We start from the raw sequence: 144,179 nt of genomic DNA on the forward strand, positions 1-144,179 counted from the left end.
TTCCAGAATGTAAGGAAGGGAAAGACATCTCCTGCGTAGAATAGCTTCCTGCTTCCCTCTCCCTCAGGCTGCAAATTCCTGGGCTGTGTTTTACTGAGAGACCTTTAACCAGAGGATTCTTTGGTGTGGCCTGACATATCTATCAGTTTTCTCCAGAAGGGTACATCCAGGCTGTTAGGATGTGAGAGGAAAGACAGTGATATTTTTTTCCCAGAAGTTGCTGGCAAAGGGGATATGGTTAGCAGCTATCAGGCTCTTGAAATATGAGAATCAATTAAATTCAATTTGGTGAATGAGAATCATCACTTCCAATAAGGATAATGTGATAAATAATCCCTTAAGAAAAACAATATTGGCCATGCCTCCGGGGCCTCATTTTGAGGATCACTGAAATTCAAACAAACAAACGAACTGAGTTTATGAAACAAACAGTGCTAATGACAACAACAAACCCGTCTCTGACTCCAAAACAATCCAAGCAAGGGCTGGAGGCTAAGATCTGTGACGTTTGTTTCAGGAGCCTCTGCCCAAAGACATGGGGTTGGAAAATGGAAGAGCGGCCCGCGAATGCCCCACAGCTCCCCCTAGTGCTGACGTCTGGTATACCACCTGAGCCCAGCCTTCGTTTTAATTAGTAAACGGATTCCCTTTCAGCACCACTCCTTAACAGTAACCAAACACTACATCAGCCACCCACGACATCCTCCCACTCCTCTCCGCTGAGAGTCTTTTTATTCCTTGACAGTTGCCTTAAAACAAATGAGGAGGAGGAGACGATGAACAGATGGACCTGCCCAAGATGAGGGGAAGGGAATGTGATAGATAATCCCTTGTTTAAGGAAAACAGTTCTCTGCGTGTCTCAGGTGCCTCGTTTTGAGGAATGCTGAAATGCAATCAACAACAGCAAAAAAGTTGTTGGTGGGGCACTGTCTGACGTGGCACTGAGTAAATCGGATGTGGTGGCAAGTGCCTAAAGCAGTCTCCTGAGAGGCTGTGCCAGAGACATACAAATACAGAGGTAATACTCACAGCCAACCTTCAGACCGAGCATGGAGTCCCCAATGGAGCAATTAGAGAAAGGAATGAAGGAGCTGAAGAGGGTTGCAACACCATAGGAAGAACAACAATATCAATCAACAAGACCCCCCAAAACTCCCAGGGACTAAACCACCAACCAAAGAGTACACATGGAGCGACCCATGACTCCAGCTGGGTATGTAGCAAAGGATGGCCTTATTGGGCATCAATGGGAAGTGAAGCCCTTGGTCCTGTGAAGGCTCATTTCCCCAGTGTAGGGGAATGCCAGGGTGGTGAGGTGGGAATGGGTTTGTGGGAGGGAGAGCATCCTCATAGAAGCAGGGGGAGGAGAATGGGATAGGAGTCTTCCAGAGGAGAAACCAGGAAAGGGGATAACATTTGAAATGTAAATACATAAAATATCCAATAAAAACAAAAATCCCACAACCCTGGGTGGTAAAAGCAGAGGGATCAGGAGTTGGAAGTCATCCTCAGACACATACTGAATTTGAGGCCAGCCTAAGATATACAAGACTCTGTCATAGACAAAGGAATGGATGAATTTGATATTTTCTTTGCTAGTTTTTGTGAATGGGGACAAATTAAGCTTTGGAAACTTCAGTATCTGTTTCTTCTCCAATAAAGCTGGAATAAGGTATATGTCTGCCTCTTAGAGCTACACAGATTTACTAGGATCAGCCAGGTGCTGGCCACCACAGCTCCCAGTATGCAGCACATGCTGGGTAACGTTGACCACTGCTTCTGCCTCCTTCAAAGCCTGTGATAATAGCCAATGAGACCCACTCTCCCCCTGAGAGCACCCCTGACAATCTCCATCCCTCCCTGAGGACTCCAGAGCACTTCAATTCCTATACCCTATCCCACTATTGCTCAGCTGAAAGTCTTTACCTGACCTGAGGTTGCTGGAGTTATGTTTCCTCCTGTGTAAATATAGTGATGAGGCCTTCCATAGTCCTGGCCCAGTGTAGCTTCCCAAGAAGGTGTGCCAGGGGGGTTCCTGCTTCTCAACCCCTACTCAAGTTCTATTCTCTTCAGAGCTGGTCCTTCTACCTTGGGGTCCCTGGGATGAGGCTGAATGATCCCACCAAGCTGAAAAGAGTATGTGACCTCTCCTCCAACTCTGGGCAGTATCTGTGCCAACTCAGTGTCCTCCAAGGACACAAATCCAGTTTAGCATTTCCAAAAATCTTTCCATGAGTCAGGTATGGTGATAAACTTGGATAGCAGGCAGGAAAATCACAAGTTCAGGTCCAGTCTGAGCTGTAGCATAAGATCCAGCCCCAAAGAGTGGCAGGAAATAAATCCATTGGCACAGTACTTGCTTCATTTGGTAACCTGAGCTTGACACCCAGAACTCACATACAGAGCCAAGTGTGGGGGTTTCCACTTAAAGTTGTAGTATTGAGAGGTGGAGACAGAAGATCTCTGTGGCTCACCAGTCAGCCAATCCATATGAGTTCCTGGTCAACCAGACATCCCATCTCAGAGGAGGTGGGTGACACCTGACAATGACACTTGACAGGACCATGTGCACACACGGAATGAACAAGTAAATAAATTGAAAAGCCCTAATTAGTGTTAACTCTGGGTGATGATCTGGGTGAGGGTTTGAATATGCTTGGCCCAGGGAGTGGCACTATTAGGAGGTGTGGCCTTGTTGGAGTAGGTGTGATCTTATTGGAGAAACTGTGTCTCTGTTGGGGTGGGCTTTAAGACCCTCCTCCTAGTTGCCTGGAAGCCAGTCTTTCTTCTGTTTGCCTTTAGAACAAGATGTAGAACTTCTCTGGCACTATGTCTCCTGAATGCTGCCATTCTTCCTACCATGATGATAATGCACTGAATCTCTGAACCTATAAGCCAGCATCAGTTGAATGTTATTCTTTATAAGAGTTGTCATTAGATGCTGAGAAAGCATTTGACAAAATTCAACACCCCTTCATGATAAAAGTCCTGGAAAGAATAGGAATTCAAGGCCCATACCTAAACATAGTAAAAGCCATATACAGCAAACCAGTTGCTAACATTAAACTAAATGGAGAGAAACTTGAAGCAATCCCACTAAAATCAGAGACTAGACAAGGCTGCCCACTCTCTCCCTACTTATTCAATATAGTTCTTGAAGTTCTAGCCAGAGCAATCAGACAGCAAAAGGAGGTCAAGGGGATACAGATCGGAAAAGAAGAAGTCAAAATATCACTATTTGCAGATGATATTATGATAGTATATTTAAGTGATCCCAAAAGTTCCACCAGAGAACTACTAAAGCTGATAAACAACTTCAGCAATGTGGCTGGGTATAAAATTAACTCAAATAAATCAGTTACCTTCCTCTACACAAAAGAGAAACAAGCCGAGAAAGAAATTAGGGGAACGACACCCTTCATAATAGACCCAAATAATATAAAGTACCTCGGTGTGACTTTAACCAAGCAAGTAAAAGATTTGTACAATAAGAACTTCAAGACACTGAAGAAAGAAATTGAAGAAGACCTCAGAAGATGGAAAGATCTCCCATGCTCATGGATTGGCAGGATTAATATAGTAAAAAATGGCCATTTTACCAAAAGCGATCTACAGATTCAATGCAATCCCCATCAAAATACCAATCCAATTCTTCAAAGAGTTAGACAGAACAATTTGCAAATTCATCTGGAATAACAAAAAACCCAGGATAGCTAAAACTATCCTCAACAATAAAAGGACTTCAGGGGGAAATCACTGTCCCTGAACTCAAGCAGTATTACAGAGCAATAGTGATAAAAACTGCATGGTATTGGTACAGAGACAGACAGATAGACCAATGGAATAGAACTGAAGACCCAAAAATGAACCCACACACCTATGGGCACTTGATTTTTGACAAAGGAGCCAAAACCATCCAATGGAAAAAAGATAGCATTTTCAGCAAATGGTGCTGGTTCAACTGGAGGTCAACATGTAGAAGAATGCAGATTGATCCATGCTTATCACCCTGTACAAAGCTTAAGTCCAAGTGGATCAAGGACCTCCACATCAAACCAGATACACTCAAACTAATAGAAGAAAAACTAGGGAAGCATCTGGAACACATGGGCACTGGAAAAAAATTCCTGAACAAAACACCAATGGCTTATGCTCTAAGATCAAGAATCGACAAATGGGATCTCATAAAACTGCAAAGCTTCTGTAAGGCAAAGGACACTGTGGTTAGGACAAAACGGCAACCAACAGATTGGGAAAAGATCTTTACCAATCCTACAACAGATAGAGGCCTTATATCCAAAATATACAAAGAACTCAAGAAGTTAGACCGCAGGGAGACAAATAACCCTATTAAAAAGTGGGGTTCAGAGCTAAAGAAAGAATTCACAGCTGAGGAATGCCGAATGGCTGAGAAACACCTAAAGAAATGTTCACCATCTTTAGTCATAAGGGAAATGCAAATCAAAACAACCCTGAGATTTCACCTCACACCAGTGAGAATGGCTAAGATCAAAAACTCAGGTGACAGCAAATGCTGGCGAAAATGTGGAGAAAGAGGAACACTCCTCCACTGTTGGTGGGATTGCAGACTGGTACAACCATTCTGGAAATCAGTCTGGAGGTTCCTCAGAAAATTGGACATTGAACTACCTGAGGATCCAGCTATACCTCTCTTGGGTATATACCCAAAAGATGCCCCAACATATAAAAAAGACACGTGCTCCACTATGTTCATCACAGCCTTATTTATAATAGCCAGAAGCTGGAAAGAACCCAGATGCCCTTCAACAGAGGAATGGATACAGAAAATGTGGTACATCTACACAATGGAATATTACTCAACTATCAAAAACAATGACTTTATGAAATTCGTGGGCAAATGTTGGAACTGGAAAATATCATCCTGAGTGAGGTAACCCAATCACAGAAAAACACACATGGTATGCACTCATTGATAAGTGGCTATTAGCCCAAATGCTTGAATTACCCTAGATGCCTAGAACAAATGAAACTCAAGACGGATGATCAAAATGTGAATGCTTCACTCCTTCTTTAAAAGGGGAACAAGAATACCCTTGGCAGGGAAGAGAGAGGCAAAGATTAAAACAGAGACTGAAGGAACACCCATTCAGAGCCTGCCCCACATGTGGCCCATGCATATACAGTCATCCAATTAGACAAGATGGATGAAGCAAAGAAGTGCAGACCGACAGGAGCCGGATGTAGATCGCTCCTGAGAGACACAGCCAGAATACAGCAAACACAGAGGCATATGCCAGCAGCAAACCACTGAATTGAGAATAGGACCCTCGTTGAAGGAATCAGAGAAAGAACTGGAAGAGCTTGAAGGGGCTTGAGACCCCATAGGTACAACAATGCCAAGCAACCAGAGCTTCCAGGGACTAAGCCACTACCTAAAGACTAAACATGGACTGACCCTGGACTCTGACCTCATAGGTAGCAATAAATATCCTAGTAAGATCACCAGTGGAAGGGGAAGCCCTGGGTCCTGCTAAGACTGAACCCCCAGTGAACTAGATTGTTGGGGGGAGGGCAGCAAGGGGGGAGGGTGGGGAGGGGGGCGCCCATGAAGAAGGGGAGGGGGGAGGGGGATGTTTGCCGGGAAACACTCGAAATGTATATAAGAAATACTAAAGTTAATAAAAAAAAATGAGAAAAGAGAAACAAAAAAAAAGTTGTCTTGGACATAGTTTATCCCTTTGGCAAACATTTGGATCAGTAAGAGATGGCTCTGCAGGTAAAGGCATCTGCCTCCGAGTTTGATGACCTGAATCCAATTCCCACTACCGACATGGTGGCAGGACACCACTCCCACAAGGTGTCCTTTGTCACCTGCACACACCTGCACACCATGGCACATGCTAGCACATGCACAAACACACATTACTTAGTTTCTGGCTACGTGGAGGACATCAGGATTGGTGCACGTGTTTTGGCTCTCAGCCTGTGACGGTACCACACGACACATAGTCCCTGGAAAACTCTAGCATGCACTCAGGAAGGAACGGGAGTAAAAGATTTAAATAGCATTTTACTACATTATGAAAATAGTTCTGACCCAGATATGCAGTGAGCAGCAGTGATTACACAGCTTCCTGTGAACTTATAAAGAGATGCTGGGGTCAGGAGGTAGCCTTGTCTCATTCTGATTTTTGAGGCAGCAATTTGAGAATCTGACACAGGAGAATAAGCGACTGAGGAGGCAGCTTCATGCTCACAGAAAGCGTCTGCTGTGTGTGTATGAAAGATTCTGCTTGGTATTCAAGTCATCAACAAGTCAGACAGTGCACAGTGGGGTGAGGCTGATATAATGCCCTTGTCCAAGGTGGCACCAATCCCCAACATCCAGAGTCAGCTTGGAGAACAGTTGTTTAAGCAAACACTTTATTTGGAATTAACATAAAATCTGCCTTTTAGTGGCTTTCTGACTGCTTTCATTTCTTTCCTGCTTCAGATAACAGGAAGTGTTTGCTCCACTTCTATCTCCTACCCAGCAGGTATCCCATCCAAGCCCGCTGAGCCCTATGTTGACAAACTGTTACAAACTTGCTGGGACCTGAACATCTTCCAGGATGGGCTATCCTCAGCCCGCCCAGAACAGCTGTGGATATCAGGAAGCGTAAGATCATCCTAGGCCTCCTTCTGTTGAGATATCAGTCCTCCCACAGAGCCAGCCCTTCAGCCACAGTGCCTGGGCCTTTGTTGAGCTCTACCAGGCCTCCATTCAGTGAGTTATCAGAGTCCTCCTCCTCTAGTGTTCATGCCCTGCTCTATGGCTTCCTGTTACAAAGCCTCTAAGATTTTTAACCCTCACTTCTCCTCTGGTTTCTTTCCGTACACCAACTTCAATTAGGAAGTAGAGAGAAAGGAATGGTCATCCCACCTCAATTCTAAGATGGGACATCCCACCTCAATTCTGGGATCCCTCACAGGGATCCCTAGAGCTTTAATTCATGGTGGCCCTAAGTCCCATCATGTAAACCATCAAGATTAACTAAATTCTCCTCTCTTCCCTGTCCTTACTCTCTCCTCTGCACAGTATGTCCTATCCCAAAGCAATGCTGAGCTGGCTTGCATATTACTGAAATTAAATGAAAAAGTCAGTAACATTGTATGCCCTCTTCTCAGATGGCACAGAGGAAGGCACACACACCCTGGGACCCCCTAGCAAGTTCATGGAACCAAGATATGACCTCACAGCTGTCTAACCTCCCGCTCCATTGACAACATCTCTTTTCCATAGATTCTTCACTTGACACTGTGATGTCTGTCCATATTCACCTGAGAAGACTGCCCAGACATGGGTTTAAGGCACTAGAAAGTTTTTACTAGCTAGCCAGAGACTACACTGGATGTTCAGGATCCTAGTGTGGCACTGAACCTTTCTCAAGGTGATCTTGGATTGACATACTTCAGTTAATAAGAGCAGTTAGCCAGAAGCAGAGCCACAGAAGCCAGAAAGCAAGGTTAGTGCATGTAGAGACTGTCCCGGAACTGTGGCCTTATGGGTTAGGTCTTTGGTTCATTTTGGCAGGTTGTGCTATCTGCATGCTGAGTTTTATGACCTGAATGGTACGTCCATCATGGAGGCAGTTGTGTTAAGGTCTCGGGGCCTATGAAGTCTGGGGCCTTGTTAAAGGTTTCACTTCACCCGTCAGTGTTTGCTTTCCAGCTTCCTGGGTACCTGTAATTTACCGGTAGCTACCATGGCACTAGGGAGAGATCAGAAAGCCAGCCTTATCTCAAACAGTTCTCAATCCCTTCCTGTCTACTCTGACAATGGCCTTGTTCAGTTCCTTTGCTTCATTTTCTGTCTTTACCCCAGAAACACTTTTATCTTGAGCAGATACAGGCTAGACAAAATTTCCTTTGTGTGTTGTCTTGTAACTCCCCCACCCCCACCCCAACCTCTCCTCCTGCAAGGTCACATCCTTGCTTTTCTTTATTGTGTTGAGCCATTGAAATGTTAGTGGACCGTGAGCCACTCCATTCCTGTATCCTTGCCCACACCTGCTAAAGCCATTCAATGAGGAAGTGTCTGACATCTCATACGTGGCAGTCCTCTCCGCCATTGTCTACAAAAGGCTAAGAACGCAGGAGAGAGCAGCCAACTACATGCCTGGCTAAGCCTCTGCAGAAGTTAACCCTGACCATGCATTGATCTTAGATTTCTAGCCATGAAAATTAGAAAAAATAACCACCTAAATAAATTCTGCAGTCCTTGGTGGTGGTGATGGCTGGTGTCAGGGTGCCAATCCAAGAAGACTAATCCATACTTCAGTGAGGGCCTTCTGTGTCCTGTCTCCTACTGCATCACTGGGCCTCTAGCAAACTTGACCATGGCCTGTGTCCCCACTAGACTGGAAGATTAGACTAACTTCCAGAGTGGTCATTTTTATTTGCAGAAGAGTTGAGAGTCCAAGAATCCAAGAAGACTTAAATGGAGTCCCTTGGTTCTTTTGTACTAACATGATACCAGTTTTTGGGCTAAAGTTCTAAATAAAATATCCAACTCAGTAAATAATTGCTCACATCATATACATATGATATGGGGGGGGGTACCGAAAAATAGATGTGTACATACCCCTTATGGGAAGGAAATAGTTTCATAATATTGACAATTGTGTTGCCTGATGGGCGAACATGTACTAATTGTTATGATTGTTAGAATATTCTTTGTGTTTTCTATTTAGTGTTTTGCAGTAGTGGTGGTTGTAATGGGGGGGGTGTTGTTTTGGTTTTGGTTTGGGTTTGGGTTTTGTTTTTTCTGTCTCCCAAGTGCTGGGATTAGAGGAGTGTACCACCACCATCTAGCAAGGAAGTTTTATTTTTGAGTGGGGATGGTTATCCTACATAGCTGAGGATAACCTTGAACTTTTGACAATCCTGAATCTGCCTCCAAAGTGTTGGATCACCAGCATGCCCTATTACACCCAGTTACATACAGTACTCGTGACCTACCCAGGGGCTTCCTGAATGTTGGGCAAGCAGTCTGCCAGCTAAAGTATGTCTCGTACTCATTCATAACTTCTCCTACAACAGAAAACTATAATAATACAATAACACATTTGTGAATGAGGTGGGACATTTAGAAATGGTGGGTTAAGATAAGAATATTCAATGCCGAAGCATTGTCTTTAGAGATTTATTATATGTGGTCGTTTGATTAAGAATGGACCCCATGTTCCCAGAGACTGAACCACCAACAGACAGCAAGCATGAATTGGACCTACCCCCACTCTGGCCCCACATAAATGTGCCAGATGTGCAGCTTGGTCTCCATGTGTGTCCACAACAACTGGAGTAGGGGGTGTCCCTGATTCTGTTCCCTGCCTGTGGATCCTGTTCCCCTAACTAGGCTGCCTTGTCTGGCCTCAGTGGGAGAGGATGCGCCTAGTCCTGCAGTGACCAATGTGCCAGTGTGTGTTTGGGGGGGGGGGTACCTGCAGAAGCTCCCCCTTTTCATAAGAGAACGGGAGGGGAGAATGAAGGAGGAGCTGAGAGGAAAGGGGTCCTGATACTGGAATGTAAAGTGTATAAATAAACCAATTAATTAAAAGAAGAATGGCCCCCATAGGCCCTTCATATATTTGAATGCTTGTTACTCAGTTGGTGAACTGTTCTGAAGGATTGGGATTGTTGCAGGTGTATCACTGGGGTGGGCTCTCACTCTGCCTGCATCTTTCAGATTCGATGTGAGCTCTCAGCTACTGCTCCAGAGCCAAGCCTGCCTGACTGCTACCACACAACCCACCATGATGACCATGGACTTACCTCTGGAACTGTAAGTGAGCACCCACTTAACTGTTTCCTATTATAAATTGCCTTGGTCATGGTTCCTCTCCACAGTAATAAAACAGTAGCTAAGACACTGTGTACATAGTTTGAGACTATTGAGGACGACTTCAGGGGGAAAAAAGGTAATCATTTAATAAGAGCATAAGACTCCACCAACCAAGTGGCCAAATGTGGAGCAGAGGTCAGGATTGAGAGCACAAACCAGGGAGATATAGAGGCCCTAGGTCAATTACCAGGTATGTCAGAAATAACAACAAAGAGAATGGGGCAAATTCTTTTCTTGCCATGTTTAAGAGAATTATTCTCTTGGGTCCTTTATGTGAAAGGATGTAATAAGGTATTCTAATTGCTAGTAATCACTCTTTGGCTCCTGAGCTATGTTTCTTTTAATGAGATGCCATATTATGACTCAACCACAAAACTGCCTGTCTTTATAGAAATAAATGTGCAAGGAAATCCATGAAATTATTAAAATGAATAATTTATCTTATATCATCCCAATAGACCCAAAGACTTCCCTTCTAAAATTTTCTTTTTATCTTTTTTTCTTTTCTTTTCCCCCTCCTTTTATTGAAATAGATCCTTTTCTCATACAGTAGGCTTCTTAGCTCCAATTGCTTGGAGTATCTTTTTCCAAATGTTTATCCTGAGGTAATGTCTATCCTTGATGTTAAGGTGTGTTTCTTAGATGCAGCAAAAGAATGAATGCTGTTTTCACATCCATCCTACTAGGCTTATCTTCTTATTGGGGAATTGAAATCATTGATATTGTGAGAGATCAATAACCAGTAACCAATGGTCCTATTATTTTGTTGTTGGTAGTGGTGGTTGGTAATGGTGTGTGTGTGTGTGTGTGTGTGTGTGTGTGTGTGTGTGTGTGTGTGTGTGTGTTTCCCTTCTTTCAATTTTGCTAGTTTGAGATTATTTATTCTCTGTGTTTTCATGGGTGTAGTTAACCCCCTTTCATTGAAGTTTTCCTTCTAGCATCTTTTGGAGGGCTGGATTTATAGACACATATTGTTTAAATTTGGTTTTATCATGAAATGTCTTATTTTCTCTGTCTATGGTGATTGTAAGTTTTACTGGTATAGTAGTCTGGACTAGAATCTGTTGTCTCTTAGAGTCTGAAGCACATCTGTCTAGGCCCTTCTGGCTTTTGGAGTCTCCATTGAGAATTCAAGTGTAATTTTTATAGGTCATCCCTTATATGTTACTTGGTTTTTTTCCTTTGCAGCCTTAAATATTCTTTCTATGTTTAGTGTTTTGATGATTATGTGACAAAGGGACTTTGTTTTCTGGTCCAATCTATTTGGTGTTCTGTATGCTTCTCATACCTTTTCAGGCATCTCTTTCTTTAGATCAGGAAAGTTTTCTTCTATGAGATTGTTGAAAATACTTTCTGGGCTTTTGAACTGGGATTCTTCTCCTTCCTCTTCTTTTCCTATTATTCTTAGTTTTGGTCTTTTCACCTTGTCCTGGATTTCCTGGATATTTTGTGTCAGGAATCTTTTAGATTTAATATTTTCTTTGATGAACATATCCATTTCATATCTTCAAAGCCTGAGATCTCTCTTTTGTCTCTTGTATTCTGTTGGTGAAGCTTGCTTCTGTATTTTGTTGGTGAAGCTTACCTCTATAGTTCCTGGATGAATTCTTAATTTTTCATTTCCAGAATTCTCTTAGTTTATATTTTCTTTATTGATTCTGTTTCCATTTTCAGGTCTTAAACAGTTTAATTTGTTTCCTAAGACTGTTTTTTCTTGGATTTCTTTAAGGGTTTTATTAATTTCCTCTTTAATGACATCTATCATCTGCATACAGTTGGCACATTAGTCAACTATATGTATATTGGAATTTATTGGAATGATTTACAGGCTGCAGTCCAACTAATTCAACAATGGTTATCTGTGATATAAATGGGAAGTCCAAGAGTCTAGTAGTTTCTCGGTCCCACAGGCTGGTATCTCAGCTAGTCTTCTGTGTAAGCTGGAGAGTCCTGAGGAAGTAAACTCCAATGCCAGTAGAGGATGTGCTATTGAGGCCAGGGCAAGCAGGCAAAAAGAAAAAACCCTTCCTTCTTCTATTGTTCTTATAAAGGTTTCCATATTAAAGGTGTGCCTTCCTGCCCTAAGCCCCAGATCAAAAGCATGTGCTATCCAGCCTCCAGATCAGGAGTGTTCTCCATTTCTGGATTGTAGCTCATTCCAGACATAGTCAAGCTGACCACCAAGAACAGTCATCACCGTTGGTTTTAAGGTCTGTTTCTTGTACTTCAGCCTTGTTGGAATATTTAGGGCCTGCTGTGATAGGATTGCTGGGCTGGATTGTTCTGGCTGTTATTGTGTTTTTATGCTGGCATCTGGGCATCTGGATTTGGGATGATTATATGTCCAGATGCTGATTTCAAGATTTGTCTTGGTTCAGTGGGGTTTTTTTCTGTTCCCTGATTTCAGTTTTCTCTCTGGATTTTCACAGAGTGCAATGGTTGTGTGTGTTGGCTGTTGTCCCAGCCTTCTCAGCTGGTGAATTCACAGGGTGAGGGTGTCGGAGGCTAGGATACTGAGATAAGTTGGGGGAATGAAGGTTGAAGAAGAAAGTTTTTGTGGTACTTTGGAAATGGAGTCAGAAAGGAAAAGAATACTACTCCAGGTTTCCTGCTACAGAGCTGGGGATAAGACTGGAGCAGGGACTGGAACTCAAGAGCAATAGAAAAGGTGTAGGCTTACCTTCAGCCTACATGTTTCCCTGAGAGGAACAACTCTTGGGTTAGAAGGGAGTCCCTGATGGGGTAGGGGGAGTGGGGAAGGGAGATTAGAAAGGCAGATCCGTAGGCAATGGGAACAGAGGCACAAGGAAAGCTAGTGATTCTGCTGCAGAGTTAAGAATGAGCCTGGGGGACTAGATCTGAAGGAACAGAGGCCCTCTGAGAATTTTCATTGTAACTTTATAAATATTTCCTTTTGACCTACAACTGACCCCATAGACATACAGACATAAACACAAAAATACACATAGAGAAACAGATGGGCTGTTCATGGGCTTACATGCATGCGCACGCGCGCGCACACACACACACACACACACACACACACACACACTGAATAGAGCTGAGACCATTTTTTATTTTCATTTTGTCCTATTCAGTTGCCATGTTTCATTCTTCATCTTAGTTAAGTTTTTTTACTGCTGTGAACAGACACCATAACCAAGGCAACTCTTATAAGGACAACATTTAATTGGGGCTGACTTACAGGGTCAGAGGTTCAGTCCTGAGCATGGCAACATTCAAGCAGGCATGGTGCAGGCTGAGCTGAGAGTTCTACATCTTCATCTGAAGACTGCTAGAAGAATACAGGCTTCCAGGCAGCTATGACTAGGGTCTTAAAGCCCACACCCACAGTGACACACTTCCTCCAACAAGGCCACACCTCCAAATAGTGCCCCTCCCCAGGCCAAGCACATACAAACCATCACATTCTTGTAACATTTTTTGTTCTGACTGTTTTCTCCTACTAAAGTAAGCAAGATTTGGAGGGTCCACTGTGGACCCAGGGTTGTGCTTGTTGCTCTTATATATACTGCCACTAGTGCCAATCTCTGTGACCCTGTGAGTCTCTCCACAGAGGCCAGACAGACTGCTTATCTTCCCTGAGCTCTCCAGATCTGAAGTCAGAGGATGGGCTACTGGTCTCCTGCCATCCAGTTGCTTCCTGGAAATCTTTACCTGGTCTCTCTCTCTCTCTCTCTCTCTCTCTCTCTCTCTCTCTCTCTCTCTCTCTCTCTCTGCTGTGTGGGGAAAATGAGAACAAACCAATAGTACAAATCATAGCTAGAGATCTTTATCTTAAGGTGACAGGTCCCCAAATCCTAAGATGACGAAGGTTGGAAATGAGCTCCGCCAAGCTTCCTGCAGGCTTTAACACACAGCTTTGGATCTAACCTTTCTTTCCTGAGATTATGTAACTAATGTACCACAGAAGACTCTACAGAGAGACACATCAACGGACCCCAAGGACTTGGGAATTCCCCCAGAGTCTCATACCAGGAAAGAAAAGACTGGAGTTCTGGTCACAGCGAGAGGGGGAGTTTGTCACTTAAGAGAGAGATTTTGTAGAGAACAGACCTAGAGCCAGAAGCTAAGGCAATGATGTATCTGCACTAAGTAGGACCACTGACCAGATCTGCTTAGTCCTGCACACCCTTGCCCTTTGTTAGAATCTCAAGTTAGAACCCCAAGGATAGGCTGGGAATAGGTCAGTAAACCTCCTGTTTTGTCCCTCTTCCCAGGGTGGGCAGATGGAATTAATTTGTCCTCTACTTTTCACTATTGCATGTGTCATTAACTGGATGAGGGAGACCAGGTGGCAACCCCTGGCCTGCTGGGCTGCCAGAGCTCAAAACTGCAACAATTATGGCTTTCCTCTCATATTTCTGGAAGGTACGTAAATGCATTGAGGTAAGAAGCTGTTTATAGCCTTCTGCATTTAAGAACAAGTTAAGAAAACCCAGAGAGCTTTGAGTCATCGAGACCTTGACTTCCCTGACGTCACTCCTTTACACAAAAGATGGTTGAAGTCACTTGTTCCGGGAGCCCCAAGGGTCACCTGCAGCTGTTCCAGCAAGACAGCTTCTCTCTCATCCTGGGTGAACACAGATCTCTGAGCTCCCTTCTAACCAGGACTGCATTATGGTCAGCGTGATCACTGTGGCTTCATAAGCCAGAATGCCAGCGTGAGCTATTTTTGGCACCCTAGAAACAGCAAAATTCAAAGAACAAGCAAATAAGGGTGGAATTCTAAACACAAAATGACTGTTTGCTTTAGGTCAAATTTCTCTAATGATTTCATCTGTGTGGCAAGGTCCCCAAAGCTATTTAAAATGTAATGTGAATAAGAAAATTCCTGTTGTTTCCTTTTTACAAATTGTCAAGTAGTATGTACTAGTCTGTGCCCTTTAGAATTTTACCAATATATGCCAATATATGTTCTGTCTACATAACAACTCTTTGGGGTGGGGTGGGGGGTTGTGAATCATTATTCCCTGTTAGAAATTAAAACCATTGGTTTGGGAAAGGACCAGACAGGGACTTACTCTCCAGAAGTGGTCTTTTATAGGAAAGATAGTCCCTGCAACAACAGGATTCATGACTGGGCCTTTAAGTGAGAGAACACGAGAAGACACAATATACAAGAGATGGCATTCTGAGCCATGAGCTAAACACACGGAAAGGACATCTTGAGAACATTAGGAGAGACAGCTTGAGGCAAAAGAAGAGGAGAGATTGCCATCAAGTAGGGGGAGCCAGGGTATCAGAAGAATCTCTGAAAACAGCATTCTGACACTTATATCTGGAAGGGGCTGGGTTCTGTGTGGTAACAGTGGGGATTGCCAGTTCTTTACTTCAAGTAACAAACTGTGGGAGGCTGTGCCCTGATTTTTCCAGGCTACCGATCTGGTCTCTAAGAGTGACTAGTATCTATCTTCAGGTTGCAGGCCCATGACCTAACATCCTTCTGTGACAGAAAACTAGGGCAAAGGGGGAAATAGTCATCTATGAGGTCACATAGCTGCAAAGTGACTGAGGGCTGAGTCAGGCTGTCAACTCATTTGACTTCTCTTCAAAGGGCACTTTTCTTATAAGAACATAGCTTGTTCAGATTTATACTCTGTGTGTGTGTGTGTGTGTGTGTGTGTGTGTGTGTGTGTGTGTGTGTGTGTGTGTGTGTGTTTTGTTTGTTTGTTTGTCTCAGACAGACTTGCGATCTGCAGCCTAGCCTGGCCTAGAACTTTGAATGTTCCTGTGTCAGACTCCTGAGTGCTGGCCTTCATACCATGTTTAGCTCCTGGGACTCAGATACTTGAAACCATTGCAAAATATATTGAAATCTGAAATATATAACTGTGTAGAAAGCAATTTGACTCCTAAGCTTGTAACTGAAGATCTATATTCTTTACATTTATTTTTAAAAGTATGTATATATGGAGCAGGTAAGTGTACATGAGTGAGATACTCTCTGAGATCCCCCTGAAGCTGGAGAAATAGGCAGTTGTGAGCTGACTGACATGAGTATTGGGAACCTACCTTAGGTCCTTTACAAGGAGAGTCTGTGCTCTTAACCACTTCGCCATGTCTATAACCCCAAGATCTGCACTTTTCCATCCAAGTCACCAGGACTCCCCGAGGAACACAATCAACCAGACAAAACTATAGCCATGTCTGTGTCTACGTCTACATCCATATATACAAAGAAAAGTACAATAAGAAATTGGGTTGTGTGATTATGGAAGCCAAGAAGTCTTGTGATGTCTGTCTGCAAAGAGAAGACCCTGGGAAGACTGGGAACCACTCCCCATCAGGGTCACTTGAAACAAAACAGCATGTTCAAAAACAAAAACAAAAAAACCTTAATGATCTCCAAATTAGGGAAAGGTAGATGCTGTATAAAGGGCTGTGAGCTTTGAGGCCTGTTCTAGCTCTCTAGCCCACTTGCATTCTCCATAGGGTCACTCTATTTCTTTCTTTCCTTCTTAAGACTGGTTGATTGATTGATTTGTTTGTTTATTTATGTATGTGAGTATACTATACACTGTTACTGTCCTCAGACACACCAGAAGAGGACATCAGATGGTGTGAGCCCCTAGGTGGTTACTGGGAATTGAACTCAGGACCTCTGCAAGAGCAGTCAGTGCTCTTAACCACAGAGCCATCTCTCAAGCTCGCACCATTCTGTTTCTCAATAGTCTCTCCATTTCTATTATTACCCATGCATCACTGGTCCAATTCTTTGTTCCAGGTTGCAAGACCCTGGAAATCTCAGTGGGTGATCTCTGGAGTTTGATCCATGGTTATAACTGTACAGTTTTAATGCAGGTCTGAAGGCCTAAGAGCAAGGGTCCTTAAAGGTGAGTCCCCAGCTAGGGACAGAAGGTCAATATCTCAGCACAAGGAATTCTCCCTTCTTCTGTCTTCAGGTTCTCTTCAGGCCTGAAGAGAATTGCATGCTGCCTGTCCTCTTTAAAGAGAGCCATGTACCTGACTAAGAGCCATGTTGCTAATGTTCATCTCTTACAGAAATACCCTCACAGGTCCACTCAGAAATAATGTTTAACCAGATAAAATTGGTTATCACATTCTAAAAAAATATCTGATGAGGAGGCCAATTATGCTCAACAAGAAATTCCAGGTGCAGGTTTAATTGTTCTCAGTTCAAACCAGAAAGCACAAAGGAGACCAAGACGACCTGACATGCTCTGAGAACCGGCGAGTCATAGCTTGTGAAACTCAACAGTCCCGTGGTTTTGAGCCAATTCCTCATAGGCAAATATAGTATAATTAACCTGTTTCTTCACTCTAGCAGAGAAAAGACAAAGATAGAAGATAATCAAGAATAAATTCTGAAGGCTGGAGAGATGACGCAGCAGTTGAGAACTCTGGCTGCTCTTCCAGAACATCCTTGTTCAGTCTCCAATACCCAACGCAGCTCACACCATCTGCAACTCCAGTTCCAGAGGGTCGGACACTCTCTGCTGGAATCTGAGGGCCCTAGGCACAGGACATGCAGACAAAGCACGCAAACACATAAAGTTAAAAAAATAATTTTTAAAAAAGAGTGAATTTGTTTCACTTTAGGATTTTATCCTAAAATAATATTAAATATTCAGGCTGTATGTTCACTGCAGGGTAATATTCTTCAAACAGACCTCTAGCCCTTAGATTGTCCCCCTCAGTCTTCCACCCTGGTCCTCTGCAAAAGCAGCAAGTGCTCTTAACCACTGGGCCATCTTCCTGACCCCTTTAATTGTTCACTTTAATTAGCAGCTAAATTTTTAAAATAAATATTCAACAGGAAAAAAATACGTGCATTTCAACACAATGAAGTCTGAAGAGACTAACGATAGCAAAATAATGCAAGCTGTTTCCATGCCCCTTTGAGACATGAACTTCCAAGAGGGGGAAAGAAACGTAAAATGCAATCACCCCTCTACAGTTTTGTGTAATTAGCTCCGGGACTCCACCAATACTCAAACCTGAAGGTTACTATACCCCTCATATAAAGCAGGTTCATATTAGTTGATAGAATGTACATTGAATTAAGGGAGAGGAGAGAATAAAATATGGGGAAAAGAAAGTAAAGATTCGTACAGCAAGTGCCGGGGGTGTGGTGGGATGAGGGCGCAGAGGAGAGCTTAGCAAAAATGAAAGGTGACTGAAAAAGACACATGGAAACCTATGATCTCGAGACCCAAGTGAGATAATAGAGGGAGCAGCAGAGCACAGGTGGCATGAAAGAACAGCTGGAGGAGGTGGGGGGACTGTGGGTTAAAAGTTAAATAAGGGTGGGAGCGGGGAGATAGGAGAGAGCAAAGGATTGAGCATGGATTCATCTGAAATAAGAAGCTTTATGGAAATCCATTGTTTGTAAGATAGTTAGGAAACTTAATACAAAGCAAGGAAGTTCGTTCGTTCGTACATGCATGGTGAATAATATTGCTTGCAGAAGACAGGGGCTATTTAATGAGATTTCAGTTTGGGAAGCAACATCCCTGCTCCAAGTTCTTGGTCAGGTAGGCCTCAGAAGCACTCATAACAATATAGGATATCGTCATGCTCTTGGTTGTTCAGCTAATGGAGAGACCCCCACTGGCGAAGACACCACCATTTTAATTGTAGGACATTGAGAAATCAATCTCAAACTGACCAGGAAACTCTCTTCCTGTTGATTAGCTTTCATAGAGCTAGAAGGTGCTGGATAACTTGCTAGGGAAGGAAAGACTTCTACAGTTTGTCATCAGAACTGGGTTCTACAAACTGCGATGCTGACCTGCCAGGCATGTTGTACCCACTTGGGATACTTATGGCATAGAAGTTAGAGGGGCAACTATGGTGGTTTGAATATGTTTGGCTTCGGGAGCGGCACTATTTGGAGGTGTAGCCCTGGAGTAGGTGTGTTACTGTGGGTGTGGGCTTTAAGACCCTCCCTCTTCTCAGTTACCTGGAAGTTAGTCTTTTCCTGTTTGTCTTTGGATGGAGATGTAGAACTCTCAGCTCCTGCTGCACCTTGCCTGCCTGGACACCACCATGTGCCAGCCTTGATGATAACAGACTGAACCTCTGAACCTTTAAGCCAGCCCCAATTAAACATTGTTTTTTTATAAAAGTTGCCCTGGTCATGGTGTCTGCTCACAACAGTAACAACCAAACTAAGACAGTAACCACTTTCTAGTTGAAATCAAGGCCTGCTTGATACAACAATACAGAATGTAATGCATATACAGTACATTAAACCTGTTAGAATACAATAACATAGAGACGATAGGCTAGAAGAGAAATCTACTGGTGGTGTTTTGCAACATAGTCATGTTAGTACATTACATTTTTGCATTTCTATTGTATTTTTAATCTACATTTCAAATATTATCCTCCTTTCCGATTTCCCCTCCAGAAACCCCCTCTCCCATCTCTCCAGCCCCTGCCTCCATGAGGGTGCTCCCCCACACCCATTCACCCACACCCTCCCACCTTGAGGATCAGGCATTCCTGTACACTGGGACATTGAGCCTTCAAAGGACCAAGGGCCTGACCTCCCATTGATGCTCAAGAAGGCCATCCTCTGCTACATATGTGACTGGAGCCATGGATGGCTTTCATGTGTACTCTTTGGTTGGTGATTTAGCTCCCTGGGAGCTCTGGGGTGTATGGTTGATTGATATTGTTGTTCTTCCTATGGTGTTGAAACCTTCCCAGCTACCTTAGTCCTTTCTCTAATACCTCCACTGGGAACACCATTCTCAGTTCAATGGTGGGCTGTGAGCATCTGCCTCTACATTTGCAAGGCTCTGGCAAATCCTCTCAGGAAATAACTATATCAGGCTTCCTGTCTGCACACACCTGTTGGCATCTCCAATAGTGACTGGGTTTGATGACTGCATGTGGGATGGATCCCCATGTGTGGCAGTCTCTGGATGGCCTTTCCTTCAGTCTCTGCTCCACATATTGTCTCCATATTTCTTCCTGTGAGTATTTTGTTCCCCCCTTCTAAGAAGTACTAAAGCATCCACACTTTTGTCTTCCTTCTTCTGGAGCTTTGTGTGGTCTGTAAATTGTATCTTGGGAATTCCAAGCTATTGGGCTAATTATGCACTCATCAGTGAGTGCATACCATGTGTGTTCTTTTGTGATTGGGTTACCTCACTCAGGATGATATTTTCTAGTTCCATCCATTTGCTTAAAAATTTCATGAAGTCATTGTTTTTATTAGCTGAATAGTATTCCATTGTGTAAATGCACCACATTTTCAATATCCATTCCTCTGTTGAAGGGCATTTGGGTTCTTTCCAGCTTCTAGCTATTATAAATAAGGCTGCTATGAACATAGTGGAGCTTGTGTCCTTGTTATATGTTGGAGCATCTTTTGGGTATATGCCAAGGAGTGGTATAGTTCTGTCCTGGGGTAGTACAGTGTCCAATTTTCTGAGGAACCTCCAGACTGATTTCCAGAGTGGTTGCACCAGCTTGCAATCCCAACAACAATGGAGGAGTATTCCTCTTTCTCCACATCCTTGCCAGCATCTGCTGTCACCTGAGTTGTTGCTCTTAGCCATTCTGACTGGTGTGAGGTGGAATCTCAGGGTTGTTTTGATTTGCATTTCCCTGATGACTAAGGATGTTGAACATTTCTTTAGGTGCTTCTCCGTCATTCAGTATTCCTCAGTTAAGAATTCTTTGTTTAGCTCTGTACTCTATTTTTTTAATAGGGTTATTTGACTCTTTGGAGTCTAACTTCTTGAATTCTTAGTATATATTGGATATTAGCCCTCTATCTGTTGTAGGATTGGTAAATACCTTTGTTTTGTCCTAACAACAGTGTCCTTCGTCTTACAGAAGCTTTGCGATTTTATGAGGTCCCAATTGTCTATTGTTGATCTTAGAGCATAAGCCATTAGTGTTCTGTTCAGGAAATTTTCCCCTGTGCCCATGTGTTAGAAGCCCTTCCCCAGTTGTTCTATTAGTTTCAGTGTATCTGATTCTATGATACACTTGGACTTGAGCTTTGTACAGGGCACTAAGAATGGGTCGATTTGCATCTTTCTACATGCTGACCACCAGTTGAAACAGCATCATTTGTTGAAAATGCTGTCTTTTTCCACTGGATGGTTTTAGCTCCTTTTTCAAAGATCAAGTGATCATAGGTGTGTGGATTCATTTCTGGGTCTTCAATTCTATTCCATTGATCTATGTGCCTGTCTCTGTATCAATACCATGCACTTTTAATCACTATTGCTCTGTAGTACAGCTGGAGGTTAGGGATGGTGATTCCCCTAGTTCTTTTATTGTTGAAAATAGTTTTTGATATCCTGAGTCTTTTGTTATTCCAATGAATTTGCAAATTGCTCTTTCTAACTTTTTGAAGAATTGAGCTGGAATTTTGACGGGGATTACATTGCATTTGTAGATTGCTTTTGGCAAGATGACCACTTTTACTATATTAATCCTGTCAATCCATGAGCATGGGAGGTCTTTTCGTCTTCTGAGATCTTCTTTGATGTCTTTTTTCAGACACTAGAAGTTCTTGTCATAAGATCTTACTCTTGCTTTGTTAGAGTCACATCAAGGAATTTTATCTTATTTGTGACTATTCTGAGGGGTGTCATTTCCCTAGTTTCTTTCTCAACCTGTTTATCCTTTGAGTAAAGGAAGGATACTGATTTGTTTGAGTTAGTTTTATATCCAGCCACTTTGCTGAAGTTGTTTATCAACTGTAGGAGTTCTCTGGTGGAATTTTTGGGGTCACTTAAGTATACTCTCATATCATCTGCAAATAGTGATATTTTGACTTCTTCCTGTCCAATTTGTATCCCTTTGACCTCCTTTTGTTTTCTAATTGTTCTGCCTAGGACTTTGAGTACGATATTGAATAAGTAAGGATAGAGTGGGCAGCCTTGTCTAGTCCCTGATTTAGTGGGATTGCTTCAAGTTTCTTTCCATTTAGTTTGATGTTGGCTATGGTACTATGTTTAGGTATGAGCCTTGAATTCTTGATCTTTCCAAGCCTTTTATCATGAAGTTGAATTTTGTCAAATGCTTTCTCAGTATCTAATGAGATGATCATGTGGTTTTTTTTTTCTTTGAGTTTGTTTATGTAGTGGATTACATTGATGGATTTCCATATATTGAACCATCCCTGCATCCCTGGGATGAAGCATACTTGATAATGATGGATGATCATTTTGAGGTGTTCTTAGATTCGGTTTAAAAGAATTTTATTTAGTATTTTTGCATATTCATAAGAGAAGTTGGTCTGAAGCTCTTTCTTTGTTGGGTCTGTGTGGTTTAGGTATAAGCGTAATTGTGACTTCATAGACTAAATTAGATAGTGTTCCCTCTGTTTCTGTTTTGTGGAATAGTTTGAGGAGTATTGGTATTAGGTCTTCTTTGAAGGTCTGATACAATTCTGCACTAAATCTATCTGGTCCTTGGCTTTTGTTGGTTGGGAGACTTTTAATAAGTGCTTCTATTTCTTGAGGGGTTATGGTACTGTTTAGATGGTTAATTTGATCTTGATTTAACTTTGGTACCTGGTATTTGTCTAGAAAATTGTCCATTTCATCCAGATTTTCCAGTTTTGTTGAGTATAGGCTTTTGTAGTAGGATCTGATAATTTTAAAATTTTTCTGTTTCTATTATGTCTCCCTTTTCATTTCTGATTTTTTTTAATTTGGATACTGCCTCTGTGCCCTCTGGTTAGTCTGGCTAAGGGTTCGTCTATCTTGTTGATTTTCTCAAAGAACCAGCTCCTGACATGTATTTGTTTCTTTTTGTTCTAGAGCTTTCAGGTGTGCTGTCAAGCTGTTAGTGTATGCTCTCTCTTGTTTCTTTTTGGAGGCACTAAGAGCTATGAGTTTTCTGCTTAGCACTGCTTTCACTGTATCATAACATAAGTATCATAACATAAGTATCATAACATGTATCATAACATAAGTTTGAGCATGTTGTGCCTTTTTCATTTTTATTAAATTCTAAAAAGTCTTTAATTTCTTTCTTTATTTCTTCCTCTAGGTGTTGTGGGACTGGGTGTGGAGTCAGCAGCCAGGGTCTACTCAGGACTCTGGTTCAGACCAGAAGGATCCCATGACACTGGCAGGGAGGGAGTTTCTTCGTCCTTGGATCCCTGGGGAACCCAATTACTCTGAGTGTTAGGGCGGGTGATAGGGCAGACCCCTCCCGTGATCCTGGGTGCCCCAGAGCACCTGAGAATAGGGCTCCCTCTGGGTGTTATAGGAGTGGGTACACAGCCAGAGCCCAATGTCTGCTCGGGGCACTGGCCCAGACCGGAAGGAACTCATGCCACTGGCTGGGCAGGGGTTCCTGCATCCCTTGATCCCCGGGGTCCCAGTTACTCTGGGTGTTGGGGCAGCTGTTGTGGCCTCTTCACCTCTGATCCTGGGAGTGTTAGAGTACCTGGGAATCGGACTTTCTCTGGGTGTTGTATGAGAGGGTGCAGGTTACATTATCTTATTAAAATTTGGGTTTATCCCTATAGATTTGTGCTGTTCCTAGCCTTGGTCATAGAAACTACCTTTTGCAGTGGGTAGTAGTTAATGTGGAGACTTCTAACTAATCAAAGTTCTAAGAGTTAGTAACCACGATACAATTCATCTGTAGAAAGAACATCTATACCAACTTTTTTTTCATCTTTATTAACGTCAGTATTTCTTATTTACATTTTGATAGTTATTCCCCATTCTGGTTTCCCGGCCAACATCCCCCTAGCCCCTCCCTCTCCCCTTCTCCATGGGTGTTCCCCTCCCCATCCTCCCCCCATTACCACCCTCCCCCCAACAATCACATTCACTGGGGGTTCAGTCTTGGCAGGACCAAGGGCTTCCCCTTCCACTGGTGCTCTTACTAGGCTATTCATTGCTACCTATGCAGTTGGAGTCCAGGGTCAGCCCATGTATAGTCTTTGGGTAGTGGCTTAGTCCTGGAAGCTCTGGTTGGTTGGCATTGTTGTTCATATGGGATCTCAAACCCCTTCAAGCTCTTTCAGACCTTTCTAAGATTCCTTCAACGGGGGTCCCGTTCTCAGTTCAGTGGTTTGCTGCTGGTATTCGCTTATGTATTTGCTGTATTCTGGCTGTGTCTCTCAGGAGAGATCTACATCTGGTTCCTGTCGGCCTGCACTTCTTTGCTTCATCCATCTTGTCTAATTGGGTGGCTGTATATGTATGGACCACATGTGGGGCAGGCTCTGAATGGGTGTTCCTTCTGCCTCTGTTCTAAACTTTGCCTCCCTATTCCCTCCCAAGGCTATTCTTGTTCCCCTTTTAAAGAAGGAGTGAAGCATTCGCATTTTGGTCATCCTTCTTGAGTTTCATGCGTTCTGTGTATCTAGGTTAATTCGAGCATTTGCGCTAATATCCATTTATCAAACAGAGCATACCATTTTTTCTGTGTTTTTCTGTGATTGGGTTACCTCACTCAGGATGATATTTTCCAGTTCCATCCATTTGCCTATGAATTTCATAAAGTCATTGCTTTTGATAGCTGAGTAATATTCCATTGTGTAGATGTACCACATTTTCTGTATCCATTCCTCTTGTTGAAGGGCATCTGGGTTCTTTCCAGCTCTGCCTATTATAATTAAGGCTGCTATGAACATAGTGAAGCATGTGTCTTTGTTATATGTTGGGGCATCTTTTGGGTATATGCCCAAGAGAGGTATAGCTGGGTCCTCCGATAGTTCAATGTCCAATTTTTTGAGGTTCAATGTCTAAACTCCAGACTGACTTCCAGAATGGTTGTACCAGTCTGCAATCCCACCAACAATGGAGGAGTGTTCCTCTTTCTCCACATCCTCGCCAGCATTTGCTGTCACCTGAGTTTTTGATCTTAGCCATTCTCATTGGTGTGAGGTGAAATCTCAGGGTTGTTTTGATTTGCATTTCCCTTATGACTAAAGATGGTGAACATTTCTTTAGGTGTTTCTCAGCCATTCGGCATTCCTCAGCTGTGAATTCTTTGTTTAGCTCTGAACCCCATTTTTTAATAGGGTTATTTGTCTCCCTGTAGTCTAACTTCTTGAGTTCTTTATATATTTAGGAAGTAAGCCCTCTATCTGTTGTAGGATTGGTAAAGATCTTTTCCCAATCTGTTGGTTGTCATTTTGTTCTAACAACAGTGTCCTTTGCCTTACAGAAGCTTTGCAGTTTTATGAGATCCCATTTGTCGATTCTTGATCTTAGAGCATAAGCCATTGGTATTTTGTTCAGGAAATTGTCTCCAGTGCCCATGTGTTCCAGATGCTTCCCCACTTTTTCTTCTATTAGTTTGAGTGTATCTGGTTTGATGTGGAGGTCCTTGATCCACTTGGACTTAAGCTTTGTACAGGGTGATAAGCATTCTTCTACATGTTGACTTCCAGTTGAACCAGCACCATTTGCTGAAAATGCTATCTTTTTTCCATCGGATGGTTTTGGCTCCTTTGTTAAAAATCAAGTGACCCTAGGTGTGTGGGTTCATTTCTGGGTCTTCAATTCTATTCCACTGGTCTATCTGTCTGTCTCTGTACCAATACCATGCAGTTTTTATCACTATTGCTCTGTAATACTGCTTGAATTCAGGGATAGTGATTCCCCCAGAAGTCCTTTTATTGTTGAGGATAGTTTTAGCTATCCTGGCTTTTCTGTTACTCCAGATGAATTTGCAAATCGTTCTGTCTAACTCTCTGAAGAATTGGATTGGTATTTTGATGGGGATTGCATTGAATCTGTAGATCGCTTTTGGTAAAATAGCCATATTTACTATATTAATCCTGCCAATCCATGAGCATGGGAGATCTTTCCATCTTCTGAGGTCTTCTTCAATTTCTTTCTTCAGAGGCTTGAAGGTTTTTTGGGTTTTTTTTGGTTTTTGTTTTTTTTTTTTTTTTTTTTGGTTCTTTTTTTCGGAGCTGGGGACTGAACCCAGGGCAAGCGCTCTACCACTGAGCTAAATCCCCAACCCCGAGGCTTGAAGTTTTTATCGTACAGATCTTTTACTTGCTTGGTTAAAGTCACACTGAGGTATTTAATATTATTTGGGACTATTATAAAGGGTGTCGTTTCCCTAAATTCTTTCTCGGCTTGTTTCTCTTTTGTGTAGAGGAAGCCTACTGATTTATTTGAGTTAATTTTATACCCAGCCACTTTGCTGAAGTTGTTTATCAGCTTTAGTAGTTCTCTGGTGGAACTTTTGGGATCACTTAAATATACTATCATATCATCTGCAAATAGTGATATTTTGACTTCTTCTTTTCCAATCTGTATCCCTTTGATCTCCTTTTGTTGTCTGATTGCTCTGGCTAGAACTTCAAAAACTATATTGAATAAGTAGGGAGAGAGTGGGCAGCCTTGTCTAGTCCCTGATTTTAGTGGGATTGCTTCAAGTTTCTCTCCATTTAGTTTAATGTTAGCTACTGATTTGCTGTATATGGCTTTTACTATGTTCAGGTATGGGTCTTGAATTCCTATTCTTTCCAGGACTTTTATCATGAAGGGGTGTTGAATTTTGTCAAATGCTTTCTCAGCATCTAATGAAATGATCATGTGGTTTTGTTCTTTCAGATTGTTTATATAATGGATTACGTTGATGGTTTTCCGTATATTAAACCATCCCTGCATGCCTGGGATGAAGCCTACTTGATCATGGTGGATGATTGTTTTGATGTGCTCTTGGATTCGGTTTGCCAGAATTTTGTTGAGTATTTTTGCATCGATATTCATAAGGGAAATTGGTCTGAAGTTCTCTTTCTTTGTTGGGTCTTTGTGTGGTTTAGGTATAAGAGTAATTGTGGCTTCGTAGAAGGAATTCGGTAGTGCTCCATCTGTTTCAATTTTGTGGAATAGTTTGGATAATATTGGTATGAGGTCTTCTATGAAGGTATGATAGAATTCTGCACTGAACCTGTCTGGACCTGGACTCTTTTTGGTTTTGAGACCTTTAATGACTGCTTCTAATTCTTTAGGAGTCATGGGGTTATTTAAATGGTTTATCTGTTCCTGATTTAACTTCGGTACCTGGTATCTGTCTAGGAAATTGTCTATTTCCTGCAGATTTTCAAGTTTGGTTGAATATAAGCTTTTGTAGTAGGATCTGATGATTTTTTGAACTTCCTCTGATTCTGTAGTTATGGCTTCCTTTTTATTTCTGATTTTGTTAATTTGGGCACACTCTCTGTGTCCTCTTGTTAGTCTAGATAAGGGTTTATCTATCTTGTTAATTTTCTCAAAGAACCAACTTTTGGTTCTGTTGATTCTTTCTATGGTCCTTTTTGTTTCTCCTTGGTTGATTTCTTCTCTGAGTTTGATTATTTCCTGACTTCTCCTCCTGGGTATATTTGCTTCTTTTTGTTCTAGAGTTTTTAGGTGTGCTGTCAAGCTGCTGATATATGCTCTCTCCTGTTTCTTTCTGCAGGCACTCAGAGCTATGAGTTTTCCTCTTAGCACAGCTTTCATTGTGTCCCATAAGTTTGGGTATGTTGTACCTTCATTTTCATTAAATTCTAAGAAGTCTTTAATTTCTTTCTTTATTTCTTCCTTGACCAGGTTATCATTGAGTAGAGCATTGTTTAACTTCCACGTACATGTGGGCATTCTTCCCTTATTGTTGTTAAAGACCAGCTTTACCCTGTGGTGGTCTGATAGGACACATGGGACTATTTCTAACTTTCTGTATCTATTGAGGCCTGTTTTATGACCAATTATATGGTCAATTTTGGAAAGAGTACCATGAGGTGGTGAGAAGAAGGTATATCCTTTTGTTTTAGGAAAGAATGTTCTATAAATATCTGTTAAGTCCATTTGGTTCATGACTTCTCTTAGTCTGTCTATGTCTCTGTTTAATTTCTGTTTCCATGATCTGTCCACTGATGAGAGTGGGGTATTGAAATCTCCTACTATTATTGTGTGAGGTGCAATGTGTGCTTTGAGCTTTGGTAAGGTTTCTTTTACGTATGTAGGTGCCCTTGTATTTGGAGCATAGATATTTAGGATTGAGAGTTCATCTTGGTGGATTTTTCCTTTGATGAATATGAAGTGTCCTTCCTTATCTTTTTGATGACTTTTAGTTGAAAATAGATTTTATTTGATATTAGAATGGCTACTCTAGCTTGCTTCCTCAAACCATTTGCTTGGAAAGTTGTTTTCCAGGCTTTCACTCTGAGGTAGTATCTGTCTTTGTCTCTGAGGTGTGTTTCCTGTAGGCAGCAGAATGAAGGTCCTCATTGCGTATCCAGTTTGTTAATCTAAGTCTTTTTATTGGAGAGTTGAGTCCTTTGATGTTGAGAGATATTAAGGAATAGTGATTGTTGCTTCCTGTTATATTCGTATTTGGATGTGAGATTATGTTTGTGTGCTTTTCTTCTCTTTGTTTTGTTGCCAAGACAATTAGTTTCTTGCTTTTTCTAGGGTGTAGCTTGCCTCCTTATGTTGAGCTTTGCCATTTATTATCCTTTGTAGTGCTGGATTTGTAGAAAGATATTGTGTAAATTTGGTTTTGTCATGAAATATCTTGTTTTCTCCATCTATGTTAATTGAGAGTTTTGCTGGATACAGTAACCTGGGCTGGCATTGTGTTCTCTTAGGGTCTGTATGACATCTGTCCAGGATCTTCTGGCTTTCATAGTCTCTGGCGAGAAGTCTGGTGTGATTCTGATAGGTCTGCCTTTATATGTTACTTGACATTTTTCCCTTACTGCTTTTAATATTCTTTCTTATTTTGTGCATTTGGTGTTTTGACTATTATGTGACAGGAGGAGTTTCTTTTCTGGTCCAATCTATTTGGAGTTCTGTAGGCTTCTTGTATGTTTATGGGCATCTCTTTCTTTAGGTTAGGGAAGTTTTCTTCTATGATTTTTTTGAAGATATTTACTGGTCCTTGCCTCTCGCCATCAGGTTGTCTATGGTGTTACCTTGTTCTGCTATTTCTGACAGTGACTAGACCATCCTATTGGCCTGTGTGTCAGGAGTGCTGTAGACCTGTTTTCCTGTTTTCTTTCAGCCAGTTATGGGAACAGAGTGTTCTGCTTTCGGGCATGTAGTCTTTCCTGTCTACTGGTCTTCAGCTGTTCCTGTGGGCCTATGTCCTGAGTCCATCAGGCAGGTTACTTGGAGCAGAAAAGTTGGTCTTACCTGTGGTTCCAAGGCTGAAGTGGCTCCTGGGGGGCTGCTTTTGAGTTCTCCATGAGGGTGGCAACCAGGAGGGCCTGCCCCACCTTTTCCCGGAGCCCCTGTGTACCGGGGTCCCAGATGGCATTAGGTGTTTTCCTCTGGAGTCAGAAATGTGGGCAGAGTGTAGTCTTTTCTGGCCTCCCAGGCATGTCTGCCCCTCTGAAGGTTTAGCTCTTCCTCTCACGGGATTTGGGTGCGGGGAGCTTTTGATTGGATCCCTTCAGATTCAGGTGGTGTCTGGACTACAGGGGACCTGCCGCTTAAGTGCCCCTATCTTCTGGTTCCCAGAGGCCCTATATAGTATACTCTTGAGCCAGGGATGTGGGCAGGGTTGGGCAGTATTGGTGGTCTCTCCTGCTCTGCAGTCTCAGGAGTGCCCACCTGTCCAGGTGGTGAGCTCTCCTATACCAACTTTTGAAGTGGTAATTTCTAGTTTCTTTAGAAAGTCAGTTATGTCAAATGTTGTTTTGCTGGGATATGCAAGTAAAAGAATGTCTTGCTAAAGCAAACACATGAAAGACTGTTTTCCTGAGGAAGACACAGGAGAAGGCATGTTTGGATATCATAAACATGTGAAAGTGTGCTTGATGAAGGATTATAAATATGACCCCACAGACTGTGGGAGACAGCACTGAGCATTGGTTTGGTTTGTCCTACCTCACTAAAGGGGTGAATGTATTGGTTCGCCTTACATAGCGTTGCTGTGTTCACCTTGTGGTAACACTGCCATTGAGAGAAACCTGCCCAAGAACTGTTCATGAGTTTCCTGAGGCAGCTTGCCAATTCCATGGGCTCACCTCAAGCCAGTTGGTAAGCACGGTGGTTTTTTTGTTTTTTGGGGGTTTTGTTTGTTTGTTCTTTTGTTTTTGTTTTTGTTTTGTTTTGTTTTCTGGATTGAACTACAGCTGCCTGGTATCTGCTTGCTGAAAGGACTGGACTGTAGCTGCTGGTTCGTGCCTGGTGTCTGCCTGCCTAGAAGACTTGTCTGCAGCTGCTGAATCGTACTTCATATTTGCTACAGGACTGAAATGCTGCCAAAGAAAATTGAGCTTTCCCCTAAAGAATTATTGCTAAACGGGTCCGTATCCCCCGTATGCTAATAACTTTTCTCCTCCACTACCTCTACTGGGTGGTGGATTAGAGGAGAGACTGAACCCTTATTAAAAGTAGGTTGCAAAAATTTTTGCCTACAAACTTTCCTCATTTAATAGTCAGAAAACATTACAGAATATCCAGTGGAAAGAATGTAAGAGGGGCTGGGGATTTAGCTCAGTGGTAGAGCACTTACCTAGGAAGCACAAGGCCCTGGGTACAGTCCCCAGCTCCGAAAAAAAGAACCAAAAAAAAAAAAAAGAATGTAAGAGCCAAGAAATGGAGGTGCTATGAAATGCCTTCTGGAAATGACACAGCTGACGTTTATATCAGCTCTTAGCAGCTATGGCTGACTGCCTACACATACCTGCAAGAGACCAAGCCAGTCAAAACTGCCAGATGGATAGAGGAGGTACTCCAAGACCCTACTACTTGAGAAGCTATTAACCCTTGTTGTCTTCTGAGGAAGAAAGAGTAAGTTTTCTTATGAGATGTGGCTATTTGTAGATTTTCCCATGCCTCACCCCAAATGGGTGCCCCCTCCCATCTATATGTACATGGGCAACACTAATTCCAGTCAGGCTCATGTCATGAGAGGCAGCCTCAAGTTGGATCAGTCATGGATTGTCCACTCTCACAAGTTTTGTGCCACCATTGTCTTGGCATGTCTTATAGGCACATAAATTTTATGATGTCATTGTTTTTAACAACTGAGTAATACTCCATTGTGTAAATGTACCACATTTCCTTTATCCTTTCTTCAGTTGAGGAACATATAGGTTGTTTTCAGTTTCTGCCTGTTGCAAATAAAGCTGATATGAACATGGTTGAGCAAGTGCCCTTATGGTAGGTTGGGGAGAATGGGTATAACAAGTATCCTTTGGGTATATGCCCAAGAGTGGTATAGCTGAGTCTTGAGATAAATTGATTGCCAATTTTCTGAGGAACCTCCATATTGATTTCCATAGTGGCTATACTAGTTTGCACTCCAACCAGCAATAAAGAAGCGTTCCCTTTGCTCCACATCCTTGCCAGCATGAGTTGTCACTTATGTTTTTGATCTTAGCCATTCTGACAGGTGTAAGATTGAATTTCACTGTAGCTTTGATCTGCATTTCCCTAATGACTAAGGATGCTGAACAGTTCTTTAAGTGCTTCTAGGTCATTAGAGATTCTTCTTTTGAGAATTCTGTTTAGCTCTGTACCCCATATTTTAATTGGGGTTATTTAGTTTATTGGTGCCTAGTTTCTTGAGTTCTTTATATATTTTGGATATTTTCAAGTTCTTGTAGTGCATGAAATGCACACATATGTTTTAGAAAAGAGTATAACATTAATAAATGCTAGTTGGTGATATCAACAGAATGCCAGTTGGATGACGACAGTTAGGCAGTGACAAATAGCAGCAGACATTAACCCAGCTGGCCATCTGCAGTTCTAGACTTGCACACTGTAGTGCCCATATCTTTGTGCACTCGTCCATCTTACAATTCAGACTGTCCATCTCATCCCACTGTCAAAAGCATAATACCTGTATATAATAATTACAATTCTCTTGGTGACCCTTCATCCCTTCCCAAAGATGTTACCTTCCACGAACTGTGTCTTAGTTAGGGTTTCTATTGCAGTAAAGAGACACCATAACCATAGAAACTCTTACAATGGAAAACATTTCACTGGGGCTGGATGCAATTTCAGAAGTTTAGTTCATTATCATCATGGCAGTATACAGGCAGACATGGTGCAGGAGAAGAAGCTGAGAATTCTATATCTTGATCTGCAGGCAGCAGAAGGAGACTGCATGCCACATGGTGTAGCTTGAGTATATGAGACCTCAAAGCCTGCCTCTGCAGTGACTAATTTCCTCCAACAAAGCAATACCTCCTAATAGTGCCACTCCCTATAAGCTGAGCATTCAAACACATGAGTCTATGGGGGCCATTCTTATTTAAACCACCACAGGTGACCCATGAGAGTTCACGTATACTGCTAGAATGTGTTTGAGTTGGTAAAACCAGTTTGGAAAATAGTTGAGTAGTATTCAAAAATGTGCTATCATGAGCACATTCCTAAATTTAGGATCTGGAGAATATTTTTCATTAAGTGTGTGCACTCAGACACATATGAGAATGTGTTCCTTAATACTGACAGAGACCTAAGACACAGAGCTGCGGATGTAGCTCAGTTAGTAGAGTGCTAAGTCAGCAGGCATAAAATCAGGCACGGTGGTGCATGCCTGTAACCCAGCACTTGGGAAGCAAAAGCTTAAGGATTAGGAGTTTAAAGTTATCCTTGGCTACATCGTGAATTCAAGGCCACCCCAGTCTGAACGGGACCTTGCCAAAAAAAAAAAAGAAAAACAAAAACCTTAAGTCTTATTAACAAGAGCATGAATAGTTCGATTGTATTAGTCATCCAAGAGGCAACATCCTGATTGACTTTCAAATAAATAAATAACTAAATCTGGAAAGGAAAAAAGAGTGCCTGTATTATTCTATTTTTCCAAAACAAAGTACACAAACATCCAAACAAAACAGTATTGTATGTGGGTACGTTTATGTGGTAAAACTATAAATAAAACTAATAATATGAAATTGAGATTGACGATCTCTATGGTCATAGATCTGTGAATGACCATGCAGCACTAATAAAAGCTCAGCCCTCGTACTAAAGAGTAGAAACAGAGGCCACTATTTGGTTCTTCTTTAGCTTATATCTTTATTTGTGTGAAATATGCTGTTAATAAAGAATGGATGGAGGCTTCCAGCTAAAATGTTATTGTATCGTATCAGTTGATTTGAAGAACATTAATTTACTGAGATTCAAGCCCTCATTGTACCAGCTGATGGGAAATTCAACCTTGTCTTTGGTGCCCCAGTGTGTAAGTTACACAACTGTGATGGTTTGTACATGCTTGACCCAGGGAGTGGTACGGTTGGGAGGTGTGGCCTTGTGGGTGTGGGTTTTAATACCCTTCCTTGTCCTAGCTGCCTGGGAGCCAGTCTTTCACTTCCAGCAGCTTTTAGATGAAGATGTAGAACTCTCAGCTCCTCCTGCATCATGCTTGCCTGGATGCTACCATGTTCCCGCCTTGATGATAATGGACTGAACCTCTGTACCTGTAAGACAGCTCCAATTAAATGTTGTCCTTTGAAAGACTTGCCTTGGTCATGGTGTCTGTTCACTCCAGTAAAACCCTAAGGCAACAACAGTCTGCTGTTTCCTGTCTGTTACGCAAAGGACTGAGGTATTCTGAGATCGTCTCTGGTCGTCAGACACCAGCTCACCAAAGCACTGACCCATGTTTCAGGCTGTCTTTCTGGCCAGTACATTGTGCTCTGTCTACCCATACTTGGAATGCAAAGGCACAGGGCATTAGAGTTGGCAGTCCATAGGCTGAGCTTTTAGCACCCTGCAGACATCACACAGCTAACCCACCAGACTTCTTCCAACTCTCCGTGGCAAGTAGCTTGTGTCCAAACTGTTTCTTTTCAGGTGTCTGTAGATGTTTATGCTAGTGCTACTATACCAGAATGTTAATCTGTATTTGCATCTGCATCAGAACAAGTTCTTTCTCAATGTCTTTTCCTTTATGACTTTTACTAGCCTCTCTCTCTCTCTCTAGGCTGGATGTTAAAAGTGATGATCTCTCATTCCCATATTCCTCGGGCTCCCATTCTCCTCTGGTGGACATCTACCTTCTAAATATTTGTCTAGGTAGAAAGCAAATTCTGGATAGAAAGCTATCATGTCTGCCGGTCTCCTCTCCTTACCTTTTTTTTTTTTCTAGTTTGAGATCATCTCTGCTTGAGAATAAACCATGATAAAATCTAATAGGTTTCCATTACTCAGCACGGTTCTAAACCACAATGTAATCCAGTCCTGGACCCTACTGAAAAAAGCTTCCATACAAAAAATCCTTTCTCCTGCTTGAAGAGTTTACATATTTCTTGGAAGAGTTGCCTCATCTCTCAACCAACAAGAGCTGTATCTAAAAACCTCAGGGCATTCCTGGCCTGCACTTGGGCAAACACACTTCTACTTTGTCTCTTGCCTCAGAGACATTCCACCGTAAGAGGCTTTTTCCCCCCTGATACCATTTCTGTTATTCATATTCTTACTTCTTTAGAAACACCAAGTTGATTTAAAGGTTTCTATTTAATTTTATTTTATTTCAGCAGTGCACATTCACAAATCACTCAGTTTGACAATTCACAGTAACAAATATCCCACCCTCAGCTCCCTGTACAGAAGCAATCTCCTCCAGGTCTTTTTGCACACCCAACCCCACCCTCTTCCATTCACTCCCTCTCACTAAACAACATGCTGGGTAGCTGTTTATTGCTCCCCAACTTTGGTTAACATGAACTTTTCTCTGGTGGAGAATGTACACCCAAGCTTCTTGTGCCTCTCCTCCTACCCCACATCTATCCTCCTCACTCATTTCCTGAGAATTCATCATAGTGTTCCTATGTGTCATGCTCTGTGAAAATACTCAACTATGCAGTGGACTCCAGTTATTACTCACGCTCTTAGCTAACACTTTTCTTCTCTAACATACTAATGACTGTGTTGTGCTATCATTGTCTTGGTTGTCTGTCTCCTCATGTTTGTTTGCTTGCTTGTTTGTTTTGAGCAGTATCCCAGTGCTTTCTGATATAAGAAAATGTTGAAACCTTTTCTATCAAAATGTCACACTCTGTGCTCTTAATTGTTGGTTCCTTGAACCCACACAATATTGCTAATACCAAGAAGTGCATCCTGGCAGGAGCCTGATATAGCTGTCTCCTAAGAGGCTCTGCCAGAGCATGACAAATACAGAGGCAGATGGCTTGCAGCCAACCATTGAGCTGAGAACAGGGTCCCTGTTGGAGGAGTTAGAGAAAGAATTGAAGGAGCTAAAGGGATTTGCAACCCCATAAGAACAACAATACCAACCAACTAGAGCTCCCAGGGACTAAACCACCATCCAAAGAGTACACATGGACAGACCCGTATCTCCAAGTGCATACGTAGCAGAGGATGGCCTTGTTGGGAACCAATGGGAAGAGAAGCCCTTGGTCCTGCCAAGGCTGGATCCCCCAGTATAGAGGAATACCAAGGTGGGGAGGTGGGAAGGGGTAAGTGGGTGGGTGGGGGAACACCCTCATACAAGAAGGGGGAGAGGGTATGGGATAGGGGGCTTATGGAAGGGAAACTGGGAAAGGGGATAACATTTGAAATGTAAATTAAAAAATAACCAATAAAAAATGAAAAAATGTTGGTGCCTTAAATGTTAAGGGGTTTTCCACTAAAAATTGTGTGGTCATTAACTTGTTTATAATCAAGTGTGGAACTAGACCAAGTTGGCTATTGTAGATTTTAGGCTTTGCTGTTAGGTAAATGAGAGAGTAGACATTCAGATTTGGAATTGGAGGATTCCCAAGTGTCTGTCAGCCTCGTCTCTAGGATAGAGGAGTTGCCCTGTAGGCAGATGTTCTAGGTCTTCCCTGGTATCTCTCTATCATTCTGGTAGCTAAATAAAGGAAGGTTACAGAATTGTAGTTTCATATTAACACTACTGTAGTACTCTCCAACTTGAGAACACAATCTCCCTTCCACCCCAAGCTGTGCCAGGAGCCAAAAATTGCTTTGTTTTATGACTATTGTCATTATTATTTTTGTGGTTGTTAAGGATTTTTACATGTATGAATGTTTTGTCTGTACGTATGTCTCCACACTGTGTGCATGCCCACAGAGCCACAAGAGAGCATCAAATCCTGTGGAGTTAAAGATGGCTGTGAGCCTCCATGTCAGTGCTTGACTCCTTTATAAAAGCAACAAGTGCTATTAACCCCAAAAGCATCTCTCCAGCCCCCAGACCTTGCTTTCCTTGTAAGGATGAGAAAGGCATATGTGTCTGACAAGAGAGAAAGTCTCCATGCAGACTTTTGACCATGGGTTTCCATGCAGTCTTTGACCATGGGTTTCCATGCAGTCTTTGACCATGGGTTTCCATGCAGACTTTGACCATGGGTTTCCGTGCAGACTTTTTGGAGGTTCACAGGGGTTAGGGGGAGAGCACCAAGTTAACATTTCCTCAGGGCTTTTAAAGTGCTCACCAGCTGTGTAGACTTGGACACACTTCTTAAGTTCTCCACCCATGGAATCTCTGTGCTTTCTTCAGCATTTCTGAAGGATGCAGCACTTGACTGTTGGAGTCAACACAAAGGTCATGTGAATAATTGGTAGTATCTGTAGCCAGTTTCTGTGGATAGAAAGGGTCTCTTTCTATTATCAAGGACTTTTTTCTACATCACTTCTCACGTTCTGCCCACCCCTTTCCCGATGGTCCACCTCCTTCAATTGTCATCTCCATGGGTTAATAGGAGGGGCCAATGACTACAATGACATCAGTTCAGTCCCGAGTCTCATGAGATGCATGTCCATGGCTATTCCTCATTCCTATTCCACACATGATTCTTGTATCCCCTAGGGATGTGATCCCAACACAGCCCCACTCCTCAGTCTGCCTACCTCCTGGTAAGACACAAAAGGTACATTCTTCCATTTGGCTGCTGGAACCTATCTCTTGGAGGCAAAGATGAAATTACTCTTTACTTCTACTCATCATTCACTCTCTGGCCTTAATCCTTCTCCTCCTTTTTCTCTTGCCAATCTTGTCTGGACCTTGACTTGCATTAGAAGATAGTTTTCCTCTTCAAAGTAAAGCCTGTCCCAGAGGCCTTGGGATGCTCTTCTAGCTGCACTCAGGCCTCCAGGCGATTTGACTGTGTCTTAAAAGCTTTAAGAGAGAAAGGATTTGGAGAAGCTAGGGTGCTTAAGAATGTCTTCAAGTTAGGAATTTAGAATGTCTGGGCCAAAGAGCTAGCATAATATCTGATGCAAAACATGGCCTACTGTGTGTAACATGTTTTACTAATGTCACATTTTAGCATGCAAGATTCCAGTAGAAATATTTTTCCTAATTTCTCATTTAGTCCCAACCACTAAAAATACATCTAATAAAATTTCTGAAATAGGCTTTATTAGCAAATGTTGTGGTCATTTAAATGTCAGGAACCAAGACTTGTCGGTTATGACACAGATATGAAGTAATTTGGAGACCCTGAGTGAGTGAAGGTGGACACCAGTGTTCATGAGCGTACCTCCAGAACAGCCCCTTATGCTCTTAACTCTGGTCTTCAGTAATACACAAATAGGAAGGCTGCACTTTGACTTTGCTTTCTATAGATGATCTTTGCTGAATATAGCCCTTAATCGTGCTTTGAAATTCTCTCCAGCAAAATAATAGAGAAAGGGATTGAAGCAGCTGTTGGCTGCAGCCAAGGTCAGAGTGATGACCGTGGCCTTATGTAATTCATCCATACATGAATCTGCATCCCATGTGACCAAGTGGATGGTCCGAAGTGCATGGTATGGCAGAAAACAGAGGAGGAAGATGATCATGGCAATGACGATAGTGGTCAGTGCCTTCCTCTGAGCATCCCGTGGACCTGATTCTGGAATCTCCACCTTTAACAAGACCCGGATGATCAACAGGTAGCAGATGGTGAGTATGAAAAATGGAAGCAAGAAGCCCACCCCTAATGCAATGTAGTTCAAGATGACGAGATTTTTAAACTTTTGGAGATTCAGCTCAAAGCACAATGTAGTGTTATTTTTCTTCTCTTGGCCATGCTTCAGAAGCAGTCCTGAGGAAGCCATGATGAAGACCCATATAATCCCACAGAGGATCCAGGCACTCCTAACGCTGGTGATATGGAGCATCTGGAAGGGGTGGGCAGTGGCCAGGAAGCGCACAATACTCAGCACAGTTAGGAAATAAATGCTAGTATACATGTTGACATATAAAGAATAAGACATAATTCTGCAGGCCCAGTCCCCAAATATCCAATCAGAACCTCTGAAATTATAGTCAGCCCTGAAGGGCAGGGTGCTTATGAATAGGAAATCTGAAATGGCCAGGTTGAGCATGAAAACATTCACAGATGTGGACTTCTTGTAAGTCTGTAGGAAGACATATATGGAAAAGCCATTTCCCAAGGCTCCCCAGACAAATATTATCAGGTAGATGATAGGGTAAAAGTCCCTCTTGAAGTTTTCTATTGTACAGTTCTTGTCACTATAATAGCTGGGGGTCCCAGTTACTCCCATTTCTAATATGGAGTTGGACAGAGGCAAGGACTAATATAAAGTTTTCTCTTTATATTAGTTTAAAAAGAAATAAACCCAAAAAGTTACTTCATACAATTCCACTTTTCTTCCTGATTAGTGATCAAACATTTGCCGTACTCCATCTCACATGGCGAGAAGCAAGTTTCTCCGACACCCTCTTCTGACCTTGGCAGGCATCAGACATATGCACGGTGGACCTACAGGATGCAAGCGAAACATCCACACAATAAAAGAAAAATACATAAGCATTTTTTAAAGAATGACTAAATAAAGTTCCCGAAAAAGGAAATGATAAATAGAAGAATTAACTTTAGAATATCGGGGGGGCGGGAAAGAGAGAAAAAAAAACAAAGGAATACAAGGACACCAGCTTCCTGTTTCCTTTTCAAGTCTAAGTTATACTTGATGCTTGAAACAAAAACTATAGCACTGTCTGATATGGCATTAAATGGATATAGAGAAGTTGTAGATTAGAATATTATACATGAAGAAAAATAAAGATATATAAAGGGATTCTATACCACATTTGAACTGACAAAATTATGAAAGCATAAACTAAAAAAAATCTTTACAAAAGTATGTACTAAAAACTAAAGATAAATTAACATGAAATTTTCAAGAGTTTGTGTAACCAATATGAAGGCAGGGAAAAGGAAACAAGTAGTATAAAAAAGGATTTATACCCTCAATATATTCATAAGTACACTACATATCAATGGTCTAAATATACAGATGAAAAGGGGGGTTAGAAGCTTGAAATGTGCAAACTAAAGACCTCTTTATGTACTGTGCATATTCTCTACCGATAAAACAACTTACAAGTTCTGAGTGGGATGCACCAAGCAATAGAGCTATGAATGTGTGAGGCAAAACTGACAGAAACAGGGAGACAAACCTAGTTACGTTAATGATCTCGAGAGCCCCTTCCAAGCACTGATAGAGCAAGTAGACAAACACTTCAAAAAGTCAGCAAGAAACCGAGAACATCGAGACCCACAGACAGCATTGGCATCTACGAAACAGTTCACTGAGCAAGCAGAATAGACACCCTTCTCAAGCACTCACAGAGCATGCACATCGCCCCCACAACTGCCCGTCCACATTCACACATTGTCTTTTGTTTTGTGACCCACTGATTTAACCAGGATGTTGTGTGACTGCTGGATTGAAATGATCCGTTGAAATTTGCTGGGTAAACAACTGGAGACAACAGCTACCTCACCTCTAAAATCCATCAGTAGCCAATGGTTCAGCAGAGAGGGATAGGGCCATGAGCCCCTGTTGGATCTCTGACTGGACATGGACAAACTCAGTTTCTGTAAGCCCTGTACACCCAATCACAGCGACCATGAGTTGGTGTTTCCAGTGGCTTTGCTATGCTCAGAGATGGTGATTTGTAGCCCTCCTCCCTTTCTTCCTACTCTCCCATGCCCCCACCATAGCTCCCTCCTCTTCTTAATCCTGCCCCCTGAGCTTCAGGTAGGATGCTCTGCTATCCTATGTGGGGCTGAGCACTCAGCTGTCACTTAATCCCAGCACCTTCAACAACCATGGATCTCTGTTTTCAGAGAGAAGCTCCGCTCAAGTCAGGATGAGATTAGCATCTCTGTCCAGCTCAGGTGTCTGACAGTACAAGTGTCTGAAAGTATGTCAAACAGTTTTTAAAAAATCAATAATTTGGATATATGTATACATCTAGATATATAATCACATAGGCATATTAATAAAAGATCTGTTATAGTTTGTTGTACAAATAATATACAAAACAAGCAAAATTGGAATTTGGGTTTTTATATAAAATAATTCTTATTTTATGCCACAAATAATTTTGTCAATAAAATAGTGTTAATTTTGTCCATTTAAATATCCTTTCAGGTTGCTTTCAGAAAGATACAATGCTTTCCCAAAAGTCAAAGTTAAGCTCCTAGTAATATTATTAATTGTGATTTTTGCAATGTTGTCAATAATTATTTCTTGACTCTAGGTAGGTGGAACTTACATCTTGTCTCTTGGACAACTATTGTTGATTCTTCCTTTCCCAAATTCAGGCTCCAAATCAGAATTGAAATGCCTTTGGAGCTCAAACTATTGGTACAAGTAGCCTCTAAAAGATCATCTTCTTCATCCTATGACAAGAAAGATAACATGGATAATCAGATTTTTAAATATCCTTTAAATTTTAATTAATTTAAAAGTAATATGAGCATTCTTTTGTCTATTTAGTCATAAAAAGCTAATAAATAAAAATGAAAGTTGACTTTTTTCACAGTTAACTATATTTAAGTAAAATATGCTAATAAAAATATATTCCAAGGGTTACACTTGTGGTTTTTGTTTTCAAAAGCATGCTTATTGGATGGAGAAAGGGTTCACAAGGCCCTGCCACAAGCTAAAAGTTATTGGCAGTTGATGGACTGAAGAAGGGGCTCACTCAGTTTTCTTCCTAGGTTCCGCCTAAGTCGCCCAGTCTCTAGTGGGTGGCCTTTACATGCATGTGCATGCAGACAGAAGTAATAGGACTGGGCTCTAAAGAAGGAAAGGATATGAAGTTGGGAGGGAGAGGAAGGGCTTCTGGAAAGAGCTCTGGAGGAATGTGGGGTATGATGAAAATACATTCTATATGTCCATAAAATCCTCAAAGTATTTAAAAATTAAATACTAAAAAATTAATAGAAGCATGTGTGTGCTTAAATGCCAAACCTATTAGAACAGCTATGTACCAAAATATTTTTTCTTGTAAGACTCTAGGCTCACAACATCCCTTTCTCTTCAGCCATGCAAAGTCTTAACAAACTTGCAAGGATGTCAACTAAACTATAGATGAAATGTCAGAGACCCATTGTGTACTTTGGTCTTTCCTTAGGTCTAGTGGCCCCTGTGTGCCTGTTTTGGCTAGATGTCATATACTCTGTAACATGACTTTTAGAAGTCTTAAGCCAACTTAACTGGGTTAGCTCTAGGACCCTACCTAAGCCTAGCAGTTTTCCTGCTGATTTTATTGATGGGTGAGGGGACATCCAGTCACCCCTCCTATGCAGCTTTTTTGACTGATTTTCCTCTAGGCATTGCTATGACACGCTAAACTCTGTGATCATGTCCCCTTGTACTTAGAAAAAGATGTCCATGATCTGACACTTCAACTAGGAAATTGCCACATTCTCTGAAGACCTAGTATGTCTTCTGACTTTCCTGACTTAATTTTGTTTGTTACTGGTTCATATCTTAAAACAAACAACTAGAAATTGATAAGACTATATAGTTACTGACTTAAACTTGTTCCTAAAATATAAATTTCTTCTAGAAATAAAATGTTTGGATAGCTGAATAAATTGTTCCCAGTTAGACCTGTCAGATGAGAAAAGATAAAAGATATTTATGCTGATATAAGGTGCATGAATTTGGATGAGCCCAGGAATTCAAACTGATTATAAAAAAAGGATCTTTTAAGTTAAAATTGACTAGACATATAATTCCAGACTTGGAAGACTGAAGTGGGATAATTTCAAGTTTGAAGCCATCCAGGGCTACATAGTAAATACAAAAAGAGTGGGGAGAGGGGAGGGGAGGAGAGGAAAGGGACTCTTCAGGTACTCTAAGAACCACTATTAAACAGTAAATGAATTAAAGAATCATGGGGTAATTTACTATTACAGAAGGAGCTATAATAAAATTTACATTTGGCAAAACTGATTCTTGATATTCCCTCAACAGTAGTAGTAAATTAGCAGTGATATTAAGCTGGGATCGGTGGGGTAATTTAAAGGATTGCATGGGCCAGTAATGCCCGATGCACACCTTGCCTACAGCAACACCTCCCTCACACATCTGTAAGAGCAGACCATGGACAATGAAAGCCTTGAGATCTTTTGACCATCTATCTCTGAAGAAAGGTCTATGACGTTACTCTGGTCCTTGGTTCTATCCAAATTTCAGTGATTCTTGTCATTGCTGGAGAGGTCTGTGTGTAACAGTAGGGGAAAGTAGCTTACTTTTATCTTCCCAATTCAAGAAGTTCCAAGACTTCTCCTTAGCCAAAGAGGCACATCCTTCCCCAGAACAACTGTAAAAGAACAAAACAGTTCAGTCTGTTACACAGAAACTTCTTTTTAATCATCGTCCACAATCTTCAAAGGTTAGGAGAAGCAAGGGGGTTACAAAATCCTCAACCTGCCACTGTCCTCTGCAGTGTGGTTGGAATTAACATGCCCTGTGTAGGCTCACAGGGAGTAGTACTATTAGGACGTGTGGCTCGTTGGAGGTGTTCAAGGTTTCAAAAGCTTAAGCCAGGTTCAGTGGTTTATTCTTACTTCTTTCTGCCTGGTGATCCAGTAGAACTCTCAGTTCCTTCTCCAGCACCGTGCCTGCCTGCAGACTGCCATGTTCCCTGCCATGATGTCAATGGACTAAACCTGTTATCCACTCCCACTTAAATGTTTTCCTTTATAAGAATTGCCACGGTCATGGTGTCTCTTCACAGCAATAAAACACTAAGACACCTTTCCTGTCACTGGCCTTCTCCTGGAGAAGTCACCAATTACCTCCCTATAAGTTCTTAAGATGGGACTTACTTCAGGCTCACTTTTAATTCTGGATTCTATTCTTTGATGCCCCAATGGGAGGAATACAGGAACCTGGCATCTTCAAAAGTCTCCCCAGGGAAGCCTCTGTGATTTAAATATTATAGCTGGATATTTGGTCTTTTGGAAATGACATCAGAGAAAAATATGTGAACCTCTATGGAAAAGACCTCAGCAGAACTGTGAGAAACAAACGCAGCGAAAAGTCTTCAATATTTTAACTTTGCCTCTTGTTAACCAACTAAAATGGAACTTGTGGCCAAATTCTACAAGTGCATGCCTTGAAGACTCCTTACCCTGAATGTTTTGTGAAAATTCCCCAGTTGCTGAGTGTAGAAGTGGGCAGCCCCTGCTATAATCTGTGGGCCAGGCCACTGACTATAGAAACAGACAACTTCAAAAAGGACAGACACATGTTCTGAGCTTCTCAGTCCCTCTGCAACCAGACTTGTCCACAAATGCACTGTGGCCACCTCTAACATCTAATACAAAATCTCTTCTCTCCCTCTGTCATTTTGAACCAATCATGGTCTTTTGCTGCTCGAGGGGAAAAGGAAATTTCTTTATAATTTTTTTACATAGTTTATAGACACTCTTCTTAATTCAAATGATTGCTCACAAGGTTTAATAACTTTCAGGGGAAAAAGCATGCCAAAAATAAACTTTCTTCCCATAGCCCACTGATGCTTAAGTTTATGTTGCATAATAAATTACAGACATTAGTTTTTAATTTTTTATTACATTTATTTATTTATGTGCATGTAAGTGTGCAGTCACGAATGAGGACATGAGCAAGTGTCTACACACACACACACACACACACACACACACACACACACACGAATGTTATACTGTGTGTGTGAATCAAAGGACATCCTGACAGAGTTTGCTCTGTCCTTCCATGTAGATTGCAGGAATCAGATTCAGTTCCTTGAACTTGGCTGGAAGTGTCTTTATCTACTGAACCATATTACCACAGATATCATCTTTTTAAAATTAATTAATTTATTCGTTCTGTCATATATTACATCCTGACTTCAGTTTCCCCTCCCTATACTCCTCCCAGTATTTCTCCCCCCATCTCCTCTTTCCTCTAAATCGACTCCTCATTTCCCTTCAGAAAACAGCAAACCTCTCAGGATGATCAACCAAACATGGCATAACAAGAAATAATGTCTAGGCACATATCTCATATCAAGGCTGGGTGAGACAATCCAGTAGGATGAAAAGGGTCCCAAAAGCAGGAAAAAGAGCAGAGATAGCCACTGCCGCCACTGAGGAGTCCTACAAGAACACCAAGAACACCAAGCTACACAACCATAGCACATACCTAGGTTCCCTGTTGTCATATGTGCTAGGAGCAATAGTTAGCATAGCTGGAATGATAGAATTAGGGATGATCATCCAAAATTTGTGACTAAATCCAGAAAGTTATATTGCTTTTGTTCTGCTTTTAAATTTGAATTCATTAAGCAGAGCTGTCAGGAGTAATCAGCATTGTCCTTAGTTTTTTTTTAGCTAGAGTAAAAACACTTATATAAATACCACAGAACTGCCCCTGAGTGTGGAAAGAACCTGTGAATGACGAGGAAGAACATACACACAATACATACATACATACATACAGACAGATACACATACACACACACACACACACACACACACACACACAGATTTTAGTAATGTATACTCATTGCCTGGGTATTCGTTTCTCTGTTTCCAGAATCTATTACAGAACTAATGACCACATTTATTTCTGCAAACTCTATCTTCTTTTTTTTTTTTTTTTATTAACTTGAGTATTTCTTATATACATTTCGAGTGTTATTCCCTTTCCCGGTTTCCGGGCAAACATCCCCCTCCCCCCTCCCCTTCCTTATGGGTGTTCCCCTCCCAACCCTCCCCCCATTGCCGCCCTCCCCCCATAGACTAGTTCACTGTGGGTTCAGTCTTAGCAGGACCCAGGGCTTCCCCTTCCACTGGTGCTCTTACTAGGATATTCATTGCTACCTATGGGGTCAGAGTCCAGGGTCAGTCCATGTATAGTCTTTAGGTAGTGGCTTAGTCCCTGGAAGCTCTGGTTGCTTGGCATTGTTGTACTTTTGGGGTCTCGAGCCCCTTCAAGCTCTTCCAGTTCTTTCTCTGATTCCTTCAATAGGGGACCTATTCTCAGTTCAGTGGTTTGCTGCTGGCATTCGCCTCTATATTTGCTGTATTCTGGCTGTGTCTCTCAGGAGCGATCTACATCCGGCTCCTGTCGGTCTGCACTTCTTTGCTTCATCCATCTTGTCTAATTGGGTGGCTGTATATGTATGGGCCACATGTGGGGCAGGCTCTGAATGGGTGTTCCTTCAGTCTCTGTTTTAATCTTTGCCTCTCCCTTCCCTGCCAAGGGTATTCTTGTTCCCCTTTTAGAGAAGGAGTGAAGCATTCACATTTTGATCATCCGTCTTGAGTTTCGTTTGTTCTAGGGATCTAGGGTAATTCAAGCATTTGGGCTAATAGCCACTTATCAATGAGTGCATACCATGTATGTCTTTCTGTGATTGGGTTAGCTCACTCAGGATGATATTTTCCAGTTCCAACCATTTGCCTACGAATTTCATAAACTCGTTGTTTTTGATAGCTGAGTAATATTCCATTGTGTAGATGTACCACATTTTCTGTATCCATTCCTCTGTTGAAGGGCATCTGGGTTCTTTCCAGCTTCTGGCTATTATAAATAAGGCTGCGATGAACATAGTGGAGCACGTGTCTCTTTTATATGTTGAGGCATCTTTTGGGTATATGCCCAAGAGAGGTATAGCTGGATCCTCAGGCAGTTCAATGTCCAATTTTCTGAGGAACCTCCAGACTGATTTCCAGAATGGTTTTACCAGTCTGCAATCCCACCAACAATGGAGGAGTGTTCCTCTTTCTCCACATCCTCGCCAGCATCTGCTGTCACCTGAAACTCTATCTTCTTTACCTATATTCCCAAGTGACCTCACAGCAGTGAGAAGCCTGTAATAATTCCTTTCTAACACTTTCTTCTTGGAACACTCATTTCCAAACCTTTAACATGGGACGGAAGTACCTCTTCAACAATTAGGAGAGACACAAAATAAAAATAAAACGATTTGCTTACTTACAGGTCCTGGCAGGTACAGAGCTTGCCTGGAAGCTCTCCCAAGTCAAAAGGTACAGGTAGGGAGAGAGGGGACCTCATGGGAGAATTTTATTGGTCCAGAGTTTTACATAGTAGAGCTAAGTAAAGCAGAAGATCCAAAAATACCACTGTGTGTCTTCACAGTGCATGTGGGGTACAGTGTCCAGCAAAGACAGTCAAGTAGGGGATATTCTCTACCTTTCAGAAAGCTATCAATGGGAGGTGAGAGGGTACAGCACCCATCTGGACTGCAGCCACAGATGGTAGAAACACTAACTTTCAAGGCTGACTGAGCCCTGATTCTGATAGGAAAAAATAAGTGTGTGTGTGTGTGTGTGTGTGTGTGTGTGTGTGTGTGTGTGTACACATATAGTTTAATTATGTATTGGAGCTGTTGGTATATGCACATGAGTGCACAAAGAAGCCACTGGGATTAGATCACCTGAAGCTAGAGTTACTAGCAATTGTAAGCTGCCCAACATGGGCCTAACTCTGATCCTCTACAAAACAGTACATACTTTAACCCACTGGGTCATCGCTGTAGTCCTTAAAAATGAATTTAAAATAGATGCTTAGACAACATAAAATTCTAAGAACTCACCACACCAATAATGGGCACTTTCACTTAATACAAATCCACTCACCCAACTTTATTCAATTATAGGCATTTTCATAATGACTTTTGACTAGATGGCATTGCCTCTAAGAGTCCACATAATAATACAAAGAATAAGAAACATAATAAGAAAGCACTAATTTAAGCTACTCAGAGATATAGAAACTAATTTCAGATGCAGCAGCAATGTTTCCCAACTTTCCTTCAGACATGCATGTAAAAAAGTGACTCACAAAAATAATTGCTTTATTACTTTTAAAGGCATACGGTATACTGGAAATAAATTATCTTTGTGTAACTCATCACTATTTGCAATGAATAAGCACCAATACAAAATTTTAAGTCTGAAGAAAACTATCTGGTATAAATATAGTGTAAAAAATAGTTTTGTTTGTATGATTGTTTAATTCTGCACTTTCCAAAGTACTTTTGACAGAACATGAGTCCCATGAGATGCCTTGTCAAACGAAAGGCTCCCATGGTCAAATCAGCCTGAGGAATACAGCCATCTCAAATTACCCTCCCTTTTGGGAATTCACAATGCTCCCAGGGCTCAAGTCTCAAAACACCGAAATTTTCTTCTTATTCTCTTATAGTCTTGGAGGCTACATGCTCATGTCATCCGGGCTATGCTTTCTTTGAACACTGGAATGAGGGATTCTTTTTGTGTCTAGCCTCTGGTACATATCAGCAATCTCTGGCAGTTCTTGGTTCATGGATATTTCTTTCCAATCTGTGCAATCCAACTGAGGGTGTTGATTGCTGTAGTTTTTCTATGTCTTCATATCATCTTTCTATATGTGTCTGTGCCTCTAGTTCTCTTCTTTGAGAAACTTTGGTCATATTGAGCTCGGGACTCACTTTACCTAGTATGACTTTGTCCTAACTTACATTGCTAATGGTGCTATCCCCAAATAAGGTTGCATTTATAGATAAATAAGGTTACATATTTGTGAGTGGTATTTTTGCAAGGCACCATTCATCCCACAACAGAGGTCTACACAATCTATCTCATGAGGTGACTGCAAGGAATATGCAAGAGACAGGAAGAGTGCTCTGCACATGGCTCTTAGCCCTGAGTTAAGCATTTTCTGACTGAGTTATTACATAAATTAATGTAGAAATGAGCTAACTTCAATCTCTGTCATCTTGCTGGTTACATGGATGAATTGCTCTACTCCCACATTGGCCTGAGGTTTTGAGATTCTCCTTGGTGCTTGTTAGAACATAAATATCACAAGAATATTGATTATTCCCAACAAATTTACAGGGAAAATTTCTCAAAAGTAATCCCTCTCTTTATTCTGAGTCTATTCCTTCTAACCCTTGGCTATTGACTGATGTTGGCATCAGGATTCTGTTATAATCAACTGAAAAGATAATACCTGAGAGACCAGAGGAAGGTCTAAGTAGGCAAAAACAGATTTACATGCAATCCAGTCCTTAAACACCTTTACAATGAAGACCTCATTCCATCTAATGCACAATAGGGCTAGTGAGAATGGCAGAGACTCCCTGGGAAGTTTAGGCCATAGCCCCACCTCCTTCCTCAGAGAAGCCTGGCTGAATTTCAAGGACACTCTCAATTACAATCACCTCAGGGAGGTACTTACCACAGGCCTGGCATGGGAGCCAGCAAATGTGACCACAGGCAAGAGATTACCAGAGAGAGAGAGAGAGAGAGAGAGAGAGAGAGAGAGAGAGAGAGAGAAAGAGAGAGAGAGATGGATCCACCAAGGAACAGAGAGGAGCATATAGATCTACCATGACACTAGCCACAGGGATTTCTTGAACACTCAGGGAAAAATATGAAGCCCACTGGAGAGGTTAGTCTGCAGAGAAAACCTAGCCAGGAAAAGGTCTGATCAAGTCTGGCGGGCCATGACTGCTGAAGAGTAAGACGAGGCCTTTGACTCAGAGACTCTGGCCTGTGGTAGATGAGAGGGACCATATCCACTGAGGAATTGGGGAGCAAATTTCAAGAAGGACAAAGAGGATAGAGGACTGTAAAGGACACAGGTCTTTGTGCTAACACATAGATAATGGGGGAAAGGAATATTAAAAACATAGGGTTGTCTCTTCAGAGGGGATGTATACCTGATTTCCACCCAGAAGGTTGGAGGTGGATATACTTTATATAGCCCAGTGGTCTATGCTCTCTGTAGAGCCTGGCCACACCTGAGTCACCCAGACTATTACGGTTATCCCAGACTCTTCTTCACTAGGCCTTTATCTCGAGCATTGGTTCTCAGTCAATAGAACCCATTCTTGGGGGAGAAGTCACATATACCTTATAACCTGGTGATCTCCATGCTATCTGTATGACTGAGGCCACATCAGATCCTCCTCTAGAACCTTGACCCTTCTTGAAAATAGAGGTCACATGTAGTCTGCAAAAGAGTTTTAATGAAGTCACACCTTAAGCTCTACTGTGCCCATGGGACTGAGATCATTGTTACCACGAAACCTTTTTCCAAAATCATACTGTACTGTACTGCTCACTAAAAAGTAACCTGTTCACTGCCAGACTTTAGAAGTTTGAACCAGCACCAGCTACTACATCATATTGAAGCAGATTCCTTCTTGCCTCATGCAGATTATTACTCTGTCAGCCATGGTGTTTGCAGAAACCTCCACATAGAACCAGGACACAAGATCAAATCAATACCCAGAGTACCACTGAGTACCACAGCCACTTTGATTCGCCTGTTAGAATTGGCGTGGTGTTTAGAGTACCACATTGGTACACCTTTTCACCAAACTCTTAATAAAAATAAAGAAGAGAAAAATGGGCTTGAGGGGACCAGTGTGAGTGGATGATGATGACAATGACGATGACGATGACGATGATGCGACGATGACGATGACAATGATCAGCCATTCCAACAAAGTGACAGGAAGCGAGAAATAGAGGAACAGGAAGAGGTAAATAGAAAAAATTTGGGAAATAGTTTAACAACAGACTCACCTGAGATAGAAGAGGGAGAACAGGTCCTACTTCTGAGAAATTTTATTTTTATGCATTGTGACTGGTATACGGAAAAGGTTGGAACTTTAGCTTAGGAAAGCCACTGAGTAGCAGAAGTAGAACTTAATGGGCCATTCAGACGGGAGCTTAGAAGATGGCATTTGGTGACATATAGACAGGAGAAACCTAGGTTGTGAGGTTTCAGAAGGGAACAAGGACTCTATCAGGACATGGGCCAAGGGTCACATGATATTTCGGCTAAGAAGTGTTGAGTTAAAGGTGATGGGCCGACTTACTTATTTTGCAGGAAAATATCAAGATAGCAGAGCATTCCAGCTGGTGCTAAAGAAGCAGCGATAACTGACAGAGAAATCAACATGAGAAGAAGCCTCCGCATTGCACCGAGGCAACAAAAGAGTATTTCCTCAGGGTCAGAGTGTGTGTGTGTGTGTGTGTGTGTGTGTGTGTGTGTGTGTGTGTGTGTCTGTCTGTCTGTCTGTCTGTCTGTCTGTCTGTCTGTATCTGTGTCTGTGTGCATTCATGCACTTGAATATACACATCTATATAATACAAACATTTTTAGGATAATTTTTTGGCTGATTACAAATTCTTGAAAAAAGTCAAGGCCTTTTCTTGGACAATATCAAATAAGACATAACTCTAAAACTTATTTCCTCTAAGGAGGAAAACGGTTTTTTGTTTTGTAATTTTTCATAATTTTATTTAGTCTTTCTTCTTTTACACTTCAGATTTTATCCCCATCCCAGTTAGCCCTCTGACTGTTCCACATCCCATACATCCTCCCCCGGCCCCATCTCCACGAGAACGTCCCCAGCCCCCTACTCCCTACTCCACCAGACCTCCCACTCCCTGGGGCCTCCAGTCTCTTGAGGGTTAGGTGCATCTTCTCTGACCGAACCCAGACCCGGCAGTCCTCTGCTGTACATGTGTTGGAGGCCTCATATCAGCAAGTGTATGCTGCCTGGTTGGTGGCTCAGTGTCTGAGAGATCTTGGGGATCCAGGTTATTTGAAACTGCTGGTCCTCCTACAGGGTTGCCCTTCTCCTCAGCTTCCTCCAGCTTTTCCCTAATTCAACAGAGGGGTCAGCAGCTTCTGTCCATTGGTTAGATGTAAATATCTGCATCTGACTCTTTCAGCTGCTTGAAACCTGTTATTTTTAAACCTCCTTAGTCTTAAAGGCTTACAAAACAACTTTAAGCTTACAGATAATTCCAATAAACATTAGATAGTTTCTCTTTTACAATGTTTTTGAGATAATAATTTATCTCTGCACCTTCAGCCTTAAAGAAGAATAAAATAATTTTGGAAAGTATTCATTAAATGATCTTCACAGTTACTACTAAAGCAAACAGGTTGCTCAAAAGTAAAAGAAAACTTTTTAAAGGGAGAGAGAGAAATATCTGGTTTCATTCTGCTTTTAGTTCCCTTATGCATTAAATATTTTAAGGTCCTATTTCAGAAAATCAATTTCTGGGTGTCTCTTATAATATTCACCTTTTTAACACGTGCTTAAATTTGTTAGAAGGACACGTAAGTGTCACCACGTTGTGACTATATTTATAACTATATAATATTAAAGATGTAATGTGGTTTTCAGTCTCCTGAGTTTTCATTTGGAGTATGGTTATCTTGTCAGATGCTCTGATTACAATGAAAGAGGATTCCCCCAAATAATATTTTCATTAATTATTTGGGAATGCCATACAAGTCACCCCAGTCACCCCAACCACACTCACTTCCCATTCCTCCCAGGTCTGTCCTCCCGCCGTTGACCCACTCCCCAAAACAAACGAGTCCAATTCCTGTTGCCCATGTACTCACTGCAGCATGGTCAACCCCAGTGGCCAGCCCCTTAGAGAAATCTGAGTCCATCACCACAACCACCACCATCACCACCACCACCATCACCACCACCATCACCACCACCATCACCACCACCACCATCACCATCACCACCACCATCACCACCGCCATCACCACCACCATCACCACCACCATCACCACCAACAACAACAACACCCCTGGCCGGAGTCATCAACTGTGAACGGCTCACTTCAACATCTCTATCACACTTTGTAGATGTTTGTTGTTGCTGTTGTTGTTGTTGTTGTTGGGGGTTTTATGGTTATTGTTACTTTGTCTTGTTTTACTTTGCTCTGTTTTGAGACAGGGTTTCTCTGTGTAACCCAGGCTGGCCCCTCACACTCACTGAGATCCACCTGCCTCTGCCTCTGTTGTAATTGCTGTTGTTTGGTTTGGTTTGATTTGGTGAGGGGGATGATGTCTCAGAAGCCTTCAATGTCTCTCATTTTGTTATCAGTCTGTAATCATTCATACCAATGCAAAAGAAGCTTCCTTGCCCATAGCAGTCGGGGGCACAGGGATCATGAGCTTAATCATGGTTTGGCAGCTTCTGGTGGCATCGCAGATCACGGACATCAACCTGGTCCCCACCCTATGGCATCATGGATCACAGACCTCTGCCTGGCCTCCAGTGGCAGCACAAACCACCAATATCAACACAGCCTGCAGCAGCAGCATAAAATCCCAGACATCAGCATGGGCGGCAGGGACAATAGAAGTCTTTAAAGGAGACTTAACTCAGAAAATGAACTATTCTTCGTCTCAGATACTCGTTGCTCAGAGGCACCATACCTGGGGGCAGGACCTACAAGACCTTCAGGCTGATGTACACAACCCTACTGTGGTCTCTGGCTGCCCTGCCAGCACCCTGTGTATAACCATTGTGCTTACAGGTCCTTGGACAGCACTGTGCCTGGTGCCCTCATCCCCACAGAAAGTGAGCACTGTGAGCAGCAGCAGCCACAGCCCTAGCCTGGTGGATGGTGACAGCACAAGGTCGGTCTAGCAGGAGTTTAGCCTGGTGATGGCCTGTGCCCCACCCCTGCACCCCAAGGACTGGCCCTACGTGTCAACAACATACTCCTTTCAGAACGTCTTCTTAACTATTGGATTTTCTTTTAATAATACTTATAGGAAAAACTAGCTCAGAAAATAAGGGTTTTGTTTTCTCTTTTTTACCCAATGAGCAATTAAAACCTGATGATGAGATTGGGTTAAAAGCCACATGTGTATGGGTTTTGCTTCACTTACTAGATAGCCTGTACATGTAGTGAGGAAATTCTATTAAAAGAATTGCATTATTGTTAAGTTAAATAATTATTATAAACATAATTTAGTGCAGAAAGTACCATCTATTTGTAAAATATTCTATTGTAGAAACTGTCCTATGTCCCAAGGCCATTGGTTCTGTGTGTTGGTGGTCAATCAAATAAATGACACTAACTGTCAATGACTGAAGCTTAGGCTTGAGATACTTCCTTCAAAATCTCTGTCTCGCTCCTTTCGGGAAGCATCGATTATCTCCTCATAAAATAAATGTGGGCTGTCCTATTAAGATGGACAGAGTGGGCTGGAGGGATGGCTCGGCAGTTAAGAGCACGTGCTGCTCTTGCAGAGGACACCTACATGGTAGTAAATAATTAGTAATTATTTAATAGTTATTTAACCCAACCATCTCTAACTCCAGTCCCAGGGGATGCAATGTCCTCTTCCGGACACACACATGGTGTGTGGACATACAAACATGTAGGCAAAGCACTCATATACATAGAATCTCTGGCCCCCTCCCAATACATAGACGAAGGACTTTATAAGCCATTTCTGCTGAAGAGTGACATTATATATAGTCATAAGGGACTTTTAAACATGATGTTTACAAATTCAGCTTTGGTTAGACCCGTCACAGAGTCTTCCCGTGGTGAGCCCCCAGGGGATGAGAAGAATGACAACTAAAGACAGATGATTGCACTTACTAGAAACTTCAGCTTGGAAGGAAAGGACTCTAGGACGTGCTTCTAACCACTCCCTGCCTTACAGAACTGCAGCAGACAAACTCGTGGATTGACATTCCTCAGTCTCGGGCTTAGTAACTTCTAAGAACACAGCACACAGACCCCAGGGAAACTGGGCGATATTCATCTCAGCCACAGCAAATGTGGAACACCCCACGTAACAGAACGTAACACTCCCCTGCACATGGCCACGAGCTCTCACTTTGTATATGATTCGAATCCTTTTATATTTAGATATTTTTTTAAATCATTTACGATATCTGAAACTTGCTTTGGGACCTTCTTAAGTGATAGAAATCCTGCTAGTCTTGGGCTTAATGAAGTTATAAATAGAGACGACAGTAGATACTCTCGTTGATCACATTTTTGCTGTGACTAATTGCTTACCCAGACCACCTGCTCTATTTCAGTCCTGATGTTTTAAAAGATTTAAGTATTTTCACTGTGCTTGGTAAAGAAGTCTCTCATTAGTCAGTATAATTTGAATTGTTAAAAGAGTAATTTCTCAATTGACAATGACTTGCTTTAAATCTTCCAAAAGAAACAGTTTTGAGGGCATTTTTATTTTGAGCCCAAAACAAATAAAATGTTCCTACTAAGGAAGAGAGGAATATTAGTTGAGCTAAACAAATAATATTATTACGTTTCTTCCTTCTTCTCCTCCTCCTCCGTTTTAGTAGGGTCCTGAATACTGGGGCTTATGTCCTACTAATGAGCTACTGCCCAGCTCAATTACTATTCTCTTCTTTATATTTAAAATGCTAATACAAAACAAATTAAAGGCTCAGATGAGCCCTGTTGCATACTCAGATATCTAGCTACCTTAAAATAACTTTAACTGAGCCTAGTGTCATGGTACACGCCTTTAATCCCAGCAAAGCAGGTGAGTTTGGGGCCAGCATGGTCTACATAGTGAGCTCAAGGACAGTCAGGACTACACAGAGAGACCCTGTCTCAAATAGTAATAGCTTTAATTCTGTTCCTCCTTATTAGAAATACCCAAAAATTCGATTCAACTTTTCTTATCCAAATTGTACAGAAAATTAATCTCCAATAATGATAATATTCATAATGTTTTACACATTAAGAGCCTGTGTTTCTAAAGTATCTAAAGTACTCTAGTGTATAATTGGCTGGGATTTTTAATTAAGTAACAGTCATATTTTGTCAATAAAAAGTAAGTGGACAATATTACAAAGTGACCCCATAGGAATCCCTTTTCTCTTTCTTATTGTAAAATAAGAAGTAAGATCTCATTGCACCTACAAAACCTATGATTGCTGATTTCTGACTGGTCTGAGCATTGTTTTCTAGTGTCCTTCCTAGTGATATTTGATGCATGAAAAGATAATTTTAATGAAAGGAAACTTAAAATAATACTATACCATTATCTAGTGCCTTCTATAACATTACTTTACATTTACTCCCCAATAATATCTCATACCAAAACTACCTATCATTTTGAAATTATTGCCTTTAAGAGAGCACATGCATTTAATCCCAGTACTCAGCAGAGAGAGCTAGGAAGATCTATGTAATCTCAAAGCCAGGCTAATCTACATGGTGAGTTCTAGGACTGTACAGAGACATCCTGCTCCAAAAACATCATTATCCACAATTATATTATATTATATAGTAATAGTTATTATATATTATATAGTTATTATAGTATGTATTATAAAGTTATTATATTATATAATTATAATATATTAGTGACAAGTGTTTCCTAGATTAGAACTAAATACTTTTCTATAAGATTATAACTATAAAAATCAAACTATGCCAAAACTACTAAAAATAAAAGATAGTAATCTCGGTGGGCAGCACCCCTCGAGCAAACTTGAGCCTCGGGACCACAGGTAAGACCAACTTGGCTGTTGCAGGAAGGCTGCCTGGTGTAATCGGGACACACAGAGGCAGAATTCCTCTAGGACCGGGCACGTCCTGTGTTTACCGGAAGTCCCACACTCGCGGATCCCGGCCCGCAGCAGCTCTCTGCTCCCAGACCCCGTGGGAAAGAGATCTCTCCGCCTGGTCAGGTGGGCACTCCTGAGGCTGCATAAGCTCCAGGAAGGGGCGGCACAGGTCTTCCTGGTTGCTGCCGCCGCAAAGAGCCCGTGGGCAGCACCCCGCGAGCGAACTTTGAGCCTCGGGACCACAGGTAAGACCAACTTTTCTGCCTGGTGAACTCAAGACACAGGCCCACAGGAACAGCTGAAGACCTGTAGAGAGGAAAAACTACACGCCCGAAAGCAGAACACTCTGTCCCCATAACTGACTGAAAGAGAGGAAAACAGGTCTACAGCACTCCTGACACACAGGCTTATAGGACAGTCTAGCCACTGTCAGAAATAGCAGAACAAAGTAACACTAAAGATAATCTGATGGCGAGAGGCAAGCGCAGGAACCCAAGCAACAGAAACCAAGACTACATGCCATCATCGGAGCCCAATTCTCCCACCAAAACAAACATGGAATATCCAAACACACCAGAAAAGCAAGATCTAGTTTCAAAATCATATTTGATCATGATGCTGGAGGACTTCAAGACAGACGTGAAGAACTCCCTTAGGGAAACACAGGAAAACATTAATAAACAAGTAGAAGCCTACAGAGAGGAATCGAAAAAATCCCTGAAAGAATCGCAAAAATCCCTGAAAGAATTCCAGGAAAACACAATCAAACAGTTGAAGGAATTAAAAATGGAAATAGAGGGGCTGGGGATTTAGCTCAGTGGTAGAGCACTTACCTAGGAAGCGCAAGGCCCTGGCTTCGGTCCCCAGCTCCGAAAAAAAGAACCAAAAAAAAAAAAAAATGGAAATAGAAGAAATCAAGAAAGAACACATGGAAACAACCCTGGATATAGAAAACCAAAAGAAGAGACAAGGAGCTGTAGATACAAGCTTCACCAACAGAATACAAGAGATGGAAGAGAGAATCTCAGGGGCAGAAGATTCCATAGAAATCATTGACTCAACTGTCAAAGATAATGTAAAGCGGAAAAAGCTACTGGTCCAAAACATACAGGAAATCCAGGACTCAATGAGAAGATCAAACCTAAGGATAATAGGTATAGAAGAGAGTGAAGACTCCCAGCTCAAAGGACCAGTAAATATCTTCAACAAAATCATAGAAGAAAACTTCCCTAACCTAAAAAAAGAGATACCCATAGACATACAAGAAGCCTACAGAACTCCAAATAGATTGGACCAGAAAAAAAACACCTCCCATCACATAATTGTCAAAACACCAAACGCACAAAAAAAAGAAAGAATATTAAAAGCAGTAAGGGAAAAAGGTCAAGGAACATATAAAGGCAGACCTATCAGAATCACACCAGACTTCTCGCCAGAAACTATGAAGGCCAGAAGATCCTGGACTGATGTCATACAGACCCTAAGAGAACACAAATGCCAGCCCAGGTTACTGTATCCTGCAAAACTCTCAATTAACATAGATGAAGAAACCAAGATATTCCATGACAAAACCAAATTTACACAATATCTTTCTACAAATCCAGCACTACAAAGGATAATAAATGGTAAAGCCCAACATAAGGAGGCAAGCTATACCCTAGAAGAAGCAAGAAACTAATCGTCTTGGAAACAAAACAAAGAGAGTGAAAGCACACAAACATAACCTCACATCCAAATATGAATATAACGGGAAGCAATAATCACTATTCCTTAATATCTCTCAACATCAATGGCCTCAACTCCCCAATAAAAAGAAATAGATTAACAAACTGGATACGCAACGAGGACCCTGCATTCTGCTGCCTACAGGAAACACACCTCAGAGACAAAGACAGACACTACCTCAGAGTGAAAGGCTGGAAAACAACTTTCCAAGCAAAGGGTCAGAAGAAGCAAGCTGGAGTAGCCATTCTAATATCAAATAAAATCAATTTTCAACTAAAAGTCATCAAAAAAGATAAGGAAGGACACTTCATATTCATCAAAGGAAAAATCCACCAAGATGAACTCTCAATCCTAAATATCTATGCCCCAAATACAAGGGCACCTACATACGTAAAAGAAACCTTACTAAAGCTCAAAACACACATTGCACCTCACACAATAATAGTGGGAGATTTCAACACCCCAATCTCATCAATGGACAGATCATGGAAACAGAAATTAAACAGTGATGTCCACAGACTAAGAGAGGTCATGAGCCAAATGGACTTAACGGATATTTATAGAACATTCTATCCTAAAGCAAAGATATACATTCTTCTCAGCTCCTCATGGTACTTTCTCCAAAATTGACCATATAATTGGTCAAAAAACGGGCCTCAACAGGTACAGAAAGATAGAAATAATCCCATGCGTGCTATCGGACCACCACGGCCTAAAACTGGTCTTCAATAACAATAAGGGAAGAATGCCCACATATACGTGGAAATTGAACAATGCTCTACTCAATGATAACCTGGTCAAGGAAGAAATAAAGAAAGAAATTAAAAACTTTTTAGAATTTAATGAAAATGAAGGTACAACACACCCAAACTTATGGGACACAATGAAAGCTGTGCTAAGAGGAAAACTCATAGCGCTGAGTGCCTGCAGAAAGAAACAGGAAAGAGCATATGTCAGCAGCTTGACAGCACACCTAAAAGCTCTAGAACAAAAAGAAGCAAATACACCCAGGAGGAGTAGAAGGCAGGAAATAATCAAACTCAGAGCTGAAATCAACCAAGTAGAAACAAAAAGGACCATAGAAAGAATCAACAGAACCAAAAGTTGGTTCTTTGAGAAAATCAACAAGATAGATAAACCCTTAGCCAGACTAACGAGAGGACACAGAGAGTGCATCCAAATTAACAAAATCAGAAATGAAAAGGGAGACATAACTACAGATTCAGAGGAAATTCAAAAAATCATCAGATCTTACTATAAAAACCTATATTCAACAAAACTTGAAAATCTTCAGGAAATGGACAATTTCCTAGACAGATACCAGGTATCGAAGTTAAATCAGGAACAGATAAACCAGTTAAACAACCCCATAACTCCTAAGGAAATAGAAGCAGTCATTAAAGGTCTCCCAACCAAAAAGAGCCCAGGTCCAGACGGGTTTAGTGCAGAATTCTATCAAACCTTCATAGAAGACCTCATACCAATATTATCCAAACTATTCCACAAAATTGAAACAGATGGATCACTACCGAATACCTTCTACGAAGCCACAATTACTCTTATACCTAAACCACACAAAGACACAACAAAGAAAGAGAACTTCAGACCAATTTCCCTTATGAATATCGATGCAAAAATACTCAACAAAATTCTGGCAAACCGAATTCAAGAGCACATCAAAACAATCATCCACCATGATCAAGTAGGCTTCATCCCAGGCATGCAGGGATGGTTTAATATACAGAAAACCATCAACGTGATCCATTATATAAACAAACTGAAAGAACAGAACCACATGATCATTTCATTAGATGCTGAGAAAGCATTTGACAAAATTCAACACCCCTTCATGATAAAAGTCCTGGAAAGAATAGGAATTCAAGGCCCATACCTAAACATAGTAAAAGCCATATACAGCAAACCAGTTGCTAACATTAAACTAAATGGAGAGAAACTTGAAGCAATCCCACTAAAATCAGGGACTAGACAAGGCTGCCCACTCTCTCCCTACTTATTCAATATAGTTCTTGAAGTTCTAGCCAGAGCAATCAGACAACAAAAGGAGATCAAAGGGATACAGATCGGAAAAGAAGAGGTCAAAATATCACTATTTGCAGATGATATGATAGTATATTTAAGTGATCCCAAAAGTTCCACCAGAGAACTACTAAAGCTGATAAACAACTTCAGCAAAGTGGCTGGGTATAAAATTAACGCAAATAAATCAGTTGCCTTCCTCTATACAAAAGAGAAACAAGCCGAGAAAGAAAGTAGGGAAACGACACCCTCATAATAGACCCAAATAATATAAAGTACCTCAGTGTGACTTTAACCAAGCAAGTAAAAGATCTGTACAATAAGAACTTCAAGACACTGAGGAAAGAAATTGAAGAAGACCTCAGAAGATGGAAAGATCTCCCATGCTCATGGATTGGCAGGATTAATATAGTAAAAATGGCCATTTTACCAAAAGCAATCTACAGATTCAATGCAATCCCCATCAAAATACCAATCCAATTCTTCAAAGAGTTAGACAGAACAATTTGCAGATTCATCTGGAATAACAAAAAACCCAAGATAGCTAAAGCTATCCTCAACAATAAAAGGACTTCAGGGGGAATCACTATCCCTGAACTCAAGCAGTATTACAGAGCAATAGTGATAAAAACTGCATGGTATTGGTACAGAGACAGACAGATAGACCAATGGAATAGAACTGAAGACCCAGAAATGAACCCACACACCTATGGTCACTTGATTTTTGACAAAGGAGCCAAAACCATCCAATGGAAAAAAGATAGCATTTTCAGCAAATGGTGCTGCTTCAACTGGAGGTCAACATGTAGAAGAATGCAGATCGATCCATGCTTATCACCCTGTACAAAGCTTAAGTCCAAGTGGATCAAGGACCTCCACATCAAAACAGACACACTCAAACTAATAGAAGAAAAACTAGGGAAGCATCTTGAACACATGGGCACTGGAAAAAATTTCCTGAACAAAACACCAATGGCTTATGCTCTAAGATCAAGAATCGACAAATGGGATCTCATAAAACTGCAAAGCTTTTGTAAGGCAAAGGACACTGTGGTTAGGACAAAATGGCAACCAACAGATTGGGAAAAGATCTTTACCAATCCTACAACAGATAGAGGCCTTATATCCAAAATATACAAAGAACTCAAGAAGTTAGACCACGGGAGACAAATAACCCTATTTAAAAATGGGGTTCAGAGCTAAACAAAGAATTCACAGCTGAGGAATGCCGAATGGCTGAGAAACACCTAAAGAAATGTTCAACATCTTTAGTCATAAGGGAAATGCAAATCAAAACAACCCTGAGATTTCACCTCACACCAGTGAGAATGGCTACGATCAAAAACTCAGGTGACAGCAGATGCTGGCGAGGATGTGGAGAAAGAAGAACACTCCTCCATTGTTGGTGGGATTGCAGACTGGTAAAACCATTCTGGAAATCAGTCTGGAGGTTCCTCAGAAAATTGGACATTGAACTGCCTGAGGATCCAGCTATACCTCTCTTGGGCATATACCCAAAAGATGCCTCAACATATAAAAGAGACACGTGCTCCACTATGTTCATCGCAGCCTTATTTATAATAGCCAGAAAATGGAAAGAACCCAGATGCCCTTCAACAGAGGGATGGATACAGAAAATGTGGTACATCTACACAATGGAATATTACTCAGCTATCAAAAACAACGAGTTTATGAAATTTGTAGGCAAATGGTTGGAACTGGAAAATATCATCCTGAGTGAGCTAACCCAATCACAGAAAGACATGCACTGTATGCACTCATTGATAAGTGGCTATTAGCCCAAATGCTTGAATTACCCTAGATCCCTAGAACAAACGAAACTCAAGACGGATGATCAAAATGTGAATGCTTCACTCCTTCTTTAAATGAGGAAAAAGAATACCCTTGGCAGGGAAGGGAGAGGCAAAGATTAAAACAGAGACTGAAGGAACACCCATTCAGAGCCTGCCCCACATGTGGCCCATACATATACAGCCACCCAATTAGACAAGATGGATGAAGCAAAGAAGTGCAGACTGACAGGAGCCAGATGTAGATCGCTCCTGAGAGACACAGCCAGAATACAGCAAATACAGAGGCGAATGCCAGCAGCAAACCACTGAACTGAGAATAGGTCCCCCGTTGAAGGAATCAGAGAAAGAACTGGAAGAGCTTGAAGGGACTCGAGACCTCATATGTACAACAATGTCAAGCAACCAGAGCTTCCAAGGACTAAGCCACTACCTAAAGACTATACATGGACTGACCCTGGACTCTGACCTCATAGGTAGCAATGAATATCCTAGTAAGAGCACCAGTGGAAGGGGAAGCCCTGGGTCCTGCTAAGACTGAACCCCCAGTGAACTAGACTGTTGGGGGGAGGGCGGCAATGGGGGGAGGGTTGGGAGGGGAACACCCATAAGGAAGGGGAGGGGGGAGGGGGATGTTTGCCCGGAAACCAGGAAAGGGAATAACACTCGAAATGTATATAAGAAATACTCAAGTTAATAAAAAAAAAAAGAAAGAAAAAAAAAGATAGTAATCTCAAACACTCCAAGCATCAATAAAGTCCTTTATAGAACGTAACTGTAGACACAGAGCAAGCCTGTAGTCAATCTCATTAAAAATTGTGATTTGGGTTGATTTAAACGCCTGTTTCCTTACCTACTTCTTTAGACAATACTGTATTCTTGTTTATTTAAACTTTAGTTGTAATACTCCTATTGTATTTATATGCCACACTTAAACGTTATGTCAGATACGAAGGGCAAGAAAAAAATCAAACCCAGATCACAGTGGCTGGTAAGTTTTCGGTGATTCAGGAATTTTATTCCTTATTGGTCTTGCCAATTATTTTTCTTTCCAAAAGACTGATTTCTTATCCACTTGGCATGAGACCATCTTTACCAGATTCCAAAAAGTACCAAGGGGCATAAAGCAATACTTGGCCTCAACAGGCACATGATGTGATATTTGGTCAACAGGAGAAGCTGGGAACTGAAATCTTCACCTCCTGCCTTGGTTTCTTTCCCTGTTTGTATGACAGACACCCAAGCAAGAACAGTTATGGAGTGAAAGGTCTTAATTTGGCTAATAATTCAAGGACACATCCTGGTGACAGGAGCTTGAAGCAGCCATAGTCAGAAAGCAGAATGCTGAGCACTGCCTTCTTCTGTATTCAGTCAAGGATCCAGCCTGTGAAATGGTGCTGCCCATATTTAGGGTGAGTCTTTCTACCTCAGTTACACTGATCAAGAAAATCCGTCACAGACATCCCTAGAAAGTAACCTCATCTACGTAAGTCCTCATGGACAGGCATAGAGGTTCCTTTCCTGGTTGATTCTAGGACCTGGCAAATTGAAAATAAATACATATTCCCAAACTCTATGAGGCTAATTAACTGTATGTAATCCAACCTGATGTTTCCACAAATATATTCTAAGTGCTTTGATTTATACCTGTTTTGTTCTCTTACTACAAAAACACATTGGAATATGTTACTTGGCAGTAACCTGAATCTACATTTCCCAGGCTATGGTCAACCCTCACATTTGGCTCCAGAATGAACTGTCTCATATTCCCTTTGAAATGAGAGCCATGATTCTGAGTTAACACCAGGAAAAGTCGTGCATTAAAGGATCTTGACACTCCGATGTGTCATTCTTATTGCTTCTCACTTGCAACCAAGCAGGCTTCTCTGTCCAAGAGCTCTGGCAAATTGCATTTCCTCAACAAGTCATTTCTAGTGCCAACTCAGAGACTCATTATTAAACTGATAAGAACAGATACTACACTTGATCTTAGCCAAAAGGCCGAGAAGCGATCAGAGACTCATTATATAACAGGGAGTGGTGGGCTACCATGCTCAGCACATATCAGGACCTCTGTCAAACTTTGTCAAGCTCCAGGCGAGTATGAAATCAATCCCTAGTAACCACTTCTTTAATAGCAATTCTCGATGCTCTGGTTTGCTCATTTTATAGATAAGGTCAAAATCCAGAGACAGAATAGCCAAAAGGCTCAAATTCACTCTCCAGGTTAGTAATGGGGTGAGGCTTTCACCTCTCAACCACAGCCTCATGTTCAATCTGAACTTCATATCCTACACACTCATACAGTGCTTAAAGAAAACACCTTCTGGAACCAATAGTCACCTCTGAAGTGGACAATGAGTCAGACATATTAACCAACAGAGCTGTGAAGTGACAAAATCCAGAAGGAAATATGAAGTGCCTGATTTTGTGTCAAGAGGAGAGGCAACCAGTGAGGGGTGGGGTGGGCGATGATAACGGAGTGTCTCCCTGATATCCCAACACATTGGCTAAGAAGAGAAGGTCAAGGATTCCTGATAGATGAACAAAGTTCCAAAAGTCTAAAACACAAGGTAAGTGTGGAGAAATGTAATTCATATACTACCACCTAGGAGAGGCATACACAGATAAGACAGTGCAAGAGGGGTCTGTGTCCATAAAAGGGAATTGGGTTTTATCCTCTGGGCAACAAGAGCCCTCCAATAGCTGGGATCTTATGTCTATTTTTAGAGAGGTGCTCTGGCAGTGGATGGAGGAGAACATAGGGAGGGCTGGAAGGCTGAGTCAAGAAGCCGATAAAGGAGCAGCTGTTGAAAATGTGACTACAGTAAGCAAAGCAGACCATCCTTACTTACGCAAGTGCTGTGAAGGATTTTCTACTGAGATAGGCTATGTCATGGAGGGCAGACTGTACTCTCTTTCTGAAGACACCTCAACTGCTAATCTCATGGCACTAAGTGACGAACAGGAAGGTAGCTTCTAGAACAACTTCTTCCTCAACAGCAGGAAGAGTCAAATGAGTTATCATCATCTTGCTCAAAACATATTAGCATTTAAAACATGGGAATAATTTCTGAAATTTTCCATTTCGAGTGTTTTGAGCCACACTTGACCACAAATATAAACTATGGATAAGAAAAGACTCCAACTCGTTTTCCCTGAAATTCAGCAGGACTAATTTGACTCCTGTCCCCTCTACATTCTATCTATCTACATTCACCCTCTGAGTTTGAGTTTCTATTTTTAAAATGAAGCTAATAAGGTCAGTCCCTTAGGACTATTTTGGAATTAAAGTGAAATGATGTGTTAATTCTATGTTGAGGGGAGCAAATCCAATCTTTTTTACCAGTTTACACATACACACACACACACACACACACACACACACACACACACACACACACACACACCTGAAGCTCTAAGAAGAAACCGCCCCATACAGACTGCATACTCAATTCTGCCAGGGCTCTGTTTGAGAGATCTTGTTTAACTCTATCATTAGTCAATGGATGTTCCTTTACCCCATCCTTAAAGCATGTGTGATTTGATGGTCCAGGAGAATCTGTAGCCCCTGTTAGGTCTCTCCTCCTTTCTCCTCCCTTGCATCTAATTAGCTGTGTGTCTGTTCCTCTGCAGTAAGAGGCTTTTGTTTGGATAACACCCTTCAGTTCATAACTTTCCTCACAATTTTGTTTTTCATTTTAGCCCTAAACTTTAGAACATAGTTGGCTCTTACCTCCCATAGCTACACTTACTTTTCTCCTTGCCATGACCAAATGTCTGACAGAAAGCAACTTAAGGATAGAAGTGTTTATTTGGGACCACAATTTAAATATATTTATTTATTTATATCATCCTCATCATCATCATCATAGCACAGAAGGCACCTGAGCACAAGGTTGGATGATCACATTCAATCCAGTCAGCTAGCAGAGAGCAGACAAGAAGTGAAGCCCAGAGAAAACCTCAAGCTCTGCCTCCTCTGACCCAATTCCTCCCCCAAAACTCCAGCTATGAAAGCCTCCAAAGCAACGCAGCTACCAGAAGCCAAGTGCAAATGCATGAACCCAGGAAGGACATTTTATATGGCACCTACAACAAAAGAGAAGAGCTTTGAAGGTAACAGAGCTAAGGCTGGATCTGACTAGCTGAGACGCATTGAACACGTGTCTTTACTCCTCTGGGACTTGGATTGGGAATCTGCAAATGCCATAATGGATGTCACAGCTAGCAGGAGGGTGAGGATGCAATGGCATTCAGTACTACCATTCAATTTCAAATGCATGACTTGGAAGGTACCCAGTAACCTCTAAGTAAACAGACCTGAACCAAAGAGGGCCGAGAGCAAGGCAAGGACACACCCCGTCACCCCTGGGGCTCAAGGGATCCTGACTACCATCAAATTGTATGGCCTCATACTAACCAAGCCCCAAGCCTCTACCCAGAGGAAAGGTGACCACTGTCACATAGCCTGTCAATGTATGCTCCATTCCCACAGCTATTAGGGTAACATTAACTAAGCCTGTTTCCTCAAAATACAAAACCCTCTCTTTCCTCTGAAATCTCTAAGAGCAGACACCATGTTTTGTCTGACAGGACTGAAACTATAGATGTCAGACTCTCACCATACCTCTTACTTTACTAAATTTCTTGCCTGGAGGATAATTCAACTCAGTCTATCTAGCAAGCTGGCTAGAGTCCAGCATAACTGGCCAGTTCAAAATTCCCCGGGTCTAATATTAAGGAGGCAAAAGTTTCTCATGCATTGGTACAAATACAAAAACAAAGGCAGACAAATGATTGGTTTAGACTGGAATCCATTCTATTCTGCAGCAAGAGAAACACAGAGGAATGCACAAACTCAGAGTTGAATTCTGTCCTTTCATTTACTAGTTCTATGACCTGAGACAGGTAGTTTTATTTCCTGCCTCAGTTTCTTATCAATGAAATAGGAGTGGCGATAATAAGCTCTACTTCGTGGAATTGCTGGGAGGATGTATATGGATGACACTTAGGCCAGAGCCTGGACCATAGACACCACCAGAGAAAGGGTTCACTGTGCCTGCTAGAATCCTTGCATAGCTCAAAAGTGGTTCCCTGTTACGCAGAGAGAATGTGTAGGATGATGTCATTATGCAGCAAGGCCAGCCCACAACATGAATGTGGTCCTCCTCCAAAGTATAAAAGTCCACAGACAAATTTGTCTCTCCAAACTCCAGACCACAGAGTACAGAACTGATATGTCCTTCAAAGCTGGGAAGTAGCATTAGGACTCTTCCTGAAGTCTAAGGTGCGAAAATGGAGCTGAACTTCAGAAGACACCAAAGTCATCTTGGAAATAAAGGCAAAGTTTCAAAGGCCCTTCAGATTTTCGTTTTCAAAGGATTGATGTAAACCAAGCTGCTGGAGACAAACAGACAAAAAAGATTAAAAATAGCTGTGATTGTCACAGCTTTTAAATGAGGAGCTCAGCTGGTGTCAGGACTTCCGGGAAGCACTGAACACCCTGCGCTCCATTCCCACAGACTCACACCCTAGAGGATTTTGATTCCTGATTCTTCCATCTATCACTCCCAGAGTGCCTCGAAGATTCCCAGAGTAGGAGCCACTTCATGGGACACCAGATTAAAGACTCTTGGCTCGCCAGAGTCCCATTTATGTGCCGTCAACACCTGAGCCCATTGGGAAGAGGTTTGCTGGTCCCATTGGAAGCTGGAACTCATTCCTTAAGCATGCATGACCCAGAAAGTCCTGAGGGGAGGCAGTTCTCTGTGTCACTTTCTCTGCTTTGGAGACTGTCAACAGCTGTGGAGAGCCTTCTCAGGCTACGCCCAGGTCCCTCACGTCAGCACCTCAGGGAAACTGGAGTTCCCTCTCAGTGGCCTGTGCACAGTTTGTTTCTCACTGTTGTTTTGTCTTCTTTTGCAGCCCACCATCAGTTCTGATCTAGTATTTAGAAGTCTCAGGATCATATCCTTCTTCTTGGATGCCAACCCAGGGTATGGGGACTCATCCCGATGTTCTGCATGAAGACATGCGCTACTCATGAGATGTTTTGGGTTCCTAGCAGCGTCCCATTCTGTGTCCATCAGGGAATTCCCTGGGGGAATAGAGAATCCTCGAGAGGCAGGTGGCAGAGTGGCTTTAATATGTAATAGTTCCAACAGCCCAAATACCCTATGGGACTCCAAACGCATTAAGAAATTTCTTTCTTATAGTTGCCTCACCTAATTGGTTGCTCTGTAAATAAAATTTCCACCTACTTTTCTCAAGAAAGGATCCCTCAGGAATCCACCCAGGTTGGTGGGGAGATGTTCTGAAGACTGAGGGAGATGTTGGGTCCTCTGACCTTCCTTCTGATCAAATTCCAGAATGATAATGGCCTAAGAAAACTCAGAAATCCCCAAAAATAATGTCTGAATTTCACTATCTTGGTTTCATCTCATAGTTCTAATGAACAGGAACATCGAATTATATGACATTAAGTTTCTTACTTCCAACAGTTTGTAAATGTTATGGTGGTTGGGTGGTAAATGTTAGTGATCTCTTACCTACATTTACTCTTCAGCTTCTGTCTGCCTCTCTCTGCCTTTCTCTAACCCAGGAAAGCGTATCGATGCTACGAGACCCTTCTTGGAAATACACACATAGCATTGTGTCTGTCTTCCACTATAAGGAGAACTTAGTCACAAAATACGTACATGAGACCCTCTGCACATCTTATGCCGATAGAGAAAGAGGTACTCCAAGGAGATGCACACACCAGAGCACCTTTGGGGCAGAGATCCATGAATAGTGCCGTAGAGATGCTCAGCAGGTAAAGGCACTTAACGCCTGGCCTAAGGATTTCAGTTGGACCCCTAAGATGCTCATTATGGAAGAAGAGAACCAACTATAGTCCTCTAACTTCCACATACATGCTGTAGCATATACACCCACACACAGACACATGCATGAAATAAGTGTAACAAAATTTTAAACTTAAAAAAATCAGAATGAGTAGGAAAACACACTTAGAATTACATATGCCCAAAATATGAGATCTTATAATTATCCATCTTGTATTGGTACTTTAACAATAGCTGTTCTTACAGAAAAGGAATGGATCCGGATGGGAGTGGAGGTGGGAAGGAACTGGGAGGGGTAGAAAGAAATAAAACTATAATCAGGATATATTGTGTGAGAAAAGGATCCATTTTTAGTAAAAAGGAAAAAAAACAATAGCCTTTTATTTCTTTTGCAGAACGCGTGCACACGTACACACACACACACACACACACAAACACACACATGCACATGTGCAAACACACCCTGTTTGGGCAGATGTGCAAACACACCCTGTTTGGGCAGTTCGTACATTCTAAGTGATTCCTTGAGGCTCTCTCTACCCCCAGGGGTACCTATCAATTGTGAACACATTCTCTGTAAAAGTCTCCCTTAAAACTAGAGTTTTTTCATAATTTCACTCATTTGTGTACTATTGTCAAGAAAGGGTGCTCCCAAATTATTAGTGATCCCCGGGGATATAGCAGGTGTTAAAGCCTTGCAGGTAACTGACCTCAATAAACAAGAGTGACCCCCCTGACTCCAAGAGCAATAAATAGCATTATCTCCTTCATCCCAACTCTCTCTTTGCCAAATCCCATTTTTTTCCTTTCTCTACTACTTACAAAGCTAACTTTTCTTCCATGCTCATCCTAACTACCAACGTTCAAGCACCACAGTAAAAGAACCCAGCAGTACACAGAGAACATGTGTTAACAGCTCTGCCCTCCTTGAAATATGATTTCTTTGTAAAGTATTATTTTTGGCTAAGTGTGTGCTTCTCTATGATTCTCATAGCTTTCATTAAATCTTGGTTAATATTATATGAGTCCATGATACTTATTAAATTCACAGATTTAATTATATTTGCTGTGCAATTCTGATAGCTAAGTTTGATCCTAAGAACTCATGCAAACTCAAAAAGAGAGAATAGACCCCACAAAGTTGTCTTCTGGCCTCCACACATGAACCATGGCATATGCATATTCCACCCTGAAGACACATATCACATGCATGGATGCATGTGCACGCATGCACACACACACACACACACACACACACACACACACACACACACACACAGAGTACATTTTTGAACCCTTACCTTTCTTGTTGTTTTCTAATCCACCTCATCAGTGCATTATGGGAAACTAGAGGTGGCCATTATTATCCAGCATCTTAGTAAGGCTGCTGAATTAGTCTACACTGAGTCTCACTTCCTGAATGCTCGGACTCCCGCCAAGGTGAAAGGCAGAGGATTAGTAACTACTATCTGAGATAATGCTATGATATATGAATTAGTTAGTGCTTAACTGGAATGGGAAGGGGACCAATGAAGATGAGGAGGAAGAGCAGGGAAAGAGGGGGACGGAAATGGAAGGAAACAGAAGGCAAGAGGAGGGGAGAGGAGAGGAGGAAAGGAGGGGAAATTCTCTCTTGTGAATGTGTACTTTGAGTTCCAACTCACAGCCTAATTATCATTTATCCAATCTCAAATTCCTATCTAAATATAATTTCTTCCACACAGCAGAGACAGACAGACAGACAGACACTGGAGTGTTCTCTGAACCTCCAAGTCTTCGCGACCTGTACTTCAGTTATTGCTGTGTCCAATCACCAGAGTGCCTGTTGTTGTTCCTCTGTAGGCTTAGCACAACACGTGACACACAAATGTGATGATACTTTCTTATTTTATGTCTCCAATAAATATTTGTGGAGAGTGGGAGATTCCAAGTTTCTCCTTACAATGAAATGCTGTCAGTGTGTTTTTCCTTATAAATTTTTTTTCCTCCAAAATCCAGGTCAAAGATCTGTGAATTCTTAAGAATGCCAAGTCAGGAAGGCTGGAATCTAGCTCAGAGGTGACACTAACCTAGCAAGTATGGGGTCATGAGTTCAATCCCTCACACTATCGAAGGGGAGGCAAGACTCTAGGGTCAAGGACACTGGGGTAGGACCCAGTGCAAAGGTTCTTATCTCAGTATTGTAGAAAATGATGCCGTTGCACCTAAGCTTGCAAATTATCTCTCTCATTCAGACAGAGATCTGTGTCTGTTCAAATTAACAAAGTGAGCCATTTCCAAATCTTAGAATCTGCCAGGTAGAAGAGTTTCTGTCAAGGCAGGAAGTGATCTAGGGTGAAGAGACTGTTCTCTGTGACAGGGTGCAGAAGAGGTGGTCTCTAACAAGCTCATTGGAGAAGACTTATGTAGTAAAGTCTTTTTTTTCTTTCAAGAAAAAAATCATAATTTAATAATAATACAAAAATAATTCTTGATTAAATTCTTAAATTTTCTCAGTTTAATTAATATTGAAGTTTCCAAAATAGACAGCCTCTGCTTCTCTCTCCCTCTTTTCTCTCCTCCCTTCTAGTTCTTCCTCTGGTGAGCTCCCAAACTGTTTATTTATCTCTCTATTTTGAGATAGTGTTTCAAGTTACCCAGGCCAAAGATAACCTAGAGCTCCTGATCCTCTTCCTGCTTCCTCCTCTTCTTGAATGTGGGATGATGGGCATGCACCCCCATAACTCAGTTTATGCAGCACTGAGGATCGAACTCCTCCAGGCTTCCTGCATCCTAATCAAGCATGCTACCAATCAAGTCATGCCCCCACCCCACCATACTGACTTTAATCTCTTTCAAGGACCTTAGTTAGACTTCATAACAAAGATACAAAAGCTTCTGCTGACTGGACTGTATCTTCCTATGGACCTTCAAGTTTGGGGTTTAGCTCACACACAATGCTCCTCATGGACTCCTCAGGCCAAGGAAAACAGCCTATACTATCACCCAGCCATCAATCCAATGGGCATTTCCCTTTAGATGTTGTACAATATCACTTTTTCCCTGCTGGTCAATGAATAGAAGTTAATAAGCAAAGGTCAACAGCTGTGACTAATTCACATCTATGAGTTAACTTTGTTTATTCCTTCCCAGTCTTCTCAATGGGCTCCCACATCCTGGGTATAATGCCAAGACCATCTTCGGGTTCTTCCTGCAGTACAATGGACGCGAACACACAAAACCCACTCCTACACAAGGAGAGAGGGGGTCCATGTGTGGAGAAATGCATGCATGGCAAGTGGATTTAAACAGGCTCTCTAGCAAAGATGAGCAGCCATAGCAAAATGCTTCTCTTTCTTTGTGCTACCCAGCATGCTGCCGCTGCTGCATTAGCCAAAGTTCTGAGTAGCTGCATGATCCCTTATGAGTCTTTTCTCCTGTAAGTTAGTTCAGGGGACCAGCATGTCTCTGATGCCTGCTGTTTAGGGCAAACAAGAAAATAGGAGAGGTCCTTGGTTATTAATAGTTTTTGAGGCGATTCTGACACATAGGAAGGAGTCTCCATCATGCTTTCTTCACAAAAGTGGCTTAGTGGAGGGAGCTCCTCTTAGGCCCAAGGTAGATAAGCGTCAGAAGAGACCCAAGTTCACGTCTCAGCTCTGCTTTTCTGTCATAGTATTTCATTCCTCTGAACTTCAAAACTTTCATCTGCTGGGGGATAAGATTCAATGGAGAAGTTGGAAGTGGCCTGAGCAACTTGGCTCCTAACACACTGAGGGCTTAGTCTGTGCTAGCCCCAACTGTGACACAATGAGTGACAGTCATGGACAAAACTCAGAACTGAGCACAGGGCTTCCTTCTAGCCAACTGGAAAAAGGAGTTAGGGATATTTTATCTGGAGAACAAACAGAAGGTGCAGTCCATTCGGCTCAGTTTTGTTTAACTTACTCTTTGTTTTTTATATATGTGTAATACACTTTTAAAGTAGAGAAGATAATAAGCTGAGTCATGTGCAGATAACAAGTTTTACCAGGCAGACAGGTCTGCGTGCACACTCCTCCTCTTTCTTCAAATCCAGATAACTGTTTTCAATAAAAGAGCACGATTGATACATTGCTGCTCTGCATCCCGCATTTTTGAGCCAGTGAAACACAGTCATCTTTTATTTTTCAAGTGATACAATATTAATGATATCATTTAACTAATAACATGCAGATAAAACAAAATTCATTTAATCATTTCCGTAAAATAGTTATTATTTGGGTTGTAAGAATGTAACAGGTCCTCTGGGCTCACCAATTTGCTTCTACCTAGAGAAATAACCCTATGCCCCCAAGGACTTTGTTTTTGCCATGTCCAAAATGAAAAATATATTCTTTATAGATATATAAAAACATGTTCCTATATACTAAATGCTTATATGCATCAAAGATGCTAAAGAGGTACTATTCTCCATGGAATGAAAACAAGAAGAATTTTGTTTGACATGCTGTTGATCAAATTACATTCAAGAATATTCCTGTTGGAAGCTCAGGAAAGAACAAGGACTGATTCAGCCTGGGTGAGCTGCCTTTCATCTGTCTACTCTTTCTAAGGGGAGAAGCCGGAACACAGCTCTGATACAAATTCAGCCCATTCTTTTTTCTTAGAGGGACATGGATCCAATGAAAACAATCTCTCTTAGAAAGCAAAGTAAGCCATTAGAACCAGTCTTAGCCATCTGCTGTGCCCATGGTATATTTGTCACTGGCCACACATTAAATGTCCATCTCTTGAATGACCTTGCAAGGTTATGAAAGAAAAGAAATATGAGAGCTTTGGCAGGTACTAGCACACAGTGAACTTAATGTTAACATATTTAGAACCTTCTAGAGTTTCAAGTTCTCTAGCTCCTACCTTCCGAAGCCACGGAAACAATTTACTTAGCTCAAGCATCAGAGAAATGAAGCTTTCAAGTAGGGTCTCTTGTCAGGGGTTGAAGTGGTTGAAGTGGAAGACGAAGATTTCTAAAATTCTTGCGTGCCCCAGAACTTAGCTCTGTAACTTACATTATTTACAGAGTTAGAAAGAGACTTGCCTTTAATTCTATCTTCTTATTTCCTCATTCATATTACTCTGATGTGCGTGTTGGAGACTAGAACGTATTTCAAACAACGTATTTTTTAACTGACTGTTCATTAACATAACCTGGGAATTAATAGCAAACAAAAACACATTAAAGACTGGTCAGTACCAGAAAATCAGGTTTTGAAGGGCTGTTTCCTAATCTCCTGAGAGAAAGTGATTCTGACTAAGCACCCAAGCTTAAAAAAAAAAAAAAAGGCAACAGATGCTCCAAAATGAATGAAGTGCACCTTCTCAGATATAATCTTTCTTCCAAAGGCAAGGCTTCTGAGTAGAAAAAAAGTCTACAGAATAGAATGACCCAATCCATGCAAAATAGGAAAGAATCTATATGGCAAAATCTATATGCCAAAAGAGGGCAAATGTTAGTGCCTCGTACAGCAATTTACAATTACAATTTTGTAGAATTCCTGCAGCATGGATAAACCACACACTTTAAAGGAAGAAAGGAATGTGCACATGTTCTTATTTTATATATGCAACTGTGAAAGAAATCTAAAATTATATGCACCCCCAAAAAGGAAGGAAATACCCCAACTGCCAATCAAGTCCATCTTGTAGGTGTGTTCTACATTCTACAATCTTTTGTACTTTTTCCTCTACCATAAGGCGGTAGAACAAACACTGATAGCTGAACAAATTACACTTACTTTCCACAAGCCATTCCTCTAGGAAACATCAAAGCATAATTCTCAGTAACAAATTAACACAAGTGGAAACCTACCTGTGCTTCTGCCTTCCGCTGCCTGGACGGACGTTTGACTCCGCTCTGACTCCTGGCTTCTCTCCCATAGAATTCAGCTTGTTTATTTAAAACAGAAGTGAAACAGCCACTGTTATATGAACAGTGTCAGCCAATAGCAAGACGAGAAGCAACTTGGGTCAGCAGGACCTCAGCTTTAGGGCACTATCATGGGAGTGGGTCCTGGGTTCTTTCTTCAGAAGTCAGAGAGTTTCCAGTTAGTGACTGTCCACCTCTTTCACCACGCTGAAATTGACCTCCCTCTGATGACTGGTTTTTGCTGGGGTTTATCTTTTCTTTCCTTTCTTTTGTTCTTCCCACCAGCATCTTTTGCAGGATGTGATGGGCAGAGAGCTGGGGGAGGGGTTTAAGTGGCTGTTATTTCTCTGAAAGGGTTTCTGTTCCCATGCCACGCCCATTAGTGCAGTCTTTCACACCCAGCTCTGCAGCCTGCTTTAGAGCCCTCTCACCACTCTGGTTTTCTCATGTTCTCACTTGGCTGAAAAGTCTCTGCAAAGGTCACTGGTGGGCTCCTGGCTCATGTAACACGTCCTTTCTCCGTTTTCCTTTTCCTTTCTCTCTTGCTTGAAAGTTAACTGTGGAAACTTGTTCTCCATCTACCTGGCTCTTTTTTCCAACTTTCAGAATGATTCTCCTTTGCCTCCTGTGGTTGAATGATAACTGCCCCCCAACAGGTTCAGGTACTTGAACAGTGGAACAGGGAAGTAGTGTGGCCTCACAGGAGGAGACGTGGCACCAGAAGTGGCCTGAGAGTTTATTGCCTCACTCTAGTTCTCATACACTCTCTCTGCTTCACATTTTCAAATACAGATGTGATCTCGCAGCTTCCTGCTCTGGCCGCTCACCACCATGCCTCCCAGGTCATATGGACTCTCTGGAATCAAAAGCCCAATAAACTCCTTCCTTATGTTGCCTTTGGTCATGATGTTTTACTATAGCAACAGAATGGTACCTAATACACCCACTTTTCAGGTGACTCTTTTCCTATTAATTTTCCATATACAAGCTTTTCCTAAAGATTTGTCTTCTGCAAACTTTGTTTCTTCTTCTCTTGCCTATATATATAAAACTTATCCTCAGTCAAATCCATTTTAAAATCTATACCGTATCTAAAATGACCCCTGAAGACTCCATATAATCTTGAAACAGAACAATCAACCTAGAAGTGTCAAACTTCATAATCTCAAAACAACACACTACAATAGCAATTATAGCAGTATAGTTGATATAATTACAGACACACGGACCAATGAAATAGAATAGTGTGTCCCAAATTAACCCTTCCATACATAGTTAAATCATTTTAAACAAGATGTCATGGACATCTAATGGGGAGAAGAGTATTTTCAATAAATTCTATAAAGGAGAAATAGAATCCACATATCAAACACTGCAGTTAGCTCCTTACTCAGCACTATATATCCATCTACAAAATTTAACTCAAATTGGACAGGAGACCTAAATGTGAGAACTAAAACTATTAAAATTTTAGAATGTACAATGAAACATTCATGATTTGGAATTTCCCAATAATTTCTTGATTATAATACTTGAGTCATAGTCAAAAAATAAACACACAAATTCAGTATTATCTCAATGAAAAACATGTGGCAAAGCTGCGGGGGTGGGGGGCAAGCTCATGGTACACTGCTTGTCACCTGTAGGATTGTCATACAGGTGAAGGCAGGTCCAAGATAGAAAGAGGCCTGTCTTTGGATGGAAGGAAGGATGGCGGGAGGTTGAGGGAAGAGGAGGAGATTGGAACATAAGGAGACAGAAGATGGGAGGAGACGGTGGGAGAAGCCGCGGAGAGAACATGGAGGCTGACGTTAAGGTTCCACTCTGTGTATTTACAGGTTATTATGAAAGTTCTTAAGGGATGAATGTGTATAGAGCTTTGTATGTTTAGTGGGCAATTATATCTTATCAGTTGGATCAGAGGTTATTGTGTTGTATGTTCTTTCTTGTAGAGAATTGAGTTTGGGAGAGTGTGTGGCAGCAGAGACACTAGGCTGCCACGGAGTTGGGATGTGTTTTCTGACAAGATATCTACCAGGTATCTTGGGGTACTGTGGTATCGGACCTAGTGGGGGATAAAAGACAGCCTGTTTTTTTCTTTTTACAATTTTACAACAAGTCACCAAGCAAGTGAAAAGCTATGAGTTCCACCCCACAGCACACAAAGACATTGACATCATGAAAAAGAAAAATCTACAAAAGAGAAAAATTATTTGCAGCTCACATTTGACCGGGGAGTACTATGCGGCATGTATAGAAAACTCCTCCGGTGCTTTTCACACTTGAACAGCTAGGTCTCCACACAAAAATGGTCATAAAAATATGAATTAACATGATCTACAGAAAAGATGCCATCCAGTCTGGCCAGGGAAGTTTGTTGGCTAAATGCATATCTTTACATCTCCCTACTTTCCTTCAAATCCAGTTTCCAGCTCTGTGACACACCACCAGCTGTAGCCTCTCCCTCTTCTCTGTCCCCATCTCCAACTGATTACACAGTTTTTTCATTCAACCTTGCACACACACACACACACACACACACACACACACACACACACACGCACACACACACACGCACACACCGTGTTAGTTCAGCCTCCAATTTGAGCAGGCAATACCTGGGACCTCACCTTCCTATATACAAATGACAAATGGACTGAAAAAGAAATAGGAAAAATAATTCCTTTCCCAATAGTCTCAAATAACATAAAATGTCTTAGGATAATTCTAATCAAGCGAGAGCCTTGAAAACACTGAAGAAAGAAATGGAAGAAGCTATTAGAAGATGGAAAGATCTACCTGTAGATTAGTGTGATTAACATAATAAAAATGGCCATCCTAACCCCCTCAAAAAAAATCTATAGATTCAGTGCAATCCCCATCAAAATTTCAACGTGATTCTTTATAGATCTTGAACAGACATTTATCAGCTTCATATGGAAATACAGAAAAACCAAGATAGCTAAAAAACAATCATGAGTAATGAAAGAACCACTGGGGCCATCACTATCCCTGACCTCAAACTCTAGTACTGAACTACAGGAATAAAAACATCATAGAACCAACATAAAAATAGACATGTTAATCAGTTGAATTAAAAACCCAGACATAAATCCACACACTTATGGACACATTATTTAATAAAGAAACCAGAAATAGACACTGGACAAAAGAAAGCATCTTCAACAAATGGCCCTGGTTAAACTGAGTGGCTGCAGGTAAAAGATCCAAATAGATCCATATTCATCACCTGCACAAAAGTCAACTCCAAATGGATCAAGAACATTAACATAAAACCAGATACACTGAACCTACCAGAAGAGAAAGGGGGAAGAGCCTTAAACCTATTGGCACAGAAAAGCCTTTCTGAACAGAACACTGTTAGCATAGGCACTGAGACCTCATGAAATTGAAAAGCTGTAGAGCAAAAGCTACCGTCATTCAGACAAAGCAGGAGGCTACAGAATGGGAAAAGTTTTTTTTAACCACCTAAATATCCCATAGGGAGCTAATATCCAAAATATACAAATAACTCAAAAGATTAGATATCGAGAAAACAATCTCAAATTGAAAATGGGATATATTTTAGAACAGATAATTCTTGAAAGAGAAAACTTGAATAGCTAAGGAATCCCTAAAGGAATGTTCGACATCTTTAACCTTCAGGGAAATATAAATCAAAACTTACAGCATCTTACAGCAATCAAAATTCCTAAGATCAATAAATAAATGACAGCTCGTGTTGGCAAGGATGTGGAGTGGGAGAAACACTCATCCATTGATGATATGACTAAATTTGTACAGTCACTACAGAAATCAGTGTGGTGATACCTCAAGAAGATGGAGATCATCTACCTCAATATCCAGCATATGCCCAAAGGATGCTTCAGCCCACCACAGAGATACTTATCCCACCATGCTCATTGCTGCTCTATTGATAACAGCCAGAAGCTGGAAACGACTTAGATGTCTGTCAAAAGATGAATGGATAAAGAAAATGTGGTACATTTACATGATGAAATATTACTCAGTGATTAAAACGAAAACCAAAGATAAATGGATGTAACAACAAACCAACCTGAATGAAGTAACCCAGACCCAGAAAGACAAATGTGGTATGTATTGGCTTATATGTGTATATTAAATATTACGTCATTGGTAATCAAGCTATAATTTGTAGAACTACAGAGGTTAGGTATAAAGTAAGAGGCTAGGGAGAAATAGATATCCCTATAAAAGCGAAATCGAATAGCTATTTATAGATTGATGTGGGGGCTGGAACATGAGGATCAAGTGGGAAGTGGGAGGAAGAGGGGAACTATTGAGCATATAGCATGAAGGTCCTTGTGCCCACAGATCTCCAGAGAGACCAGGAATGTTAAACATACAGGATTATCCTCCCAATGGGAAAAATGTAAAACCTGTTCTTCCATCCAAAAAGCTGGGAATTGGAGGGATTAATAGCCCAATGGTCCCTTTATCTGTTGAGTCAGTCTAATCAAGCTCTTATTACCAGGACTAGAGGTGGCTAGTAATCTAAATGACCCTTCCAGACAGGAGTTCCCCAAGCTCCTACAACCAGGACCAGAGATACCTAATAATCTAAATGACCCTCACACCTATATAGCCAGGGGATCCCCCAAGCTCCCACAACCAAGACTAGAGGTGACTAATAGCCCAAATGACCTCTATGCGACCTGTATGACTGAGACCAGACCAGATCCTTCCCTAGACCCTTAAGCTAGTACAGATAGCCTCTCTCTAAACCCATCCTGGAAGAAATGACAGGTACCCTGAGTTGAGTTTTGATGTAATCATAATTTCCTGTGCACTGGGGATTGTATTTTATTGGGTTTAAATACACTCCAATAAACCACCTAGCATCAGACTCCCCAAAGTCTTGATCCAGGTCACAAAGTCAATCTGAACAGGGATCTCATCCTCAGTTCTCTGCGATTAGCTTCCTGCCTGCCATGACTACCTGCAGGCTCACTTCAGGGAATGAAGGAGGGAACATGAGGAGAGACAGCTAAAATTAAGGACCATTTGACTGGTACTATGGAGACCTAATACTGTAAAAGCCTCTTAAAATATATACATATGTATCTGTCAGGGTTCTCCAGAGAAGCAGAACGTATAAAATGAATATATATATGAGATATATACATATGTATGGAGATGAGAAGATATACTTTTACTCCAGAATTTTTTATTTTTATTTATTTTTTGACATGGTCTTTCTACATAGTCCTAGCTGTCTCATATATGTACTTCCACCATATATATATGTGCATATACTCCTACAATATATGAATACATATATATGAGAAACATATATATATATGTATACACACACACATACACACACACATTCTACATACAGAAGCTCTAATGAGATTTATTAGGGTTTACTATGTCCCAGCTAATTCAGCAATAACTGTCAACCAATAAGAGATCCAAGAACCCAGTAGTTATCAGTCCATGAGGCTCAATCCTGAAGAAGTAGACTCCAGTGCCAGTGAAGAAATTAACTCACCAGCAAGAGTGAGAGCAAGCAGGCAAGGAGGGAGCAAGCTTCCTTCTTCCGTGTCCTTTATATAGGTGTCCAGTAGGAGGTGAGCTCCAGGTTACAGGTGAGTCTTCCTTTACTCCTGATCTTTTGAGAGTATATGGAGAAGCCTGGCACAATGATGCAGGCCTTAATCCCAGAATTTGGGAGGCAGAGGCAGGTAGAGCCCTGTGGGTTTGAGGCCAGCCTGGTCTACATAGTGAGTTCTAGGACAACTAGAACTATGTAGAGAGACCTTGTCAAAATAAATGAATTCATATTTTTTAAAATTCTGGGGTAGAGGTATAGATCTTCCCACCTCAAAGATTTGGGGCTTCCCACTTCAAATGATTTAATTGAAAAGATAGCCCTCACAGGTTGTGTCTGGCCATTTAAGTTTTAGTTAATTCCTACTGGACATTGCTTGTCACCAAATGGAACTTCCAATACTGGGAATGAGTTACCTCTAACTGAGATTTTCATCAAAGGGATCCAATGGAACCCAAAACCGCCCAGGCTACTGCCCAGACTGTCGGTTGTTCTCCACACACTGACAGCAAGGCCCCACGGCTGAATACAGCACCTACACAACTCACTGAGCATGGAGAAGTCAAGCTGTTGCCTAGAGACTTAACCCCTATGAGCATCTTTGGTACAGGAAGGTACTCTGCACGCTACCAAAAGAGAAAGGGAAACACCAACCCAACTACAAACTCTTTGATCTGCCATGGTGTCCTGCCTGCAAGATCTGCTAGTTTAATGGTCGCATAAAGCTTGTGGGAGTAACCAACCAACATGTAGTTTGACTTAAGGCCGACTTCGAGAGATGGAACCTATGTCTGACACTGCTTGAAGGACAAAGAATCTGAAATGAGACAGCCCAGGGACCTGGCACAGTCCCTGCCAAATACTGCTGTTCAACTAAAAATGCATAGCAATAGAATGAGTCCTCATGACACCCTGCTGTACTCATAGACCAGGGTCTTGTTCGGCCATCATCAGAGATGCTCCCTCCTGTAGCAGCTGAGAACAAATGCAGAGACCCACACTTAGACAATATGCAGAGAATAAGAGAGAGACCTCGGTACATTCAGTCCTAAATGTGTTGTCTGCATCAATTCCCTCCTCTTCAGGACTCTGGGAATTGCAGAAATGAGAGATGAATAGTCAGAGGGGATGGAGGACACTAAAGAAACAAGACCCTCTAAATCAGCAGGACAGATAACACGGTCCAACTCAACAGAGACTGAGGCAATGTGCACAGGGTCTGCACACGTCTGTCCCCTCTGTTCCTAGAGCTGAAAGGGGAAGCAGACGCATGCCTCTAGGCCTAACCAAGAAGCAATCAAAATTGATAATCACCTACAAATGTAAATGTAGTTTCCTCAAAGGGACTCTGGCTGGGGAAACAAACTACTCTTAAGGTAGGCTGTGTGCCCAGCTATAATCAACAGAAAACGACTCAGTAATCACTGGGGTTCCTTGTGTCATAATATTTTATCAGAGTTTATTTTATTTATACTTTTCTCTCTCTTTATCCTACAGATCCTTTGCATATATATTATAGCTTCTAGCTTAGTGGGGGTTTTTGTTGGTGATTTTTTGGGGGGTTTTGTTTGTTTGCTTGCTTGTTTGGGGGGTTGTTTTATTTTGTTTTGTTTTATGGTTTTTTGTATTTGTTTTGGGGGGTGTTTTGTTTGTTTCTTTGTTTGTTTGTTTGTTTGTTTGTTTGTTTGTTTTGTAGCCCTGGCTGCCCTGGTTCTCACTCTGTAGACCAGACTGGCCTCAAACTCAGAGATTTACCCGCCTCTGCTGCCCAAGTTCTGAGATTAAAGGCGTGAGCCACCATTATGCAGACCCAACTTAGTGTTTTTATGGGATTTTTCATCGAGTGAATGAATGGTTCTCTGCATCTGTTTCTTGTTTCTTTGCTTGGGCTCGTTTTCCTCCTGTTTGCTTGTTTTGTCCTTTTCCAATGTGTTTGTTTTGAATATTATATCATATTAATTATATTATATTATATATACTCTATTATTATTCCTTAGAAACCTATTTTTTTTTCTAGTGAGGGAAAGGGTAGATCTGGGTAGGCAGGGAGATGGGGAGGAACTGGAAGAAGTAAAAGGAGGGAAAACTGTAATATTATGTGAGAAAAAAATCTATTTTCAATAAAAAAGATACCATCACTACTTCATTATTACTGGTCATTAGGGAACCGCAAATGAAAACTACATTGAGATACTACTTTGTACCCCTTGGCTCTTCGTTTAAAAAAATAAAAACTGTTGGCAAGCATGTGAAGAAATTGGAACTTGAGCTCACTGGTAGATCATAATATGATTTATCTACTATGGAGCACAGGACGGCGACTTCTTAAAAAACAAAGTAACATATCACAGACTCCTGGGCCACTTGGACAGAAGGGGCTCGATAAGGACCCCACAAGGCTCCCAAAGGTTTATCTCTAGATTAAGCACAAGGCTAAAACTGGCTCTGTGCCAGATGAGACTCTTATTTCTTTTCAAAAAATTAAAAACACTATTTTAGGCCTGAGAGAGGATGAAAATAAAACATCAAAGAGTTCAGTTTAATTGAGTAGATATTAGCGAGTGCTTACTTAGAAAATAAACTAGGAAGACTACTTTGCTTGTATAGCCTCTTCACCGGAACTAGTGCAGGACGTGAACAGGGAGGACCCCAGTCTCTCTTCACAGGACATCCGAAGAAATGGACACAGAACCGCTGGACCCTCATGCAGATACAGTGTCACTACCAGCCTAGAACCCAGGGCCGCGACTGAAAGGCTGTCTCTCTCACAAGCTACCATGCTGCCATTCTACCTCCCTATGCTCTACCTTACCTCTGGCTCTACCTCACCTGGCCCGGCTTTCCTCCAACCCTTAAAACCATTCATTGCATCCCCCAATCCCGTCCATTCCCAGCCACTGCTGCCGAGAGCGGAACCAAAGAACCCTTACTCAACACACGATTCTTGAAAGTTGCTGGAGTGAAAACATATCTCTTCGAAAGTTCCAGGCAACTACTGCCGTGATGATAGAAAGACGAGGCTCCCGGAAACAATAAACCTGTCCCGGTGGTGTCTGGTAATGGTTATGGGAAGTGCAGGAGCTTCCCAGAACCGTGTACCTCCCTCATATAGCCTCCACAAAGGGCTGGGGCCAAGGCTGCCACTCGCGGAACAAGGTCCTCCTGGACTTACAGCTCTCATGGTTGATTATCTTATTTGGAAATTCGGTGTGTGTATTTACAACATCATGAGGTAAAAGAGTCAGGGGCAGGGAACAAAGATATTTAAGAAATACTTAATTCTGCAATAATCACTAGGCTACAGGTTTTGATTCCTGTAATAAAAGTCCAGTAAATTGGCTGATGCTCGTCTGAGCAGGATAAAGTGAAACAGAACAAAACAAAACAAAACAGTTCCAGCTCTCACTCCCGGAGCTCCCTCCTGCTAATGGAGTCCTACCTGCTGAGTGCATGCATGGAAAGCTATCCATCTGATTATGCACATCTATGACCCCAGATCCCTGGAAGCCTAAGGCAGGAGAATCAAGAGCTTGAGTCTAGCCAGGGCCACATGGTAAGACCCTATCTCAAAAAGGGGTGGGAGATGTATATAAAAAAGATAAAGGGAAATATCTCTTTTCCCCTTCCCTCTGTGGTAAACCCAGGACACAATGAAGACAGTTTTGCATAGATGACCACTGACTCCTGATTTGTGCTTGTTTACTTTTCTCTTCTTTTTCTTTCTCCCCGCCCCAGCCCCACCCCAACAGAGGGTCTCTTTGTATAGCCCCAGATATCCTGGAATTCAATCAGTAGACCAAGGTGGCCTGGAACTCAAGGGATCCGCCTGTCTCTGCCTCCTGAGTGCTGGGATGAAAGGCATAAGCCACCACACCAGGCTTTCATCTGCTTCCAGTGAGGCAAATAGACCATGATTCACTAGAAACTGAACTTGCGATTTTGAATTTGGTCTTTCTTGGCCTATCCATTTGCTGTCAGGTCTTCTGTCTCAACTGTGGGCTGAGCTGTTCCTCTCAGAGAGCCTTTTGATCACTGGGACAAACATGACTTTCAAAGACCATGTTGTCAAGCTAGACTCTGGTTAGGTGAGGTATAGGCATTTTCAGCTTAGAAGAGTCTATCACGAAAGCCCATCGCCAGTCAAGTAGCCTCTGCCCTCTTAGCTGAACACAACCCCTCTAGGCACTACTATGTAGTCAAAATCATCTCTAGCAAATGCCTGCCCTGGTTTGCTTCCTGTTGCTGGAATACACACCATGACCAAAAGCAACCTCCAGAGAAAAGGGTTTATTTGCCTAATACCTGTATGTCACAACCCATCACTGAGGAAAGTCTAGTCAGGAACTGGAGGCAGGACCGGAAGCAGATCCTCTGGAAGGTACCATTTACTGCTGTGTTCCCCAGGACTTGCCCAGCCTTCTATGTTAAACCACCCAGGAGCTTGTACCCAAGCATGACCTCCATAGTCGTTGGACCTCCCAAATCAATTGTTAAACACGAAAGTGACCCACAGGCTTCCCTACAGGCAATCTGACAGAGGCTACCCCTCAACTAATAGTCTCTCTTCCTAGATGATTCTAATTTGTGCAGAGCTGGCAAAAATAAATAAATAAATAAATAAATAAATAAATAAATAAATAAATAAATAATAAACTCTTCACCAACACAGAAGCCATTACACTCTTTCCTGATCTGTACAATTTGACCACATGCAATCAGTTATTTCTTTCAAGAGAAAGAGAGAGGCTGAGAGAAGGGCTTTTCATTTTATTCTGTCTTGTTTTGTTTTTGGTAGCACTGGGGATTGAACCCACATACTAGGCAAGCACCCACCCACTCCACCAAGACTCCAAAGGAGTTTTGAGAAACCCAAACAACATTCCTTGGAGGGAGTAGTCCCGTGCCAGGGCATGACTTGGAAGCTTAGGTTTAGCATGTTTTGTGAGGACACATACTGGAAAGTCTCTCCTGAACTCTCTAATCGTAATCCCGACAGCCCTACCTTGAACCTGTGAATCCAGGAAAAGAACTTGGTAGCACATGAATATTTAAGGGACACACTCAAGCCACAGCAGCAGTGTTCCAGAAAAGAACCACACAATTAGCACCTCAGCAAAATGCACACTGTAGAAAACATTCTAGACGCCCTACTTCTGTTTCAAAGCAGCACTGGATCATCAGCCCCTCTGCTGCCTTCCAGATCCTGACTGTGAGGTCAGGAGGCCCTGCTATCGGAATTGTGGGTCTGCTGTTGAGATTCTGGGTCTGCAGTCATAACAGCTGAGTCCTTCACCCTGACCTCTGTGACCCTCACCCCAGGTACCACATAAGATCAGAGCTGGGCTGAAACTCTGGGAGACACACAGAGACTATCCACAGACTTCTGCCTACTGGGAACCTTCTATTCTCTGGAAATAAGGAGGAAAAATAAACGCAAAGATAATTAAAATCAGTTCCTGAAGTCAAGGGATCTCTGGGACAAACATCCTTCCTTTGCATGGAAACCAATCATAATAGCATAGCCCCAAAAGACGACATGTGAGTACATGTCCCTGTAGACACTTTGATGTGCTGTCATTTGATCATTTATTGCTTCCTCTGTTTGACATAAATTTTCATGCAGCTTTTTTCCCATATACTTTATAACACAAATGTTTCCCATGCCATCATAAATATTTTAATGAATCACATATTCAAACAAGAAATGCTGAAGTTTGGAGAATAAACTGCTTTCATTGTTAAATTTCTCCCACATACATGAAGCTTACCCCGAATTTAGGGTAATGAAATGCGTGGCCCTGGGCTGCCTTTAGTAATAGAAAGGGAAGTGAGTTTGCAGAAATGTGGAACTCCATTGGAGGAAAGCCAGTGATAATTCAGAATTCTCAGTTCCTCATGGCGGAGAGGGCAGGGCAGAACAGCACAGCTCAGTGTGGCAAGACAGACAGAGAGAAAAGAGGAATGTGGGCGATTTCTCTGGATTTCTCCACCACCCCCAAAATCCAAATCACAGCTCATGAGATGTGCACCCACACTCTGACTAGGTCCTTCCTCCTGTGGACCTATCACACACCGAGAGACATGCTTCAATCTAGGTGGCTCTAAATCCGGTCAAGCAGACAGTGAAGATGAGCTTCCTCATATTCTCTGCTTTCTCTCTTAAAACGTATGCAGAATTTTCAGGGTGAGTACAGGTGACACAGGAAGAGAGCCCTTTCTAATAACACACCCAATAACCAGACTTGGCCCCAAAAACACTCCAGGTTCCTCAAAGAAAGCCTTCTAGAGATTTCCTCCCAGCTATGAGCACAGCACATGTGGACTACAGAGCCAACAGACTTCCCTCTGGGTTTCACTCTGCCCATGAAGTCTGGAAGCAGGGGTGATTGGGTGACCACGGCAGTGTATTTGCTGTCTGTCATCCTCTGACATCTATACACAGGGTAAGCAGACAATCTGAGGACTTGGAGACATAGGGAAACATAGGAAAATTTAGGGCATGTGCAAGCAGGTAAGGGTAAGTGGTAGATCAGAAACAAATTACCACTCTAAATGAAGACTTTCCACCCCAAAAGAAATTCATTTGGTATGTCTCCAACGAAGATGGGGCTGGGTTCCCAGAGCCTGGATCTATATGTGTCCTTCATCTGTCCCTATCCCCCCTACTTCCCCTCTCTCTGAGGTAAGGTAGGGGACACTCCTAAAGCTCATCTTCTCCATGTTGACTCAGTTTCTAGTTACACTGGGCATAGGTACAGGGGAGACATAAAAGAAAAAATAATGAGCCAATCACAGAGCATTTCTCTTCATTGACTCTGATGACGGTGTTTCTGGGGACATCTGTGTGTCCTCTGTGGCTCCAAGCTCTGCCCAGATGGCCAGCCATCATCTCATGGTGACCAATCATCACCTCGGGGGATAGCTACATCGTCTTTCAGTCTTCCTGTGGCCCAAGCATGATAATGGCTTCTTCTTTGCTCATCTCTGCCTGCTGGTTGCTCGATAAGTTCTTCTTTCATCTGTGTGAGCCCTTACAGCTTAAGGTTGCTGAATGAATCCAAGATTTGTTTGAGCTGAGGAGCAGGCTGCTCTGACGAGCTCCCAGTCACGTTCATCACAGTCAAACACTCCAACAGCTACTGGGTACCTTCCTGTGCCAGCCCCATGCTAAGTGTTTTATGCAATGTTATATGCGATGTCATGCCATGTGTACTGCATATTGTCACACTTGGCAGTGTGGAAACGATGACGAACCACTCTATGTAACGTGGCTTCTGTCATTAGAAAACACTAATGGTATAAACTATAGGTCCCAATGACATTAAAACTCCACCTCGCCACATAAGGAAATTGCTCCTTACTGGAAAAGAAAGCACAAACACAAACAAATAAACAAACAAAAACCCTGTGGCTTCTCTCAGCATTTCTGAGCATTTGTATGCTGTCTTGCCTTAACTTGACACTTTACATTGTGCCGTAGCTAAGTAAATCTCTAAAGCAAAAACTGTAGATCCCTCTTAAACTGGGCGCATGGAATACAATGTCCACGCCCAATTTTCAAAGAAAACAATAGCAGAAAGCATATCGTGCATTTGAGGTTTAAACATATTTTTGTATTGGCCTTAATAGCTGGAGCCCTCACTGTTCCGTAGAACTCAGGAAATGGAATTATTGCTCCATGTCACTAGGGAGGTCCAAGCACCAAGCCACTTAGGAACTATGCAGACAAGCCAACTCACTGTGCTCGGCACGGGTGAGCCGCCAGACTCCTGCTGGTGCCGCTGCTCTGGAGGGGAGGGGCACAGGTTTTGTGGGTGAAGGGGGCTTTGCCCCATAGGCCAGCCTGGGCTTGTTCTGTTGAGGCACAGCAAGCACAGAAGCACAAAGCAGCGAGTATCATGCATAAGCTAAGTCACTCTGACATCTTGCTTGCACATGCTCCATGGATAACAGGGCTTATCCCTTCCTTCCTCTGATACACATCAAACGCCCTTCTGCTTTGAACATGCTGACATGAGGAGCCTAGAAGCATGAAACCCCAGAGAACCAAAAGGTGTTTCAGGAAGCCAGCTCAGTGTGGGTTTTATACAGTTTTTTATTTAACTATATAGTCTTCCATTTCTGTATAAAATGACAGAAAAAAAATAAGTTTTTCCTTAAGAGCCAGAAGTAGAACACCTTTTGTGTCTTACATAATCAGTTTCTACACTGTGACTTATACATAATATATGCTCAATAAATAATTGTTGTGAATAAATAAAAGAATGAAATAATTTTTACCCTCAAGAGATACACAGTAGGTCCTCTCTTCCTTCCTTCTACACATTTGCTTCCTAGACCTGAGGCAGAGGAGTTACCGGCACCATGCTAGGTGAGTATAGATGTTAACACCCTTAGAAGGTCTCTACCTTGTCTGGTAGAGAGGGACAGAGGTGGCACCTCCTGAACTTTTACAGTGGGTCCTGGAGGAAGGATGCTCATTCTCAGGGCCCAGATAACCTGCAGGTGCCTTGTGAGAAACTCCCTCTGATCATTAGAATTACAACCATGTGACCCTTCCTCCTTGGCAGCCTGATGTTGTTTGACATTTAATAACTCCATTTGTTCTTATTATGACCCAGCCAGCCCCCCTCAATAATAGAGACAGAGGCCTATTGGTTTATTTAATCAGTTTTAGCATAATCACTGAGTGATTACCCCTAAACTATTTTTCTACCCTAGACTGGCTATTTCCCAGCTGTGCTCCCAGGTCACTTGTCAATAGTTGTCCTGTCTCTGCTGGATTCACTCCATCAGGCTCCTTCCCCTCCTCCTCCTCCTCTTCTCCTCTCCTCTCCTCTCCTCTCCTCTCCTCTCCTCCCCTCCCCTCCCCTCCCCTCTTCTCTCTCTCTCTCTCTCTCTCTCTCTCTCTCTCTCTCTCTCTCTCTTTCTCTCTCAGCCTCATGGTCTCTACCTGTGAGCCCCACAGCCTGAGGCAGGCTCACTAGATGCCAGAAATCTAAGGCTGATTTCCCATTCCTCCCCTGCCTTGGTCAAGAACATAATTAACACACCGTCCAAGTGACTGGTTAGCTCGTACTGGGGGAGGCTGCATCTGAAAAAAAATCATAGAGGCAGAGAGGCAGTAGCTGGCTCTAGAAAAGAAGCAAATACCCCAGGTAGAGGGAAAGTCAAGGGGAGCCACAGGAAAAAAGTCCCAATCCTACATCACCGTGTCCAGCATGACTTAGCCCACTATTGATAGTGTTTGTGGTTCATATCACCACTACCCCAGAATTCATATCCTGACACTTTCACCTCCAAGATGGTGGTTAGAAGATAAAAGTCAAGCCTTCGTACACAGAATTGGAGCCTTATAAAAGTTGTCCCATCTAAAATGAGAGCCTTGTGAAAGGAGCACCCAGTTCCTGCTCAATCTGAGGACACCATGGGAGGTCCATTATCTACAAACCAGAAAGCAAATCCTCAACCTACACCAAATGAAGCACCCCCAGATCTGTAAGGCTAAACTTCTGTTATTTTTAACCTACCAGTCTGTGGGCATTTTATGGTAATAGCCAAGACAGACTAAGACTCTTTCTGAGCCCTTTGCTCTCCGTATAATGTGATAATAATCATACCAGGTGATAATACACAGCACAAGGAGGCTGCTCTGAAGCTCAAGGACACCCAGGGAGTACCGAGCACCTACCTCAGAGTGTGGTAGGCTCTAAGTTTGGAGGCCGAAGACAAAGAGAAATTCAAAACCAAGCTTCCCAGAAAATCTATAATCCTTTCATTAAAAAGGAATGTTACTCCCATTTTATGTCTAGCGAACTGCCAAGTACTTGTTTAAAGTTATTTTGAGGGGAGAGCCATAGTGGAGGTCAAGCTTAGTAAATAAGTTCTGGACACACATACCCTGGCCTGCCTTTGCTCCACTTCAGTAAACAAAGGCTTCTGTTAGTAGCCTGAAGCTGTATTGGGTGATTTGCAGAAAGGAGAGTTCGGAGAACTTTAAAACATTAGAAATCGCTTAGAAGTTTGATCAGAGAAACCTCAGGAGCCAAGACAGTGGAAGCAGAGAATGTCACCTATGGCTTCAACCATTCTGGTGAATGCCAACAGAGAGACGCCTTCCCCATCAGCCTGGGGCTCCTGAAAGCATCAATGAGCACAGACTATGGCGGCAGCTCTTGCCAGGCCTGCACCTTACTGGACTATGGACCCAGGCAAAGAAGGAGAGCAGCTGCCCTATGTCCCCACATCCCTTTCCACTTTAAGAATTTGACACCTAACTGGTGCATGGCCAACACAGTGGAGAGGCTCAAGGAGTCAAATTGAGCCCAGAGAAGAGGCAGAAAGCATATTGAGTACACAAGTCTTGGAGAAAAAGGCCTACTTCTCTGTAGGGAGACCAGAAGGCCTTGCTGGCTTTCTGAGCAGGCTTGGGTACACTGTGGTTACCACAAACTCCTCACGGAGGAAGGCTCCCTGGAGTGCAGAGAGAAGCTCCAGGGAGCTCAGGAAAAGCTGGTGCAGGATAAAGAAGAACCTGGGAACCAAGGAGCTGACCTCCAAGAAGACAGAACTCCCTGCTAGACCAGCCCTCAACGCTTTTACACAGCGCTAGAGCTAGGCATCCAGGACTCTCAGGGGAAGAATGAGCTGTACAAGGCATTCTGAATAGCCTGGTAGAATGTGAACACTGGCAGGCTTCATCCCAGATCTATAGTATGAGTTGCAAGAGTCAGTGTCCAAGGGGTTACACAATGGAGAGGGGGCTTGTTGTGTCACTGGAAAGAGTGGCATCTGAACATTGAAGAAGACAAAGGTCCCACCATGGAATGATGAAGAGTGTCCCAAGGTCTTGATCTGAGGGTGATACTACCAGTGTTTTTAAGATGGATGACACTACTGAGATCATGTGACACTGTCCCCAAGTAACAAGCCAAGTAATGCCATTTCTCAGGAGCAGAGAAAAATAAGAGTTGCATGTAAGTGGATAATGGATTATCCACACCAGCTTGAGAATGGGCAGCTAGTTACCACGTCAGGGAGACACTGGCAGGAGGGAGCAGAAAGAAAAATGTCTAACTCCTGGGGTTAAGTAATGGAAGAGGGTTCAAACCCTAGGCTACCTCTGGAGCTAGATAAGACACAAATTACCAGCTTGGATAAGACCACCCGTCTCTAGGGCTGAGGAGTAACTTGAATGCAATGCTTTGGGGCATTTCCTGTATCTCTATTCCTGTGCTGTTAAGCCTTCGTTTTTATTATTCCTTTCCATCATCTTGGGGTTTCCCTAGACTGTGATAGTAGAAAGATCTCTTCATACATCTCAAACCTCAGTAGCTCACCCATAACTCCTCTCAACCCTCCTTTCCATATTTGAATCCTACCCAACGTTCAGAGCCCATGTTCAAAGCCCATGTTCAGAGCCCATGTTCAGAGCCCATGGTGCTATGTTGGCTAAGCCCTTAAACCCTCCCACTTCTGTGCAGGTCCTCTGGCCATGGTGAGCCTCTAACATCCCTGAACTTGATGCTATTTGAACTGCCCTTCCCACGCTGTCTCTAGCCTTTGCATTCGAACATCCTTCCCTTGTGAATATAAGTACACATTTGCCTGTGCTGTATTCTTCCCAATACCTTGCTTTCTTAGGAGAGAATATTAATTCATTTTTGATACCCCCAATGACTGATTCAAATTAAGAAACTATTATTGAGGAAGTGCTTACACCCCCCCTAAACCTTTTTCTCCCTCCCCCTCTCCTCCCTTCTCTCTGATACTTCAGATGCACAATAGCATGGCCTCACACATTCGAGACCATGCCCAACCTGCTAGGTAGTTGCTGGGATCTGAACTCAGGTCCTCATGGTTAATAATCAACCACTCTTACTCTTTGAGCCATCTTTCTAGTCCCCTTACTTTAAGAAATAAAATTATTAGATTGAAGAATCACAGATCTCTTTTTATTTTAACCAAGTTATAAATCAACATTGCTATTTAGTAAAAAATTCTGCTTCTTTCCAAAATATAAGCAAGTAACTAAAATGACCTTTCGGAGTCTGTTCCGGAGGCTGACCTTCTGCAGCCTGTGTTCTTGTCTATTCTTACCCTCGTCTTGGCGCCTGGCATGTTAGGGTTCAGGCCTGACTCTGGCAGATATAAAGGCAAAGGAGCCTGCATCCCCTTAAGAGATGTGTTCTAATAAAAAGGAAATGGAACTAGTAGCAGGAGCTTAAAGTCTACAGTTCAGGAAGACATGTATATAACTGTCATGCTTCAGCCAAAGTTACACAGGGCTTTTCATGTCAACAGTCTTACAAACAGGTGTAGTACTTGATTTTTATGTCAATTAGGGAATGTGGCCCAGTTTCTTATCTCAATGGCAATAGTGATCCTACGGAAAATATGTGTCAAATATTTAAGCTAGAGGTTTGTAGCACAGCAGAGAGCCATTCATAATGTGCCTGAGCCTCACCCGATTGGACAAAGGTCTTTAGAACAATGGCTGAGGTTTTCCAAAGCAGGAATTCTCAAGACTGTAACCTAAAGTCTAGTGCCTGTGGGATCTGAACTCGAGACAACAGTATCCACTTTCACCAGAACATTCGACTTGCCAGTACATCTTACGTTTGTGTGTTTAACTTGCCTATTTCCACACTGCATGAACCAGCCCCTTAACTCTATCTGGAAGGTTGTTATAGTTAACAGATGATCCAACTTCAGAAGCATCGATGTGTGCAGAGAGCAGAAGCTCCTCTGCTTCAGTGCCATGTCATGGTGAATCATGCCTTCCTGAGACTATAATTTCAAACACAGTTTCCAAGGAATGCCCCTTCCCCACCCCAATGCAGGAGGCAGACAATTTTATTCCCTGTGTGGCACTTTGAAGCTGCCTAGGGTTGTCATGAGTGCTTTCCACCTTCTCTCCAGCCCGGTCATATGCCTTCCCTCCCCACTCTCAGCATCTAGCTTACCATTTGAGATGCAGTAAGTGCTCAATAGTTAAATTGGCAGGAGCTGAATATGTTCACACTACTCCATTAGAAGATGGAAACCCCACAAAAGGAGTGTCCTGGGCCAACCCCAGGGACGGAGATGATGCAAAGACTGCCCCCACTCTCAACTTTTCCCTTCCTCTCTTTCCATTAAATCTCATTCCTGCTTGGTCCCTCTGCAGCTGGCCTGGATTGACATTTACCAACAATTATAACCAGGCCACTGTGTGGAGAGTCCTGTGCTCAGGGCTAAAAGAAGGAAAAGGAGACTTCCAGGTTCTTGGTTCCTTGGACTCTTACGCCAATGAACACTTTCCTGCACCCACCTCAAACATCTGTCCTCATGTCTGTCTTCCCCAACACCTACACCACCTCTGAGGTTTCAGTTCCCATCGGCCACTTGTACTCAATCACCTCCTTCTCCCTTGGGGGCAGTGTCCTTTGCTCCAGCCCTCTCCTATCCCCCTTCTCCAATCACTTCTCTGCTGCCCGCTAATGGAAAACTCCAGCTCTCCCAAAGCCACTTCTGTCTCCTTGCTGTTCATTCTCTAGTCATTGAAACAAGATGAAAAGCAAATGTTTCTCTCACTGGTTATTTTAAATTCAGGACGTTCCCTAAACCAACACTACATTTGCCTGGGAAATCTAATCCTTCTTTCTAGGGTGACTGTTAGGCCACTTCCTCTCCTTCCTCAGGCCTCTGACAGCTTTCTTTCCTTGTTTTCAAGACCTCATGTCATAAATTACAGAAAAAATAGTAATTCTAAATAGAGGTGCACTATCTCAGGACCAACAACAACCCTGCAGTATGCCGACAGGACCCAGGAGTAAAGGACCTTGCTACCTGCCAAAGTCACCCTCTCTCCAGCCAACCATCTTTCCTGATTCAAGCCCTTGCCCCCACAGCATAATGTCTCCCTTGATGGGTTATCAATCAATAGATTCATATGCCTCAGTATGGCATTTAAGTATACCCCTGAGTCTGTGGCCCTTTCTAGCCAGTTTGCCCATTTCTCTGTTCCTTCAGAGACTAGAGCTTGACTCTCTTCTAGTCCCATACTTTCATTCTCTTCCCAATACCTCTTCCTTGTCAAGCACATGATCTTGGTGACAACACCAAAGGTGCATTCCCAGCCCTGCAGCAGACCACCCACAGGGGCCACTCTGTCTCCACTCCCTGGAAACTCTGCAGACACTAAGACACCAGTCTCCCTCCCTCTCCCCACAACTTTGTGTCAGCCACCAATACCTGGAGGCACTCTCTACCTGGGAACCTGGCCTTCCTTTTCCTTTCACCTTCTCTGTCACAAACTCCTGAATCTCATCCCCAGCCCTGTGTAAAAGACAATCTGTAACTGGGTTCCCCTCTCTCTCCACTCCTTTCCCTGAGGAATCCTCACAGCAAACCCATCTTTCCATCTTCCTGTGGACCCTCACATCCCTAGCCTTCTAGCCCAACCGTGTTCCTTTCTATCATACCCTAATATCAAGAATCATACTCTTCCTGGGACTTCTAAGGGCTACAACATTATAGAAACCAGAAGCACTTCCTGCCAGAAACCAATGCACACCTCACCCTCCTATGATCCAGAAAAGACAAAAAAAAAAAAAACCAAAAATCAGAAAACTCACCCAATAAAGACAAGACCAGACATAAACACCTAAGATTATAAGCATCCCAAACACAGATACCTAAATGCCATCATACAAACACAATCTACTACATCTAGAACATTATGTCTCCCCTAGAGCCCAGAATCCTACTCTAGAATTCCCCTGAGAATTTCTACATAGCTGAGGAACAGGACAGAGACCTTAAAATAGCTTTTATAAATATTATAGAGGTTCTTAAAGATAAAATAAACAAATCTTTTAAAGAAACCTATGAGAGCAGAAACAGTGGAATGAAATGAAGAACATGGTTTAGAGCTGAAAGTGGAAATAGAGTTAATTTTACAAATCCTAACTAGGGGAAATTGGAAATGAAAATTTTAGGAACTTGAACAGAAACCTCAGAGGCAGTGCTCACTAACTGAATATAAAAGATGGAAGGCAGGATCTCAAACATTGAAGAAAAGATAAGAAATGAATACCTTGGTCAAAGAAAATGTTAAATCTAAAAATATCCAGGCAATCTGGGGCACTGTGAAAAGATCAAATCTATAAATAATAGGAATAGAGAAAGGAGAAGAATCCAGAAAATAGTTTCAAAAAAATCATAGAGGAAAATGTCCCTAACCTAAAGGAGATGACTATCAAAATACAAGAAATATGCAGAGGGCTGGAGAGATGGCTCAGCCGTTAAAGGCTAGGCTCACAACCAAGAAATATGCAGAATACCAAATATACTGTAACAGAAAACAAATTCCATTCAGCAAATCATCAAAATACTAAATGTGTGGAACAAAGAAAGAATATTTAAAAATACAAGGGGAGAAAGCTATGGCTACCGCTGCGATGCTGTGTGCTGCGCGGGCTCTGCGACCTCGGAGCTGAGCTGAACCTCTACGGAAGAAGAAGAAGGTAGACCCTAGAAAGGATCAAGCAGCAAAGGATCGCTTGAAAAAGAGGATCCGAAAACTGGAAAGAGCCTCCCAAGAACTGGTTCCTATTGAAGATTTTATTACCCCTGTGAGGTTCTTGGATAAATCAAGACAGCGACCTCAGGAGGAGCATTCTTTTGAGGAGAGTGAGCGGAGAGCTCTTCTGCTGAAGAGGTGGGCACTGTATAAGCAGCAGGAGCATGAGATGGAGAGGGACGCCATCAGAGCCATGCTGGAAGCCCAGCAGGAAGCCCTGGAACAGCTGAAACTTGAGTCTACAGAGCTCTATGCTGAAGCCATAAAGCGGGACACCAGCCTATTCCCCTTTGAGAAAGAAGGGCCACATTACACACCGCCTGTCCCTAACTACCAGGCCCCTGAAGGCAGGTACAATGACATCACCAAGGTGTACACACAAGTAGAATTCAAAAGATAGAACTGAAAACTGCTATCCTCAGAACATGCTGGCCCTAGGAGTCTGGACAAGCAATCTAAAGTCTACTTTCCACAGATAAGTCATCCCAGGAACAAATAAAGGGTAATCAAAAGTATCTCTGTCATTTATTTTAATCAAAATGAATTTACCTAAGTTTGACTGCGGTTTTCGGATGCTGGTAGAACAGTGACAGAAAGACAAGAAGAGCCTTCCAGTAGGATGCGGCTGAAAACTAAAGATCTCAGTTGTATTCTGAACTGTTTGCAGAAGGCACCTGATAACCCAAAGATGAAAAGCATGCTGGGTAAGTGTGACAAAGGAAGCTGGACCTTCGCTGGGGGCGGTCATCTGCAAAGTTTCCCCTTGGGTTGCCAAGGTGAAGGGGGCCTTTCAAGAGTAGAACAAGTCAGAAACACAGTGAAAACTGCTCTGGCCTCCAGACGAGGATGAGACAGGCCCAAGACTCGCATTTGCTACAATTAATCAGAAACAATCCCAGTGCCTGGAAGACTGAAGCAGAAAGACTGCCAGGAGTTTAAGACTATCCCCCAAGGCACAGCTTGAGGCCCTGTCTCTGAAACAAAACCAAAACTCTGAACTAGGGAATGTAGTGTATGTTCCAGCTGCCATAGTGCAGGCATCTTGCACAACAACAGGTTTTCCAGATCTCCCCAAGTTTAGTTCTTAGCACGCTTGATTTCTCCCTTTGATTTGCAGGTCCAAAGAGATTGCTTCTCATCTTATGGCACATCCATGTTAGTGTCCAACAAACTTAATGGTCTCACTGTAGCCTAATTACATCCTTAAACACCCTGCTTCCACACTCTGGGATGCTGGAGGTTAGGACTTCAACATGTGATCTCAGTGAGGAGGGTTTGGTCCAATGGCAATATACTGCCATTTTTCCTAGTAACTTGAGGTGCAACTTCAGAAAGGCTTTAGCTTCTTAAGCTCTTCAGTGCAGATAAGCCACTGTCTCACTATGAACGTGGATTATTGAAGGCTGGTGAAACAGTTTTGTGGGAGACGGTCTAGCAGAGACAAGCCTCTGGCTTTGACTCCCAGCATCACATACCCCCCCCCAAAAAAAAAATCTTTTGCTTATTGTGGCTAACGACAAATCTTACTCACTTGACCACTTCTAATTGAGTAAATGGTTTGTGTCTATAGTGTATAATATAACGAGAACGTATTTAGGACATCTTGCTACATCTGTGTATCTCTAGGGCTTTCCCTTATGAAACAGAAAACTACCTATTAAAGAACGTCTGCCAACTATGGCATGTGACTAGTTCCAGCTATTTGGGAGACTGAGGGCTAACCTGGGCTATATCATGAAACACTCATTTCCTCTATCCTCCCAGCAAAACCTCTGCCATTCCTTTCTGTCACATGAGTCTGATATGGGATCATTGATGATCTCTGCCTAGCCTAATTTCTCCAAGCATTCTGCCTCTATTTATATATTTATTTTTTTAGAGCACTGCTCCCAAAGTGGCTTCAACTGATCCTCCCAAGTAATACCTACTGCTGTGTGCCACCATGAACACACCGCTAGATTTTCTCCCCTTCTCTGGGGTGGTTGGGGGTCACACTTGTAACCCAGGCTGGCCTTGATCCCTCTCTTGTTTTGTCCTCTAGAATGAATTAGACATATGAATAAACCATATTTTGTTTCTCCATTAAAAAAAAATACAAGGGGAAAAGATCAAGTAACATATAAAGGCGGACCTATTAGAACAACACCTGATTTTTCAATGAAGACTCTAAAAGCCAAAAAGAACTAGACAGATGTTCACAAACTTTTATAGACCAGAGATGTCAGCCCCAACTACTATACCAGTAAAACTTTCAATCAAAATAGATGTGAAAAGGAAATCATTCCGTGATAAAAACAAAATTTAGTGGTATTCTATCTACAAATCCATCTCTACAGAAAGTATTAGAAGAAAATCTTCAACCTAAAGAAGTTAACCATACCTCAAAAAAGACAAGGAATAAATAATCTCAGACCGATAAAACAAAATACGGACAGGAAAGCACACACTATAACAACAAAATAGCAGGAAACAACACTGTTCATTGATAACCTTCAACACCAATGATCCTACCTCATTGATAACCTTCAACATCAATGATCCTAATATCCCTCAACTCCCCCCTCCCCACAAAAAAAAAGCCAGTCAACAGATTGAATTCAAAAATAGAATCCATCCTTCTCCTGCATTCAAGAAAGCATCTTAACATCAAGCATTAAATCACCTCAGGATAGAGGATAAAGATATCCTCAGGATAGAGTGATGGAAAAAGATAATCCAAGCAAATGGACCCAAGAAGCAAGCCAGTGTAACTATTTTAGTATCTGACAGACCAAACCAAAGCTAGGAAAGAACACTATATACTCATCAAGGAAAAAGTCATTGAGAGGATATTGCAATTCTAAACACCTATGCCCCAAACACAAAGGTACCCAAGCATAAAAGAAACATCAGCTTTAATCTCCTATTGGCCCTCGCCTGGTACTGTGATAACTTCACTATCCCACGGCTCTTCAGCAGACCGATCACCCAGACGAAAATCTAAACAAATGCCAAAGCTAAACAGCTTTATAAATGAAATTGATCTAGCAGATATTTACAAAACGTTTCACCCAAACACAAATAAGTATTCCTTCTTCTCAGCACCTCGTGGAACTTTGTCCAAAATTGGCCCACTTACTCTGAATCATATCTGATCCTATGGATTAAAGATGGATATTAATAACAGAAACAATAGAATGCTTACAAACTCATGGAAAATAAATAACTCAGTACTGAATGAAAAATGACTCCAGAAAAAAATGTTAAACTTTCTAGACCTGAATAAAAATGAAAACCCAGTGAAGGCAGTTCTAAGAGGAAAGTTCACAGCTCTACATAATTGCGTTAAAAAAAAATCGAGCAATCTCATATTAGTAACTTAATGGCATACCTGAAAGCTCTAGAAGGAAAAGAAATAACACCCAAAAGGTAGCAAGAAATAATCAAACTCAGAGCTAAAAATCAATTAAACAGAAACAAACAATAACAGTAAAAATCCATACAAAGAATCGATGAGAGTTTGTTCTTTTTTTTTTTAATTGGACATTTTTTATTTACATTTCAAATGTTATTCCCTTCCCCAGTTTCCCATCCATAAACCCCCTATTCCATGCCCCGCTTCTTCTATGAGAGCTACCCCCACAACCACCCATGCCTTCCTGCTTCCCTACCCTGACATCACCCTACACTGGAGGGGAGGGAGTGTCCAGCTTTGGCAGGACCAAGGATTTCTCCTCCCATTGGGGCCCAACAAGGCCATCCTCTGCTACGTATGCACTTGGAGATACAGGTCTGTCCATATGTACTCTTTGGATGGTGGTTTGGTCCTTGGGAGCTCTGTTTGGTTGGTATTGTTGTTCTTAGGGGGTTGCAAACCTCTTTAGCTCCTTCAATCCTTCATCTCCTCCAATGGGGACCCCATTCTCAGTTCAATGGTTGCCTGCTAGCATTCACCTCTGAATTTGTCATGCTCTGGCAGAGCCTTTCAGGAGACAGCTATATCAGGCTCCTGTCAACATGCACTTCTTGGCATCAGCAATATTATCTGGGTTTGGTGGCTGTATGTATGTAGGCTGGATCCCCATGTTGGGCAGGCTCTGAATGGCCACTCCTTCAGTCTCTGCTCCAAACTTAGTCTCCATATCCCGTCCTGTGAATATTTTTGTTCCCCTTCTAAGAAGGACTGAAGCATCTGCACTTTGGTCGTCCTTCTTCTCCAGCTTCCTGTGGTCTGTGGATTGTATCTTGGGTAATCAGAGCTTTGGGGCTAATACCCACTTATCAGTGAGTGCATACCATGTGCATGTGCTTTGTGTGTGTGTGTGTGTGTGTGTGTGTGTGAGAGAGAGAGAGAGAGAGAGAGAGAGAGAGAGAGAGAGAGAGAGAGATTGGGTTACCTCACTCAGGATGGTATTTTCTAGTTCCATTCATGAAGTCATTGTTTTTGATAGCTGAGTAGTACTCCATTGTGTAGATGAACCACATTTTCTGTATCCATTCCTCTGTTGAAGGGCATCTGGGTTCTTTCCAGCTTCTGGCTATTATAAATAAGGCTGCTATGAACATAGTGGAACATGTGTCTTTGTTATATGTTGGAACATCTAGAGTTTGTTCTTAGAGAAAATCAATCAGTAATAAATTCCTTATACTCCACAAAACTGGGAAACATGAAAGAGATGGATAATTACTTTCTTTGTTCTGCTCATTGATAACCTCCAACATCAATGGTCCTAATATGCCCCCCCAAAGCACAGTCAAAAGATTGAATTCAAAAATAAAATTTAGCCTTAATATATACCACCTACCAAAGCTAAATCAAGATAAGATAAGCAATTTAAACAGACCTATACTCCTAGTCAAATACAAGAAGTCATTAAAAGTTTCCCAAGTACGAAAAAACTCAAGGCCAGATGGTGCTAATACAGAATTTTACAAGACTTTCAGAGAGGAATTAACGACAATACTCCCCAAATCATTCTACAAAACAGAAACAGAAGGAACTCTGTCTTTAATTTTATAGGTAGCAGTTACCACACTACTCAACAGGAAAAGAGAATTGCAGTCAAATTCCCATGTAAGAACATAGAGGCAAAATTGCTTAATAAATACTTGAAAACTTTCAACTTTTAAATATTGTTGAAAAACTATGGGGACTTTTGAAGTTGAAGTAAAATGGACTTTCATTATTATATGACCACAAGTCTATCAGAGACAGGGAATGAAATCTGGTGGTTTCAATAAAAATGGCCCCCATCAGCTCATATATTTGAATGCTTAGTCACCGGGGAGTGGTACTGTTTAAGAAGGATTAGAAGGTCTAGCCTGGTTGGAATAGGTGTGGCCTTGTTAGACAAAGTGTGTCACTGGATGGGCTTTGAGATTTCAGAAATCCATGAAAGGCCCAGTTCCTCCCTCCCTCTCTGTCTCTCTCTGTCTCTCTGTCTCTCTCTGTCTCTCTGTCTCTCTGTCTCTCTGTCTCTTTCTGTCTCTCTGTCTCTCTGTCTCTCTCTGTGTTTCTCTCTGCCTCTGTGTCTCTGTACATGTTTCTCTCTGTCTGTCTCTGTCTCTGTGTGTCTGTATCTCTGTGCGTGTTTCTCTGTCTCTCTCTGTCTCTGTCTCTGTCTCTCTGTCTCTGTCTCTCTCTGTCTCTGTCTGTCTCTCTGTCTCTGTCTGTCTCCCTCTCTCTCTCTCTCTCTCTCTCTCTCTCTCTCTCTCTCTCTCTCTCTCTCTCAATGCAGCTTTAAAGTACTTCCCCAACACCATGCCTGCTACCATGCTCCTTGCTATAATGATAATGGACTAAACCTCTGAAACTGTAAGCAAGTTAAATGTTTTCCTTTATAACAGTTGCCTTGGTCATGGTGTCTCTTCACAGTAATAGAATAGTGACTAAGACAGACAGCCACTGTGGAAAGCTTGAAATATACTTCAAGATACACCTATATCACTCTTAAACATATACCCAAAGGACTCTACATCCTACTGCAGAGACACTTGTCCAGCCCTGTTCATTAATTCATAATAACCAGAAGTTGGAAACACCCTAGATGTCCATCAACAGATGAATAGTTAAAGACACTGTGCTACATTTACCCAGTGAAATTATTACTCAGCTGTTTAAAAGTACATGAGTGGAACTAGAAAAAAATCATCCTCACTGAGGTAACCCAGACTCATAAAACCAAATCTGGTATGTAGTTACTTGTGTATATATTTATCTGTCAAGTCTTCAATAAGCACACTACAGTCCATATTAGCCCAGAGGTTAAGTATTAAAAAGGGAACTAGAGGGGAAGGAAACAAGCCCCTATCCCTAACTCAGAAGCTATCTCCAGCTGAAAACTATCACAAAGGCAAAAGTATGCTTTCTCCAACAGAGTCTCACTGGGTAGACAGAATACACTTAGGGGCAGGCCCCATGCCCAGCAGTAGACGGCCAACACAAAATGAACTCAATCATGTTTTGGAAGGATTATTTTTGTTTTTATTTTTGATTTGTTTTGGTTGTTTTGTTTTGTTTTTTGTCTCACAGTGCTTTGTCTGGGCTTTCTTTACAGATGCTTTATTTATATACTATGGTTTAATATTTTATGATTATGGGATTTCTATGTGTGTCTCAGCATCTGTATGTGATTTTGTTTTGCTTTTGCATCTCTTTTTTTCTGTTTGTTTTGTCATATTCTGGTTCATTTGTCTTTATTCAATCTTATTTTATTTACTTTTTACAGATACCTGTTGTATTCTAATAAAGGAAATAATGGGTGAGTGAGAAGTGGAGAGGATCTGGGATGAGTTGTGGGTAAGGAATCAATAATCAGAAAATATTATATAAGAAATCCATTTTCAATAAGGAAATGGTATTACTAATTACCAATGCTTTGTCAAACCCAGAGGTCAACTCTCAGTTCCCATCTTCCTTTCCTCCAGCACACTGAACATATTGGTCCATGCCTCTTTCCCCAGGTTTCATGACACCATGGATCCTAGTTTTCAATTCCACATGAGTAACTATTTATTCATTTTTCTTTTTGATTATGAAAAGTCTGACTAGATAAGAAAGTCTGCAGAGGGGTTGTGGATTTAGCTCAGTGGTAGAGCGCTTGCCTAGGAAGCGCAAGGCCCTGGGTTCGGTTCCCAGCTCCGCAAAAAAAAAAAAAAAGAAAAAAAGAAAGTCTGCAGAATAGTAGAAGGGACTTCCATGTCAACTTAACTCATGACCAACTTTGTTCCCTCTATCCTCTACCCAACTCCCCCTCAAGTTATTTTCAAGTCCCAGACATATTATGACACTCATTTTATGCATTTTAAAATAAGGATCCTTTCAAAAAAACATAACATACTATTGTTAGCAACCATCACCCCTTGTTAACATTTTTAATATGATCAAATATTAACAGTTGCTTTCTTTGCTGGCTCTCTTATTAGAGATGTTAGAATTTCAGGCTATGTCCAAAGTTTTCCCCTCTTTTTGTATTCTGTCCACGAGTGGCTGTACCCAATAATAAGCCTCTGGGTGCGATTAGTATATTCATGAATCCTCTGGGTTCTGTCTGCTATATTCAATGGTTAGGCTTAAATTTCTAACGCTAACTTAAAATTTAATATGGCAAAACGAGATCCCTTGCTCTTATCCCACCTTATCTCAAAAACTGCTCCAGTCTTATTCACCCTAGAAAGCAGCATCTCCACTTGTAAGTCCGCGAAACTGTGGGGGGTTTTCCTGGTTTCTTGATTTACCTTCTAACTCTCATGTATCAGCTGCTACATTCTCTACTGCTTTTCTCCACTTTCTCCATAGTAAAACAGTTTTTACTGGACACACATTTGCTCAGAATTAAAAGTTCTATTTCTCTGACTCTCTTGCAGCTAAATGTGGACTACTGTGTCAGTGGTACATGCAAAAGACAGGCCTGAGATCAGAGTCCATGTCTCCACATATTCACTCACAATAACTGTGTTTACCACACTGAAGTGGAAGTTTCTGGATATATCAGGTAATACAGACTCACATGTTGTTTTGCTGAGGCAAGACCCATGGGAGGACATATGATGTTTGGAGAGAGTAGGACTCAACAGACAGTGATGTGCTTGCATAGCTACCTTTGCAACACTTCTTTGGTCTCCAGTCTATCTTTCCTGATCTTACTTCATTGAGTGAGGCATAGCAGAGAACTTCTCCTGGCATCCTGGCTGGTCCTGGTTGCTCCTGCTAACTTGGTGGAGGCCTGATGGTTTCTGCTGGATCATGCCACCATTGCTTATTCCTGTTTGGTATTCTGACACTACTGAACTGGACTGCTGTTAGACTGACAAATGAGGATTGGAATTATTCCAAGGAACTACTTCTAAACAGGTCCACATCCCCTTGTCCTTTTTAGCATCTTTTCTCTCCTACCTTTGGACAGTGGGTTAGAAATGGGGAGGATTGAAACACTTGAGAATCCTTATTAAAAGTAGATTTTTAAAATCTATGCCTACAATGTACCTTTTACATTATTGGACTCAATTTTATACAACTAGTTCTAATGGATCTAAGAGTAAGTCTGTGTACCTGCTTTATGAAATTCATAGGCAAATGGATGGAACTGGAAAATATCATACTGAGTGAGGTAACCCAATCACAGAAAAACACACATGGTATGCACTCACTGAAGTGGCTATTAGCCCAAATGCTTGAATTACCCTAGATGCACAGAACACATGAAACTCAAGAAGGATGACCAAAATGCAGATGCTTCACTCCTTCTTTAAAGGGGGAACAAGAATACCCTTGGGAGGGAATAGGGAGGCAAAGTGTAGAACAGAGGCTGAAGGAATGCCCATTCAGAGCCTGCCCCACATGTGGCCCATACATATACAGCCACCAAACTATATAAGATGGAGGAAGCAAAGAAGTGCAGGCCAACAGGAACCTGATATAGATCTCTCCTGAGAGACACAGCCAGAATATGGCAAATACATAGGCGAATGCCAGCAGCAAACCACTGAACTGAGAACAGGACCCCCGTTGAAGGATTCAGAGAAAGGACTGAAAGAGCTTGAGGGGGCTTGAGACCCCATATGAACAACAATGCCAAACAACCAGAGCTTCCAGGGACTAAGCCACTACCCAAAGACTATACATGGAATGACCTTGGGCTCCAACTGCATAAGTAGCAATGAATAACCTAGAAAGGGCACCAATGGAAGGGGAAGCCCTTGGTCCTGCCAAGACTGAACCCCCAGTGAACAGGATTGTTGGGGGGAGGGCGGTAATGGGGGGAGGAAGGGATGGGGAACACCCATATAGATGTGGATGGGGAGGGGTTAGGGGGATGTTGGCCTGGAAACCGGGAAAGGGAATAACAATTGAAATGTAAATAAGAAATACCCATTTAATAAAGATGGAGAAAAAAAAGAAATAGTAAAAAAAAAAAAAGAGTAAGTCTGTGCTACTTGATAGAAATACATTCAGGAACTTGAACCCAAAACAATCCACATACAATTTTCAAGTAGTCACAGGTGATGACTATTCTTGACTGTGCATTTGACTACACCTAAAATTAAACTAAAACTCAAAAATAGAGGACACACCTGTAAGGGATTCTTGCATAATTTGAAGTAGAAAGATCCACTTCTATTCTAGATATTTGAGGTAAGAAGAGATACCTTTAATATAGATCATTTGTGCTGAAAAAACCCACCTCTTATCTGGGCCACACATTCTGCTAGAAGCCTATATACATGGAAGAAGAACGCTTTTGCTCTTTGCCTGCTTGCTCTCAACTTGCTAGCAAGTCCATTCCTTCACTGACATTAGAGCCTACTTCTTCAGGATTCCAGAATCCCAAATACTAACAATCAGCTGCAGTCTTGTGCACTGAGCAGCTACTGAGGTCTGGAATTTGTCATTCAAAGCCAGTTGTTAGATTAGCTGGACTGCAGCCTGTGTGTAAGCTCTTCTTATAAATGCCCTTTCTAAATATAGTTAGAGATTCACTCTGTAAGTTCCATTACTTTAGGGAACTCTAACTAACACGGTGCCTCTATCTGGTAGGTGTTAAAACCTAAAGTCAATGAGATATGAGTAAAGTATGTTGAGAGCTTCCAAGAATGTTTTCTCCCTCCTCATAGAGTTCCATAGAGAAAGATCCAATACTGTACCATAAAACTACATAGGCCACAGTTTCATGCACATCTTGACCCCAGTCTTCAGATGAAACAGACATGAAAAAGAGAACAAAGCCAAGAAAACCTCAAAGAAATGGAGTCCTGCCTGGTCCCTATCGACCCCCAGACTTTTCCATAATACAGGTTGCTAAATCCTATAGTATTCAAACCACTTTGGATTTTTTTCTGCTACTTGAAACTTCTCAGTGTCAAATGCCTAGGACATAAAAATTCGTAGATACTTCCAGTTCTTTTAGGACAAGGCACTAAACACTAGAGGCTTTGGGTGCTAAAGTTTGTGAACTTTGGCAGAGAACTGGAGAATAATACATCTAGTTGTATATTCAAACAGAACAGTACCCCAAAATTCTATTTGTGCCTTAAGTTCTACAATAACATCATTGTTTCTGATTGTATTTAGAGTTCACTTCATTTCCACCTCTCACCCTCCCTCTGCCCTTATCCCTTTATCAGACCAGAACACAGAAGATGAATTCCCAGAATAAGCAAACAGGATGAGTCTTCATGTCTGTAGCAGCCCTACCATGCCAGGCCCTTAGGACAGTTCGATGTGAAGGGGCTTGTCAACCCCCGGAGGATAAAACTCATAGTGGGCCTGTCCTATCAGGCCTCTGAAATTGACCTTTTCTGTCCTACAGTGGTAAATGAGACTTAGGATCCTGTTAAGTCCCAAGCCCTGAGGTACAAGAGCATTGTTTGCTCTATCATCATAAACACTGAAACCAAGGCTTGGAAATTTTGAGAAATTTGCCCAAAGATTCATAGCAATACCTTGGTCAACTTTAAATGTCCTTTTATTAATACATAGGGTTATATATTAAAGGATTTCAAAATCGGTGACTCAGAGGTCAGTGTGTTCTGCCATCCTGGTTACTACCACAGGGAGAGATAATGACACATGTTCCAATTGAGGACCACATGGAAAGGGGACACGGAGTTAGTAAGACTGTGTTGCTTTGCTCTCTTCTCTTCTACTTGTGCCCTGAATAGATGGAGTAAAGTATCTACAGTCATATATGTCTGAGCCAGAGAAAACTGCAGAAGATAGCCACAAAGTCAAGGTGAGGACTCTGACCATTGGGATGCATCTAGATTGGGGACTCTCCACAGTGAGAGAAAACTCTGCCTCTCTAGAAGTAGCTCGTGTCCTTTTTATTCAGTACATCTGTAATTTTTGGTTGCCAAGGAAATGACAAAGCCAGTTCTCAAGGTCTCAGCTGTCTTCCCTGGAACTTGCAAGACGTGCCTCTTGTTCAGTCTAATAGTTTGTTTTGATTTTTATTTATTTCCTTGGAAAACTGCGCTAGTGTCCAAAATGGGACAAAGTTCCCCATTTGGAAAAGAAAAAAGGGACCATCAGTTGACCCTGCAGCAGGGAGTCTACCAAAAGAGCAGCCCTTATTCTCTTCTGTTCTTTACTGATCTTGAAGGTAGGCAAAAAGAGGGAGAACAGTCAAGTTAAGAGTCACACTGGGGCCCCTGAGGCCTGGAATGTTCTTTCCCCATCTCCTTGTAAACTGTACTTTTTTTACTCTTTATCTCAGGCTAAATGTCATCCATATGGAGTGGCCTTTCTAGTCTACTGTGGACACCCCTATGACAATTCTCTGCCCACCCCTGCATGATCCCAGATATTTGGCCAACTGTTACACCGGATCTTCCCATGAGAATGTTTGTGGAAAAGATTTACACTTAAACCTGTAGACTTTAAGTAATCCAGATTGCCTTCCTTAGTGTGCCCAAGCTTTGTCTAGTCAGGTGTAAACACTAAATAAATGCCTGGCCTCCCCTGAGCAAGGCAGGAGTTCCCAAAAGATGGTCTTTAAGTTTCATCTGAGACACAGGCTTTTCCTTTTTCCACAGTAGAGTGTATTTGCCAGCTGTGGTTCTTCCCCAACCCTCAGGCTCCAGCCTTTCCCAGGGGACTGTGGGTCTCCAGGGCCTCCATAATCGCTGAACTACTTCAGATATGAATTTACAGGCCATTGAGCTTGTGTCTCTGGAAAGACACATTAGCATCATTCTTTACCTTTGTCCTTGGTCTTGTCCTTCTGAGACTCACTCATTCCTAGGCACGGCATTTTATTCAGATTTCCTCTGTGAGATGTAGCTTCTGTAAGGCCAGAAGTCTGATGCCCTTTTCCTGCTTCTGTCCTTGCTGGCATAGTTTCCATCCTAAATGCTAAAAGCTTGCTCTGGGGCTTGATACTAGTGATAGGATGGGAAGAACAAAGTGGGTGCTGGCGGGACATCTATAGGTCAGCAGCAGTGTGTCCTCAAACGGATTTGGAGGCCCCTGGTCACTTCCACTGTCCCTTGCTAGTGTGAGCAGCTTTGCTGTAAAGTGTGGACTATGGGCTGTGGACCCACCATGATACGCTGCCTTACTCAGGGCCAACTGTGAACCATGTTGTTGTTGTTGTTGTTGTTGTTGTTGTTGTTGTTATTGTTGTTGTTGAAAATATGGTCTCATTGTGTGGCTCAGGCTAGCCTTGGACTCACAAGCCTCCATTTTTTAGCCATGTCCCACCCCAAACTTGGAGCATGTCCCCATTAAACCTTTGGTTTTAATGAGCTGGTTACACTGGCGTGTAATAGTAATACATAGCCAGCTAGTACACTAGCCCATCCTAGAAGTGTTGGGCACCTAGAAAAGCTGGTGGATCTTGGTTGAGTGAAGAATGGCTAAAGTTCTCCAAGAGACTTGGAGATGAACTGGGGGATTCCTATGTGCAAATTAGCATTCTGATGAGTATGAGAGCGCTGTGTTAAGTGTTCACAGCCCAGTTGGTGAGATTGGTTCAGTGGGTAAGCAAGCTTGCAGCCAAGCCTGACAGCCTGACAACCTGAGTCCCATGTCCAGGAAGGTGACAGATTCGGTACAGTTGTGGTAGAAGGAGTGAACTTACTACTTCAGGTTGTCCTCTGTTCTCTACATGTACAGTGTGGCAGGCATGCACCCATACATACATACATACATACATACATACACATACAAAAATACATACATATATACATACATACATATACACACACAATAAATACATACATACATACACACACAATAAATAAATACATACATACATACACACACAATAAATAAATAAATACATACATACATACACACACAATAAATAAATAAATAAATAAATAAATACATGCATACATACATACAATTTGTTTCTTCCTAGCTATGAAGAGATAGCACTTAAATCCAATAAGAGAGCTTGAGTCACAAACAGGAACATATACTGGCACATACATTCACAGAGAGAGAAATTAATGCACAAAAATAACAAGTGTTGGCAAGGATGTGGAGAAGTTAGAATCTCACACATTGCTGGTGAAACACAAAATGCTACAGTTACAATGAAAAACAAGCTCATAGTTTCTCAAAAAGTATATCGTATGGTTAACCTATAATCCAGCAATTCTACCCCTAAATATGCTCTTAAAAATGAGTGCACATGTCCTCACAAAACTGTAATTGAATGTTCATAACAGCATCATCATTAGGTGTCCAAAAGCTGGTTACAGTCTAAATGGCCTTGAACTGATGAGCAAACAGGATTCCCATACAATGGAGGGTATCCATTTGTTATCCAACAAAACAAGGGGAAAATACTGATCTGAGCTAAAATGTGGATAACCCTTGAAACTATTCTTTCATTAAGTGAAACCAAACACACAAGGCCACATGTTACATGATGCCATTTTTACAAAGGCAAATCCATATAGATAGAAAGTAGACTGTTAGTTAACAGTCACTGAGGGGCTGCTCATAGATTAGGGTCACTGGGGGAAGTGAAAAAATGTTCTGAAATTCTATACTAGCAATGATTTCATAACTCTGTAAGCATGCTGAAGCCTTGGGACTGTACACTCCTTTGAAGAGACTCCTCCATCTGTGTGGGATGTGGTCATTGACACAGGTTTCTGGTGTGCCTTTCGGCATGTAGATGCATTCGGGTGTTACACCATCCTTAAGACTAGAGTCACTGAAGGTTTTATGATTTTATGGAACTTGCCCTTTCTGTATGTCATAGACTTGAACTGAGAACTCTTGGTCCCAAACCACCCACCCTTTGTGGAAGTTTTTGCCCAGAGAACCACAGCTGATAGCAAATGATACACATGGCTGCTACAAAAGCATAACCCTCCCACTCTGTGGTTTCCTGGGGAAACACTAAAGACTGTCCTTAACCACAGAAGCCCCTCTGCTCTCCACCCTCACAGACATGTGCAGCCATTGATGGTTTCACTTCCATCTCTGACACCTGCTCCAGGCATCTATTTTCTGTCTATTCCTAGACATCTTGGGGATTTGCAAGAGAAGCCATTGGCATATCTCTCCAAGGACACCCTGAAGAAGAACTTGAAGAAGAGAAAATAGAAATTCATTGGGGGGTTTTGCCCATGTGCTACACTCAAATGGGGCTGTTTTATTTCCCCAGGCCAAGAGACTCTGGCATCAACCTTGACCTCTGAGGCTTCGTGGAGTCTATGTGAGTCTGACCTGCCAAAAGCACTTGGCCCACCTGGAGGATGATGGACCCTGATATGACAGGAGGAAGGTGTCTACTTTTTCAATAAGAGGTTTAAGGAGAAGAGAAGTGAAGGCTTGCCTGGCTTCTATCTCACAGACCCTATGTGAGCTCAGTTGGAGCCATGGGAGCCTGCTTCTCACAGAGAAAGGGTGCAGAAGCATGATATAGGAAAAGTCCCCAGGTTGGCACAGAACTACTGAAGCCCACCACAGAAAGAGGGTCATAGAGTCCCAGATATCCATTGTCAGAACAGCATATTTTTTTGAAACAACAAAAAAAAAAAAAAACAGTAACTACAGCTTCGACTCCTTAGAAGGAAGGGCAAAGGAGAGGAGGGATAGAGGGAGGGACTGTGTGAGGAAGGATCAGGAGTGGAAGGCAGCCATTGATCAAGATGTAAAGTGAATGAATGAATGAATAAATAATAAATAAATAAATAAATAAATAAATAAATAAATAAATGAAAAAAGAGAAAGCAAGTCCTAAATTCCCATTCTCTATGTTATTTGGAGAGAGCAACAGAAGCCCAGAATTCTATAAGGGAGTTAATCTTGCATCATCTTCTGAGGTACGAATGAGTCTGTGGAGTACCCCCGAACAACATGCAAGAGGATGGTCAAATTTATCAGAAATATTCCTGAAAGGTGAGAGAGAGACCCAACCGCCTGGTCAGGTGGGCACTCCTGAGGCTGCAGAGCGGAAGAGACCACCAACACTGCTCACCCCTGCCCACATCCCTGGCCCAAGAGGAAACTGTATAAGGCCTCTGGGCTCCCGTGGGGGAGGGCCCAGGAGCACCAGGACCCCTGCCTGAGACACCGCTGGAACCTGAAGGAAACAGACCGGATAAACAGTTCTCTGCACCCAAATCCCGTGGGAGGGAGAGCTGAACCTTCAGAGAGGCAGACAAGCCTGGGAAACCAGAAGAGACTGCTCTCTGCACACACATCTCAGACGCCAGAGGAAAAAGCCAAAGACCATCTGGAACCCTGGTGCACTGAAGCTCCCGGAAATGGCGGCACAGGTCTTCCTGGTTGCTGCCACTACAGAGAGCCCGTGGGCAGCACCCCACGAGCGAACTTGAGCCCCGGGACCACAGGTAAGACCAACTTTTCTGCTGCAAGAAAGCTGCCTGGTGAACTCAAGACACAGGCCCACAGGAACAGCTGAAGACCTGTAGAGAGGAAAAACTACACGCCGGAAAGCAGAACACTCTGTCCCCATAACTCACTGAAAGAGAGGAAAGCAGGTCTACAGCACTCCTGACACACAGGCTTATAGGACAGTCTAGCCACTGTCAGAAATAGCAGAACAAAGTAACACTAGAGATAATCTGATGGCGAGAGGCAAGCGCAGGAACCCAAGCAACAGAAACCAAGACTACATGGCACCATCAGAGCCCAATTCTCCCATCAAAACAAACATGGAATATCCAAACACACCAGAAAAGCAAGATCTAGTTTCAAAATCATTTTTGATCATGATTCTGGAGGACTTCAAGAAAGACGTGAAGAACTCCCTTAGAGAACAAGTAGAAGCCTACAGAGAGGAATCGCAAAAATGCCTGAAAGAATCGCAAAAATCCCTGAAAGAATTCCAGGAAAACATAAATAAACAAGTAGAAGCCCATAAAGAGGAGACACAAAAATCCCTGAAAGAATTCCAGGAAAACATAAATAAACAAGTAGAAGCCCATAGAGAGGAGACACAAAAATCCCTGAAAGAATTCCAGGAAAACACAATCAAACAGTTGAAGGAATTAAAAATGGAAATAGAAGAAATCAAGAAAGAACACATGGAAACAACCCTGGATATAGAAAACCAAAAGAAGAGACAAAAACCTGTGGATACAAGCTTCACCAACAGAATACAAGAGATGGAAGAGAGAATCTCAGGAGCAGAAGATTCCATAGAAATCATTGACTCAACTGTCAAAGATAATGTAAAGCGGAAAAAGCTACTGGTCCAAAACATACAGGAAATCCAGGACTCAATGAGAAGATCAAACCTAAGGATAATAGGTATAGAAGAGAGTGAAGACTCCCAGCTCAAAGGACCAGTAAATATCTTCAACAAAATCATAGAAGAAAACTTCCCTAACCTAAAAAAAGAGATACCCATAGACATACAAGAAGCCTACAGAACTCCAAATAGATTGGACCAGAAAAGAAACACCTCCCGTCACATAATTGTCAAAACACCAAACGCACAAAATAAAGAAAGAATATTAAAAGCAGTAAGGGAAAAAGGTCAAGTAACATATAAAGGGAGACCTATCAGGATCACACCAGACTTCTCGCCAGAAACTATGAAGGCCAGAAGATCCTGGACTGATGTCATACAGACCCTAAGAGAACACAAATGCCAGCCCAGGTTACTGTATCCAGCAAAACTCTCAATTAACATTGATGGAGAAACCAAGATATTCCATGACAAAACCAAATTTACACAATATCTTTCCACAAATCCAGCACTACAAAGGATAATAACTGGTAAAGCCCAACATAAGGAGGAAAGCTATACCCTAGAAGAAGCAAGAAACTAATCGTCTTGGCAACAAAACAAAGAGAATGAAAGCACACAAACATAACCTCACATCCAAATATGAATATAAAGGGAAACAATAATCACTATTCCTTAATATCTCTCAATATCAATGGCCTCAACTCCCCAATAAAAAGACATAGATTAACAAACTGGATATGCAACGAGGACCCTGCATTCTGCTGCCTACAGGAAACACACCTCAGAGACAAAGACAGACACTACCTCAGAGTGAAAGGCTGGAAAACAACTTTCCAAGCAAATGGTCAGAAGAAGCAAGCTGGAGTAGCCATTCTAATATCAAATAAAATCAATTTCCAACTAAAAGTCATCAAAAAAGATAAGGAAGGACACTTCATATTCATCAAAGGAAAAATCCACCAAGATGAACTCTCAATCCTAAATATCTATGCCCCAAATACAAGGGCACGTACATACGTAAAAGAAACCTTACTAAAGCTCAAAACACACATTGCACCTCACACAATAATAGTGGGAGATTTCAACACCCCACTCTCATCAATGGACAGATCATGGAAACAGAAATTAAACAGTGATGTCGACAGACTAAGAGAAGTCATGAGCCAAATGGACTTAACGGATATTTATAGAACATTCTATCCTAAAGCAAAAGGATATACCTTCTTCTCAGCTCCTCATGGTACTTTCTCCAAAATTGACCATATAATTGGTCAAAAAACGGGCCTCAACAGGTACAGAAAGATAGAAATAATCCCATGCGTGCTATCAGACCACCATGGCCTAAAACTGGTCTTCAATAACAATAAGAGAAGAATGCCCACATATACGTGGAAATTGAACAATGCTCTACTCAATGATAACCTGGTCAAGGAAGAAATAAAGAAAGAAATTAAAAACTTTTTAGAATTTAATGAAAATGAAGATACAACATACCCAAACTTATGGGACACAATGAAAGCTGTGCTAAGAGGAAAACTCATAGCGCTGAGTGCCTGCAGAAAGAAACAGGAAAGAGCATATGTCAGCAGCTTGACAGCACACCTAAAAGCTCTAGAACAAAAAGAAGCAAATACACCCAGGAGGAGTAGAAGGCAGGAAATAATCAAACTCAGAGCTGAAATCAACCAAGTAGAAACAAAAAGGACCATAGAAAGAATCAACAGAACCAAAAGTTGGTTCTTTGAGAAAATCAACAAGATAGATAAACCCTTAGCCAGACTAACGAGAGGACACAGAGAGTGCGTCCAAATTAACAAAATCAGAAATGAAAAGGGAGACATAACTACAGATTCAGAGGAAATTCAAAAAATCATCAGATCTTACTATAAAAACCTATATTCAACAAAACTTGAAAATCTTCAGGAAATGGACAATTTCCTAGACAGATACCAGGTATCGAAGTTAAATCAGGAACAGATAAACCAGTTAAACAACCCCAAAACTCCTAAGGAAATAGAAGCAGTCATTAAAGGTCTCCCAACCAAAAAGAGCCCAGGTCCAGACGGGTTTAGTGTAGAATTCTATCAAACCTTCATAGAAGACCTCATACCAATATTATCCAAACTATTCCACAAAATTGAAACAGATGGAGCACTACCGAATTCCTTCTACGAAGCCACAATTACTCTTATACCTAAACCACACAAAGACACAACAAAGAAAGAGAACTTCAGACCAATTTCCCTTATGAATATCGACGCAAAAATACTCAATAAAATTCTGGCAAACCGAATTCAAGAGCACATCAAAACAATCATCCACCATGATCAAGTAGGCTTCATCCCAGGCATGCAGGGATGGTTTAATATACGGAAAACCATCAACGTGATCCATTATATAAACAAACTGAAAGAACAGAACCACATGATCATTTCATTAGATGCTGAGAAAGCATTTGACAAAATTCAACACCCCTTCATGATAAAAGTCCTGGAAAGAATAGGAATTCAAGGCCCATACCTAAACAGAGTAAAAGCCATATACAGCAAACCAGTTGCTAACATTAAACTAAATGGAGAGAAACTTGAAGCAATCCCACTAAAATCAGGGACTAGACAAGGCTGCCCACTCTCTCCCTACTTATTCAATATAGTTCTTGAAGTTCTAGCCAGAGCAATCAGACAACAAAAGGAGGTCAAGGGGATACAGATCGGAAAAGAAGAGGTCAAAATATCACTATTTGCAGATGACATGATAGTATATTTAAGTGATCCCAAAAGTTCCACCAGAGAACTACTAAAGCTGATAAACAACTTCAGCAAAGTGGCTGGGTATAAAATTAACTCAAATAAATCAGTTGCCTTCCTCTATACAAAAGAGAAACAAGCCGAGAAAGAAATTAGGGAAACGACACCCTTCATAATAGACCCAAATAATATAAAGTACCTCAGTGTGACTTTAACAAAGCAAGTAAAAGATCTGTACAATAAGAACTTCAAGACACTGAGGAAAGAAATTGAAGAAGACCTCAGAAGATGGAAAGATCTCCCATGCTCATGGATTGGCAGGATTAATTTAGTAAAAATGGCCATTTTACCAAAAGCAATCTACAGATTCAATGCAATCCCCATCAAAATACCAATCCAATTCTTCAAAGAGTTAGACAGAACAATTTGCAAATTCATCTGGAACAACAAAAAACCCAGGATAGCTAAAGCTATCCTCAACAATAAAAGGACTTCAGGGGGAGTCACTATCCCTGAACTCAAGCAGTATTACAGAGCAATAGTGATAAAAACTGCATAGTATTGGTACAGAGACAGACAGATAGACCAATGGAATAGAACTGAAGACCCAGAAATGAACCCACACACCTATGGTCACTTGATTTTTGACAAAGGAGCCAAAACCATCCAATGGAAAAAAGATAGCATTTTCAGCAAATGGTGCTGGTTCAACTGGAGGGCAACATGTAGAAGAATGCAGATCGATACATCCTTATCACCCTGTACAAAGCTTAAGTCCAAGTGGATCAAGGACCTCCACATCAAAACAGACACACTCAAACTAATAGAAGAAAAACTAGGGAAGCATCTGGAACACATGGGCACTGGAAAAAATTTCCTGAACAAAACACCAATGGCTTATGCTCTAAGATCAAGAATCGACAAATGGGATCTCATAAAACTGCAAAGCTTCTGTAAGGCAAAGGACACTGTGGTTAGGACAAAATGGCAACCAACAGATTGGGAAAAGATCTTTACCAATCCTACAACAGATAGAGGCCTTATATCCAAAATATACAAAGAACTCAAGAAGTTAGACCGCAGGGAAACAAGTAACCCTATTAAAAAATGGGGTTCAGAGCTAAACAAAGAATTCACAGCTGAGGAATGCCGAATGGCTGAGAAACACCTAAAGAAATGTTCAACATCTTTAGTCATAAGGGAAATGCAAATCAAAACAACCCTGAGATTTCACCTCACACCAGTGAGAATGGCTAAGATCAAAAACTCAGGTGACAGCAGATGCTGGCGAGGATGTGGAGAAAGAGGAACACTCCTCCATTGTTGGTGGGATTGCAGACTGGTAAAACCATTCTGGAAATCAGTCTGGAGGTTCCTCAGAAAATTGGACATTGAACTGCCTGAGGATCCAGCTATACCTCTCTTGGGCATATACCCAAAAGATGCCTCAACATATAAAAGAGACACGTGCTCCACTATGTTCATCGCAGCCTTATTTATAATAGCCAGAAGCTGGAAAGAACCCAGATGCCCTTCAACAGAGGAATGGATACAGAACATGTGGTACATCTACACAATGGAATATTACTCAGCTATCAAAAACAACGAGTTTATGAAATTCGTAGGCAAATGGTTGGAACTGGAAAATATCATCCTGAGTGAGCTAACCCAATCACAGAAAGACATACATGGTATGCACTCATTGATAAGTGGCTATTAGCCCAAATGCTTGAATTACCCTAGATCCCTAGAACAAACGAAACTCAAGACGGATGATCAAAATGTGAATGCTTCACTCCTTCTTTAAATGAGGAAAAAGAATACCCTTGGCAGGGAAGGGAGAGGCAAAGATTAAAACAGAGACTGAAGGAACACCCATTCAGAGCCTGCCCCACATGTGGCCCATACATATACAGCCACCCAATTAGACAAGATGGATGAAGCAAAGAAGTGCAGACCGACAGGAGCCGGATGTAGATCGCTCCTGAGAGACACAGCCAGAATACAGCAAATACAGAGGCGAATGCCAGCAGCAAACCACTGAACTGAGAATAGGTCCCCCGTTGAAGGAATCAGAGAAAGAACTGGAAGAGCTTGAAGGGGCTCGAGACCCCAAAAGTACAACAATGTCAAGCAACCAGAGCTTCCAGGGACTAAGCCACTACCTAAAGACTATACATGGACTGACCCTGGACTCTGACCCCATAGGTAGCAATGAATATCCTAGTAAGAGCACCAGTGGAAGGGGAAGCCCTGGGTCCTGCTAAGACTGAACCCCCAGTGAACTAGACTGGTGGGGGGAGGGCGGCAATGGGGGGAGGGTTGGGAGGGGAACACCCATAAGGAAGGGGAGGGGGGAGGGGGATGTTTGCCCGGAAACCGGGAAAGGGAATAACACTTGAAATGTATATAAGAAATACTCAAGTTAATAAAAAAAAAAAAAGAAAGAAATATTCCTGAAAAACAAAGGAAGAGAAATTGGCCTCCAATTTCCACCAGATGATGTTAGCTGCCTCCTGTACAAAGAGACAGGTAAGGGAAGGACTGGGGAACAATTAATACAAACACAAATTAAGAGAGAATCTAAGTAGTCACAAAGTAGCAGAGGCAAGAAAGAGGTATGGAGAGTGATGGCTAGAGATGTCTTCCATAGATATCTGTCAGTTGATGGGGCTGGTAGGCAGGAGCCTCCTGATGGAAAGAGCAGTTTCACATTGACTTGGTGACATAACTGAAATCTAATCATCAGGAATGGTCAGTCAAACTCAGACTAATGAACAGTCAAATTCACTGGTCTATACATATAAACAAATGACTGTACAAAAATGTCTGTATCACAAAATACAAACGCAAATTCAACAGAGACTGTGGATTAGTGGCCAAAGGGGTAACAACAGACCACAACACAAAGTCTTGATTTCCTTTTGCTATAAAATTTACTACTGTGTCAACTACAAACACACACATATAAGATACTTGTAGGTTAGAAAATAATGTGATATGTGGATTTTCTGGCTGGGGTAACTGTGTAAGAAAATTCTTTGTTTTTGGAAAGCACATGCTGAAATATTCCAAAAAGGATAGCGTACCTTACCTTACTCTAACAGGATGGAGTTTACGGTGAACAAAATCAAGATTCTGCTATTGAGAAGAGAATGGATGCTAGACCACACAAAGCAAGCACACAGACATTCATACAACATATTAGTAAGCATTCTTCCCTCAACATAAAATAAGTTAACGTCACCCCTGGGAAATGTAGGTATGTTAGCAGAAATGAAAACTTGAGAGGAACTGAAGTTTAAGTATAACAAACAGATCTATGAGGGTTGGACCTAACACAAGGCTAGAACCTTGCCTTAATTACTTAGACATCAGAGCAGGTCAGGGTAGAGCTAATGTCCTCTATCTATCTATCTATCTATCATCTATCTACCTGCCATCTATCTATCATCTATGTATCTATCTTTTTCTGTTTCCTCTCCCCTCTCTCCCTTCACCTATGGATAAATCCCAAACAAAATTTAACTTCATCTGCTCTTAATGGACTTAAGATCAAAAATTTGGAGGTCACACATGGGACAGTCCATTACTAAGTTCCCATGAATGCTACAGAGTCCACATGGATTGGAATGTCAGTTGCCAAGATTAATTTTCAGGGTCCTGAAGACTGCTTTTGCTAAAACTCTGACTTTTACTCTGGGCCTACAGATGTCTCATGAGTAACTTGGAGGAGACTAAAAGATTTTACATCTCTAACTTTAAGCCTGTCTGCATCCTTTGACCTCAACCCTTGAGTCAGATTCTATTTAGTTGTGCATGTTACGTTCAATATGTCTATATTGAACATAATAGAGGGTTAACTCAACCCAAACTTGTTCAACTCCTCTCCCTCTGTCAAGGTTAAAGACACCTATCAACTATTATGACTAAAACACCAGCTCATAAAAGGTTAAGAAGGTTATGGAGAGCTTGTAGATCTCCAAAAACACAAGAATATGTGTCTCTACTTTATTACCCTTCTTTTTCCTTTCTTATTCCTACTCTATATTAGTAAGCCTTCAATATGCCTGCCTGAAGGAAAAGACCGATTACCGGAAAAAAAAAAAAAAAAAAAAAAAAATATATATATATATATATATATATATATATATATATATATATATATATTCCTTTTTCCCTCTACTCATTTCTTGGAATTTATGCCTTCCCCACCTGGATATATCCAGTGATATAATACCTATAGCCCAGACTTCTCCCTTGAAATGTCACACTTGTCATCACCATGTGAGTATCTAAACAAATGTCTGAAAACATCTTCAAAAACAAACCCCTAAATAACTCCCAAACATGCTCTTTCTGCAGCCTTCCCCACTCCAATCAATGGCATCTGTAACTTTCCAATGCCCAGGTAAACAGCATTGGGATGTCTAGGATGTCTCCCTTTATCTCATACACACGATCTGATGGGATCTGTTACCAGTGCAGTTCTGAAAACACACAAAGAGCTAAACTCCATCTCATTACCCTTCAGCTCCAATCTCTCTCATCTGACATCCCTGCTTCTACAGTTGACCCTTATTCCGCACTGGAATGTGTTCCCCTGAAATACATGTTTGAAGACCTAGAAAGTGAGATCTCATTTGAGAGTAGAGTATCTGTGGTTATAATCAAGACGAGATGGCTAACTGAAACACGAACCTCTGTAGCAGATGACTAGTGTCTTTACATAGGAGAGGGTTAGAGACATGGCAGCAAGACTATGTGAGGATGGAGACTTAGTTAGCCACAAACCAGGCAATGCAGAAGCTGAAAGTGGCCAGTAGAGCCTCTCCCAGAGTCTTCAGAAGGAGCATAGCTCTACTAACATACAAATTTTAAAAATGATAACCCCCATAATAGAGAACACATTTCTAATGTTTTAAGCTCCTTATTTGTGATCATTTGTTACAATAGCCACAGACAATTATGATTCCTTTCTATAATCTACATCATGAAACCAAGATTAATTGTTTTAGACAAGTTCCATGTACCTTAGACTACTTCAAACTCTATATAACTGAGGGTGGCCTTAAGCTCTTGATTTTCTTATTTCCACCTCTCAAATATTGCCATTACAGGCCCACACTGCCATGCCCACTTAATGCAATGCTAATAATCAAGTCCAAGGCTTTGTGTACTAGACAAGCCAATCAAGCCCCCGCTGAAGAGCAATCTATTTAAAATGTAATTCTAGACTCGTCTATAATATAAACACCACCAGGACTACCTATATCAAAGTCTTTCTAGCTGCTAATAAACTACCTTTCATCTCCTTCCGTCTTCCCCTCACCTGTTCTATAGCAGTCACCCTGTCTCCTTGCTGTGCCTTGAGCAAGCAAAGCAGTCTCCTACAATGGATCTTTGCTTCTACCTGGAAGGCTCTTCCTCAGCTATCCATGTGACTCCTCCCTCAGCTTCTTCTGGCTTTGTTTGCTGTCATCTTCTGGGTGAGGTATACCTTGGCGACCTTCCTAAAATCATATATACCTTGATAACCTCCCTAAAATCATAGTCAACCACTGTCTTCACTACCAAAATTCCTTCCTCAGCTCTAGCTTTCACACACTATCAATTCCAGTCATAGAACAAACGGCTAACCCATCACTTAAGTCTTTTAACAAAGCTGAAACATAACCCGGACGGAGTAGAAATTCTGTTCTTGGCCATTAAAGAGAGCCAATAGAAGACACACAGTAAACATCTGTTGACTGGATGAGTGAGAATGAATGGAAAGGCTTCTGTCCAGGCAAAAGTAGATTCTTAACAACAGGCATCTTTTAGGGGAAAACAATTCTCCTGCTAGTGACTTCTGAAGTTTGAATTCCATGGTCAATTTATTTCCAAACCATATTCCCCAAATCCAATTTAAGCTGAGATCCTCCCAAGTCAATTAGATGAGGCTTAAATTAGAAAAGGTATATAAATTCAGCTGACACTGCTGTTGGCACAGTCCAGGTGCCTGATAAATTATTTCTCCTCTTCTTTGCAGTAACTAGAGGATTTGAATATCCTGGAGGAATGGGCTACAGATTTCTCTCATATGAGTTATAGGAATATATATTGACAGAGGCTAATGGTCTGGGGTCCCACGCTGTTCCAGGAGCTGCCCCTTCCAGACATGAGGGTAAGTAATGATGTAGCAACGTGGTGACCTTATGGAGTGACAGTGTTACAACGATGCCTTCTGCAGCCAATAATCCTCTCTGTGTGTTACAATTTTAACTACTGATGTCCTTTTCTTACCTCTCAGTAGCCTCTGGAAATCTGTGTCATTGCACCACACAAAAATAAGAAGAACTAGAGGAAATAAAAGCCAGATTGTTAACCATCACATTCCATACCTCTTCCTACTCACAGGTTGGTTCAATCTTATCAGAGGGACTTAGCTTTCCAGATGTGTCTACCCTTAGTGCAGAGACACATGTATTTCTTAAAGCAGAACCTGGGTGCTGACATTTGCCCCTACTCAGCTTTCTCTTTTCTTTTGACTTTGCATTGAAATCCTAACGTGTTTCTCTGCAGGGCACCTTCCAGTAAGTTCGTGGCTATAATATTGGTGAAATACAAACCACATCCTGGAGTCTTGAAAGGAAGCAAGAACACATTTGAAAGTGTCTAGAGAGGAGGCTGGAGATGACTTGGTGGGCAAGCTGGTTTGCAGAGCAAGCATGAGGCTCTGAGTTTGGATTGCCAGTGTCCATGTAAAATCTGACAACAGCAGTGCACCCCAACAAAGGCATGTTCCAGAGACTCACGGGTCAGCTAGTCTCACCAAAACAGTGAGCTCAAGGTTCAGTGAGAGACCTCATCTCTTTGTTAGGTGTAGAGCAATTGAAGAAGACACCCAAACATCAAACTCTGACTTCTTTAATCACCTGTGTGGGCAAGGTGATTGCACATGCATGCACACACACTCATACACATATGCATACATACATGCACATACACATGCATACATGAAAGAAAACTCCAAAGGAGATAGATATTGCAAGTGAGAAGGCCTCTTACTCTTCTGTACATGGTATCTCATTAGATCCCCTCAAGAGATGGGCATCGCAAGATGTAGATAAGAAAACTACAAACAACTTATTCTCAGAAAGTGCAACTAGGTCACTGTGTCTAGCATGGCAAATTCCCACAAACCTGGCTTAAAGAGACAGAAGCTCATCCTCTTGCCCTTCTGGAAACCCAAAGCCTGGGTCCTTGTTGAGGTAAAAAAGAAAGGGCATGCACCGTGACCAGTTCCCATGCCACGTTTTCTCTCCTGGGCTCCCTCGGACCCAGGCGGTCCACAAGCTGCTCCAGCATGGCACTCTGCCATGCCGCCCTGCCCTCACTCACAGTTCCCTTGTGGGTTGCCACCATGCCAGGCATATATATCCCAATTCCATGGTGGGTCCAGTGCATCCTGCCACCACACACTCTATTGAACCACTACAATTAGGTCACCACATGAAAGAACACACCACACAATAACCGCTGGTCCAACTGATAAGATATATTTTGCCCATCTAGACAGCACAAAATCCTGTACACACCCATCCCTTAAAAACAGTCATAGTCTATGCACAGAGAAGAATCTGAACATCTGCCGCCATGTTCTCGCAGCTCCTCTTTCTTGCTCCAGCTCCTTCTCTCCTGCTTCTCCCTCTCTTCTAAAACCTCTATTCCCGCCTCCCTTTCTTCCCGTCCAATGACAGGCCTCATTTTATCTTGTCTGCCTTCACCTGTATAATGACATCAACCTACAGATCCTAGCATGAAAGTTTTGACTCAACGGAGTCATTCATTCACTTTCATTCATTTGTTGAGCAGATACTTACTGAACGTCTTTCACACATTATGAGGACTGAAGTTTCTGGGAGCTCCTGAGAGAATCCTTCCTTGTATCTCTCCTAGTCACTAGCCAGCAATCCCCAGATTCCTTCCAATCCCAGCCTTGCTATACCTCACAGCCTCCCTCCCTTCTATTAACTTATTAACATACTACTCGTTGAGCCTATAGCTTAAATAAAACTCTTGGCTGATCAAATCTATGCTGATTGGTTTATGTCAACCTAGCATAAGCTGGCATCATTTGGAAAGAAGAACCTCAACTGAAAACCTGCCTCCATCAGGTGGGCCTGTGGGCGTATCCATGGGTCATCTCTTTTCTTGATTAATGATTGGGGTCCATGGTCCTCTCCTTGGGCTGGTGGTCCTGGGCTCTATAAAAAAAGCAGGCCATGTAAGCTATGTAGAGGAAGCCAGTAAGCAGCACCCCTCTGTGGTCTCTATTTCAGTTCCTGCCTCCAGGTTCTTGCTCTGACTTCCCTCAAAGATGGAGAGTGACTTTTGTAAAATGAAATAAACCCTTTCCGCCCCTAAGCTGGTTTTGGTCAGTGTTTTACCACATCAAGAGAAAACGAATGACTCTTTGACTTCCTTACATCTCCGAAGACCCTATTTCCTAATAAGGTCATATTCTCTGGATAATGACTCTGACATGTCATGGGACCATACAACCCACTGTAGCCACTAAGGAGGTGGGAAACCTGCAGCTCAGACCCAGCTCTGAGTACAACATTCTAAAGCATGTAGCCTTCCCTGGTTCTCCCAGCAGAGTAGGACAAGCCACTCTGGATGTGTCACTGGCATAGCAGCCAGTGCTTCTTCCCATGTCGTCTTTCCCTGAGAGAAAAGACTGGCTTTCCTTAATTGACCTAGATTCAAATGGAATGTAAAAGTCTCTCTCGTAGATGCTCCATTATGAACTTCCTAGTAAAGTAGATGGGTGGCTGTCCTAATGCACTCTGACTCTAAGTTGAAACTGTCCTGAGAAGTGTCACACCCTGCATCAAAGCTTCCAGGAACAGCACCCAGAAACACATTGCATTTGTAAGGATAGGGTTTGGAGTTGTGTGGAACACACACCCATGATCTCACAATCCTCTCTAACTGTGAGAATGCTATGGTGCACTGCACAGTAGGCAGTAACTCAGTACATCTGGGTTGTCAAGCCCTGGACATCTCAGAGAAAAGTGTGGCCCTTCTCTGCTCCTGGACGATATCAGCTAAACCTCTGGTACACTGTGCCTGGAAAGTCTGTTTACCTGGGAGCCACAGATACTTGATGCTAACAATGCGATTGATGCTTAGGGCCTTGGACCATGAGTTTCACTGTGATGTCTTCAGGGGCTGAGTAAGGGTCATCTCATTAGCAGTGTGCCATGCCTGAACACTCCCTACCTTAAAAACAAAATCTGTAAGCTAGAGAAATAGTTCAGTGGTTAAGAGCACTGACTGCTCATACAGAGGACCCAAGTTCAGTTCCCAGCACCCACATCAGGCAGCACACAACCACTTTGTAACTCCAGATCCATGAGATGTGATGTCCTCTCATGACTTCCAGGGTACTATACTCATATGTACGTACTCACACCGTAGACACACAATTAAAAGTAAAATAAAACATCTTTTTAAAGAAAATCTAGAGACCATGGCTCAGGTGAGCTTCCCTCTTGTCAATACTTCCCACATCATTTACACATTGTTGCTGGGAGAATTAAGCCTTGCCCACATTTCTTTACTAAAGAAAGAACTGGAGGGCAGTGGCCTCCCCTCTTTTCTGCTGCTATTAATTGGTATTTTTCTGCCACAACCACAACCTGGTTATGGTTCTGCCATAAACCACAACCACTGCTCTGAGGCTAACAACTACGTTCTGATGGGATCTGAGGCCAGATCCCCAGGAAACAATTTGCAACTACTTCTGTAAACCTGGTCAAAATCCCATGGCTGGGGAGGTCATAGAATCCAAGAAAGAAACTATTCATGCTGCTTCACTAAATGGTCATGTTGTCAAAATACCTTCTAAATATGTGTGTGTGTACCTACCGATTTGTGCTGTGCTCAACCTTGATCAGAGAAGCATCTTTTCGTAGTGGGCAGCACTTAACACAGAAACTCACATATGGTGGTTTGAATGGAAATGGCCCTCATAGACTCATGGGAAGTATCATTATTAGAGGTATGGCTTTGTTGGTATGAATGGGCCACAAGAGATGGGGTTTGAGGTTTCAAATGCTCAAGCCAAGCCCAGTGTCACTCTCTCTTCCTACTGCCTGTGGATCCAGAGTAGAACCCTCAGCTCCCTCTCCAGCACCATGTCTTCCTGCCTGCTGCCATGTTCCTGCCTTGAGGATAATGGACTAAACCTCTGACCCTATAACCCAGCCCCAATTAAATGCTGCTTTTTGTAAGAGTTGCCGTGGTCATGGTGTCTCCTTACAGAAATAAAACACTGACTAAGACAGTCATACATGGTCAAAACACAAGGAAAGCAAGAGATGGTGGAGTGCTCAGCCCCGAATGGGACATCTATATCAATCATCCTCTCCCAGGCTCAGAAACCATCACAGCAGAGGGATCACAAAGAACACAAGATAGCCAACAGATAAAATGGCATAGTACTCCACTCATAGATCAGGACTAATATAGTTCAGCTGTCATCAGAGGAACGTCATTCTGCAGCAAATGGAACCAAATAAAGACCCACAGTCAGCATGTTATGCCGTGTGTGAGAGATCTTCAAACATTCAGCCCTAAGCAGGAAGTCTCCATCAAGTCCCTCTCCTCTGAACTCAGAGAACCCTGCAGAAGAAAAGACAGGCAGCTCAGCCTAGAACTGTCTGTAACTCCAGGATCTGACAATTTCACACAGGCATCAATATAGACAAAACACCAGTACATGTAAAATAAAAATGAATAAAATTACAGAAAAACAACTATGGGTGAAGGAGGAGTGGGACTGGAGAAGTGGGAATGGGGAAGAGTGTGGGGGAAGAATAATGGTGTGTACACATAAAAACAAAACCCACTCACTTTGGCTCTAATTTTAAAATAATTTTAAAAGTATATCACCCAGGACCATCAATGAGTCAGTGTTTGCTGTCAAATCCCACAACCTGCATTTAGTTCCTGAGACGACCGTGCTGAGAGGAAAGAACAGGCTCCCACAGGTTGTCCTCGGACCCCAGCATGCACACTGTGGTGTGCACAGACAAAAATAAAATGTAATAAAAAGTTAGAAAAAACAGTAATGGGAAAAGTAACAAGAATTTAATAAATTCCTAGACACATATGAACTACCAACATTAAATTAAAAGGACATCAACTACTTTAAAGGATGCAAAAAGTCAACAAGTTTGTATAATAAAGTTTCCTAACTTAAAAAAGAAAAAAGAAAAAACAAGATGGTGGGATCAATGGCACTTTCTACCAAACCTTCAGACAAAATCCAACAGCAATGCCCCTTACAGTATTCCACAACGTAGAAAGGACAGGGACACCACCAAACCTAACCCACAGAGCCAGCATCACTCTGAAACCACAAGTGGATATGGTCAGAAACAAAGACAGTAGTAGGACAATTTTCCTAGTGAACATAGACCTCCCCATAAGACACCTGCAAACTAAATTCAAGAGCACTAAGGAGTACCTGCTGTGTAAGCATGAGGACCTGAATTCAAATCCCCGGCACCCACATAAAAGCCAGGAGTAAATCACTTAGGACTCACTACAAGATATGCTACTCTAGCTTTTTGTTTACCAGAGATGCCCCAGAGAACAGGGCCTGGCCCTTAGCCAGTCTCAGCAAATCACAGTTGATTAAATGTGTGAACAGGCAAAGCACTGCATTGGCTATTACAGTGGTTTGAATAGGTATGGCCCACATAGACTCATGTGTTTAAATGCTTGGCCCATAGGGAGTGGCACTATTAGGAGGTGTGGCCTTGTTGGAATAGGTGTGGCCTTGTCAGAGGAACTATGTCACTGTGGAGATGGGCTTTAAGGTCTTATATGCTCAAGCTATGCCCAGTATAGCACACAGTCTCCTGCTGCTGCCTGCAAACTAAAATGTAAACTTTGGCTCCTCCAGCATTACGTCTGACTGCATGCCGCCATGTTTCTTTCCCACCATGACAGTAGACTGAACCTCTGATCCCTGAGCCAGCCCCAGTGAAACGTTTGCCTTTACAAGAGTTGGTGTGGTCATGGTGGCTGTTCACAGCAATGGAACCCAAACCAAGATAGCTACAATCCTGAAGGACAGAGGGCCTATCTCAGAAAGTCACACTCGGGAAAGACCCCTCACCCACTGCACAGCCTCTGGGAAAATGAACTTCAAGGTAGCAGTAAATAGAGAGACAAATACTGCTTATGAAGAGGAAGTTTTTCTTTTGCACCCAGATACCAAGAATGTAATTCTTGCCTCAGGAAGTGGGGGAGAAAAGCTCCACTGGACACCAACTCAGGTTTTCTGCCTGGGGTCCTTCTGCCGAGTTCACAACACAATAAAATAAAAGGTCTTAGCTACCACACAGCACATAGACAGAGATTGTTCCTTGAAGCCATGAGATTTATTTAATACTATAGACAGACAGACAGGTAGTCAACAGCATGGTGACGGATCTGAGGAGAGGAATCAGGGCCCACACAGCAGGAATAGGAGTCTCTTCTTATACCTTTCTGGGAATGAGGAGGGTTTCACAATGCAAGCCTGAAGCCAGACTCTCGGACTCTTGGGCAGAAGGCAGGATGTGTGGCCACCCATATCTACGTTGACGTAAACTCATTTCCCAGTAAGAGGGCATGGCCCCCAGAAGTCTATTGCCTAGGGACACAAAAGCATCTCAATAGGTGCATGTTGGTGTCTATGTAAGGCATTGTGGCCTGAGCAGCAGCTAGATTCTAACATCACATTTTCACAGAAAACATATGCCAGACCCTAAAGGCCATGCTTGGTTTATCCTGATTTATCTATCATTTCTCATGTTCGGCGCTGCTGACAAAAGCAAGCAGGCCTCCTGCACAGTGGCTCAAGTTACTCCCTTTCTCTGGCAACTGCAGACTCTTCCTCCTCACAGCCACACCCCCAAGAGCCCTACCACACACACCCTGCCACAGAAACACTGAAGCAAAGAACCAGCCACTCACCAGCGGACTGAGGGGAGGAAGCTGCCCTGTTTTTCTCAGGGACACAGAATCCTGTATTGAAGTCTGAAGAAGTATTTGAACCTAGCATTACCCTGCATTTAGCAAGCTGAGGCAGAAGAATCACAAGTTCAAAGCCAGCCAGAGCACACATAGGAAGATCATGTTTAAAAACAAATCATGAATATATAAATAGCTTCCTCTTGTGTGCATGCTGTGTGAGAGTATGATTGTGGGTGACTAACAACTATCTCTGTTGAGACTAGAAAGAAAGAGGCACTTAATAAAGCAGTTGAAGGAAGATGTTTGAGGCTGACAGGAGACTTCACTTCAGTACTTTGTAGGGTCTAGTCAGGTCGTTTGAGTCGGGAGACCCAGTCTTCACAATACACCCAGCGAAGTGTTGGAATGACCTCAAGCTAACCAAATTCATGGGGGACCAGAGTACAGTTAATTAATCTCCATATGCCAAAGGGACCAGGTATTTGAGTTTACTCACTAACCCTTTTCCTCTCTGGAATAATCTAATTGGAAAGTCACCTGAATTAGCTATGTATCTCTAGAGAGCCAGTCTAACCTTTGTGACTGGCACACCGGTCTCTACCGTGGGGGATTATCACTTGGAAGACAGGCTCCATGAGGGCTTTTGTTTCTCTTACTCACTGCTGCATCCTTAGCAAGTCAACAGAGTTTGGGGAAGGGATGTATGTGTGAAACATTGGTGCACACATGTGTTCACCCACCCGTGTCTGTGTTCACATGTGTAGAGGCCAGAGAACAGCCTTAGGTGTCATCCTCAGACACTGTCCACACTGCTGGTTTTGACTTGGCTGTTTCAAGTGGACAAGGCTGACTGACCAGTGAGTCCCTGCATTCTGACTCCACTTCTCAGTCTTGGGGTTACATCATATGCCATCATACCTGGTTAGTCCAAGGGATCGAACTTGGGCTCTCATGATTACAAGGTAAATACATTTCCTACTGAGCCCTCTTCCCAGCTCTTGAAGCATTTCTTAATCAACATAATTTTAGAGTGATGAAACTTTTCTCTCTGTGCCCTTGGATTGGGTAGGCTTTTGTGAACTTACATGGGTTAGGAGAATGCGGCTGCCTGGCAGAGGTATTGGTACATCACCGTCCTACCACTAGCATCCTCTTCCCTTGCTGGTTCTAAAGACACCACTGTCCAGCTAAAAACTGGCAAGTTTTAAATAAAGTTCACTGAAATTTGGTTACAGGGGCTTTCTTAGGTGTCCCTCTATTATTCCACCAGCTCTCAGCTCTGCCAGCACATGAAGGCTGAGGCAGGAAGATCACAGGCCAGTCTTGACTATACAGAGAGATCCTGTCTCAATAAACCGAGAAGGGAACCAAAGAAGAAAGAAAAGCACAATAGAAGGCAGAAGGAGCTAATGCTGAACAAAGTTGGCCCAGTTTGAGACGAGAATAACATTGTCTATTGGGGGCTTTTTTTATTCGAGAGAACTTACAAAATAAAGGATGTGTATAATTCAAACCACAGGACAAGACAGACGGGTGCATAACTAGGGGAGGTGAGAAAATGAGAAAATCAGGCCAAGAGGCAGAATGGGGGAAGCAGGAAAGGACTTTAACTGAAAATGTTTCCTACAACATATTCTGATCATGGCTTCCCCTCCCTCATCTACCAGATCCTGCCTGCCTCCCACCCATTCATCTCCATGACATCTTTCTCTCTCTCTCTTCAGAAAATAAGCAGGCAAAAAAAAAGAAAGAACAAAAGAAAGGAAAAAAACACAGGAAACACAGATACATACAAAAACAAAACCCATAAAATCACAGTCAGAGACCATAACATACAAACAAAACACCAGTAAGATTTTGCAAAAAGCCCAAACAAAGCATTATGAGAAATTATCATTGCGATTATTCTGTATTAGCCATCTACTGCTGGGTATGGGACCTGCCCTTGAGTGTGGCTATGTACCCAGTGGGACCGCATTAAAGAACGCTGCTTTTTTTTTTTTTTTTTTTTTTGGTTCTTTTTTTTTTTCGGAGCTGGGGACTGAACCCAGGGCCTTGCGCTTCCTAGGTAAGAGCTCTACCACTGAGCTAAATCCCCAGCCCCAAGAACGCTGCTTTTTCCTTCTCAAGAAGTTGCCAGTTGGAGATAACTCCTGGGTTAGAGATGGGAGCTTGTGTCTAAAGGACATAAAAAAAAATATAGAATATTTGGGAGAAACCCAGACAATCATCAGTATACTAAAGAATAAGAACCCACCCACATCTCCAAATAAATGAACCCCACAGAATTCCTGTGATTAACCTATAAGCTTCCACCAAGGAAACACAATCATATAGAAGGAATTAAAAATTACTCTGACTTTGGGCACCTTGACCAAATCAACTTGGCAGGGAAAATGGTTTGTTTTGCTTATGTTTCTACACCACGGTTCATCACCAGAGGAAGTCAGGACAGGAACTCAAACAGGACAGGAACCTGGAGGCAGGAGCTGATGCAGAGGCCATGGAGGATGCTGCTTACTGGCTTGCTCAGCCTATGTTCTTATAGAACCCAGGACCACCAGCCCAGGGATGGCACCACCCACAGTGGGCTGAACCCTCCCCTATCGATCACTAAGAAAATGTCATACAGCTGGACCTCACGGAGGCATTTTCTCAATTGAGGTTCTCTCTTTTCAAATAACTCTAGCTTTTCTCAAGTTGGCATAAAACTAGCCAGCACATAAGCCAAGTTCAATTTATGTTTATGAGTGTATACTCATGAACCCCACAGAATACTGACTCCCTTCCTAGAAACTATCAATTGTCTGTAGCCCCTCAACTAGGGGTGGAGGACTCAATAAATCTGACTGGCCTGACCTTGCACAGACCACCACGGCTGCTGTGAATGCAGGGTGCACTGTCCTGGTTCCGTACCAACCTGGTCTCTGGTTCTTACAACATTCCCAGCCCCTCCTCTATAATGGTCCTTGATCCTTCTGAGGAACAGGTGTAATTGAGATGCCCCATTGTGACACAGATCCTATTTCTGTCAACACTCACCAAATTAACCACCAAGCAATTAAAAGGGCATAAACCCACATGTATAATGAACACAAAAGCTGGGTGTTGTTGTAAAAATATAAAAAATGAAAAATGCTGTCTTTTATCCCACTCTAGGTCCAGCACCGCAGTGCCCCAAGATATCTACTAGATATCTTCAGCTCAGTCAGCAAAGCCTCTCACCCCATCCCATATCACACTACCAAAGGCCTCTCTCTGAGCCTGGCAGCAATCTCTCTACCTGTCTAGTTCCCAAGGCAGGTTTCCATGCCAGAAACACACATCCCAATTCCACAGCAGCCCAGTGTCTCCAGCTGCCGCACACTTCTTACACTTAAATTGCTACATGAAAGAACACACAGCACAATAACCTCTGATCGAATTGATAAGATATAATTGCCCACCTAAACATACAAAGCCCTGTGCACATCCGTCCCTTAAGAACATTCTTAACAACCTGTAAAGGTACAGTGTGGAATCTTAACATCCGCCTCCATGTTGTCCTCTCCTTGTCTCCTCCTCAAACTTTTCTCCTGCCCACCCTTCCTTCTCATCCAATGACAGGCCTTGTTCTATCCTGTACCGGCCCTCACCTGTATTTTACAAATTAAATGGGGAGAAGGTTCTGGTGAAGTCACCTGAGTCCTGAGTACTGACTAGGCAGGCGGCCTTGGGGCAGTAGAATTAGCATCAAAATACAAATAACTCCAGGGCAAACCACAACAGTTGGTACTCAACCAGCATGCACTGGAGAAGTGCTTTTAAATGCGACTTGGATAGGAAGTGAATCCGCCAGTTAAACACAGGGAATTAAGACGTTTTCCGAAGCACGAGGACTAAAGAAAGTTTGTTTCCTGTGTATGTTTTCTCAGGAAGCCACCACGGGATGCAATTAGTCAAAATTATAAATACACTAAGGAAAACAGTATGCAGGAAGAAACAGCAGCACAATAAACATGAAAATGGAGTCCCGGGAGACTGGGAGAGACGCAGGTCAAGATAGCTGTGTCGCCCCCCTGTGGAGGGCGGGGCACCCACAGCACTCAGCAGAATAGATGAGAATACAAAAAGAAAGTTTCAGAGGTTCAGGTTTTATTGTGTTTAACAGATTATGTTGGGTGTTTAGGAAGGGAAAGGGGGTTGCTACAAAAATAAGTACATTTTCAAAGTAAGACAGGCACCGCCTCTGGGAAGGTGAAATAGTATATAAAAGAGGAATGCACTTGTTAGTGTGTGGAGTTTCTAGTGTTTCTGGAGCAAGGAGAAACTGAACAAACTCTTTAGTTTCCCCTGCTTTTAGTAACGTGATTTCCGCGCCAACAGGTGATGTACACAGGCTGTATGCTCCACATGGCTTTGCTGTAGGTAAACTACAGTTGCCACAAGGCAAAAAGCCAAACCCACATCAACTGTTCTACACGTCTGACGGACTGATCAGAATGTAGAGAACTATTGTCTTAGGCTATCGTTGGTCCCCTTGATATACGTTCATTGTCCAGAGCTGTGTCTACCCTACCACCATTGTGATTTATTAGGTTACTTCCTTCAGCCAACATAGAGTGTCATGGCCAACAACACCTACCAGCCAAAAGACAGCTTAACACTAGAGAAAGAGAGAGCACTGTTTTTCCTACATGTTTTACATAATATAAGAGCCTAGAGGATGAAGATCCGAGGATGCTGAAGAGTCTTCCTGAGTCTGTGCTCAGCGTGGGGACTGGGACAGCTAATAGAATCAAGATGAGCAGAAGGGTAGGAGTTCGTGGAAATAAGCCGGAGGAAGGACACTGCCGAGGCTTATTTTCTCCCTCGGGGCCCCATGGCCCTTTGGTTACAGCATTTCTCCTTCCCAGGTCTGAAGCAGGACCCCCTGAAGACTCAGAATCCGTCTCACTGTGGCCAGATCCTAAGCAGCAAACCTGGGCCAGGGTAAAATTGTGATTCTCTCCGTTGTGGCTGGCTTCAGGGGAGGTAACTCCCTGATTTCTTTCACTTGCTTTGGAATGGAGTATAGAGTGAGGAGAGGCGGGGGTGGCAGAGCAGGAGAAAGCCAGAAGAATGTTTCTTCGGAGCCTACTTGCTATGCTTCACTTTGGGCTGACATTCCCTCATCCTTAACATAATTTAAGATGAAAGCCCCAGCTTCCTATCCATCTGCCGGTTGCAGTCATCTTTGCCCTACCTGAACTTAGTGTGGATCGATTGCCTGAGCAAACCAAGGCAAGTGGGAACCCAGGCTGCCAACCTGTTCTTCACAGTCCAGTACAGAACCTGGCTGTTCTGGGAAAAACTGTCTCTTTCATAAATGCAAGGTGGTTTTGCAGTCATGACCCCTTCGCTTATTTAAAAAAAAAAAAAAAAAAAAGACCCTGACATCTAGGTTGGTACAAAGATTAATATAAAACAGACTGGGTTCATTGCTATGTGTTTACTTATTAACACTATTTAGGTCTTTCTGGTTTTAAGACCCATCCAAGGGCTGGGCTCTGGGCACTGTGCTACAGGTAAAAGGGAAATAGACCCTGAAAACCTGAAGCAGGACAAAGGAACGGGCAAAGGGTGTGCTCTGCTGCCCTCTGCTGGTCTTTGTGGGAAATTTTTACAAAGCAGGAAGTTACAAAGTCTGTTGAGGGCAAGCATATTTACAGTGTACTCATAGAAACACTTTAGAAACCTCACTAAGCTTCCACAGCCTGTCTGAATCTTTTCGATTTCTTGGGAGGCCAGACTTATGTCCACTGATGTCCAATAGTCCCAGAGATTAGGTTTTGTACCCAAGTTCACCCAAAGTGACACTGGTAGCCAGGGAACCCACAACCTGTCAACAAGATGAGGCCTACAGCTATTGTGAGCTGGGTAGGAACTGTGCCTGCTTCTTGTCACCCTGGCTCTGCCTCTTTCACCTTCTACCTTGCCTGAAAAGTAGACATCAATAGCCAAAATGTCTAACACTAGGATCCCATGTGGTTCCAAAACCCCTGCAAATACATCCGAGTTTATGTGGCTTCTTTTTCTACTCCTTGCAGTTTATTCCATTTGCTGTAACTGGAAACACTATGGAAAGGGCGGTCTGTAAGCATCAGAAACATATTATTCCCAGTTGAGGAGGGAAGCCTAAGATCAAGGTGCCTGCACACTCAGGGTCTGGTGAGGAACATCTTCCTGGTTCACAGACAGTGACTTGGTGATCTGTACACACACAGAGGGGTGAAACGGCTCTGGAGTCGGAATTCCATCATGAATGATCTGTCCTCACGACCTAGTCATCTCCCAAGTGCTCCACCTCTACTGTGAAGTAATTAGCCCACTGATAAAGGACAATTCCCCAGTGCACTCACCAGGATGGCCAAGGGCACATACCTTAGGAGGTGGGGCCTACGTGGGAGAAGTAGGACAGTGGGACAGGCCTTTGAAGGGTACATTGGAACCGGACCTCCTCTTCCTCCCCCTCCTCCCCCTCTTCCTCCTTTTCTTCCTCCTCCTCCCCCCGCCACTGCCATGGAGTTGTTAACAGTGAACATACATGGTCCCCCTCTGCAAATCTTTAGCCTTGTAGATAAAAGAATTTTAAAATGATGCCAGAGGAAACTCAAGGACAATTTTGTTACAGTTGGAGAGAAAAGGAAGGCAGGCATGCTTAGCAACAGAGTGGCATGGGGACATAGGGGTTCTGAGACAGACAGATAGACAAAGAGACACGGAGCCCCTGAGAATGTCCAGGCAAGCAGGTTGAGGGTTTTAGTTGGTATATAAAAAGTGCGGGGGGAGTTATATTTTGTGAACTGGAACTCAGAAAGCAGAAGTCTTAAAGTGACTTCAGGGGTTGGGGACTTCCTGTGTACATGAGCAGGCTCATCCAGGGAAAGGTGTCCTTCCATCCTTTTAACAGGTATTCAGCTGCCTCAGTTTTTCCTAGAGCATGGCCTCCTGGTCAGGTGATCAATAGACCCATTTGGATAACTCTTAAGGGATGGGCCAATAGTATAGAACCTCATAATCTTTGGGGCAGCTTCCAATATCATGTCTCCACCTAGGGCCAGAGGTTCAGCTCGGATCCACTTCTTTTGCTAAAACCTCATGAAAGAGAGTAGATTATAAAGAACTAAAGAAAGAAAAATAAAACCTATGAGACAGGCACGTGTTACCAGGAGAACACGGCCTTCTTTTGAGGGACTTCCACAAAGCCCAGCTGCGTCTGCCTTCCTCCCTTCCTAGGTTGTTTTAGGCCTTGAGGAGGCACAGTCCTCTCCTTCCATGTGGCCTTCTAAATTCTGAGCGTGATTGTGATATCCCCCCTTTGCCTAAGGTTAGCGTGTGACCAGAGACACAGGAAGCGAAGGCTGAAGGTACTTTGGAGAGGAAAGGACCCACTCTTGACCTTCCAGCCTGCTGGGTACCTGCCTGCTGTACTACCTAACAACTGTGGTTGACCAAGGCCTTCCTGCCACAATACTATGCCCCAGCCCAGGCCCAGAACTGATGGGACCAAGTGACCCTGGGCAGCTCTGAACCCTGAGACAAAATAAGTCTTTTTCAGGTACCTTATCACAACCCCCCAGAAAGGTGGAGGAAGACTCTCTACTCCCCGTCACTTGGAGGTTAGGATTACAACATATTCAGTTCATCATCCCTCTCTGCCCAAAAGATTCTTCTCTGGCATTGCTGTGTAGCTGCCAGAGTCTTGTGTTACCCACCTCAGTGCCAAAGGCCAGCGCTCCACCTCTAGAAGTTCCGTTTTGCTGCAGCAAGGCTGAACTGTGAGTGTGGCATTCACTCAGAGTCTTCTTCAGCCCTGCCTCCCAGGACCCAAATTCAAATGAAGCCACAGCCTTGAATTCTAGCTCCTTTTCCTTAAGCTATGCCTGAGAGGGATTTGATGGGAAATGGAAATTGACATTTGCATTCATATAGAACCCCAGTCTTTCATTAATTAATCAAGGCTCTAAGCCACCTAGACAAATCCTCCAGGGAAAGCTTGCAGCTAAGCCCTGGTGCATCTTGTTTGGAAGGAAGATTTCAGATGATTGCAGATGAGGACAAATCTGGCATCAGGCTGTCTACAGCTCGACCCCTTTTCTTTCTGTGATAGGATACATTCTGCACAAGAAGGCTCTGTTCCTTTATTCCAATGTGGAGAGTCTCCTTCCCACTTTCCTACCCTCCTTCCCACCTTTCTATGCACTCTGCGAGCAGAGCACTCCAAGGGCTAAAAGGAGAGAAAAAATCTCTGGGGTGAGGGGATGCTTTCTGAAGTAAAGGAGAAAATAAAAAACAGTCCATAGAGTATGGTTTGAATACCCACCCCAATGGCCAACTGGGACAGGTGCTGCTCCAAGGCAGTGGACTGAGTTAAGTGTCTGAGACACTTGGAATCACAACTGCACCTCTGGGTTCCTCGAGTCATACACTAGAACATACTGAGGAACGCCCCCCCATAAAGGACAAGAAGGCTTGTTGCAAAAATGTATGGAAGAAAGAATCAAGAGATTGCTATACAAATAGGAGTGGGCCCCAAACTGTCCACCTCATAGAGAAGTTATCTCAGGGAGGAAGGTGTAGGCTTGGCAGAAAGATATGCAGAGGACAGAGGGGTGGGGGGTAGACTGAGTTGAATATACTTCAAGCAAGCAACATGGAGGGCATCTTAATGAGTAAACATATATCTACATAAATATGTGTACATAATATGTCATATTACATGTCTGTTATTACATATTGTATATTGTATATTATTTAAGTATATATAATACTAAGACAGACATCACCCTAACCCACTACTTATGCTTGTCTTCTGTCCCCTTACCCACCCTAGCTGGGCTTTTAAAGGTTGGTGCTATGGCTGCTAGTCTGTGTACGGCATGTTGGGTGGGAAAAGGCATGCAGACTCACCCACATGCCATTCACAGCCACAAAGAAAGAAGACGAGGGCTGGGGCCGGCAGGTAGAGGGGGTTCCATGCAGACTAAACTGGAAAAGAGGGTTTTTCACCTGGGGCTGAGAAAACCTGAAGGGTGAAGAGATGAAGGCACTCCAGGTCTGGGTGGCTCAACAGGAGGAAGCTGGGGCTGGTACCACAGGGCTATCGTAACTGGAGACCTTAGATAGCGGGGAGTTGGGATTGGACTGGGTCTGTGTTTGCTCTTCCGGGTCAGGGCCACAGTCATTGATAGAATTGGTATTCTGTTTCTACAGTGTTCTTGCTTAGCCTGTGTGTACGACCACCTGACCAATTCTGCCCCCCTCATCTTTTAGGTCTAGAGCCCCTCTGTCTACCAGTTACCACCGCATGTTGGCTTCTGGTTATTTTTAATACTTGGTAACCACCCAAGTAATTAGCACTTTATTTCACTTAAAAAAAAAAAAAACTAAATCACCACCCTCATTGCCCAGTATGCTCCTCTCTGGTGGCCCAGATCCTACTGTGTCTGCTCCTGTTGCCTCCCTCAACGAGGCATCAGCTTGGCTTGCAGCTCAACAACAGCTTCCACTAGACAAAACATGGAACACTGACCCAACTCCAAACAAATGCCTTTCTGTGGACCTAAGAACAGGGAGGAAAGCAGCTGAGACAGCAGTCAAGGCACAAGCCCCTGAGGGTGAAACCTGAAGCCTTTACTGCTGTGCTGAAAGGACCCCCAAACCACAGGTCACCATGGCAACCCAAATGGCTCATCCAAAACTCGAGGGTCATCTTTAATTTACAGAAGTGACACTTAGCAACAGGGTAGGCGGGGCGATTGTTCTACTGTCAGATTGTGAACTCAGGGCATTCAGTCTGCAAGCCACAGAGCTGAAGGATTTGGGCACAGCTGTTCTCCCCTCACGTGCCAACATTCAAATAAAAGGTTCCTTCTGCTATTGAGGAATGTGAGGCCAGGGGCAACAGGTGGCCATGAAGAGGTAGAGATAGAAAGACAATGGCTACAGTAATCAGACAAACCAGGACGGTGTTTCATGAAAAGGGCGTTTTGTATATGTCATTGATAACTTTTGTAGAGGAAAAGTGGATGTTCCTTTTAGAGTAGGGAGATGGTTTCCGACACAGCCATGTTTCCTGAGGCAAGGGATAAATAGAAAGAGCAAACCTTCTCGTGTAGAATCGGGGCATCTGCATCCCTGTGGTGTGGTGTTGCCTGGCAACACACAGGATGCATCATTCTACTTCATTTCAGAAATACAACTATCTTCTGGCATAAATAAGTCTCATGTGCTGTATATTCTTAAAATTATTTGTTTTATATCTGAAATTCACATTCACCCAGAATTCTTTATCTTTTTATTTGCTAAACCTGACATCTCTATTATTATTTTTTTTAGAAGAACAGGAAATGGAAATTCACATAGAGTTGGGATCAAGATGGAGTCCAGGACATAAGGAGAGGTTGATGGGAAGCCATCCAGTGAGCACCACAGAGGATGTTTCTAGAGACTAGATCTGTGATGCCTTAACACACAGAACATATGTGAGAGAGTCGGCGTTTGCACTTAAAGCTGTGGCACAAGCCAATGGTTAACTAGGAGATGTGCAAGGGGAAACGTGCTTATTCAAAAATATTTTAGCTAGTAGTGAGCAAAACTTAAAGAACATTGAGCTTTCTGATTCTTTTCATACTCATCAGCCTCCTCTTCGAACCGCTAAAGTAGAGATTCTAGTTTTGCTCTGCAGGGGGCAGCATATCCCTGCAAAGAGATCATCAACTTTCCTCCTTCAATATCCAAGGAAATTTAAGCATGAATAAATCTAAACGTCAGCTCTCGAGACCTGAAAAAGGGAGGAGCCTCAAAAGGAGAACGGAAAGTGTGCATCACGTTTGTCCAAGGCAAAATCCACCATACCCCTGCCCCCACTCAATAGGTTTGTTTTTTGTCTTTAACTTTGCTGTCCACTTTCTAAAACAAGATTCAGCACCAGTTCAAAAACTGTCAAATGGATAAAAAGCTATGTTATTTTGAGCTCTGGACCGTTTCTGGTTAAATACACAAGAAAATGCATGTCTGTAATACTCCCAACACAGATCGCCCACCTCCCTGAGGCCCTGCTGCCTAGCTGGCTCAGATGGCACCGGGCTCAGTTATCCCCAGGAGGCACCATCTATAACTGAAATGGACTTTAGCACTAGTTGGCACAAAATGCCGGAGTAGCACCAACACCCACATCTGATTACAGCTTTTTACAGGGCTTATAGGGTTCAGAGACTATCTGGTGCCACGCCATTAGGAAAATCACGTGGTTTCCTCACGGTTAATGATTGCCAGGCTCTGAATAAGTGGCCCAACCTTTGTATTTAAAGAACAGGTGATCCACCCAGACAGACAATCCCTGGCTCACCCTGGGAGCTGCAGAAACCCTCTATCAAAGAAAGACAGAGCAGGGGTGGGGGGTTGGTTTAAAGAAAAGCTGGGAATCAGTTTTGTTAGCAGCTGCCCAGTTTCTCTTTTCCAGTGCGGCCTCCCTGGAAGGCACCCGCTGCTCCCCAGAACCCAGACGTCTGCTCCCTTCTTCAGGCAAAGCTATCTGCAGGCGAGTTTAAACTTGAAGGTGTTAATTGCCCAGACCAGGGCGTTTGAGTGCTTGTCTAATTTGCTCTGGAAAATGGGGTGTTGCCTCAGTCAAAGGAATCTCACTGTGAGCAGGTGTGTCAGGCCCTTCCAGAGAGCAACTCTCGGGCTATCGCTGGGCTGGGCCAGATGGGCAAGGAGTGTCTGGCCTCAGTGCCATTTCCTCACACAGGGCAGCCTTACTCCTGATACGCTTTGGACGGAACCAAATCTAAATATGCTGAACAAAAAAAGCCCTGGATTTAACCAATCCTTTCCTTCCTCCTCCCGGAACTGTCCCAGAGAAGTGGTTCCATAAATGAGTATTGAGCTTAAGAAAAAAAATAGAATAAATAAATAAATATCCCTTAGCCAAGCATAGTGGCATATTCTTGGAATCTCAACACTCAGGAGTCTGAGACAGGAGGATGACTAGTTCCAAGCCAGTGAGGAATCCATAGTGAGGCTCTCATTCAAATCGTCGTTGTCATTATCATCCAATGAGGAGTTTTTAACAAAAACTAAAGATGTTACATCATCTTGCTATCTACTTCATAACTAAAAATCCCAGTAAGCACAGTATCCATGGCTGGGGCTGACGCTTCCATTTGGACATCAGAATAAGGAAAGGAAGAGTTAAGAGAAGAACAGAGAAGACACTAGCTAAAAGGCCTTTCTATCTTTGACATATGCTCACCTCTCTCTCTGCCAAGCAAATGGAGAACTAGCCTTCAGGGAAGAGAATCAAGCCAGTCTCCATCTTCCCTTCTAAGGGCAAGTAGCCACTTCCCTCAGAGCAGGTGTCATGTCATCTCTGGTAGCAGAGGCGATGACCCAGCTGTAGGGAGTAGAAATTCAGAGATGTCACACATCTCATTCTGCAGGACAGGGATTGGTTCACAGACCTCAAGACTTCCATCACTGGCCAGGAGGACACTGAGAAATGCCCCCTTTCTCTTCCTCTAGGGTTCTGGCTGGGAGGCTTCCTGGCTAAGCTTCTCATCCCCATTCTGTGGCCCCAGAAAGTCAACCTCCAGAGGTGGGGTTTTGATTTCTTCCATCGCTGGTGTGCTATGTACAAGTGGAGCAAGGCAGGGCCTTCTTCGATTTGTGGTAAGTTGTAATGGTCCCCACATTGGTCTGTTCTCTTTCCTGACCTCACAAACCCCTTAGAAGGAAGGATCCAGTATTGCAAGGAGCTACCATTGCCCTTAGAGACAAGCCTGTAAGCCCTATAAACCCTCCGTCCTGGAATACTAATTTACTCTGTATCTCCTAACAGCCTGTATCCATTTACTCAGTCCTCTACAAATATTTGAGAAAAACATAACCTATCAAGCTCTTTTCAAGGCCTAGGAAATACAACATCCCTTCCTTCCCAGAGCATTTAGCCCACTGGAGAATATGAAAATTAAATACACAGTTCTGAAGGATACTCAACATCTAGACAAAGGAGGTGCACTTGCTGTCCTGTAAGATTTAGGATCCCATTTAACCCTACTTGCTTACAGACTAATACCTTAACTTGTCTTCGTGTCCTGGAAGGTCAGAGAACATGAGAGTCCTTGTCCTAGACCAGAAAGAAGCAAGAGACTTTCGTTCTTATCCCCTCTGAGCAGTGTGAAGAGTGGTCCTTCCCTCAAGCTCTACTAGACCAGATGAATGGTCAGTGCTCTCAGGCCCTAAGTAGCATGCTAGCTCAGGAGGTCTCTGCTTATAGTCTACCCACTCACTAGCAGATAGGAAAGAGGTCTCTGGAAAGTTATCCTTTTCAAAGACCCTTCCCTTGTTCTTCAAGGTCATTCATAGCAAACACCAGAGAAAGGGCCCAGGGGGAAAGCATACATGGGACCTTACATTCCTAGAAGTCTCAGCAAGAGATTTGCAGTCTCAGAATAACTCCTATCTCCATAGCAACTTTGCTGGGAAACTTCCCAGACTCAGAGTTGGCTCCTCGCCTCTTATTCTCTCCTTTTTTGTTTGTTTTTTACATTCCATTTTAATGTTTAACCTGGTAGGCCCGGATAGCCACCAACAGAAGGTAAGGAGGCAGGATCTGTGTTCCTTCCTGCTGGCAAGTGCTCTGAGGTGGCCTTGGGTAAAGGGCTTAATTTCTTCTTTCTCCCCTGTAAATGGAAGATAATGATATTTTCCTACCACCTCTTCAAAATTAATTAATGGTTGTGCTGACCTCTGGGTCTACAGATGAAAGGCTGTCATTGCAAGCCACATGCATCAACATTACCTCATTACCAACGTCATATCGTCATTAACATCATTTCATCATCATCATCATCATCATCATCATCATCATCATCATCATCATCAAACGACACCATAGCGACAGGTCCAGATGATAAAAGTTACAGAATTCCCACACGAAGCTCCTGAAAGCTTCCCTCTTGCTAAGCCTTTCAGCCTCTTCTTCTACACCTTCCAAAAGAACCAACCAACTCTCCTTACCTTTGGCATCTCACTCTCAGCAGCTAAGGACCGGCTATCCTTGGACCCCGGTCTCGCACACCCTCACTTGACTGTGCCTTTCTCCCAGCAACTGAGCCTGAACACGGAGGACAAACTCCAAAGGAAGACAATTAAACAAATGGACCTGGAGCAGGGGAAGGCAGCCTTGAGACACTGTCAGAAGATCTCAAGTGAAAAAAAAAGAAAGGAGGGCTTCATCCCCAGAATCTCACACTAAATGATTAAGTTATTAAACCTTTTGTACTTCCTGTGTGAAATTATACAGAAGAAGAGTATTTCCCTTCAATATAATGTAATAATGTAGACTACTACGTCGGAGGTTCTCAACCTATTGGTAATCAAATGTTGGGTATCCCGCTGTGAGATGTGTACATTACACTAGTAAATAGTAAAGTTACAGTTATGAAATAGGAACAAGATAACTTTATGACTGGGGTCACCACCTCATGAGGGACTGTATTAAAGGATTGCGGCATTAGGAAGGCTGAGAACCACTGCTCAGTGTGGGCCATTTTGTCCCTGGGAGCTCATCAGTCTTTAAACTCAGTAAGATGTTGGATTCTGGTGGAAGATTGTGATACTCTTGGTGTATTAGTGTTTTCTGCTGCTATTGACGACAAGAAGAGATGACAACTAGAGGTTAGATGAGTTTTGGAGAATTAACGTTTCTTTAATTCATGATTGTAGAGTGTTGGAGGTCCTTGGGGCATCTGTGTTTGGGGCATCGTCTTGCTTGCCGATGGGATCCCTCCAGAGTCTCACAGCCTGAGGAATCCATACAAGAGACAAACTGGTTTGTAACAGACCCACTCTTGGGGATGAGACACCATTCTATTTTAGCCGATCAACCCATCAGAAAGACCTAACCATCGTGACCTCATCATTTCTAAAAGATCCCACCTGGTCCTACATCGTCACAAGGGGGACCAAATTATGACAGGAGTTTTGGTAGGCTCTAAACCATAGCACCTGGGACTTTGACTTAGCCAGCTGCTTGCACTGAAATGAATTGCTAAGTGGTGGTTTGCTGCACTCTCCTTGTTGCTGAGCCTGGTTTAGCCCACATCTCTGTTCCCCTGGGAATCCACCAAAATGAATGGCTTGCTAAGTCTTGTTGATTATGATTCAAGTACCTCTTGGCTATAGATTAGCATTCAAATGTGAAAGCTGCTGAAAGAAAAGTTAGGCTGACTCAGCCACTCAGGTCAGTGATGCCCAGCCCACTGTGTAATGGCAAGTTGCATAAGGACACTAAAGTTGTGCTTTGAGCTTTTGGGGACTCAGATATGACCTGGTGGATATCATTTGTGCTTCCTCCTGTGTGCTAGACATTGTTCTGCTCCTTTGGTATAAAAAGAGTTACAATCCTCAAACAAAGAAGCAAATTCTATTATTGCCTCTGCTGTACAGGAAACAAAACAGAAAGACAAATGGCTTAACTGCCACACTCCCTGTGGCAATGCTACCCTGGGAAGGGGGTCCTTCTAACTAGAAGAAAGTCAGGTGAGCAAGCCAAGGAGAAGCAGCACACACACACACACACACACACACACACACACACACACACACACACCGTGGTCTCTGCCTCAGTTCCTGTCTCCAGGTTCCTGCTTGAATTCTTGACTTCCCTCAGTGACTGAGATGTGGAAGTTGATGTCAAATAAATCCTTTTCTCCGCAAGTTGGCTTTGGTGAGTCTCTTATCACAGCAACAGAGACCAGAGTCCTGAGCTAAAAGGTTCAACATGAGACTTTAGAACAGTGGTTCTCAACTTGTGGGTCGTGACCCCTCTGGGGGTCAAACAATCCTTTTACAGGAATTGCATATCAGATACCCTGCATATTGCACCATATCGTATTATGACCCATAACAGTAGCAAAATAACAGTTATGAAGTAGCAGCAAAATAATTTTTTGGTTGGGGATCACCACAACATGAGGAACTGTATTAAAGGGTCACAGCGTTAAGAAGGTTAAGAACCACTGGTTTATAACCTAAAGGCATTTGCATGCAAAACAAACAAAAGAAAACAGGCACAGTTTGTCACAAAAGTTAACTCAAAGTAGGTCTCAGAACTGCGTATAAAAGACATAAGATTCCTAGAAGATAATACTTTTTTAAAATCTTAATTATTAGAGATTTGGTATAATTTTTTAAGCCCAAGGACAATTTTCTTTAAAGCTCCAAAAACTTCCCCAGAACAGATGAGCTGTAAATCTCAGCAGGCGCCCAGAGAAAGCAGAGGTACCTTTTAAAAACACACCCACGGAGGCAGGATCCAAATTGCTGACTTGAAATTCACTAAGTTTAAGACTCCTCCTGAGAAGGTACTAATGAGAAGACAAGGAATCCTTGGGAGAAACTATTTCCAGAGCACACATCTAATAAAGAACTCAGGACCAAGGGCGGGGGCCGAGGAAAAAAAAAAAAAAAAAAAAAAGAACTCAGGACCAAACATGCAAAGAACTCTTGAACCTCAACAGGCAATCCAATTCAAAGCCAGAAGGTAGGACCTGACAGCTCGCCAACCAAGATACACAGACAGCAAAGTGCATGTGAAGAGATGCTTAACAGCGTGTCATTAAGGAACTGCAAATTAAAAGTTCTGCCAGGTGCAACTGCACTCCTGTTAGAATGGCTAAAATCCAAAATCACCTCACAACCGTAACTGCTGGCCAAGATGCAAAGGCGAACCATTCATTCACTCACTGCCAGTAAGAGCATAAAACAGTTCTGATACTTCATGAGACAGCGGCATGCGCTATGGTGGTTAAAAGTTGCTGCACAAACATGGGAGCAAGGA

The 144,179-nt window shown here is 42.4% G+C and overlaps 1 protein-coding gene, 1 long non-coding RNA gene and 2 pseudogenes across 3 annotated transcripts in view; 1 reads left to right on the forward strand and 3 right to left on the reverse strand.

The window, feature by feature from the left end:
- Window positions 1-34,482: 34,482 nt before the first annotated feature.
- Window positions 34,483-73,754, reverse strand: Cysltr2 (cysteinyl leukotriene receptor 2). Of its 2 annotated transcripts, NR_131894.2 has the most exons (5): window positions 73,667-73,754; window positions 42,286-42,356; window positions 40,296-40,422; window positions 38,370-38,493; window positions 36,293-36,365 (listed from the first exon to the last, which is right to left on the reverse strand). NR_131894.2 is itself a non-coding variant. In NM_133413.2 (4 exons), the coding sequence occupies exon 4, from the start codon at window positions 38,273-38,275 to the stop codon at window positions 37,346-37,348; it is 930 nt and encodes a 309-aa protein (NP_596904.1). In that variant the 5' UTR covers window positions 38,276-38,493; window positions 40,296-40,422; window positions 42,286-42,356; window positions 73,667-73,754; the 3' UTR covers window positions 34,483-37,345. The 2 variants fall into 2 exon arrangements, 1 of the variants encoding a protein (NP_596904.1); NM_133413.2 differs by having other exon boundaries at window positions 34,483-38,493.
- Window positions 62,802-63,004, reverse strand: LOC120097279 (U2 spliceosomal RNA; annotated as a pseudogene).
- A 20,993-nt stretch (window positions 73,755-94,747) lies between the features above and the next one.
- On the forward strand, window positions 94,748-95,399 carry Mrpl40-ps2 (mitochondrial ribosomal protein L40, pseudogene 2; annotated as a pseudogene).
- A 46,611-nt stretch (window positions 95,400-142,010) lies between these two features.
- The window catches only part of LOC134482149 (uncharacterized), a 7,661-nt gene continuing 5,492 nt past the window's right edge, over window positions 142,011-144,179 (reverse strand). The window contains exon 2 of the long non-coding RNA XR_010058202.1: window positions 142,011-142,141. This is a non-coding gene — a long non-coding RNA (uncharacterized LOC134482149). The remainder of the gene's footprint in view (window positions 142,142-144,179) is intronic.

The sequence above is a fragment of the Rattus norvegicus genome, chromosome 15 (assembly GCF_036323735.1).
Source record: "Rattus norvegicus strain BN/NHsdMcwi chromosome 15, GRCr8, whole genome shotgun sequence".
Lineage (NCBI taxonomy): Eukaryota > Metazoa > Chordata > Mammalia > Rodentia > Muridae > Rattus > Rattus norvegicus.

Coding starts and splice junctions, on each gene's coding strand:
- Cysltr2 (NM_133413.2), bottom strand. CDS start 38,275: ATGGGAGTAACTGGGACCCCCAGCTATTATAGTGACAAGAACTGTACA.